The sequence below is a fragment of the Antechinus flavipes genome, chromosome 1 (assembly GCF_016432865.1).
Source record: "Antechinus flavipes isolate AdamAnt ecotype Samford, QLD, Australia chromosome 1, AdamAnt_v2, whole genome shotgun sequence".
NCBI classification, from domain to species: domain Eukaryota; kingdom Metazoa; phylum Chordata; class Mammalia; order Dasyuromorphia; family Dasyuridae; genus Antechinus; species Antechinus flavipes.
Window position 1 is genome coordinate 269115844 of NC_067398.1, and position 144179 is coordinate 269260022.

Below are 144179 nucleotides of genomic sequence, written 5' to 3' on the forward strand. Positions count from 1 at the left end.
GACTTAATTCTTATGATTCTCAGTTTAGAATTCTGACTATTATTATAAGCATATTCCATTGTGAATAAGGGCTTATGCATTTCTTTAATTATAAAAGATAAGTGTGGAAAATCTAGCTCTTATCTATTTTTCTTTGACAAGACTGAATACAGAGGAACATTGAAAGTGTTTGTGATTGAAAATGTCTTTTAATATGCCAAGAGAAGTAGGGTATAATGAATAAAGAGTTAATTTTGAACTCAGGAAAAACCAGATTGAAGGTAACTGCTATACTTGGCCCTGGCCAAAATCAATTAATGTCTCAGTGTTCTAATTAATTCTCTGAGAAAAGGTGATGACTTTCATTGATTAGGGATTTTCTTCATCTGGAAATTCTTATATCACTGAAAGCACTTCAGTCTCTATCCCTCTAATTTTGGTATTGCCAGATACCAAGCACTCATCTTGGAAAAAGAAATTCAGCACATACACGCAAATCGATAATGAACTTTTTTTTTCCATGTTTTATTCTGATGATGATCAGTCACATGTGGGGAAACGGCTTTCATGGGGAAAAAAAGCATTTCATAAAAACCAATGACAATCTTTGCTTATGTCAAAGTTGCAGAGACTTTTAATACTTTTAATGGTAAATAGGAAGACTTCAGAAAAGCATGCAAAAATTTATATGAATTGATACAGACTGAAGTAAGTAGAAATAAGAAAACTAAAAACTCAATGATTATAGTAATAAATAAATAAACGACAACAACAAAAGAAGCTGAAATCTATATAATTATAATTGCAAAGCTTGGCTCTTGAGAAGAATTGAGAAAATTCCTTTTCCTTCATATTTTGCAGAGATTAAGGATTATGGCCATGTAATATAGTATAAAATATCAGACACATCTTATAGTCATTTTTGTTGAATTGCTTTTTTCTTCCTTCTTTTTCTGTTTCTTTTTATATGCTTCCACAAACTGCTTTTTAAGTGCTTGATATGCTAAATATGTACATTAATTCCTTTGACTAGAATCTTGCTTTTAAATCTATTTACAACAACACTTGTATCATGCTGAATAATATTATAAACCCACTCAGTCTTGGTTGATAATATTTACAGTGCATTCCATGTTTGAACTGTGACCATATCCTTGATTGTTACACTATCACCCTTCACATATAAGGAGCCAAAGCAACAAAATAATATGTTTACAAAAGAGCCTAGGGAATAAGTGTTATGTCCCTCTCCTCTTTCCTTTTTGTTTTAATTATTTTGGTAAGTCACTGGAAGGTGATGATGCCAGCCAGGGGTAGAATTATTATAAGACTACAGTGTGTCTTAAAGTGATTGCTTTGTTTGAGGAACAAAGGGAGAAAAAAGTCAGGAATGAGCTAGAACAGAATTCTTTGAATTACCTGATCCACTTCTTAATTTAGGCCTCTGCCAGAGGTGAGATAAACTGAAGATTTCAAGATAGTAATCAAAACTTAATGAATCCAGTTTTTACTCTCTATCCCTCCCCACACTGTAGATCTATCTTATTTGACCTGTGGTGATGAATAGCTTCCTTCTGATCATGTGGCACCTTGGTTAAAAAAAAAAAATCACAAAGGTTCAACTCTGCCAAGTTAATGGATTCTTTCCTGAAGTCCAGAAGAACTCTGATTATAAGCTATTTGCCAATTAGGCTCAATTGTGAGATGCCCTACTATTAATTGATCCACATTCTTTATTCTTCTTCATATCTTTGTTTTATTTGGTTGAATAGCTTTGAATGAAGCTGGCATTCCTCTATGTGAGGGCACATGCTATCATCTCACTGAAGCTCTGGATGGAGATAGTCTCCCTACCCTCTCTGCCTGGAGCCAGCAGACCTTCCTAATCCCCTCTTTTCTAGGACTTGATACTATCAAAGGGTATAAAAAGTTAAGAACCCACTATCTCTGTCAGATGAAAACTAAAAGTTATCTTAGAGTAAGCAACCAAGTTCCCTTCCCTTGGACAGTGCCAGTAAGAGCCCCAATAGATTTGGGGCAGAAGTATGAAGAGGGGAGCCTCATTCTGAAGGAGGGCTTATCTGAGCATGTCAGCAATGTCCTCTTCTTTAAAGAATACAGTTCTGTCAGTTCCTTTCAGTGGGGGAGTGAGGGGGAGAGTGGACAGAGATTATCTGTCTGCTCTTCATTGCTTTCTTATAGAAGCAGACCCAGAACGGGGCTATGCAGTTTATCCCTTTTCCTTAATTCCCTTGTTTATATCACCAACAATGTCCTATATGCAGACATAATATCATCCTACTTCAGACTGGAGGTGGTGTGAGAACAGTAGATGTAAAGATTGAATTGAGAAAGATGACAATACTCCCTAAACTAATATATTTATTTAGTGCTATACCAATCAGACTTCCAAGAAAATATTTTAATGATCTAGAAAAATAACAACAAAACTCATATGGAACAATAAAAAGTCAAGAATCTCAAGGGAATTAATGAAAAAAAAAATTAACTGAAGGTGGCCTAGCTGTACCTGATCTAAAATTATATTATAAAGCAGCAGTCACCAAAACTATTTGGTATTGGCTAAGAAATAGATTAGTTGATCAGTGGAAAAGGTTAGGTTCACAAGACAGAATAGTCAACTATAGTAATCTAGTGTTTGACAAACCCAAAGATCCTAACTTTTGGGATAAGAATTCATTATTTGATAAAAACTGCTGGGATAACTGGAAATTAGTATGGCAGAAATTAGGCATGGACCCACACTTAACACCGTATACCAAGATAAGATCAAAATGGGTCCATGATTTAGGCATAAAGAACGAGATTATAAATAAATTAGAGGAACATAGGATAGTTTATCTCTCAGACTTGTGGAGGACAAAGAAATTTGTGACCAAAGATGAACAAGAGAACATGACTGATCACAAAATAGAAAATTTTAATTATATCAAATTAAAAAGCCTTTGTACAAACAAAACTAATGCAAACAAGATAAGAAGGGAAGCAACAAACTGGGAAAACATCCTCACAGTTAAAGGTTCTGATAAAGGCCTCATTTCCAAAATATATAGAGAACTGACTCTATGTGCTTATGTATTTTAAGCAATTGCAAGAATCATTGGGTTCCTTAAGATGAAAAATTGTTGATGAGACTTTTTGCAGTACTTCAGAGCTTACAGGAACTATTGGATTCCTGGCACATGAACTAATGGACAATGGAATCCTATTGGACTGTTTCTAGGACTTATGGACATGTGTAAATTTTCACGATGATTCATGTTATTTGTTACATTACTACTAGCCTGTGTTATATTGCTATGTGCTTATGTAAATTATGTATAATGCCTCCCATATTGATGGATTTATGTATACCATGTATATCTGTTACAAAGTTCTGGCCTATATTGATGGATTTATGTGTACCCCCTCAGAAACCCCCTATGTTTTAAAACAAAAGAAAGGGGCAGATGTTGGAATCCTTACTAACTGCTAACTAATTAGAGTTGATCTAATCTTACAAGAAGATGTTTTGGCCAGAACCTGAAACAAGGTACTAAGTAGAACTAATTAAGACAAGGCTTGTGTTCACACCTTTACTCATTGGAGTTCAATGAGTTCACACCTCCCTTGAAGTCATTGGGCCAGAGAGCACTATGGGAGAAAACCCATAATCCCTCTCTCTGGAAGGAGCATAAGTAGGCCAATGGGCCAGTCGAAGTTCTGGAGAGGAAGACGCTACAAGTCGAGATTTCACCGGAATGACATGAAGACTGGAGCTGGCTGGAGGCTGAAGAAAGCAGAGGCAGAGGCTGAAGGACCAGACCTTTGGATTTAAAGACATTTGGAGAGAGCTCTTGGAACCAAGCAGAGAGATAGGCCTCTAAGCTAACCGGGCTATACTAGAGATAATAAAAGATCTGAAAAGATTTATCACCTGGCTGTGTTTTGAGAAGAAAAAGCTCACCACATTTTGGCGCCCTGAACGTGGGACAAACAGACCCCTCAGTGGATTTCAGTGGAAAAGCTCCGATCTGGATTCAAGTGGAAAAGCTCCGATCCTGATTCAAGTGGAAAAGCCTCTGATCCTGATCCAGTGGAAAAGACTCTTCAACCCAGAAATTAGGGTGAGTGCAACAAAGAAATTTTGTTAGAAGAGTTAAAGTAGAATTTCAGCTAAGATGGGACAGATATTTAGAAAACAGCCTGTTTCTGTTCAAGGAAAATGTTTAGAGAGCATTGTCAAAGTTATGGAAAGCCAAGGTTTAATTATAAGTTTACAGCAAATCACTGAACTTTTACAAACTGTAAAGGACATATGTCCTTGTTTCTCTCTTGAAAAGGAATTAGATCTAAATGAATGGAAATTGGTTGGAGAGGATCTTTGTCAATTCTATGATAAAAATGGGCCTAACTCAATAATTAATACATATAATGTAATACAATTGGCTATAAGAAGTTATTTAAGTGATAGAATGATGAAAAGGAAAGTACAGGAGGAAGAAATGCCAACTTTACTAGGTGAAAAGGAGGATGAATCAGATGAGAATGGAGTTAATTACAATTCTGAGTATGATACTTCACAGCAGGAGGAATTAGGTGATTCCACATCTCATGACCCTCCCCCTGCAATTAACCCTTCATGGGTGGAACAAGGGGGAGGGAGAGAGACAGAAACACAGTCAGCTTCTCCTGTAAAGCAGAATTTGACAAGATTAGAAAAAGCATTAATTAAAGCAAAAAATGAAGAAGATATATCTGATTTTATAAATACATATCCTGTGATTGAAGAGCTCAACTCCTCAGGTCAAAAAGGGAGAAGATATACTCCTTTTAATTTGGAAAAAATTAAAGATTTGAAAAAGGGTTGCACTCTTTATGGGGCTACATCATCTTATGTGAAGATGTTACTGGATAATTTGTCTTATGAAATCTTAACCCCGAATGACTGGAAATCCATCACTAAAACATGTCTAGAACCGGGACAAAATTTATTGTGGCTTTCGGAGTTTCATGAATTATGTAGGATTCAAGCCCAACACAATAGGCAAACAGGAGCTATTGTACAAGTTGCTTTTGACCAACTAGCTGGTGAAGGTCAGTATGTAGAGAGTTCAGAACAAATTTATTATCCCATAACAGTGTATGAGCAAATTTCTAAGGCTGCAATAAAAGCTTGGAATTCTCTCCCTGGACAGAAAGATGGAAATAATGCTTTCACAAAAATAGAGCAAGGTCCCAATGAACCTTTTGCAGATTTTGTGGGACGTTTACAAACAGCTGTAATAAGAACCATTGGAGATAATGCTGCCACAGAAATAATGACTAGACATTTGGCTAAGGAAAATGCCAATGAGGTTTGCAAGAGAATTATATGGGGGCTAGACAAAAATGCTTCTTTAGAGGAGATCATTAGACGCTGTGCCACAGTGGGCACAAATGCTTATTATGCCCAGACTATGATGAACATGGAAAGACAAGGTCCTTCTTGGCAGAGGAATTCTAGAGAAACTCGTCGATGTTTTCATTGTGGAAAAGTTGGACATTTGAGAGCCTAATGTAGATATGGAGATAGAGTGAGAAGACAGGGTGAGAGAAAACCCAAAACCCCATGTCCAAAATGTAACGAGGCTTTCACTGGGCCTCTAAATGTATATTGACCCAGAGGAATGAGAGGCAGGGCCCAGCTCTAAAGTGTCAATCAAAGGACAGGTGGGGCATGATAGCAGCTGAGGTTATACCCAGAGACACTTTAGAAATTCAGAACTCTGATGTCATTAACCAACAGAAAAGCAATCAGGATTACAGTTGGGAAGAATACAGGCCTTTTAAGACAACAAGACAATATCCAATGCAAACAGGCCTTTTAAGACAACAAGACAATATCCAATGCAAACAACTCCAATGTAATTACCAGATGATGAGGAGAAATCCCAAATTTGGTAAATAGAAGGGAATTAGATAGGTTAATTGCTTGGGGAAGAGGATCTGCTTATATTTCCACAAGAAGAAAGAATCAGATGGCTGACAATGAGACTGTCAAAAGGACTCTTAAAATCTTCAGAAATCATTGGATTTCCTAACACAAGATGAAACTATTTCAGTTCCTGAAAAACCAGCAAGAAACTGTGGGTTACAACCCCATCTGTGTTTGTGTAATTGAATGTGGGAATTGTGAAAAATTTGGAAACAATCAAAGATTTCTGAACGCAATGACAAAAATTAAATCAAGATCAAATGCATAAGGAATCCAAGGTATTTCTAGCATTTCTCTGCAGCCTTGATTTTAAACATACAGCATGTTCACTTTACAATTCACGTGCCAGAAACAACTTAGTTTAGATTCGAGATGGGATCATGTAAAAATTTCTTGGTCAAAATGGGATTTTGAGTAGAAAAAATTTAAGTAACCCTATCTAGAGCACTAAAAGGTTTTGGCTTGTCCAAAGTCATGAAGGCTATGTCAAAGACGGAGTTATAAGAAAAGAATCCTGGAAATACATACAGGAGTGTGTTGTGATCTTCTTCTTCTCAAAACGCAGCCAGGTGATAAAAGTTCAGATCTTTTATTATTTCCAATTTATAAGAAATCAAGCCATTCTCCAATTGATAAACGGTCAAAGGATATGAACAGACAATTTTCAGATGATGAAATTGAAACTATTACTACTCATATGAAAGAGTGTTCCAAATCATTATTGATCAGAGAAATGCAAATTAAGACAACTCTGAGATACCACTACACACCTGTCAGATTGGCTAAGATGACAGGAAAAAATAATGATGAATGTTGGAGGGGATGCGGGAAAACTGGGACACTGATGCATTGTTGGTGGAACTGTGAACGAATCCAACCATTCTGGAGAGCAATCTGGAACTATGCCCAAAAAGTTATCAAACTGTGCATACCCTTTGATCCAGCAGTGCTACTACTGAGCTTATAACCCAAAGAGATACTAAAGAAGGGAAAGGGACCTGTATGTGCCAAAATGTTTGTGGCAGCCCTGTTTGTAGTGGCTAGAAACTGGAATTGAATGGATGCCCATCAATTGGAGAATGGCTGGGTAAATTGTGGTATATGAATGTTATGGAATATTATTGCTCTGTAAGAAATGACCAGCAGGATGAATACAGAGAGGCTTGGAGAGACTTACATGAACTGATGCTAAGTGAAATGAGCAGAACCAGGAGATCATTATACACTTTGACAACGATATTGTATGAGGATGTATTCTGATGCAAGTGGATTTCTTTGACAAAGAGACCTGAGTTTCAATTGATAAATGATGGACAGAAGCAGCTACATCCAAAGAAAGAACACTGGGAAACGAATGTGAACTATTTGCATTTTTGTTTTTCTTCCCGGGTTATTTTTACCTTCTGAATCCAATTCTCCCTGTGCAACAAGAGAACTGTTCAGTTCTGCAAAGATATATTGTATCTAGGATATACTGCAACATATCTAACATATATAGGACTGCTTGCCATCTAGGGGAGGGGATGGAGGGAGGAAGGGGAAAAATCGGAACAGAAACAAGTGCAAGGGATTATTTAAAAAAAAAAAAAGAACTCAATTCAATCTTTTTTTAAAACATTTTATTTTATTTTATTTTATAATAACTTTATATTGACAGAATCCATGACAGGGTAATTTTTTTTACAACATTATCCCTTGCACTCACTTCTGTTCCGATTTTTCCCCTCCTTCCCTCCACCCCCTCCCCTAGATAGCAAGCAATCCTTTACATGTTAACTAGGTTACAGTATATCCTAGATACAATATATGTGTGCAGAACCAAACAGTTTTCTTGTTGCACAGGGAGAATTGGATTCAGAAGGTATAAATAACCCGGGAAGAAAAACAAAAATGCAAGCAGTTTATATTCATTTCCCAGTGTTCTTTCTTTGCGTGTAGCTGTTTCTGTCCATCCTTGATCAATTGAAACTGAATTAGCTCTCTTTATCGAAGAGATCCACTTCCATCAGAATACATCCTCAAACAGTATCATTGTTGAGGTATATAATGATTTCCTGGTTCTGCTCATTTCACTTAGCATCAGTTCATGTAAGTCTTGCCAGTCCTTCTGTATTCATCCTGCTGGTCATTCCTTACAGAACAATAATTGAATTGAGTTCTTGCAAAGAACTTGGAAAATTAGAAGTGTTAACTGCACTTAAGTAGATCTGTGTTGAAAATAAGTAATTTCAACATTTCCCATTAGGGTGAATTTCCCATCTTCCCTTCCTCAAAGATTTTTAATACTTTTTTTTTGGGGGGGGAATGAATAAAAGAAAAGAAAGGTACTGCCTGTACTAGGGATATATGGAGAGTGGGGGAGAGAAATAGAAAGGGAGGAGGGAGAAACCTTCCTTTTTTCCCTTTTATTATTTTATTATTTACTTTTAACATTCTTTTCTTTTTAAATTTTGAGTTTCAACTTTTTCTTCCTACTCCTCTCCCACCCAACGAGAGGGCAAGAAATATATCAGTTTTATATGTGAAATCATGCAAAACACATTTCCATATTAAATATATCACAAAAAAAGTGAGAAAATTATACTTCAATTTGCACTCAAAGTTCATCAGTTTTCTCTCTGGAAGTGGTTAGCATTTTTCATCATGAGACCTTTGGAATTGTCTTAGATCATTGTATTGATGAGAGTAGACAAGTCTTTCACAGCTGATCATCCTTAGAACATTGCTGTAACCATGCATCAGTTCACATAAGACTGTCATGTTTCTTTGAAACTATCTATCCCCCAGTTATGTCTTATAGCGTAATAGTACTCTATCACTGGGAGAAGAAAATGAGAAACTGCTCCATCGTCTTTGCCTGTCTCCAAGTGGTGTCAGGAACAGCTGAACATAACTTAAAAGAATTGAACAACAACTCTACCACAATCATATGTCACAATTTATTCAGCCATTTCCCAACTAATGAGCATCCTCTTAATTTCAAATTCTTTGCTATCACAAAAAGAGCTGCTATTTTTTGTTTTGGGATCTTATTCTTTTTCTTTGTTATCTTTGGGGTACATATGTTGTATTGGTTGTTATTTGTTCTTAGGTCTAGAAGAGGACCAATGACATCATGAGGATAATGTCTTAACTTATGAGTGAATTGGCTCTCCTAGAGGCAGAGCTGTGCAAAGTCATCAGCCTCAGAACTTTCTCCTCCAGAGTCTTTGAAAATGAGTGGTAATGGAGCAGTATACAGTAGGAGACTTTGGCCTGCTTAAGCTAAGGTCTTCCCTAATGCTTAAAGGGTAGGTAAGAACTGAGACAAAAGATGGCCTATCAGAGTTTCTGACTAGAAGGGAAAGCAACTGTTATTTACCCTTATTCTGAGCCATCAAAACTCAAACATGATCAAGAGAAGCTTGGACTAGGGCCTAACGTTAATCAATGAAAGAATGATTTGAGTTTAAAGGTATTGATTAGCTTCATTTGAATCATAATGGACTTTTCCAAAGACTATTTTTTTCAGAGCTGTATTTCAAGAAATCATAAATGAAAACAGCATACCACAAAAAGTTCATTATCCCAGCTTTTTGAAAAAATAAGGATTAAATGGGGGTAGGGAAGGGGAGGGCAGGAATCTAATTCCTAGTCTCCAATATACCTTATGAAGTATAAAGAATCAAGAATTATATTCCTTTGGACAGAGCACTTACATATAAGTATGTGATTTTCCATGTGAACAGTAGGACAGAAGGAGAAAGTGAAAGGAAAAATAGGAGAAGGAGGAGGAAAAGAAGCACTTCCCAGCTTGAATTAGATAAGTTAGATACACACAGGAAGCATCTACTATTACTTATAGATTGTTGTTTGTCCTTCGTTCTCCCAAGAGCACCAGTGACATCATGAAGATGAGATCTTGACTTTTGAATGTATTGAATTTAAGTGAGGCAGAGTTATGCAAAGTCATCATCCTTATTCTCTTCTCCAGAGTCATCAGAGTCCAGTGATGAGACATAAGTCAATATGACTGGCGATGACCCAGTAATTGTAATGGCATTTTTGGGTCCAAAGGGATGCACAATTTTATAGGCCATTGGATATAGTTCTAAATTATTCTCCAGAATAGTTGGAGCATTTCACAACTCTATCAACATTTTATTAGTGTATATAATTTGTCATTTCTGATAGGTATGAGATGATGTCTTAGAGTTGTTTTAATTTTCATTTCTTTAATAATGATTTAGTGCATTTTTTTTCATGACTAGAAGGCTTTGATTCCTTGTTTTGAAAAATGCTTATTCATATCCTTTGACCATTTTTCAATTGAAGGATGGCTCTTATTTTTATGAATTTGACTCAGTTACCCACATTAAATAGACTCTGAAAACAGAGTCCCAATTCAGACCCCTTTGAGAGATATTTTTTTTGGAGGAGAACAGGTGGTGACCTACTGGTGTCCCTCAAATTATATGGTCCTATTTTGTTTCTCAGTAAATTGGGGGCAAATACTGTTCACCCACAACTAGGATACACACTTTTAAAAGTTTGACAATATTATCTTCTTGCATTTGAAAAATTCCTCCTCCCCTTTTCTTGCTTACATTTATAGAATGCTTCAAGGTTTACAAAGTGCTTTACATATGTTAGCTTATTTGATTATCCCCAGCAATCCTAGGAGCTTGGTGCCATTATTATCCCCTTTTTATAGTTGAGGAAACTGAAGCTGAGTGAGGTTGTGATTTGCCCAGAAATTCAGGTCTTTTCTGACTCAAGGCCTAGCGCTTTATCCACTACTATCTCATCTCTTATATTACTGTCCACCAAGGGATTTAAGACTTCACTGTAATACAGACAAATTAATTTATACTAGGAGAGCAGCATCTGTCAGAGAGAGCAGATTTTCATGACGGTTAGAACATATGTGTTTGTAAATATTAAAACAGAAAATCTCTTGTTGCAATTAATCAAGGGGCTGAGAGACATCAAACAAGAACCCAGAGAAATTAATTACAAAACAAGACACTGATCTAAATGGAAATTATGGCTAGAGACACATCTTTGATCAGGCCATCAATTTCCACAGCCAACCAATGTATCAGTATTACAAAGAACAGAACTGTAATTGGGACTGGATAAGAGTTGATGTTAATTAAAAGAAAAAAGTAGAAACTCTTAAGTATGCATTAAACCTGAACATTGTCTTTTTCTCAGTTCTCTTCCCCATAGATTCTCATTATTCTGAGCTAGTTTTAAATCCTCAAAAACAAGATGGCTGTCATGAAGATGTGATAAGGTAAAGAAAGTATACTCCTTCTCAACTCAAAATTCACAATCAGACACCTGTCCACAGAAAGCAAAGCCAAATTTATTTGGTTTATGCAATTCTGTGGTTTCTATATAAGCTGCCAAGCTGTCCTGGAGGCTAGAGTCCTTTGTTATGTTTGTCTGGGATACTGCTTTCTAGGGAGTGTCTTTGCTAATCCTACACAATGTTTTCTAGATTTCATAGCCCTATGCAACAACCCTTGGATCAAATTCCAAAATCAACACTGACCTCAGAGGCTCTCTCTAATTATAATACTAGCTCATTTTTTCTGAGAAACTGAGAAATTATCTGCTTCCCAGATAATTCTTTTCAGTGTTTCTTGTGATCTTCACTAAGACATATGGCCACAGCCTCTGCCATATTAGCCAAAGCCCATGTTGCCTAATTCCCTTCCAATAAGATTAAAAATGGTTCCACTTAAAATAATTGTAAGCAATACAAAATATTTAGGAGTCTATCTGCCAAGACAAGCCCAGGAAATATATGGCCACAATTACAAAAAATTTTCCACACAAATAAAAACAATGCTAAAACAATTGGAAAATGTCAGTTGCTCATGGATAGACTGAGCCAATATAATAAAAATCACAATTCTGCCTAAACTACTTTAATTATTCTGTGGCATAACAATCAAACTACCCAAAAAACTATCTGCTAGAGGTAAAAAAAAAAAAATTCATCTGGAAGAAAAAAAGGTCAAGAATATTAAAGAAATTAACTAAAAAAATAAAGCAAAGGAAGGTAGCCTAGTAATACCATATCTCGAATTCTATTATAAAGCAGTAATCATAAAAAATTATCTGGTATTGATTAAGAAATAGAGTTGGTAGATCAGTAGAATATCTTTGATGCACAAGATTCACAGAATTTAATGACAAAAATAACCTGGTATTTGGTAAACCCAAAGATTCCAGTTTAAGGGATAAGAAATTGCTATTGGACAAAAACTGCTGGGAAAATTGGAAAACAATAGGACTCAAACTAGATATAGATTAACATTTCATACCCTATGCCAAGATAAGTTCAAAATGGGTGCTTGATTTAGACGTTAAGGGTGATACCATAAGCAAATTAGAAGAGCAAGGAAGAGTTCATCTGTCAGAACTAGAGAAAGGAGAAAAATCAATGATCAAAGGAGATAGGGAGCATTATAATATACAAAATAGATAATTTTGATTATATTAAGTTAAAAAGCTTTTGTGCAAACAAAACCAATGCAACTAAGATTAGAAGTAAAGCAAAAAGTTGGGAAGAAACCTTTACAGTAAGTGTCTTTAATAAGGGTCTCATTTCTCACATATATAGAAAACTGAGTCAGATTTATAAGCCTATAAGCCATTCCCCAATTGATAAATGATCAGGTGATTTTCAGATGAAGTAATCGAAGGTACCCATAGGCATTTAAAGAAGTGCTTGAAATCACTGTTCATTGGAGAAATGCAAATTAAAATAATTCTGAGATACCATCTCACACATATCAGATTGGCCAACATAACAAAAAAGGAAAGTAATATTGGAGAGGATGTGGAAAAATTGGAACACTAATGCACTACTGGTGGAGTTGTGAACTTATCCAACCATTCCAGAGAGCAATTTAGAACTATGCCCAAAGGGCAACCAAACTCTGCATATTTTTTGACTCAGTGATGACCACTACTAAATGTGTATGCCAAAGAGATCATAAAAAAGGGGAAAGGACCTACATGTGCAAAAATATTAATAGCTCTTTTAACAAATTGAGGAGCTGCCCATCAATTGGGGAATAGCTTGAATAAACTATGGTATATGAATGTAATGGAATACTATTCTATATTAAACAACTGTATTATTTTATTAATTAAATAATCAAATAAAATATTTATAATTTCAAAACAATAACAAAAAAAGATAAAAATGGGGAGAAATCAGGGGGTTCAAAGATTATTCAAAGATTTCCTCTCTCTAACTGAAACATAAAGATAAAGCTAAGAATGGTTATTTTGATAGTCATGATAACAACCACAACTTATATGCTTAGAGCTCTTACAAAGTTTTTACAATGCATTCTCCCTGGAAATCCTATTCTTCCCCATTTTATGATTTCCTTATATAAAAAAAAGTAGAGGGGCTGGGAACTTGCTCCCTACTCTCCAATTCATTCTTACCTTTCTAAGAGAATGGAAGAAGGAACTCTGACTCCCCAGGGAAGTTATATGAGAGTTCTGCATTTCCTGAGCAAGTCTTAAGAAGTAGAACAAATTGAGAGCATGTTGTGTTGGTCAATTTAAGAAGCAGACAGGCTCAACCTGAAGTCATTGATTCTAATGACAAAGGGGACCCCAAAGTCTCTAAAACTCCTTGAAAGCCCCTAAATTCTCTAAAACTCTTTCAAGGAAAAAGTCTCCTTGAATCCTGCCTCTGTAGAGGACCCTGCCCGAGGACAAACAGCTGTTATCTAAGTGGGGCTGGTTGAGTCCTGAACTGGAGCATTCCAACCCTATTGAATTGAAGATTTTCTATTTAATTCAGCTCAAGCTGTACCCAGCCCCATCAAGAATTATCCCCAGCTTGTAGATAAAAAGAGCCAGCGTGGGGCTCAGTCCTTGCAGAAAACCTAATATGCTATCCCTGGCACAACAGCAACCTCTGCCCACTGAAATGTTCTCTTTCAGCGTTACCCTCTCTTAACTCTCTCATTAAGACTTTATACCTTTCTGTGGGATTTCTCTACTAGAAACTTTATTTCTCTGCTGGGACCTTGCCACTAAGGAATTCAGTCATTCTATTCATGCATAGCAAAGGCTGACTTCCCAATGCCAATAGTAAACTTCTTTTTATCAGTCTAGCTTTCCGGGTTCATAAATTCCTTTATGAAAGACCTCTGCGCCACCAGAAAGGGGTTCCCACAACTCCCTACCTTGCATCGAATCCAAAGCCAAACCTCTTCATTTGGTTCCGTGAACCCCGAATCTGCCAGTAGCCTCCTCATTTAATAACCTGAACACCAGGACCCTTGTCTCATCATTTGATTCCCGAAATCTAGACCTCATCATTTTCAAAGGACTCAAGAGTGAGATTATATCTATTTTAGGTTTCATTAGTCCAGAAATGTCGTTTCGGTAATTTTAAATTTTCTTTCATATCTTTTGTTGTTGCATTGCTTTCATTTTTAGAATGGATTCCTCCTACCTCAAGAAGACACTCTTTGTAGCAACAAAAACAACTAAAAACTTTTAAGAAAGAGAAAGGGAAAAAATATCTAAATGAAACAGCATGTGAACTTTTCTTTTTCTTTTCTTCTCTCCTTCCTTCCCTTCTTCCTTCTTTCTCTGTTTCCTTCCCTCCCTCTCTCTTCTTCTTTACTTCCCTCCCTCCCTATCTCCTTTCCTCTTTCCTTTCTTCTTCCCTCACTTCCTCCCTTCTCTTCCCTTTCCTTCTCTTCCTCCTCAAGACACTTAGCAGTTATGTAACCCTGGATGAATCAATTACCCTTCTGTGTTTTGTTTTACTTATCTTTAAAGTGAGGATAATACTAAGATCTATGTCTAAAGGCTATTGTGAGGGTAATATGAGATAATATTTATAAAGAGTTTTTCTAACTTTGAATGCTAGTTATTATCATTATTGGCAACCACTCTTTCCATAAGGGCCATTTTCTAGAAGGGAGTAGTTCTTTTCAAAACTGCTTGTCAAGGAAAGAAGGAAGGAAACAAGCATTTATTAAGCATCTGCTAGGTGCCAGGCATTGTCCTAAGCATTTTATAAATATTATCTCATTCAAGATACAATCACCCTACAAAATAGGTACTGTTATTATCCTCTTTTTATGGATAGAAGTTGGGACTTGCCTAGAATCACACAGCTTGTAAATGATCATGTTCTAACCACTCGATTATAGTTGCTTTGTATATATTTGTTTACTAGTTACTGTATCTCCTCTGTACCCTCTGTCCCTACATTAAATTGTAAGCTCCTTGAGAGCGAGGACTGTCTTTTGCATCTTTTTGTATCCCCAGTGCTTAAGGCACAGTGCTTGGCACCTAGTATGTGGTTAATAAATGTTTATTTCCTTGAAGCAATTAATTGTCCCATGATGTGTTAAAGTAAGATTTAAGCATGAGGGAGAGTGCTCAGTATCAGACTGGTGATAAGTCTCATGCGCTGGTCAGACCACATCTAAAAAAATCACATTCAGTTATGAGAACTACATTTTAAGGATCATATTGGCAACTGGTTTATGTCAAATAAGACATAAGGAATGTAAGAAGGACAATAAAGGGATTCAAGACTGTGCCATGGGAGGACTGGATGAAGAAATGGGCTGTTTAGCATGGAAAAAAGAATTTGGGAGGAGGTAGACAAGATAACCATTTAAAAATATTTGAAAGGTTGTCATATAGCAAGACAAAATTTGTATAACTAGGAAAAAGAAGTGAGAGTTACAGAGAGGTAGCTTTGGGCTTTATACAGGGTGTCCCAAAAGTTTTAGTGCAGTTTAAAGCTATTAAATCTTATTGGTTACTAAAAATCATTAAAGCTTAAAACTGCACTAAGACTTTTGCGACATGCTGTAAGGGCAGGTAGGAGTGTGGGATCATTGATCTATTAGAATCACTGAATGGCATGAGCTTTTGGAGGAATGAATTCCCCATCACTTGAAATCTTCAAGGCAAGGTTAGATGACCAACCTCTTGTGAGGATTGTTATTCAGATTATTTCCTGTTCAGGTACAGATCAGATAACCTCTGAATTCATTTTAATGTTGAAATTCTATGATATTAGAAAGAATTGTAGTCCTTTCACATTTCTTCTAAAAATGCTTTCTTCTTTCTTTTAGTCAAACCTCCTTTGTCTTTTCACCCTGGCTGAGAGTATAGAAATGAGTTCTGGCCCTCATTCACCAAGTTGGCAGCTTGTGAAATGACCACACAGAGGCCCTTTTCTTCTCAATAACTCTTGGTTTGGGCTGAGGCTTTTCCTTCTCCCTTTTTCACCATCAGTAGAATAGTCACCAGATGACATTCTGTGCACTGGATCAGGGTTTTTAGTTCTCTGGACCAAATTGGAAAAAAATAATGTCAGTACTGGCTAAAAACATCTCAAGAAACCTTGAGGTGTGAGCTACCTATTGTTATACCTCTGTGGTACTTGACATGAGGGAAAACTTCCCAGTAATACTACCCAAAAATAGAATGGATTACTCCCATGAGATAATGAGTTTATCATCACTCAAATGTTTAAATTTTTATGATCATTTGTTTCATTTATTTGAAGGTAGGGACTATTTCATTTTTACCTTTGTAGCCTCAATATCTAGCAGAGTACTTGGCACACAAATAATGATAATAGCTAACATTTATATAATATCTACTCTGTGCTGAGCACTGTGTGAAACACTTTACGAATACTATCTCATTTGATCATGCTATTATTATTCCCATTTTGCAGATGAGTGACTTGCCCAAAGGTACATGGCAAGTAAATGTTTGAGACCATATTTGAACTCAAATCTTTCTAACTTGGCTCTAACTTGGCTTTGTTGACTGTGAGGACGGGTTATATGAACAAGGGTGAGGATTGTCTAGTAATTCTTGTTTCAGATTAAGGCATACACACTTGCATGGTTTGCTTATAATCTTTCCATTCTTGAGTCAGTTCTCATAGTAGTTCTCTGTTTCCACAGGACTGAATTTCCTTGTTTGTGTGTTCTATTTCTTGATAAATTTGGTTTCAGTACCAGCTCTCAACAAACAACTGAACCTCTCCACAAAGTACAATCCTTGAAAACAATTAAGCAGAACAGCCTAGTTGAAACCTTATACTTTAGCAGTTTGCTAAGAACAGAGGGGGTGGAGTGGGCAGTTAATTAACATAGTGGATAAGATCTGAGTTCAAATTTGACCTCCAACACTTATTGACTATGTACCCCAGGACAAGTCACTTCACTCTGTTTGCCTCAGTTTTTTCACTTGTAAGTGAACTGGAAGAGAAAATAGCCAATCCCCTCCCCACCTTCCCCTCAGTGTGTTTCCCAGGAAATCTCCAAGTTGGGCTCACAGAGAGTTGGACAGAAATAAAATGACTCAACAACTTAACATGTTCAAAGGATCCATGGTTTCAGTGAAAGCCTTTTGTATTTAAGTCAGTCCATTCACACACACTTATTATATATGTATGTGTGTGTGTATACATATATATAATTATATATGCAAATTTGTATATATGCATATGTAGAAAGTACATATGTAGGTGTATAGATACATAGTGTATTTGTGAGTATACATATATATGTATGTGTATACACGCACATATACATAGTTGCTAAGAATATGGTGATTACAAAGAAGAATAAAACTTAATCCTTGCCTTCATGGAGATTTTAGTTTTGGTGGGAAAACAAAAGTCAAATTAGTTCTTAATAATAGTAATGAGAGAGGTCATTCCTACCACTTCCGAAAAAAAAAAAACAAACACAATCCTAATTATATTTGTATATGTTCATGTTATCTCATTGATAAACACTGCAGTGGTATGTGGTAGGAAGAAGAAGAGTCATTATATCCATTTATAAGTGAGGCAGTTTAGAATTAGAGAGCTGAAATGACAACATTTCAAGATGTCCCTGACAAACAGTAGCAGAACCCATGGCTTCCACCATTAGTTCCAAAGCAATAAGGATACCATGATCTACCAAAGGAGTATACCCAGAATTCAATAGGGGGATGGGGGTGGGGGTGGGGGAAGGAATTAATAACTATAATAAAGAAATATTTATATCTTTTTTCTAGATGCAATAGTAAAGAAGAAGAAAAAGATTTTTAGTCTTCCCATTCTATGACTATGGTAGATCGGGTGAATTACTAATCTCAGCCTAACACTTTTACCCTCTGCAACAGGGATTATAGGTGTGAATAAATAACCCATATGTAATTTTAGTATTTAGCCTGGGTTTCAAGCTGTAAGCATATTGGTTAAGATTTTAATAGAAAGATGAGGTTGGGAAAATGATAATTATCTGTCTTTCTGAATGGCAAATATGACTTGAGACCACTAGAAAGGAGAAGCAGTAATGAAGAATGTCTCCTCTCCAAAGTTTTCGAACCAACTCTATAGATATGCAGGGTCAGGTTATTATTCTCTCCATCAGGAGAGTCTTAGGCAAAATACTTGATTCCTATATTTTATTCCTTAGATATTAAATCCTTGGAGGTCATTGATAGTGCAGAAGTGAAACTGGATTCTTAAAGGACTTGCTAGTGCTGGCAATTCCTTATTTATTTTCAAAATTTTATTTTTTTCAAATCCTGACTGGCCATTAAGCAATTTGTGTAAATGGAGGCAGGTGGACTGGGTTCTCTGAACTTTTCTATATCCTGAATCTTTAAGAATGTTATCTGGGAAGATGACAGGAAAAAATAATGATGAATGTTGGAGGGGATGCAGGAAAATGGGGACACTGATGCATTGTTGGTGGAGTTGTGAACGAATCCAACCATTCTGGAGAGCAATCTGGAATTATGCCCAAAAAGTTATCAAACTGTGCATACCCTTTGATCCAGCAGTGTTTCTATTGGGCTTATACCCCAAAGAGATACTAAAAAAAGGAATGTGCCAAAATGTTTGTGGCAGCCCTGTTTGTAGTGGCTAGAAACTGGAAAATGAATGGATGCCCATCAATTGGAGAATGGCTGGGTAAATTGTGGTATATGAATGTTATGGAATATTATTGTTCTGTAAGAAATGACCAACAGGATGAATACAGAGAGGCTTGGCGAGACCTACAGGGACTGATGCTAAGTGAGATGAGCAGAACCAGGAGATCATTATACACTTCGACAACGATATTGTATGAGGATGTATTCTGATGGAAGTGGATTTCTATGACAAAGAGAGCTAACTGAGTTCCAATGGATAAATGTTGGACAGAAACAGCTACACCCAAAGAAGGAACACTGGGAAATGAATGTGAACTATTTGCATTTTTGATTTTCTTCCTGAGTTATTTTTTACCTTCTGAATCCAATTCTCCCTGTGCAACAGGAAAACTGTTTGGTTCTGCAAATATGTATTATATCTAGGATATACTGCAACATATTTAACATATATAGGACTGCTTGCCATCTTGGGGGGGGGGTGGAGGGAGGGAGGGGAAAAAACGAAACATAAGTGAGTGCAAGGGATAATGTTGTAAAAAATTACCCTGGCATGGATTCTGTCAATACAAAGTTATTATTAAATAAAATTAAATTAAAAAAAAAAAAAGAATGTTATCTGGGCAAATTCAAACAAATCTTTCCTACTCAGAAGACTTCAAAATTAACTGATTAACTGATACACACAAACATTCAATTGAAAAAAAAATATTTATAAAGCACTTACTCTATGCCAGGGTATTAGGGCCTGAAGGTGCAAAGACAAAACTCTACCCTCAAGGAACTTACATTCTACTTGGGGAAAACTGAGTTGACAGAAAGTATATTTAAGTAAACCCAATGTTGTTTGGGGTATATGTGGAGTATATATACTAACTGTAATGGCAGAGAAACTGAGGCAGGATAGAGATTAGAGAACAATTTGATTATTAATTTATTGGAGTAAATCAATTGACTGGATAGACTCTCCTTTCAAAGTATCCAGCCCTGAATATCAGATAATAAGACTCTTATAGGAAAACAAGAACAATGACATAATGGAGGATGCACCTGGATGGGGATAACCTAATGGGGGGAGGCACCTAGGATGACATAATGGAGGGAGGTACTAGAGAAGTTACTGATATTCTAATGATGTCTAAAATGGATAGACCTTTAACCCAGTCAAACATTAGGAAGGAATGATTATAGCCTAAAGATATAAGACCTTTATCTCATCAAATATTAAGAGGAAATGATTATAGCCTGGGGTTTTGGGGCAGAGTAACTGAGGTAGGACAACCTCAAGGAGACTATGGCATAACATAATTACTGGGGATGTTAGGAAATTAAGTCCTCTCTTATGCTGAGCCTTGAAGAGAGCTAGATATTCCAAGAGGCAGAGGTGAGATTTAGGCATGAAGGACAACCCATGCAACGGAATGGAGGTGAGATTTTGAATGTTGTTTGTAGTTCATAAATTCCAAGTCAGTAGTTTGAACCCTGAAACTGTCCCCCATGACTTTTGAGGGGAAACGATGGGGATGAACTCTGAAACTCTCTTCTGACAGAGACCTGCCCTTCAGGGCAGTTAAGTGGTCATTAAGATTAGACCAGGACCATTAGAATTTAAGTGGTTTCATTAAGCTGGAGAGCTGCACCTAAATATTTCTATTGAGTGCATTAGCCCAGAACCACTCTCAGTAGCTTGACTTTAAGTGGTCTCATTCAACTGGAAATCTAGGCTTGGGGCAGTAACAACATTGAAGAAATCTCATTCAATGGAAGCCCTGCCCCCCAAATTGCCAATAAAATGACCATTTTGAACTCCAAATCTTTGCAGAAGTCCAAAGTAGGAATTATGCTTTGCCAATGAAGCTCTCTTCTTGGCAAAGCTGCCTGCCAGGGCTCCTGCTTGCTGTGAAGAGACCTTCTTCACAGTGATAACCTTTTGTTATTTCTCTAGCAAAGCTGGCTTCTCAGTGCCAATAAAAATCCCTTTTGCCATTCAGATTTTTGGGGTTATAAATTCTTTCATGGTTGACCTGCTTGCGGAGGGGATTCCCACCCCAATTCTCACAACTCTCTGCACTGCCACTAAGCACATCAAAATCACTATAGATTTTGCTTTAGATCTTTGTTAAAATCTCACATTCAGCAAGAAACTTTCCCCATCTGCCTTAATCTTAGTGTCTCCCCTCTGACACTATTCCCAATTTATCATATATATATATCTTGTTTGAACATAATTGTTTGAATGTTGTCTTCTCCTTTAGACTGTAGGCTTCTTGAGAGCGGGACTTTCTTTGTACCTCTATCTTTTAGCTACAGGGCTTGGCATATAGTAGGTACTTAAAAAACATGAGTTGACTGAGGATATTGAACAGAGCTCTGAACTGGAAGTTAGAACACCTGGGTTCTAGTCTTGGTTCTGTTGTGTGGTTCTGTACAAATTACTTAAACTTTCCAAGTTAAACCTTTTGTAAAAATGCCTTCCAGCTTTAATCTTTTATGACTTCCTCAATATGCTGATTTGCAAGAGTAGGACAGTGATTAGAAGAGGATAACTTCAGAGTCTGAATGCCTGAACATTAGAAGGATAGCTCTGGTTCAGATGAATAGTTATGAAATAATGTATTGGATTGGCCTTTTTATAATTAGAAGCTTGAAGGAGATATATACATATTAGATCAGAATTCTTAACTAGCGTGTGTATGTGTGTGAGACACACCACTTTTGCAGTTTGGTGAAGTTTCTCAGAACAATGGCTTGGTGCTTACGTTTCTAATTAAAGGAAATGTTAAATTTCAGTTCAACATTAGTAAAAATTAAGGTGTGATTTTTTTTATCTCATTCAATTTCATTATAACATATAACATTAACATGTTTTATATATGTATGTGTTACATGAATCCTCTTATGGATTCATGCACCCTGGATTCAGACCTTCTAAATCAGAAGCTGATGAGGAAAAAAACCTTCAGAGGAGCTCTTCACATAGAAATTAGGTTATTATCAGAAGTTAAATTTGAACACACATCCTTTGTCCAGAGCCTATATTTTTTTCATGCAGCCTTTCCTGATCCCCTGTCCCCATCCTAATAGCTAGTGTACTTTCTCCCAAATTACTTTGCACTATTTTACTTGTATTTGTATTTATTTTTATGCTGTACATATTGATATAAGTTCTTATCTTCTTTCCCCATTGGAATGTGAACTGAATGTGAATAGTCATTATTAATGACTATTATTAGGGCAGATAAGTGAAGAAGTAGATAGAGTTTCTGGCCTGGAGTCAGAAAGACTTGAGTTCAAATATGCCCTCAAATATTTACTAGCTTTATGACCCTTAGCAAGTCACTTAGTTTGGTTTGCCTCAGTTTCCTCATCTGTAAAATGAACTGGCGAAGGAGATGGAAAACCACTCTGGTATCTTTGCCAAGAAAGCCCCCAAATAGGTCCAGGAAGAATTGGACATGATTGAACAGCAAAACAACAGTGAAATCCCTGGCACTTAGCATAGTGCCTGGCACATTGGAAGCACTTTACAAATGCATCTCTGTAATTGCTTTTGGCCTGTGGTATGCAATGATAGCTTTGGATTTCATTCTTGTGAAAACAAATATTAGATCCCAGGACAAGTTCATAAGCCAGACATGAGGAGGGAAGACCATAGAAAGATTCGTGAGAATTGTACAGGATGACTCTAGCTCTCACCTTGGCACAATGTAAATAGATTAAAACAATAGTAAGTAGGGAAATTTAATCTCTGTGTAGCTTATTAAAGAGTGGGCAAGGTTCTGATTTCATCAGAGTTATCTAAGCCCTTTATAGTGCTTCAGAAGCTAAACAGGCAAGATATAGAGTGAGATAGAGGTGTGGCTTTTGGTTAAAGGCACTGTAAACACCTGAGATCTAAAGGACTAATTAATTTGTGCAATAGATGGGTGAGCCTAAGATGACACCTCCAGGATTGCCTGGAATTTCACTTATGGGCTAGAACTTCAGCTTCTTTCTCATTGACTAAATTCTGAGGAATGAATAGGCCAAGTTATTGAGGCCTTGGTTTCTAAACTCCTCTGGATTTGACCATGAGACAAAAAAGAATAGAATGTTCACACCATAGGATATTAATCTTTTGTTTCATTAATTTGTAAAGTGAAGTCTTCCCCCTGATTTAGCCTATTACTTTTCTGCAGATTTAATTTTCTCTCCCACCAAACTTTTTGTAGCAACTTGTAAATTTGTATATGTGTTGTAAGTATGTAAGTATGTGTGCGTATGTTTGCGCGGATTATTTATAGTGAATAAATTCAGCCATCTCTTTGTCTCTATTGCGTGATTGTGGTGGAGGTTATTGTTTGTACATCATTCTCCAAGAATGCAAGCAATTTGAATTGAAAGGAGGAAGGGCTGTGCAAAGTTGCCTACCTCAATTTGCCCTCCAAAACCAAACCATTGATCAAGATAAATGAAAATGGCCCTGGATGAAATGGGAGACTTTGGCCATTTTAAGTTAAGGACTTCAATAGGTCTGTTTGACCTGTTGAGATCACAACCATTCAGTGAGTAAGACTAGGTAGCAATTAAGGCAAAAAATCTCTTTCATCTAGTCCAAAAGGAATCTGGGAGGGGAAGACCCTTCTAGTATCTGGCCAGGATTTCTGGCCAGAGGTGAAATAATTGCTATTTACATTTAATCTGATTCAATCAGGACCCAAACAATGACCAAAGGAGGTTGACCTAGGACCTATTGGTGGCCAGTGAGGATCAGATTGATTTTGGTTTAAGGCATGATTCTTAAAACAGAAATCTAGCCATGGTATTTCTATGGTGAAAGCCAATAGAAAGTGAAAGACATTGTGGTATAGTGGATAGATCTCTGGATCTCTGACATTGGAATTAGGAAGACATAGATTTGAATCCCACTTCAAGCACAAAGACTGGGCAAGTCATTTCCTCTCTCTGGGGCTCACTTTTCCATCTACAAAATAGTGAGATTGTATTCAGAATTCTTCTAAGATCTCTTCCAACATAAGGTCCATCCAGGAGTATACTGGAGCTAGCTTGTAATGGCTAACAAGAGTTAATTTTTTGTACTGAGCATTTTTGGGTAACTGATTCTTAATTACTTATGTATCTTTGTTGAAAACTATGCCCCTGTAAGGCAAGGAGCCTGCATTCTGGGTTGTAAGTTGTTGGGTTTGTTTTTGTTTTTGTTTTTTTCTATTTGAGTTTGCTTTTTTTTTTTTTTATTGTAGTATTTATTTTTCATACAAGTTGCTTTATCAATCATGTTGGGGGAGAAAAACAAAGAAAAAGGGAAAAAGCATGGGAGAAAGAAAAAAAAACAGAAAAAAGAAATGAATATAGCATGTGTTGATTTACATTCAGTCTCCTTAGTCCTTTTTCTGGATGCAGGTGGCATTTTGTGTCCACAGCCTATTGGGATTGCTTTGGATCACTGAACTACTGGAAAAAACCAAGCCTTTTAGAGTTGATCATTACATTCTTGCTGTTATTGTATGTTAATATATTCCTGGTTCTGCTTGTTTCGCTCAGCATCAGTTCATGTAACTCTTTCCAGGCCTTTCTTTAATCACCTTGTTCATCATTTATTATAGAACAACAATATTCCATTACCTTCATGTACCACAACTTGTTTAGCCATTCCTCAATTAATAGGTGTCCACTCCTTTTCCAATTCTTTGCTACCATGAAAAGAGCTGCTACAAACATTTTTGCACATGTGGGTCCTTTTCCCTCCTTTATGATTTACTTGGGATACAGATCCAGTAATGGATCAAAGAGTATTTACAGAACTAGATAAATTAAACCACAAAATAAATAAGAGATAAGTTAAAGAATCAAATAGAATTTTAGAAAAGTTAGGTATGATAGATCTTTGGAGAAAATTGAATGGAGACAGAAAGGTGTTTACTTTTTTCTCGGCAATTCGTGGAACCTATACAAAAATTGACCATGTATTAGGGCATAAAAACCTCAAAATCAGAAAGGTAGAAATAGTAAATGCATTTTTTTCAGGTCATGATGCAATAAAAATCACATGCAATAAAAGGCCAGGGGAAAATAGACCAAAAATTAATTGGAAACTAATCTTTAAAAAAAAAATTATTATAGCTTTTTATTTACAAGATATATGCATGGGTAATTTTTCAGCATTGACAATTGCAAAACCTTTTGTTCCAATTTTCCCCCTCCTTCCTCTCACCCCCTTCCCCAGATGGCAGGTTGACCAATACATGTTAAATATTTTAAAGTATATGTTAAATACAATATATGTATACATGTCCATGCAGTTATTTTGCTATACAAAAAGAATCGGACTTTGAAATAGAGTACAATTAACCTATCAAAGAAATAAAAAATGCAGGTGGACAAAAATAGAGGGATTGGGAATTCTATGAAGTGGTTCATACTCATTTCCCAGAGTTCTTTCACTGGGTGTAGCTGGTTCAGTTCATTACTACTCTATTGGAACTGATTTGGTTCATCACATTATTGAAGAGGGCCAGGTCCATCAGAATTGATCATCCTATAGTATTGTTGTTGAAGTATATAATGATCTCCTGGCCCTGCTCATTTCACTCAGCATCAGTTCATGTAAGTCTTCCAGGCCTTTCTGAAATCATCCTGCTGGTCATTTCTTACAGAACAATAATATTCCATAATATTCATATACCACAATTTATTCAGCCATTCTCCAATGGATGGGCATCCACTCAGTTTCCATTTTCTAGCCACTACAAAGAGGCCTGCCACAAACATTTTTGCATATACAGTTCTCTTTCCCTTCTTTAAGATCTCTTTAGGATATAAGCCCAGTAGTAACGCTGCTGAGTCAAAGGGTATGCACAGTTTGATAACTTTTTGAGCATAGTTCCAAATAGCTCTCCAGAATGGCTGGATGTATTCACAATTCCGCCAACAATATATCAGTGTCCCAATTTTCCCACATCCTCTCCAACATTCCACATTATCTTTCCCTGTCTTTCTAGCCAATCTGACAGGTATCTCAGAGTTGTCTTAATTTGCATTTCTCTGATTAATAATGGCTTTTTTTTTCATATGGCTAGAAATAGTTTTAATTTCTTCCTTTGACCATTTATCAATTGGAGAATGGCTTGATTTCTTATAAATTAGAGTCAATTCTCTATATATTTTGGAAATGAGGCCTTTAACAGAATCTTTGACTGTCAAAATGTTTTCCCAGTTTATTGCTTCCCTTCTAATCTTGTCTGCATTAGTTTTGTTTGTACAAAAACTTTTCAATTTAATATGATCAAAATTTTCTATTTTGTAATCAATGATCTCTAGTTTTTCTTTGGTCATAAATTCCTTCCTCTTTCACAGGTCTGAGAGGTAAACTATACTATGTTCTTCTAATTTATTTATAATCTCATTCTTTTTGCCTAGGTCATGAAGCTATTTTGACTATATCTTGGTGTACGGTGAAACTAAATAGTCTAATCCTAAAGAATGAATGGATGAAACAATAAATCACAGACACAATAACTTCATCCAAGAGAATGACAATAATGAGACAATATACCAAAATTTGTGAGATGTAGCCAAAGCGGTTAGTAGGGAAAATTTTATATTTCTAGATGCTTACTTGCATAAAATAGAGAAAGAGAAAATCAATGAATTGGGCTAGAGAACAAACAAATGAAAAACCCTTAATTAAATACCAAATTTGAAATTCTGAAAATGGGGAGATTAATAAAATTGAAAGTAAGAAAACTATTGAATAAATAAAACTAAGAGTTGGTTTTATGAAAAAACCACAAATTTAGTTAATTTGATTAGAAAAAGGAAGAAAATCAAATTTCTAGTCTCAAAAATGAAAAGGGAGAACTTTCCACCAATAAAGAGGAAATTAGAGCAATAATTAGGAGTTATTTTGCTCAACTATATGTTGATAAATTTGATAATCTAAGTGAAATGGAGAAATACCTACAAAAGTATAGATTGCCGAGGTTAACAGAAGAGGAATTAAATTATTTAAATAGTCCCATTTTAGAAAAAGAAATAGAACAAGGTATTAATCAGCTCTCTAAGAAAAAATCTCCAGGGCCAGATGGATTTACATATGAATTGTACCAAACATTTAAAGAACAATTAATTCCAATACTATATAAATTATTTGAAAAAATAAGGAAAGGAGTCCTAACAAATTCTTTTTATGATATAGATATGGTGTTGATACTTAAATCAGATAGGGTGAAAACAGAGAAAGAAAATTATAGACCGATTTCCCTAATGAATACTGATACAAAAATCTTAAATAAAATATTAGCAAAGAGATTACAGAAAGTTATCACCATGATAATACACCACAACCAAGGAGGATTTATACCAGGAATGCAAAGTTGGTTCCATATTAGGAAAACTATTAGCATGATTGACTCTATCAATAACCAAACCCATTCCTATTAAAAACACTAGCGAGTATAGGGATTTAATGGCATTTCCCTTAAAATGATCAGTAGCATCTATTTAAAACAATTAGCAAGCATCACATGTAATGGGGACAAATTAGAACCATTCCCAATACTGTCACCATTACTATTCATTATTGTATTAGAAATGTTAGCTTTGACAATAAGAAAAGAAAAAGAGATTAAAGGAATTAAAGTAGGTAATGTAGAAACCAGATTTTCACTCTTTTTGTTGTTTCTTTGCATTTTATTTTATCATTTTTTCCCTGTTTGACTTGATTTTTCTTGTACAGCAAGATAATTATATAAATATGTATGCATATATTCAATTTAGCATATATTTCCACCATGTTTAACATATATTGGATTACTTGTCATCTAGGGGTAGAGGAAGGGGAGGGGAAATTAGAATACAAGATTTTGCAAGGGTTAGTGTTGAAAAATTATCAGTGGATATGTTTTGAAAATAAAAAGTTAAAAAAAACAAAGAATATGCACAGATTGGATAACATAGTTCTAGATTGCTCTCCAAAATAGTTGGATCATTTCATAACTTTACCAACAATACATTAGTGTTTCAGTTTTCCCACATCCCCTCCAATATTTATCATTATCTTTTCCTATCATCTTAGCCAGTCTGAGATATAGGTTGAAGTGGTACTTCAGAGTTATTTTAATTTACTGGGTTATAAGTTTTAAAGCAAGGGCAGCTATGTGGTGCAGTGGATAGAGCACCAGACCTGGAGTCAGGAGGACCCGTTCAAATTTGGCTTCAGACATTTAACACTTCCTAGCTCACCAAAAAAAAAAAAAAAAAAAAAAAAAAAAAAAAAATGGCTTTAAAGCACCTAAGGTAACTTTAACCTTAATTTCTTCAACTCCAATGATGCTCACCTTTCTCATGGATGAGGTACAGTATAAAATACACTGGTATGATTCTGAATCTGAGTTCAAATTCCACATCTGAGGCTTTGTGACCTTTGGAATATTACTTGCTCTCCTTGTGCCTCAGTTTCTTCTTCTATACATCGCAGAGGTCAGACTAGATGACCTCTGAGGGCTCTTCCAGCTCTAGTTCTAGGATCCTCTAATGTTGTAAGGATTAGTTTGATGCAAAAGGCAATCAGGGAAAAAGTAATATTTGCACTATTTCCCTCACAGGTTGTTACACGAATATGATTTAAAAAATGTAAGAACATTGATAACTACACACACACACACACACACACGTCATTTGTATCATTAGAACTGTTCCCCTTTCATATCATAGTTTGAGTAATGGGCATTTTTCATCCACTTCTGTTTTTCTATATTGTTAGTGAAGTATGCTTGAGCCAGTTTAGAATTTTGTTGATTGTCTAGTCTTAAGGTCTAGAGAAAATAATAATTCAGATTAAACATATATTGTGTATATGTTTACTCAATTCAATCAAATGCTTTTTAAAATAGTCAAACAATAAAACAGATTTGGAATTCTTTTAACTTTTTTGTTAGTTATGTGATGGTAAAGATGTGATCTGCTAGAGAATGGAAGGCATATAATACCTGAAGTACCTGTCACACAAGATTGCTGTGAAGATCAAATGTGATAATCCATTGTCCCCAAAGTCTTAGGGCAGCTTTAAGCTGTTCAGAGTGTATAAGCAAATTGTACTTCAGTTGTGAAAGCAAAATACAAATGCCTGCTATAAAAAAAAATCACATATTCAATTTAGCTAAGATACAGTTATTGGACTTTGGTGACTCAGGAGACAGAGTAAAGTTAGACTCTTTGTGACTGTTTCACTTAAATCCAATTCATCACCCTCTTTAAAAATGGAGGACAATAAACAAAGAAATATAATGGAGTGGTTTGCCATTTCCTTCTCCAGCTCATTTTACAGATGAGGAAATTGAGGTAAATACTTATGACTTGACCAGGATCACACAGCTAGTAAATGATGGCTTTGAACTCAGGTCTCATTGCCTCCAAGTTTTTGACTCAATCCCCTACATCATATAGCTACTTCTCATAGGAGTGTTTAATGCTATTCAACCCAAACTCCTTCTTTATTTTCTGTCTTTTCAATTTATTTTTCTAAGCAGTATCCCCTTCTGTGGAATATGAGCTTTTTCATTTTTCTATTTCCTTATTTTCTTTAGATACTCCTTGCCTCCAACAGTGTCAGGCAGAAAGGAAATGCTTTATCACATGCTTTTTGAATTGATTTGGGGTGGGTGGGAAGAGAAGTTTGGGGTTAATCTCCGTCAAGCTATATAGCCAACAGACTATCCCCTACTTGGGCAAAGGGGAAATTATTGCTATGTTTTAATATATAACACTGTTACAAAATAATGCAATTTTAAAACAATTATTGTTATACAACAATGTTATAATAATTGTAACTATTATAATTGTCTCCCTTGCCCCCCAGGGTTCACAATAAGCATTTAGTAGGAGGGGTGGAATTTAATACCATAAATTTCTGGAAGATATGGGTTCAACTGTTGCCACAGTTACTCACTGTGTGACTCTGGGGAAATGATTTAACCTCTCCAGGCCTTAGTTTCTTCATCTGTAAAATGAGGGGGTTGGTGCCAGGCATGATGGTACAGCTTCTAATCTCTGGTACTGGGGATGATAAATCCAGTGGACTCCTTGAACTTGAGAAAATCTGTGCTGGCGGACACCTGGAATGGGTGAGGTCGACATCAGGCTGCTTAAGGAGAGGCAAACTGGCCCAGTTTGGAGATGGAGCACTTATGGTTTCCTTGTGGATCAACAGATGAATTTTAGCATGGGGTAGAGAGAGTTAGGTCAGCGAGGTGGCACAGTGCATAGAATGCCAGGCTCTAGAATCAGGAAGACTCGTTTTCATGTTACTTCTCCCTATTTACTTCAGTTTCCTCATCTGTCAAATGAGCTAGAGCTAAACAGTATTTTTGCCAAGAAAACCCCAAATGAGATCATAAAGAATTAAACACTATTGGAATAACTGAATAACAGAGATTTGACCTCAACAATCAATACCACACAACAAAATAAATGAATGAATGAACAAATAAATAAAAATGAGGGGATTGAATTTGATGGCCTCTAAAATCTTAAACTTTGAGCCTCTAAGGCTATATCACAATAGCTCCTGCCTCTTAGACAGCTAATATAGACAAGAACATGGGAGCCACAAAAGTAGGACAAGAAAGGTAGTATCAGATCTAAGAGGAATCCCTTTTTGTCTGGATGTGTAGGTGGTTCAGTGGATAAAGCAAAAGTTCTAGAATTGTAAAAGTCAAATTTGACCTCAGATACTTACTAGTTACTAACTCTGTAACCTTGGACAATCACTTAATTCCTATTTTTACTCAGTTCTTCATCTGTAAAATGGGAATGCATTGTGGAAGAAAATGGCAAACCACTTCATTATCTTTGGCAAGAAAACCCTATGGACAAGTCCTTGGGGTCACAAGGATCTGGGCATAACTCAACAACAACAAATGTTATTTACTCTTCAAAGGCCACCTGATGAAGCCCTTGTTGAGCTCTCTGCTGTACCATTCCATTTTGCACTTAGGATCATAGAATCATCAGTGCTCCAAATGAGAAAAAAAGAGACATTATTCTCAGCAGAGAGTGGGTTAGAGATAACTATGTACAGAAATAATAGGTCCATTTCTTTCCTGGCTTCTTGAGCAGATCTTAGAAATCATCTAGCCCAATCTTTTTTTTTTTTTTTTTTTTTTTAAATAAAGAAACAAAGGGTCTCAGGGGAGAAGGTTAAGTTACATGCCTTTGGTCATATATTGGCATAGTTAATACCAAAACTCACATATTGATCTTTTGCACAAGAAAAATCAGATCAAAAGGGGGAAAAAACCATGAGAAAGAAAAAAAAATCAAGCAAATAAACAACAAAAAAGATGAAAATATGATCCATATTCAGGCTCCATAGTTCTTTCCATCACAAGTCTATTAGAATTGCCTTGAATTTCTCATGATTGAATAGAACTAAGTCCATCACAGTTAATCATCACATAATCTCCTTGTGTCTTTGTACAGTGTTCTCATGGTTCTGCTTACTTCACTTAGAATCAGTTCACGTAAGTCTTTCCAGGCTTTTCTGAAATCAGCCTGTTTGTCATTTCTTATAGAACAATGATATTTCCATAACATCCATATACCATAACTTATTCAGCCATTCTCCAACTGATACACATTTATTCAGTTTCCAGTTCCTTGCCACTACAAAAAGGGCTGCTACAAACATTTTTGCACATGTGGGTCCTTTTCCCTCTTTTATGATTTCTTTAGGATACCGACCCAGTAGACACTGCTGGATCAAAGGATACCCTTTGATACACATGAAAAATTTTATTCTTACTCATGTAAGCTCACTGACCCATCAAATAAGCAAGTTGTGGAAACTGTGTAACATGGGACCAAAAATCTCATATCATGTAAAGAACTGCATGTTCTTTGTGAATTATACAGAATTTATAGACAGACATGAGTTCTGGTCTTGAGCAATATTAGGAAAGGTGTGAAATTTTTCTAGCGTATTTCCCAATTTCCCCCTTCAGGGTCCTTTCCCCTCTTTCAAGTCTCCTCTGTCCTATTTTGCACTAAAAGGAAATTAGCATGGAAAAAACATATTAATCCTAAGAAGTGAATGTGTGTGTGTGTGTGTGTGTGTGTGTGGGAGGCAGGTGAACTTCAATATGTGATCCTTTATGAAGATATACCCCACAGGAGATTCAGCACTGTACTTATCTGTACTTAGGATCTACTTAAAGAGACAGAAACTATACTTAGAGGTTGATGGAATCTTAGAATTCATCTCTGATCAGAAATCAAAGCTTTTGTATGCCATCTAGTTTAGCCCCCATATGTGAAAATACTATTTTGTGTTCCATACTCAATTCCCACAGTCCTCTCTCTAGATGCAGGTGGCTCTCTTCATCACAAGACTATTGGAACTGGTCTGAATCATCTTGCTGTTGAAAAGAGCCACATCCATCAGAATTCATGATAGTATAATATTGCTATTGCTGTATACAATGTTCTCTTGGTTCTATTCACTTCATTTAGCATCAGTTCATATAAGTCTCTCAAGATCTCTCTGAAATCATCTTGCTAATATCATTTTTGCACATGTACTACAAGTATTTTTGCACACATAAGATCAATGGGTTTTAAAGGAAAAAAAAACTGGTATTTGTTTGCTTAGATACATATGCAAGCACACACACCCATAAGGCAGCAGAAGAATCAAAATTGAAATAACTCAGTAGGACTTCTAGCCTCTAGCACTATTGCTGATTCAGAAGTCCCACTTCTCTGATGCTGGGAGTGCGGCTGGGGCTGCACTGGTGCCACCTGTGCTGGCATTACATGCTGTGGTTCCACCCTGATTACACAGACCTTTTATGTTGACCTTCCAAGTCCACTTTGGTATCTTTGAGCTGAGAGATCTGGAAGTCACTAGTACTGTTGTTCATACAAAGGTCTCTCTTGGACCCATCTGGATCTAACCCTGGGACTGAGTCCAGGGCTGCATTGGGACTGCATGCTGGACTCCCACCCTGATGTCACAAACAAAGCTTCTAAGTTGCCTTCTGCTGAAAATTATTTACGGTCTTTTTGGGGATTCTGATGCTCTAAAATTTGTTTAGAATCATTATTTAAAGGAATTTGGATGGTTTCAGGGAGAAGGTAGGGTGAGTTCCTGCCTTTACTCCATTATCATGGCTCTGCCTCTATTCAGTCCTTCCTTTTCTTTTTTTAATTAAACTTATATTTTCAAAACTCTCCTCTGACAGGGACTCACCTTTTGGGGCAGTTAAGTGTCATTAAGATTAGCCCAGGACCACTCCCTACTTAGCTCAAACTTAAGTGGTCTTATTTAGCTGGAGATCTGGACCTGACATTTCTATTGAGTAGCTGCACCCTCTACTGAGCTGAAAATTAGTCCAGCACCACTCCTACTAGCTGGAACTTAAATGGTCTCATTCAACTGGAAATCTAGCCTGGGGGCAGTGACAGCATTGAAGGAATCTCATTCAATTGAAACCCCAGTCTCAGATTTCCTATAAAAAAAAGACAGTTTTAAACTCATATTTTTGCAGAAGTCCAAAGTAGGAATTATGCCATGCTAAGGGACTTCTTCCCTGGAGTTGCTTACCAGGACTCCTGCCCACTGTGAAGAGACCTTCTCAGTGAAAATCTTATTTCTCTGCCAGGATCTTATCACTAAGAACTCTGCCTTAGCAAAGCTAGCTTCTCTGTGCCAACAGAATAAACTTCCCTTTTGCCATTCAACCTTTTTGGATTTGTGAATTCTTTTCACATTGGACCTGTATTGACCAGAGAGGGTTCCCACACCTCTCTGCATTGCCACTAAATGCATAGGTATTGCTGGACCAAAGTCTATCCACAGCTTTGTAGATCTTGAGATAGTCCAAATGGTTTCCCACAACTTCACCAGTTCATTAGGGCACTTATTTTTCCTGGACTTGTGATTCACTCAGTTGGTCAGAGAGAACTGCCCTAAGGATCAGGAAAACCTGTATTCAAGTCTTGTTTCTTGACAGAAACTGACAGTATGACCCTACATAAGTCACTGTCTCAATAATCTAGATAACTCCCTAAGACTAGAAGTCACAAGACAGGTGTTGGCTTGCTTTAATAGATCTGGGAGTTTTTTATATCAGTGGAATCACACACAGCCCCTTATATGTAGATTTCAATTTACAAATAACCTCTGTGCTTCCCAGTTCTTCCACTCTAAATTCCTCTAATGCTTTACTCCACACACAAATGATGTGGGTGATGTATTCACTAGATGATGATAGGCACCTAAAGTTGGGGCTTGGTCATGTGAAGAATTCACAATGGCCATTCTCTTTGGCAAAAGGGAGATTTAATAGGAAAGAAGTTACAGACAAAATTAAGGGTTGCAAAAGACTAGGAATAGTAAATATGAAATAGTATTGAGAGAGTATAGAAAGGGGTTTTACTAGGAGAAAAGAAACACTCTTTGAGGTTGGGCATGCTCTTAGATTCTAGGCTAAATCCTGAAAGGAACTTAGCATCCCTAAAGAGTTAGCTAGCTACTTAAGGAGGAGTGGGGTCAGGAGAGACACCATGTGGCATAGGGGAGGAGTAAGAAGAAAGACACCACAAGTCAGAGGCCATGGTGGACTGACCCAAAGGAAGTCAGTAGCCGTGGTATGGCCCATAAGTAGATTTTATAGGGAAAATCTCAGGGACAGGACCAGGATTTCTGACAGGACATGGCAAGGTGAGACTGCTTAAGACCCTTACAGAAGGTGGATCTCAGGGGTTTGATATAACTTGGATTTCTGACTGGAGGTATAATGCTGGAGAAACTGAGCAAGATAGAGATTGGAGAACAATTTAATAATTTATTTAAAAGGGAGAGATTTACTGGGATCAAATGGATCCATGGTTTGGTCCCAGGGCTGAATGAAACTATTGTCTCAAAGAATCCAGCAGTGAATGTCAGATACACTTTTATAGGGTAACAAGAACAATGACATAATGGGGGAGGTATGGGGATGACTTAATTGGGGGAGGCACCTACAATGACATAATGGGAGGTACTGGAGAGGTTCCTGATATTCTAATGATTTCTAAAATGGATAAAGACCTTTATCCCATTAAACATTAAGAGGGAATAAGTAGAGCCTAAAGTCTAAGATATAAGATCTTTATCCTAATATTAAGAGAGAATGGATATAATCTGAGGCAGAGTAACTAAATAGGACAATTAGGGAAACTGGGTCAGGAAATTAAAAGGGAACTGTGGCACAACATTCTATACTTTCTCTTTTCTAACTATTCAAATCTTTGAATTACTTTCCTCTATAAGGTCTTAGCACCATAATTTTGACCAACCCTATGTGAAGTAAATAGACCAAATAAAAATCAAAATAAAGCTAGAACAATGCAAGGACTTATGGCAAGGGCAAGTCTCTCCCTGATAACCCCAGAGTTAATCAGCAATACACAAAACTCCTTATTGCAATCATGTTAGGTCCTTTGCAGTTGGGGAGCATATGGACAATTCATTGTGAGTTAGGTCTGTGGTCATTTATGACTCAGCCTCTGCTTACAGAGCAGCAGGGCTCAAGAGAGTTGTGCTGTCCATTCAAAGGGGCAACCCACTCTAGGGGAAAAGGGTGAGGCTTGGAGTAGCTCCACTTGTCCCTGTCCCGAGGAACAGACAGGGCTGCAGAAAGGATCAGATTTCTGAGCAGATTATGCAGTTAGACCGAGACAGTCAAACCCTAAACTTTTAGAGGCCCAATACCAAACTGCAAAGTCCTTTTAAGTATGCTGAAATACTAATTAAGGACCTGGGGTAACAGGAGTGGAGAAACAGATCAGAGAGACTGCCAGTCCCAAGACAGGTGTTTGATTTCTGGTTGTTTCTAAAAAAAATAATCCCCAAAACTGAGTCTGTCAAGACAATTCAACAGAATAAGGGGTTCCAAGGTTAAAGTATAACCAGCAAATCATAGTCCAGTAAATTTAAGCAAGGAGTAAAAAAATGAAAAACACTGTTTAAAGGACTTCCAATTAAATCTGAACTAGTAAAATGGGGGGGGGGGGCAGAAATACCTAAGAAAATACACCAGTTTCCCCAATTTCCTATTTCTTTCTCCCTTTTTTTTTTCTCATGAAAAGGAATTATCAAATAACCATCCCATATGTAAATCATATACATATACATAACAGACTAAAAATCCCACAAACATAATAGCAATAGTTATACAAGTTTAACAATTTCCATCCCAAGTCTTAAACACAGTAATACAGTTAAAATTCTAATAATTCAGCCACTTTCTTATACCCCCATATCAGTCCAAATTACATCAGGAGCAGGGGCGATGGTTTTCTCAAAAACTACTTCCTACTGAAGATGATAGGAGATGCTCAGTCCAGGGAGGGGGATGGGTGTGGTGTGGCATGCTAACAATCAAAGCTTGATCTAGGTCCTAGAAGCAAAAGTCAATATATCTGTAATTTGGCCAAATCTAGAAACAAAAACAAACCTAACAAAGACAAGTTAGAACAGTTTGGGGTAGAAAGACTGATCCACAAGAATTGCTACAAGATGTGGCCTCTCATTAGTTATAAACCTTAAGAAAAAAAAAACAAAAAACTTGAATATCCAGACACACTATCTAGTAACTGATAGATGGCCAGACTAAATACTTATTTGCTCAAGTATTTAGGGTATAATGATTACAGATAACCAGATTGGAAACAGCAAGGTATGACATAATTGAATTACATTAACAGTTTCTTATTGACCATTGCTCTGATTATAGAAATCAGTTACAGGAGGAAAAAATGCAGTGACATCAACTATAAACCCAAAAAATTTTACCTCCAATAACAAATCCCATTAACCAAAGTTTTGGATAAATCCTAAACAGATATTTACCATAACCTTATATTTATACAAATCAGTTTGCTCCTTTTAGCCAAAACCAGGGGGCTACAACTTGATTAAAAAAATATATCTGGAAACAGTTTGGGGCGGGGGAGAGGATTTTACATGGCTGTCCTTCCTCCCACTCCACCTCCAAAGAGGCAGGGGGGAGGGGAGGTGAAGTAAACTGCACTCCAGGCTAACTAGATGCTAACTAACAGGCTAACTAGAAATAGCAGAGAACAGTAGGGCGTGAGTTTAATTTTCACCCTTGAAGACAAAAGATCTCTACCCCACCCAACCTTTAAAGTAGCAGAAGTCAAGTTTTTTTTTTTGGGGGGGGGGAGGAAGGGGGGAATTCCATAAAACCAACATGTCCAGCAGAGCTGGATTAAAGCATAACTTACAGTGTTATAAAATAGGTAACAAACTCTGCACCAAAATATAGCTTTAAATTCCCAATAATATAAAACTGCTTTTCCCATCATATTTCAAATAATGAAACAGCATAGTTTTTCTTTATCTCCCTCTGGCCCCATGTGGCTATTATTCCCAATGGACTCCTCCTAAGCTCCAATTTGGCCAGAATTGGAGCCTTCAGAAAAATCAGACCCTTTTTGCTACATAGTTTACCTAATTAGAGGCATATGACCCCTTTCAGGAAAGTTAACAGAACTTCTTTAACAAGCTATTGTTCTTTTAAGATCTTATACTTAAAGATAACTAAATCTAGCCTGCATTATTTCCCACAATTTTAAAACTGACCAAAATACTCAGAACAAATCTGGCATGCAAAGGCAATAGTAAAATTATTTCCCAAATTTAGAATCATCCTAAAATTCCTAAGCAAATGTTTTCTCCAGCTGGAGTTCAGTATTGAAATAATCAATTCCCAAATTTGATCATTGTTCTTAAATTTAACAGAGCTCTTAAAATTAACAAAACAGGCAAACAAATCACACAGAACACAGAACACACATAGACTGGGCAGTCAAAACATTTAACACAGACCAGGGACTATCTGGAAAGAATAGCCCTGAGGGAAATTGTTGGTTCCAGTCTTCCATAATCCAAACAGAGCCTTTTTTTTTTTTTTTTTTTTTTAGCCAGATGGTGTCTTTAAAAAAGATACCCAGATTTATATTCTGGAATGCCCAGAGCTGTGCCAGCTGGTACACAGATATGTCTTAGACACCCAGGTAGGGGCCCCTGCGTCCAGAAGACCCTACTCCCAGAATTTATGCCGGTCAGCATTTCATAATTCTGGAAATACAAATGCTAGCATACAGACAGAACAGAACAGGTCTTATACAGACAGAACAGAACAGGTCTTAAGACTTAACCAGATGGTACCCCAAAAGGTACCCAGACAGACTTACTCTCCTGTGGCTGAAATGGAGGCGTCTACCATCATCAAGCTGTTGTGGCTGGAAACTGCTCTCTTTCCCAGAGGCTCTGGAAAAAAAAAATCCAGAGGGGCCTCCCTCTCCAGGCCAAGAATTCAGATCTGCAGCCACTCTGAGGCCCAAGGCAGAGACTGGAAAATCTCTTATCTCTAATCCTGCTCATTTTTTAATATCTCACTGGGGAGCTCCAAAATGTAATGCTGGAGAAACTGAGCAAGATAGAGATTAGAGAACAATTTAATAATTTATTTAAAAGGGAGAGATTTACTGGGACCAAATGGATCCATGGTTTGGTCCCAGGGCTGAATGAGACTATCTTCTCAAAGAATCCAATAGTGAATGTCAGATACAATATTCTTTTATAGGGTAACAAGAACAATAACATAATGGGGGAGGTACCTGGATGACATAATGGGAGGTAATGGAGAGGCTCCTGATATTCTAATGATGTCTAAAATGGATAAAGACCTTTATCCCATCAAACATTAAGAGGGAATATGTAGAGGGCTGAAACTCTTCAGTGATGCACTGAGGTCAGGATAGCAGAGCAGTGGAGGCTAACTGCTGATTGGTCAATACTCTGGGCATATCCTTGGAAAATGGTCCTTCCCACTATCCTGTGCTGACTTGATGATTGGTATATACAGAGGATTGTAGGAGGGACTAGGAGGTGGAATAAGACTAGCTGGGTCACTTTGGTGGTAAACGAGGAAGAAGGAGATTATGGAGGATCCCATTCACTTCTACCCCTAAAGACCAAGAATAAAGACTAAGGACTTTTGCTTATCCTGACTCTGGCTGATTCTAAGGTATCCTGGGTACTAGCCCAGTAATCACAGGAATAAGTATAGCCTAAAGTCTAAGATATAAGACCTTTATCCTATCAAACATTAAGAGGAGATGGTATTAACCTGAGGTAGAGTAACTAAATAGGACAATTAGGGAAACTAGGTCAAGACATTAAAAGAGAACTATGGTACAACAGAGGACCTCCCCAGAGGGTGGAACCATAGAGTTAAATTGATCTCTTGTCAATGCTTTCTCCCTGTTTAGTTTTTATCAATTTCAAAGATTAATTCTTTTTATTATAGCTTTTTATTTACAAGATATATGCATGGGTAATTTTTCGGCTTTGACAATTGCAAAACCTTTTGTTCCAACTTTTCCCCTCCTTACCTCCACCCCTTCCCCCAGATGGCAGGTTGACCAATACATGTTAAATATGTTAAAATATAAATTAAATACAATATATGTATACATGTCCAAACAATTATTTTGCTGTACAAAAAGAACTGGACTTTGAAATAGTGTACAATTAGCCTGTGAAGGAAATCAAAAATGCAGGTGGACAAAAATAGAGGGATTGGGAATTCTAGATAGTGGTTCATAGTATCTCCCAGAGTTCTTTCGCTGGGTGTAGCTGGTTCAATTCATTACTGCTGCATTGGAACTGATTTGGTTCATTTCCTTGTTGAAGATGGCCACATCCATCAGAATTGATCATCCTATAGTATTGTTGTTGAAGTATATACTTCTCCTAGTCCTGCTCATTTCACTCAACATCAGTTCATGTAAGTTTCTCCAGGCCTTCCTGCTGGTGATTTCCTTCAGAACAATAATATTCCATCATATTCATATACCACAATTTATTCAGCCATTCTCTAATTGATGGGCATCCACTCAGTTTCCAGTTTCTGGCCACTACAAAGAGGGCTGCCACAAACATTCTTGCACATATAGGTCCCTTTCTCAGGGATTAATTTTTATCAGTTTCTCTGCTAACCACACACAACATTGAAGACCTCTTTACAAAGATGGTCACCCTTGATCTTCTCAATATCTTAAGATATTCTAGTCCTACCACCACAACTTAAGAGTTGATTTGATTTGATCATCATCATCAGATGATCTGAGAGATCCATTTGTCCTATTGTGACTCATTCTCTTGCAAAACCTAATCCTGGATTGCTTCCATTATCAACTCTCTTTTTGTTGTACAACTCTCCATGACCCCGCTTGGAGTTTTCTTGGCAGAGATACTGGAATGGCTTGCCATTTCCTTCTCCAGCTCATTTTACAGATGAAGAAACTGAAGCAAAGAGGGTAAAGTGATACTAAGGATCACATAGATAGTAAGTATCTGAAGCAGGATTTGAATTTGGATTTCCCTGACCTCAGGCCTGGTGTTCATTGTAGCATTTTCTTTTTGTTTCTTTAATTGATGCTACTGGAGGAAATGACAATGTGACTTGTAAAAATGTTCCAAACGCTTTCTTTAAGTGAATTATACTAGTACCTCTGAAACTGAGGCCATTCATTTCATACTTTAAACAAGTATTGTGAAAAATGAGTTGGAAAGGGAGAGATTGGAATTCAGGAAGAATATTATGGTAGTCTAGGCAAAGGCAATAGGGCAAGATAAAGAGTGGTGCCAGTAGGAGTCACAAAAGTCACAATAAGGCAGCAGGGGTTAGCAGATGGAGCTTGGCACTTGGTATGAGATGTAGATTTATCTTACTTCAGATGCTTACTAGTTTAATAAATGCCTATGTGACTTTTTAAACTCATTAAAGATTGGTTTCTTAATATATAAAGAGGTACTGGATTCTGTGGGTTCCAAGGTCTGTATTTAATCTATGACAACATGATCCTCACCTCTATTCACTTATCAAATCACTTTTCATTTTTGGGAATGAGAAACAGGAAGGATGATTTTAATTGGCTAAATGAGATAGAGAGAAACAGCCTCACATAGGAGATATTGGACTGGGGATATCACTATTATATATGGTCCATCATCAGAGGTATGCTGAAGCCAGTTTGAACTAGTCTATGAGAACTAATTATTATATTTTCAGTATGAGCATTTGCAGCTCAGAAATTGGCAAATACTATAAATCAGAACTTGATTTTTTGTTGTTCTTGTTGATTGTCTGGATTTAAGAAATTAATGCAGAACACATTAATAAAAATTAAACTTAAAAGAGTACCACAGACGCACCATCTCTTCCCAAAAAGTTGCTTGTTAAACATATCCCAGCACACCTCTGAACATGGTTCAGAATTTTATCCAGAGACAACTCTAGTAGTATATTCATTGACTGCTCCCTAGAAGTTGAAATGCTGTGTTGTGCCTTTTTCTTTCTACTCCTTCCCACTTCTTTTCACAGACCCATTCTTCACCTTATTTTGAATTCTTGATAAGAAACATAAAGACAATTTCATATTTACATAATTCTACAAAACACTTTCTTCCCAATAACCATTAACTGTTCAACAAACATGTAGTTAAGGACCTTCTTTATATTCCAGTAAAAGTATAAAGAAAAAAAAAAGTTTCTGTTCTCAAGAAGCTACTTTTAGAGGAGACAATGCATGCACATGTAAATATAGGTATATGTGTATAATATGGGTATATATACATATATATGTATACATATATACACATGCACAAATATATATATGTTTTAATACATATATGTGTGTATGTCTGTGTATATATGTGTGTATATATATATTTCTCTATATATGTACACATATATATGGCAGAGAGGGAAGGGAATAGGTATTAAGTATTATATGCTAGGCATTTATAAATATTATTTAATATTTAGCTATTATTCAGTCAGGTCCAATTCTTTATGGCCTTCATTTTGGGTTTTCTTGGCAAAGACACTAGAATGATTTGGCATTTCCTTCTCCAGCTCATTTTATATATGAGAAAACTGAGGCAAACAGGGTTAAATGATCTCCTGGGCCTAACAAATATTATCTCATTTAATCCCAACTAACAGTTGAGAAGATCAGGAAAAAACTCCAGATAAAAGGTTATACTTATGTTGAGTCTTGAAGGAAAAAAAAAAAAAAAACACTTCCAAATGACAGAGGTGAAGAAAGGATTGCCCCCCATTTAAAGAGTAGAAAACAGGCTCAGAGAATTAAGACACTTTCATGATTATAGTTAATAAATGATAGAGCTGGGATTTCATCCTGTCCTTCCTGACTCCAAGCCTAAAACTGTTTCTACAATATCTCATCCCTGCCAAAATAAACTAGAACAAAATATATTTATCCCAAGTTTTTTACTGTCACCTTGGAAAGCAGATGGAGGATTTGAAACACAGATAAGCAGGTTTCAAGAATGGAGTCGATTACAACAGGAAAGAGCTAGGTTGGTCAGATAAAAGGATGGGTAGCACCAGGTAGCATTAGTCCAGAAAAATCAAGCTCAAGAAAATTGTGTACTTGGAACAGACATATAATAGTAGTGATTTCTTCCAAGTGAGAAGATATTTCTCAAATTTTATTTGTGACTAGCCCAAATAGACTATTTGAAAAGGGTGTTGCCTCCAGATGGGCATCCTGTTTTGCAACTGGTGGTTGGGCTTTCTGACAATCTGTTCTGTGTCAAAGAAGTTTCTATCTGGTACTGGATATTTGATTCTTAAAGAAACTTCTTTGTGGTTATGGTCCATATTCTTCCCTGAAGTTCTAACTCAAGAAAGTGAGCCTTGACTGTAGCAGGAAGATTAGTTTTAAGAAAGACCTGCAAGTAATATCTTTGGTCTATGACATCTCAGCTGGCCATATAATCATTCCCTCCACCTCTGAGTGGCAGTTCTTTCATCTTTCTATGTAGGATGGACCTCTTCATCAGTCTGATGAAACCTTTGACCTATTCTCAGAAGAATGCTGTTGTTTTTAAAATGCATACAATAAAATATACAAGGCTTGTTGTTCATTCCTTTTTAGTCATGTCTGAGACTTCATGACCCTAAGAACCTCTTCTTTGGTAGCAAAGTGAGGCGAAGTGACTTGCCTAAGTTTACACAGGTATGAAGTTTCTAAGGCTGGCTTTGAACTCATGTCTGTGTGCTTTATCCACTTGCAACACTTACCTGCCTTTATAGTGGTGTACAGTTATTGGATATCTATCTCTTTAGCTATCTTTCTGTCTAAAATCAGATTCACAGAGGCCAGCGTTAGAACATCTACAGATATATGCACAAGAAGGTAATCCAAACTATTCCACTTTTAAAACTTTCAAGGGAAAGGAATCTACTACCTCCCAATTGGCTAATATGTCATCCATCAAGAACATTCCATTTATCTTATGTCTAATCTAAAACTCTTTCACCCCATTCATTCAATACAGTGCCATGCCTGGAGTCAGAAAGACCCACATTAAAATCTCGACTTAGACATTTAGTACCTGTGTGACCTGGACAAGTTACTTAACCCTATTTGTCTCATTTTCCTCATCTGTAAAATGAGATGCAGGTGTAAATAGCAAACCACTCCAATAACTTTGTCAAAACAAAACAAAACACAAAGGGGTCACAAAGAATCATAATTGACTGAAAAGTGATCAATAAAAATTCAATTTTAGTACTTAGAGGTGATAGAGAATAGCATTTATATATTTTCTCTTTAGTGACATTTCCTCTACTTTAAAGCAATTTTACTTTCTCTACTAAGACTCTTATTCTCCAGGTGACTAGTTTCTCCAAGGCTGTAAGTTCTGCAGAGAATTTGGTTTTCTCCAACTGCTGGAAGAATGCCTAGACACTAGCATTGCAAACAGTTGCAGACACAGAACTGCCTTTCAGTCCAGCAAATACCTCACCCACAGATGGCCTACAGATGCTGCATTTCCCCCAGAGCACTTCATTCCATGCAGTCGATCATGCTTCTTGCCTGGCTTTCTCCCCCCATCCAGCATATATACACTGCCTGAATATCAAGGACAAAAATGGTCCCTTTGGAGGCTGATTTCAACACAATAAAGTCAATATGCTAACTTCACATAAAAACCAGAAATGTCACTTTGACTTCAATCTGTAGAAAGGAAAGAGATTAAGTAAGTAGTAAGGGCTACTATACTCCCTAGAAGAAAGAACAAAACTCTTAACAGAAAATGCATGTCAAGTTTGCTATCTGATTTATCATATCAGATACTTATCAGAGGTCTTTTAACAGAAACAACCAGGTGAAATGAGAAACATGGTTGTCATTCCGGCTTTCTGTTTCCAGCTTAGGTCAAATCCCTTCCCTGTTCTGAACCTTACATGCCTCACTTCTCAAATGAGGGTCTTGGATTAGATGATTTATAAAATCCCATCAATCTCTACCATTCTACTGTTGCTATGATCTCACCTATCAAAACCTGTACCCACAAAAGGACCATTAGCCATTTACTCTATTGTATTACTGATTCCAAAGCAATCTGCTGCCATCACATATCAAGTATTTATGGATCAGACCTACTTAGTCATTTTCTCAGCAGTTGTGGTTCCCTAAATCAGGACTTGACAATGAAAATAATGCTCCCACCTAGAAGCTTCTCCAAAATACTAGAAGTTCTTGATCCTTTTTGAAAATAGGTATTCAATCCCTTAAATTAAAAAAAAAAATCAAAGTGGAAGCTAGAGCCTGATGGTATAACCAGAAAATATAAGGATAAAATCCCAACCTGGACCATCCTTTCATGGGGCAGCTAGGCCATATCTACTCTCCCTCCCTCCTCCCCCCCTCCCCCTACTACTGTCCACCCATTTTCACTCTTTTTCTACCTAATCCCTCTTCACTAGCAGCCTTGCCACTTAGGGGGACTTCCTGACTACTCTCTGGTTTCTAGTTTCTTTTTCTTTGTTGTCTTCCCCTATTAGAAATAAATAATCTTCCCAAGGGGAGGGACCAGGTTGTTGTTATTTTACTTGTATCCCTGGTGCTTAATATACTGCCTAGCATATAGTAAGTATCTGATTAATTCATTCTCCCTCCCTCTCCTCTCTTCTTTTCTTATCTCTCTTCCCCTCCCTTCCTCCTTCTCCCCTCTCACTTCCTTTCTTCTCTGTCTCTCTGTTCTCTATGCTTTCTCTCTTTCTTCCCTTCTCTCTTCCGAAACAAAATTTGTAAAATAAATAAATAAATAAATAAAACATTTATAAAATTTATAGACATTCATCCTTGAAAAATTGGCTAAAACATATTCTAAAAATCAATTTTTCATTTTGTTAAATATAATTTCTTTTAAAAAAAATTATTGTAGCTTTTTATTGACAGAACATATGCATGGGTAATTTTTCAACACTGACCCTTGCAATCACTTCTATTCCAACTTTTCTCTTCCTTGCCTCCACCCCCTTCCCTTAGATGGCAGGCAGTCTCATACATGTTAAACATGTTAAAGTATATCTTAAATACAATATATGTGTACATATTTATACATACATATACATATACATACATATAACTCTCTTGTTGCACAAGAAAAATTGGATTTAGAAAGTTAAAAATAACCTGGGAAGAAAAACAAAAATGCAAGCAGTCCACACTCATTTCCTAGTGTTCTTTTGCTGGGTGTAGCTGGTTAAAAGTCAGTTTTTTAAAGGAAATATGACAAAGTAATTTAAAAAATTACATTTAAATAGATAATAATGAGAGAAATACAAATTAGAATATCTCAGAGGATAATCTTAAAGTCATTAAATTATCAAAGCTGGTAAAAATAAACAAAAAAAAATCAATGTTGGAAGTACTGTGGGGAAGTAGGCACATAAATCCCCTGCTAATGGAATTGTAAATTAGTTCAACCATTTTGGAAACAAAATGGAACCATGAAACAAAAGATAGCAAAAGGTTGATAATCCAGTGTTAAGTTTATATTCAAAGGAGGTTATTGATGGGGAGAATAGACTTTGTTCTACAATGAAAACTTATATTGGGAGCAGCAGAAGGGACTAGTCTTCTCCCTAAATAGCAAGAAGTATCTCTCAGTTCTAGACAAATATATTGTGTTTAGTCCTGGGAAAATCATGATTCATAACAGAAGGGTTAGGCTCTTAAAGTCCCCACTCTAGAATCCTAGGGAACTTAGGTTAAGTTCAATCAAGTAGAGGAAAACTTTTTGGTTTCACAAAAAAGTCTTGCTCAACACTAGAGGCTCACAAATAACCATGAACAAATACATCAATAATAATAAAATTACTTTTATGCTCTCCCAGCAGGCTTATACTTAAGTTAAAAAAAATATAAATCAGTTTTCAGGACTGTCAAATATTTACTCTGGGGGCACCTAGGTGGAACCCAGGAGGCAATTAAGATAAAATTCAGACCTTGGAGTCAGGAGAACCTGAGCTCAAATCCAATCTCAAATACACAAACTGTGTGACCCTGGGCAAGTCACTTAACCCTGCTTGTCTTAGTTCTTCATCTGTAAAATGTACTGGAGAAGGAAATTCCAAACTGTTCTAATAGTCTTGCCAAAAAAACCAAACCCAAATATGTGGTCACAGAGAATTGGTCATGATTGAAACAATTCAATAACACCACAGATATTTGCTTTGGCTTTGTACTGCCCAAGTACTGTCCAAGTAATTCCTTTGGATCCATTTCTTTGGGAAGCCTGGCAAGAATTGGATTTTTTGAACTGAAATCCATCTTCCTTCCATAGGAAGCATTGGTAAAATTTCTGGGGAGATACTCTCAAAGTGTATTTGACACTAAAAGCTCTCCGGAGCTTTTGAACTTACAGGGTTGCTTTCTAGATGGGAAGCATACACCACATTTTCACTATTCAGTCACCTGTATATAGGAAAGGGGAAAAAAATAGATCAAAATTCAGAGTTAAGTTCACCTAGGTAGAGTATGTGCTTATAGTTGCCATATGCTTGTAGCCATTCTACTACCATGATGTTAGGAGTAGGGGCTGAAGGAGGGCATCGGCATCCTTACCTACCCCTCCACCAAAGGCTCAAAGAGTTCTGAGTTTTTGCAAGACTCAGGAAGAGACTGACAGAGGATGGAATCATTCCATTTTTAAGGTTAACTGAATCACTGGCCTGTTCAGTGGCCAGTATGCTTGTTATCTCAAAGAACTAATTATTTTCACTATAAATTGCTAGAGTGGCTCTGATCCTCTTCCATGGAATGATAGTAGATAGATAGATAGATAGATAGATAGATAGATATTCTTAAATAGCAACCCTTTTGCTAATGGTAAAAAAACTGGAAGCAAACTATCACAGAATGTAACTGAATAAACTGTGAATGCAATGGGATATTATGGTGTTGAAGGAGATGTGGAATATGAAGAAAAATATGTAGATTAATGAAGTGATATAAAGGGAAGAAAGCAAAATCAAAAGATCAAAACACATAGTCTAGTTAAATCAACAAGTATTTATTAAGGAATTACTTATAAGTCTGGGAGGGCTAGGTAGTGCAATTGGTAGAATACTGGACCTAGAGTCAGGAATACTCATTTTTCTGAGTGCAAATCTGGCCTAAGACACTTAGTAGTATGTTACCCTGGACATATGACTTAACCCTGTTTGTCTCAGATTCCTTATCTGTAAAATGACCTGGAGAAGGAAATGGCAGATCATTTGCCAAGTATCTTTGCCAAGAAAACCCCATATGGGGTCAGAAAGAGTTGGAAACAACTTAGAGGACAATATGTTTAAAAATAAAAATTCAAAGACAATTCTTGTCTTCAAAGAACTTACATTCTAATGGAAGAAGCTAATATATCAAACGAAGTTGAGGTGTACTTTGGAAGTGTGCGGGGAACAGGACATGGTATCCAATAGTGAACAATGGATGTCAAGTTCTGGGAAGACCTCACCAATGAGAAGAGGGGCAAGAGCAGGGAAAGGAGGCAAATGAGTTTTAGTAGCCTTCAGGAGACTGAAGAATGGGTGAAAGGTAGTGACTATAAGTATGTATATGAAAAAGTTTAACAGAAAAACAAACAACTGCACTTCAGTTTAGATAGAGGCTAGGAAGTTGATACCCCCTTATTAACAAATAATTAAAGCCTTCTTTCTTTTAACAAGTTGTTAAGTAAAGGATAATATCACTGCATATGTCATTCTTCCCAGTTACTTATTTGGCTTAACTATTATGTTAGGTTTTATTTTGCTTTTGGGGGAAAGAGGAATTAGAATTGTATGTTTTGTTCTCCAGTTTTATTTGTACTACTTTGACTTATTGTTCAGGTAGAGCCCAGGCATTATTGAAAATTAAAAACAGACAAACAAAAAGATATTCATTTTAAGACACTAAGAGTTTAGAACAAGACTCCCATCCATATCTCCATCAAATCTTTACTAGCAACATGAACATCTAGAAAGGATAGGAATTCATTGAATCATCAGCAGAAATAACAACCTTGACTCCCAAGCATAGAATATCCTCTACCTTGTCTTTGATCAGGTATTTATTTGGACAAGAGATAGAAATTCTGAAGTAAAAACTTTAGGGACCCTGAAAACCCAAACGATTTGATGGTGGAGATGATCCCTGCCTGAGCTTCAGAGAAACAAATCCAGGAAACACACTGGCAAGTTGCTCTAAGACAACTCTCTGGAGGTAGAGTCAAGATGGTAGAGTAAAGATAGGAACTTGCTGACCTCTCCCCTAAACCATTTCTTTAAATAACAACTCTAAACAAGTTTTAGAGCATCAGAACAACACTAAAAGATAGGAGAACATTTTCCAGCTGAAGATAACTTAGAAGATCAGCAGGAAAGGTCTGGGACATGGTATGGGAATCCAGAGTGCTGTCCCCATGTAGGCCACATCAGCATAACTCTGCCCCCAGCCCCAGTGCCAGCAAAACAAGAATGGATCTAGGGACCCCTGACTTGGCAGCAGTATTGGCTGTTTCTCATCCCATGGTTTGGATGATTGGCAGAAAAGGTTTGTGAGAGAGTCTTCAGAAATCAGCAAACTAAAAGTATGGGCAGTGGTGGTTAGTAGAAGCTTCTGGAGGCCTTAGCTCACAGGAGGTCTCTTTACTAGCATGGGGAAGGATTCTGTTGCTTTAGCACATTCGATCTTATAGCTCCAATGGGGCAGGGATGCTCCTAATGGTTTCAGGGTAAAAAAGAGTGCTTGTGGACAGATCCCTACAAGGATCTCTGAAAAGAATTGAACAAAATCCTTGAAGCTTGGGACACTGCACCCGCCACCCTGGAAACTTAATAACGAATCAAAAGTCTAGTAATAGGCTAAGAAAATGAACAGACAATAGAAAAACCATAGAAAAATTACTGACTATAGAAAGTTACCTTTATGGTGACAAGGAAGATCAAAACACACATTTAAAAGAAGATAACAAAGTCAAAGCATCTACATCCAAAGTTTCCAAGAAAATTAAGAATCGTTCTCAGGCCATGGAAGAGCCCAAAAGGGACTTTCAAAGTAAAGTAAGAAAAATAGAGGGAAAATTAGGAAGAGAATTGAGAGGGATGCAAAAGAAAATTAAAAAAATCTAATGAGGAGAATAATACTTTACAAAACAATATTGGCCAAATGGGAAAGAAAATACAAAAGATTACTTAGGAAAGTAATTCCTTAAAAATTAGAATTCAACAAATGAAAGCTAATGACCATGAGAAATCAAATACAATAAAACAAAATCAAGAGAATGAAAAATAGTAAAAAAAAGAATGTGAAAAACATTGTGAAAACAACTGGCCTGGAAAATAGATTTAGGAGAGATAATTTTTAAAATTATTGGTCTATCTGAAAGTCATGATGAAAAAAAAGATCCTGGACATCATCTTTCAAGAAAAACTGCCCTGATATTTCAGAACCAAGGGGTTAAATAGAATTTGGAAGAATTTGCTGATTACTTCCTGAAAGACATCCCAAAATGAAAACTCCCAGTAATATTATAGTAGAATTCCAGAGCTCCCAGGTCAAGGAGGAAATATTATAAGCATCCAGAAATTAAAAAAAAAATCTAATTATAGTGGAACCACAGCCAGGATAACACAAGATTTAGCAGCTAATACATTCAGGGATTGGAGGGCTTGAAATGTGATATTCTGGAGAGCAAAGCAACTAGGATCACAATCAAAAATCATCTACTCAGCAAAATTGATTATAATCCCTCAGGACTAAAGGTGGAAAATTTGAGGATTTTCAAGCATTCATGATGAAAAGACCTGAGCTGGATAGAAAAATTTGATTTTCAAATACAAGACAAAGAAGTATAAGGAGATAATCAGGAAACTGATTATCATAAGGGACTTAATAAGGCTTATCTGTTTACATTCCTACATGGGAGGATGATACTTTCTCTTTCTTATGGCAGTTAGAAGGAGTATATATAGACAGAAGGCACAAATATAAGTTGCATATAAAGGGATAATATCTTAAAAAAATGAAATTGAAGAGTGAGAGAAATGTACAGGGAGAAATGTAAAAGGGTAAGTGGAATGGTTTAAATTATCTGTTGTAAAAAAAGAAGCAAAAAAACCCAAAAACCTTTTACAGTGGAAGGGAAAAAGGGAAAGAGAAGGTGAGTGAGTGAACCTTACTCTCATTAGAACTGGCTCGAGGAAATAACAAACACTCAATATGGATATAGAAATCCATCTTACTCTGCAGGAAAGTAGGAGGGGAATAGAATATGGGAAGCAGGGAGAGCATATTGGAGGAATATTTTTTTGAGTAAGGACAGGGTGAAAAGAAAAAGATATAGAATAAACAGGGGGTATATACAGTTTTTTTTTTTTTTTTTAGCTATAACTTTTTATTGACAGAACCCATGCCTGGGTAAATTTTTTACAGCATTATCCCTTGCACTCATTTCTGTTCCGATTTTTCCCCTCTCTCCTTCCACCCCCTCCCCCAGATGGCAAGCAGTCCTATACAAGTTAAATATGTCACTATATATCCTAGATACAATATATGTGTGTAGAATTGAACAGTTCTCTTGTTGCACAGGAACTGCTAACTCATTAGAGTTGATAGACTGTTTATCTAATCTTACAAGAAGATGTTTTGGACAGAACCTGAAACAAGGTACTAAGTAGAACTAATTAATACAAGGCTTGTGTTCACACCTTTACTCATTGGAGTTCACAAGTATGGAAGTTTCACAAAGTAAACTTTGTAACTTTATGAGTTCACACCTCCCTTGAAGCTCTTAGGGCCAGAAAACCCATAATCCCTCTCTCTCGTATCCCACAATTCATCCCTCTTGTATAAAAGAAACAGACAGAGGCTCTCGGTCAGATTTCAGTGGAATTACGCCAGAAGCCCTCTCTCCGAGGCAAGGCAAGAGAGAATATATTCCACTTGGCTGGCTGGTCGCAGAAGAGAGTGGCTGGTGCAGACACAGAGCACTTTGGGAGATTTCACTGGAATGACATGAAGAGTGGAGCTGGCTGGAGGCTGAAGAAAGCAGAGGCAGAGGCAGAGGCTGAAGGAAAAAACCTTTGGATTTGGAGACATTGGGAGGGAGCTCTTGGAACCAAGCAGAGAGATAGACCTCTAAGCTAACCGGGCTATATTGGAGATAATAAAAGATCTGAACTTTTATCACCTGACTGTGTTTTGAGAAGAAAAAGCTCACCACAGAATTGGATTCAAAAGGTAAAAATAACCTGGGGAGAAAAACAAAAATGCAAATAGTTTACATTCATTTCCCAGTGTTCTTTCTTTGGGTGTAGCTGCTTCTGTCCATCCTTAATCAATTGAAACTGAGTTAGTTCTCTTTGTTGAAGAAATCTACTTCCATCAGAATACATCCTCACACAGTATCGCTGTTGAGGTATATAATGATCCCCTGATTCTGCTCATTTCACTTGCATCAGTTCATGTAAGTCTTGCCAGTCCTCTCTGTGTTCATCCTGCTGGTCATTTCTTACAGAACAATAATATTCCATAACATTCATATACCACAATTTACCCAACCATTCTCCAATTGATGAGCATCCATTCATTTTCCAGCTTCTAGCCACTACAAACAGGGCTGCCACAAACATTTTGGCACAGGTCTCTTTCCCTTCTTTAGTATCTCTTTGGGGTATAAGCCCAGTAGAAACACTGCTGGATCAAAGGGTATGCAATTTGATAACTTTTTGAGCATAGTTCCAAATTGCTCTCCAGAATGGCTGGATGTGTCCACAATTCCACCAACAATGTATTAGTGTCCTTGTTTTCCCACATCCCCTCCAACATTCTGCATTACCTTTCCCTGTCATTCTACCCAATCTGACAGGTGTGTATTGGTATCTCAGAGTTGTCTTAATTTGCATTTCTCTGATTAATAATGACTTGGAGCATCTTTTCATATGTCTAGAAATAGTTTCAATTTCTTCATCTGAGAATTATCTGTTCATATCCTTTGACCATTTATCAAATGGAGAATGGCTTGATTTCTTATAAATTAGAGTCAATTCTCTATATATTTTGAAAATAAGGCCTTTACCAGAACCTTTGATTGTAAAAATGTTTTTTTCCCAACAATTGGGAAATGGCTAAATAAATTGTGGTATGTAATTATGATGGAATATTATTGTTCTGTGGAAAATGATGAGTAGGATGCTCTCAGAAACACTTGGAGAGTCCTTTATGAACTCAAAGGGAAGGGTACTGTCTATAAAGTAATAGCAATGTTCTGGGATGATCATCTTTGAATGACTGCTGTTATCAGCAATAAAATGATCCATGACTACTCTAAAGGACTTATGAAAAATTATATCCATATGCAGAGAAAGAAGCTGAATACAGATTCTCTATTTTTCTTGAGGGTTTTTTTTTTGGGGGGGAAGATACCTATGTTTTTTTTTCACAACATCAGTTCCATGGGTTTTGCATAACTTCACATGTCATTTCTTAGTAGGGACTGGGGGGTGAGGATAAGAGAGAGAACCTAGAAGTCAAAGTTTTAAAAATAAATGCAATTTTTTTTTTCATTTAAGTAACTGGGAAAAATAGAAACATTAAATAAATTTAAAAAGATAACTCTCTAAGAGTATAGATTTAAAGGGAAGATGCTAGTTTACTTTGTTTAAGGTAATTCCTCACTGTTCTTATTTGATGAAATTAAGAGTCTTTTTAAAAGAAAGTGATGAGGTTAGTGGAAGTACAGAGAGTTGAAGTGTGGGAATTCCCTAAGTACAGGTCCTTCATGAAAGAATTCGCAAACCCAAAATATTGACTGGCAAAAGGGAAATTTATTTTTCACTCAGAGGCTCTCTCTTAGGACAAATCTCTTAATGAAGAGGTTTGCAAAGAATGAGCTGGCAAAAACCTATTTTATGAGCAAATCTGGGGGCAGTTTGAACTGATTATTAGACCTGGATTTCCCAAGTGAATGAAAATAGTTTCCTGAATGAGTTTGCAACTCCCCAAAAGATGCATGGGAGTTGATTTGCCCTTGAATGATACTGCTTATCTTATTCTGAGAGATGTGCCTATTTTCTAGAGGCCTGGAGCCTGGAAGACCCTAATCTCTCTTCTTTTACAGATCAAAGGGGATATTATTTTACACAATTTTTACAGAGTTCACTCACTTGTCAAAAGCATGGGGCTTTTTGGTCACCATAAAATAGAATGAGCTGTCTGAACAAAGATACCCAGCTGGACCAGGAAGGAAGGTTATTGTTGTTTGTTGACTGTGACATCAGGGACATCATGACTTACAAGTGAATTGAATTAAAGTGTCAGAGGACTATGCAGAGTCACCAGCATCACTTTCTCCTCCAGAGCCATCTGGGTTCAGTGGTAAGATAGAAGTCAGGATGAATAGAGATGACTTTGGATTCAATGGAGATCTAAAGTCTTTAACAGATCTCAGCTTGACTGACCCGACTGCCATTCAGTAATTAAAGCTTAGTAAGAAATTGAGGCAGAGAATGGACTCTTTTACCTAGTCAAAAACACAAACCAAAATAATCTGGGAGGTGAAGGCCCTCAGAATTTCTGACCAAAACAGAAATAATTGCTATTTACATTCACTCTAAGCCAGTCAGGCCCAAACAATAACCTATTGTTGATCAATCAATGAAAGCCCAAGTGGTTTGGGTTGAAGGCTGTGGTTGTTCTTTCTTCCAGGAAGAGGACTGGGGAGGTCCATGTCACGCAAGTGAATTGGATTGTTATGTAAAGTCACCATACTCATTGTTCCTCCAGAGTTAGCTGGGTTTAGTGGCATGATATAGATCAAGATAACTAGAGGTTCACTAGGAAGGAATGTGAAACAAACATAAAATAAGCCTGAGGATGATAGCTTGCTTGGACCCTTTACTTTATTCTAAAGGGCTTGGTACTTGGAACTAAGAATCTCATTCTTAGATGATAGAACGTCTTTAAGCCAAGATTCTGAGAGTCAAAACTGGAAGAACTGTCTTCTGATCCTGAGGCCAGATGTCGTTTTTTTTGAAAAGAGAAAAAAAGAGGGGAGGATGGGAAAGAGTTTAGCTAATGCAAAGGCTCAGGTACATAACAGTCATCTGGCCAAAATATTTCAGTAGGTTACTCTTCACTAGCTTCAGGGTTGTGCCCAGAATGTTCAACAGAGACTATATGAAAAAGGTAAATAGAGTAGCTGGAGGTCACCTGGCCAGTATCACAGATATGAATCGCCCCTCACATGAACCCACGGCAATACTACTTTTGAACTTTTCTCTCTATTTTTCCCTTCTGTTATTATTTGTATTGTGGAAGAGTATTTTCTAAATTTATATGAGAGATAATAATGTTTCTAGTTATACCATTTCAATAAATGGCCTTGATTTGAACTATTTGCATCCTTTCTTTTTTTTCCCTCAATAGTATTTTATTTTTCCAATTACATGCAAAGATAGTTTTCACCACTCATTTTTGTAAGATTTTGAGTTCCAAATTTCTCTCTCTCTCTTCCTTACTTCCTAAAACAGCAAATAATATGATGCAGTTTAGACATGTACAATCTTTTAAAACATATTTCCATTTGTCATGTTGTGCAAGAAAAATCAGACCAAAACGGGGAAAAAACATGAGAAAGAAAAAAGTTAAAAAAAAAAAAAAAAGGTGAAAATACTATGCTTTGATCCACATTCAGTCTCCATACTATTATCTCCCTTTTACACAGGAGGAAACTGAGGTAAATAAGTTACTTGTCCAGGATCATACAGTGTCTGAGTCCAGATTTGAACACACAGGTCTTCCAGTCTCTAGGCCCAGCCTTATATCCACTATGCCTGCCACCTACCTGAGGGTGCATGAGGTAAAGATCTAATAACAGTAAACATGGACTTTAGTTCAAGAGTTTGCCTGAATTTGCACTTCCATGATCTGAAGTAAGGTTTGCTTTTGAGTGACCAGTTCAAACACCGAGTCCTCTCCTGTATTTCCATTTATAAGGCTCTCTATGAATGACCTAAATAAAATATTAAGGGAAATTCAGAAATGTTCCCTTTTTAAAACTGAAAATTCTATTATCTTTAGCTGCTGAAAGGTATTTTTGTTTTCTAGGTAGTCACTGGCTTTTCATTTGGTTAAACCCATTAGGTTAATAAAATGTAGGGAATTGTCTTTACACCTAGTCTCAAGTGATTTTCAAGTTTATTAATTTCATGACCATGGGATGTAGATCAGTATTCTGCACCTGTCCATTATAACAAGGACTGAAAGTGAAGATCAGGGATGGATTTATTATGGCCTATGGATGGAATCAGTCTGCCTCCAGTTTTGCATAGCTCATGAACAAGGATGTGTGTGTGTGTGTTTGTGTGGTGTGGTGTGTGTGCGTGTGTGTGTGTTTTAACATTTTAAAATAATCTTTAAACTTATTTAAATAAATCATTGGTGGACAAAAGGGAGTCTGCTATGGTTTCATATTTATAAGGAATTTCATATTTAGAAGAGATTACCTAGAAAACTGATTTTTCTAGGTAAAATACATACTTTTATTTCCATATGCTCATAGCCAATATATGCCAGAGGTGGGGAAAAAACCGTTGATCCCTCTTCCACCCTTCAAGGGAGAGACTTGAAAGGGCCTGATTCCTTGGCAGACAGAAATAAGGAGTCACTTCCTTTATGAAGAATTGCTGAGCCCTTTTCAAAGCTGCCCATCCATCTTTGGTAGCCATATCACCTGTATCTCCAAGAAGCTTCGACATGAGTGAAACGGGAAACTGAGGACTTTTCAGAATAATAATTGGGCAATTCAAGACTCAGCACCAAGGATCTGTTAATCATTAAGGTTCTGGGAAGAAGAGCAAAGACTTGCTCTTCTAGCAAAAACACCTGAGATAACCCCCTTGACCTTTACATAACTCCTTAGAGAAGAACCTGACTACTTATTTATTGGCCAGGAGGTATTCAATAAGTCCCCAAACTAACTTTCTCTGTTTATAGATTGAGGAAGCCTGGAAGTAAACTAAGTCTCCTTGGTTATTCTAGAAACCTTTTAACTCCTCTGGTTTAATTGCTCACTTATCTTTAAATAAATCTCCTCATTGTGAGGGATTAGGTGGCTTCTTATAAAATCATTAACTAAGGTAGATTGAACCTATAATTTAAATTTTAGTTTATGAAGATCTGATGGATTTGGGAAAATGAAATTCTTTGTACAAACCTTACAATAGAGTGCTCATAAGCATTTGTAAACCTTTTAACAAACTCACCATCATAAATTTAGGCAAACACATCTTTAATAAATCAACTATATTGGCCTAAGTAGAATTTAGCAAATCTGTGCTACTTCCACTTGAGCAAACTTTGAGCAGGTAATGAAAATTAACCTGATAAGGGGAGGGAGATCATGAATTCCTGTGGTTTATGACAATATAATCACCCTTAACTTCTGTGAAATCACCTCTCCTCTCTCTTGAGACATCAGTGAGCAGACTGCCTTCTTCTCGAAAGATTCTAATAAAACTTCTGTTCTTCACTTTGAGAAATCTCTGAGTAATCATTTTGAATTAGGGGTTGCCATCCCACACAAACATGTGTAGAGACCACCCCTTGGTAAAACTATCTGCAGATGGTTGACAGACCTCAACCTATTGGTGCATTAGGGAAATATCTATCCCAAGCATGTGAAAGCATTCCTCCAGTAGAATTCCTCCAGTAGTTGAGAATAATTTGTTCTAGTGGTCATGAAGGCACTGAAACAGGAGCTGTGGAACACTTGAAATTTGGTCCAATGTGGAAAATAGCAAATTCATCAGCTGTATCCTGGGCCATCACCAGTTGTCTTAACTTTTATCCTATCCTTGAATCTTGAGAAATCTGGAAAAGAGAGAGAAGCTGATGACTTTGAGTGTGCTGTTGTTCATCCTTTGTTTTTGAAGAAGACAATGACATCATGAGGCATTGTCTTGGCTCGCCTGTGAATTGGATTTAAGTGAGGCAGAATTTTACAAAGTCATCAGCCTTACTTTCTCGTCCACAAACAGATCACCTGTGATGTCATTAAAATTTTTTAAAATAGTTTTTTATTTTCAAAATATATGTAAAGATAGTTTTCAACATTCACCTTTGAACAACCTTATGTTCCAATTTTTCTCCCTTTCTTCCCTCACCCTCTCCCCTAGACAGCAAGTAATCCAGTATAAGTTAAACATATGCAATTCTTCCAAACATATTTCCATGTTTATCATACTGCACAAGAAAAATCAGATCAAAAAGAAAAAAAATAAGAAAGAAAAAAAAGCAAGCAAACAACAAAAAAGATGAAAATGCTATGTTGTGATAAACATTCAGTTCCCATAAGTCCTCTTTCAGATGCAGATGGCTCTTATTCTCTTCAAAAACAAAAGACAAACAACAAGGTCTACTCTTGTATATCTTCTTTATCATTTCTTTTTTTCTTTTTCTTTTTCTTTTCTTTTCTTTTCTTTTTTAAAATAATATGACCATCTAAACCAGGCAAACTACAACTGATAGACCAAATCCTACCTGCTTTTTCTTTCCAGGAATGAATGATTTATTTAAGGAGTTTGTTTTATGAATTTTTTCTCCAAACTCTTTCTACCAGATTCAATTCAATTCTACAAGGATTTAATGAGTGCCTACTATGCGTCATATACTATGGAGGTCCTGCAGTCTTGCAAAAAAAAAGGTAAAGAATGGCAACTTATTTTCAAGAAGCCTATATTCCATCTATATGGGAGGGAAGGTATATACTTTTATTGTTTATTGACAATAAAACAATAACTTGGTGCTTTTATGGCATGTCATAAGATATGGTTACTTTAGGTCATTGAGATCTTCTGGGTCCTAGTCTCTATCTTCATTCATAGGAAGTTGTAAGGTAGACTTTCTCTATCACGCATGCACAGAAATCTCCTTGCCCTAAAAACTCACTTTACCTCTGAATTTCTCATGCTAGAAGCACCTGCTGCTCCTGAGGTCTCTTTTTCTGATGGACTGGTTCCTCCCCAAATCTTCATTTTAAAGAGATACAGGCAGATCCATATCTTCATACCTTTTCTGGCTGAGCTCCTGACTAGATTTTTCCTAATGTGTAGCAAATGCTTGCTGATTGACTGTCAACTGACTTTCCATATGTATGATTCTACAAGACCTTCATAAGGAGATTTGATACAGTAGATCACCCATAACAGAAGGGAGACAGAAAAGCCTCAAAGGAAAATTCAAACGAAAAAAACAACCGTCCCTTTCCTTGAATGATACATATAGTTTATTATCCAAATGGACTATCTTTATTGGATTACAAATAGGGCAAGCAGGAACTTCTAAAATTCTATGATTCTATAATAAGGACCAACCATAAGAGTCCTTGGATAGCAAACAGACAAAAGTCAGATTTCAGACAAATGGTGCTACCAAGTACTCAGTATTCTGCTTTCTGATAGGTACTAGTAACTCTATAACTCTCTGTATTATAGAATGATCGATAATAAAACTAATGGACTTAGTCTTTTTATGGCACTTGTACTTTAGTACAACTTATCTTTAGGTCCATTTTATATTACAGTTCCCCTGTGCCCTGGAAATGTAAAAAAAAACAACAAAGAAAAAACCTCTGGACTCATTGTGGACATAAGACCTGGAATTTGGTCCTAGCTCTACCATTAACTAAATGTGATTTTGTGTCAATACAATTACCTGTTGCCACACTTAACTTTTCCTCCTTTGCAAAATAAAGAGATTCGACCAGAATAATCTCTATGATTTCTCTCACCTCTAATATTCTGTGATGTGATTGAAAACAAACTCCTTGAGGATAAGATCTGTTTTATTTTTGATTTTGCATCCCTAACATCTAGCATAGAGCCTGAAATAGAGAAATATATGCTAATGCTTCTCAATAGATAATCAGTATTCAAATCTATGAATGAACCAATTTGGAGGCTCCTTCTAAAAATTCAAGTCACAATTCACTAAGGATACTTGTTCGTGTATTCCCAAGCATTTGTCATAGAGAGTTTACTGTTCTGGAAGCCCTCTTCTCCGTTTCCTGAAATTATAAAGCTACCACTAGACCTCTTTGGCAGGTCACCTGTCATGACTTTTATGTTTGCAAATGACCAGCCCACCTTCCCTTCTTATACATTTCTGTGATGGCATCTTTTGTTCATTCTGTTTCTAAGTTCCTCAGTATTTGTGTTCACACCCTAAATATAAATAAACTATATTCTAGTTACCCCTCTAGACTGCATAGCAATTGAAAAAAGTACAAATGAGTATCCAAAGATGAAATTATACCAGGAAATCAGAATAATAATAATAATTATATATATATATATATATTTCTCTTTTTAAAAAAAATTGTGAACTTGAAAAACATCAATAGACATGAACATATCCATCTCCAAAGAACAGAAAAGGAGAATTGTATGTGAAATTTTGAATTGATTTTACATTTAATGTTGTACTAAGACTTTGGGGACATTCTATATGACTTTATTTTCCAATATATATTTAAATAAAAGATTATTATCAACATTGTGCTTCTTGTCTATGTCTCTTTCTTAACTTTTGCTCTACTTTGTGTATTGTTAATGTTTCATTGAGGCTTTTTTCTTTCTTTTTCATATCACTGCCATTCTTCCCACTAGACTTTAGTCTTCACACCCCAAAATAAAAACTCTCATAGACAGACTTTTAAAAATATATTTAGTGCTAAAAAAGAAATGGGACATGAGTATACTTGGAAATCAGTTCTTTAATTTCATGTATACAACCATTATTTACTATGGCAAGAAATTCTTCACTTATATGATTATAAATCAAGATATAATTGTGATTTTTTGTTGTTGTTGTTGTGGAGACCTAGCATCTTCTGATGTGGCAATTTTCTCCACCTATGCAGAATGCTCTGCATATGTCTGAACTTCTAGTCTGAATATAAAGAGATCAATTCATTTGCCTGGGTCACATAGTAAGTGTCAGAGTTAGTGCTTTCCTGATTCCAAGGCTAGCATTTATTTACTAAGTTGTATTACATCTCTTGTGACTGAACCAGAAAAATACAATTTCATACACAAAATGTATGAAAATTTTATTATTATTATTATACTAATATCATGTAAATTATGCTAATTAATCATATTTTATTCCCATTTTTAATGGCTCAAATAATTCCTAATCATTCTATTTAGTGCAATGTAGTTTATTGTGCTCTGGGAAAGAAGAGATGTATAGGAGCTTCCTTATTTAGTTGTTTCAGTGTCCAACTCTTTATGATCCTATTTGGGGTTTTCTTGCAGAGACTTACCCAGGGTCACATAGCTAGTAAATGTTTAAGGCCAGATTTAAATTGATAATTGGGAGAGTCTTACTGACCTCAGAACCAAAACTCTATCCACTACACCAAAGTTTCTTAAACTTGGGTCACAACCTCATATCGGGTCATGGAATTGAATGGGGGTTGTGAAAAATCTGGCAACAGTAAAATATTTCTTAATATAATGACCAAAAACTAATTCAAAATCAAATGTATACAAGTTGTTTCTGGCAGCACTTCATATAACTCCACAGCATGCTTGGTTCTGGACACACAACATGCACACTTCACACCTTGCATGCATGAACACTACCAGAAACACCTCAGCCACATAAAAATTTCTCAGGCAAAAAGGGGTCTCAAGGAGAAAAAGTTTAAGTAGCCCTGCAATGCACTGGACCACCTAGCTACCCTATGATGTATTGATATAGAGAACTCCCAAGTGAAGGGACTCCCTTACCAATAGAGATTGTACCTTTGCAATTAATACTCAATGTGTTGCTTAGAGTATTTTTTCTCCAGGGTCACATAACTAACGTGTCAGAAGTATGACTTGAACATAGGTTTTCTTGGGATAGCTAAATGGCACACTGAGTCAGAAAGTACTGAGTTTGAATCCAGTCTTAGACACTTACTGGACTGTATGACCTCTATCTGCCTCATTTCCATTATGTATAAAATAAGAGACAACAGTAAACTCCCAGAGTTGGTGTGAGGATAAAACTAGATAATATTTATAAAATTTTTACATGCTGTAAAATACCATGTAAATGTTAGCTATCATTATCATTAGTTTTAGTTTTGAGATCAATTCTCTATTGCAACATGCTTTGAATGATACATTTATATTATTTTGTTAATCACAGACTCAATCTGAGGCTGACAAAATGGAATTACAGATAAAGAGTATACTACAGCAGATTCTTTCTTTTTTTAAAATACTATTTTATTTTTTCAAGATAACCAAGATATAGGTTAAACATGCAGCATTTTTTCATCTCTACATGGCAACTACCTCTAAAGATAGCTAAGGCAGATCAGTATTCTACAGAGATGGCTGTTTTTTTGACTATCCACTGTGCATTTTGATCACTAAAACCTCACTTATTATCTGTGAAACTGGGTAAGCCACTTTACCTTGTTTGCTTCAGCTTCCTCATGTGTAAAAGGAACTGGAGAAGGAAATAGCAAACCATTCTAGTTTCTCTGCCAAAAAAAAACAAAACAAAACAAAACAAAACAAAACAAAACCCAAATGGGGTCACAGAGTCAGTCACAATTAAAACAACTGAACAACAAAGAAAAATCTCACCTTGGTAGAAGAGACTTGAGAGCAGGATTCAATTTTAGACTTGGAGCTGAAATAGACCTCAGAAAGCACTGAGTACAATTTACTTATTTTACAGATGAAATTCATAGAGATTAAGTGATTCACTCCAAATCATATAGTTCATAAAGAACAGAGCAAGGATTCAAACCCAGGATCTTTAGGTGCAGATTGAACACTCTGCTATCCCAGAGCCTTATAATTGCCACTTCCTGACTTCTTTTCTTCATCCTTTCTGTCATCCAGAGAGAGGGAAGGGAATAGTATTTATTAAGTGCTTACTGTGTTCCAGGTATTTTTACAGATATTTTCTCAATTGATCCTCATACAACTCTGAGAGGTGAAGGTGATTATTATTCTCATTTTATAATTGAGGCCCAGAATCACACAGCTAGTATCTGAGGTTCAGCATTCTACCCACTGATCCACTTTTCTGCCCCAGAGAGGAGGTCATGGGTGTTAAGAGAAATAAGGCCTGTTTCCTTAGATGTCTCAACCAAGAAGAGGAACAAGATTGAAATTTAATAGATGGATTCACATGAGTGTTCTAAAATCATCTATTTCAACCTCCTCGGTTGCATAGTGGTTAAGTGACTTTTCCAAAAACATGTAAGTAACAAGTGACAGAGGATGAATTTGAATTCTGAGCCTCTGACTTCTGATCTACTGTGTTCTGCACTAAATTATTCTGTTTCCTATAGATATTGCAGGAAAATATTGAGAATCATTTATTTTTCCCCTACCATTTTTCTGCAATGAAACTACTGTTATCATCTTGAGATTTTCTTTAGTAGATCACAGTTCATGTTCAATCTTTCTTCTTCTCCATTGTCCTTTTTCTGTTTTCAAGAGATTGAGTGGAGGAACATTTCTGATTCATTTGGCCAGTGGAATGGGCATGAAGGTGGAGAGATACTTGAAAATGTTGTGATCAGTGTCCTTGGCATAGTCAAAAATCTGTTTTGTATTTAGAAGGATTTCCTTGATTTTCCTGAAAATGTGATGAAATTCTTACTTGTCTAAAGTGTCTATGATCTGGGCTTGGAATTTCTCAGCTAAATTCTTTTCTTTGGACTTTTTTCCTGGGAGAAAAAAAAAAAAAAAGATGTTTTACAGCCAGAAAATCCAAAGCACTTAATGTAGATTTCCTTAGTTAATCCTTTAGTCTTCCTCCATACATTTATCCTTTAGTCCTCAATAACTATCCCTTTTCTAGCTCCTGGTAATAGATTTGGCTAAGGAAGACTTTTGCTGTTGCCTTTTGTTGACTAAAGAAGGAAGGAAGGAAGGAAGGAAGGAAGGAAGGAAGGAAGGAAGGAAGGAAGAAAAGAAGGAAGGAAGAAAAGAAGGAAGGAAGAAAAGAAGGAAGGAAGGAAGGAAGGAAGGAAGGAAGGAAGGAAGGAAGGAAGCAAGGAAGGAAGAAAGGAAAGGAGGGAGGGAGGGAGGGAGGAAGGAAGGAAGGAAGGAAGGAAAGGAGGAAGGAAGGGAGGGAGGAAGGAAGGAAGGAAAGGAGGGAGGAAGGGAGGGAGGAAGGAAGGAAGGAAGAAAGGAAAGGAGGGAGGGAGGGAGGGAGGAAGGAAGGAAGGAAGGAAGGAAGGAAGGAAGGGAGGGAGGAAGGAAACGAGGGAGAGGGAAGGAGAATGGGAAGGAAGAAAGAAGAGTGAGGGAAAGGAAAGAAGGAAAGGACAAGTCCTTGCCAAAGATACTCACTCTAGTTCTAACTCTGGGCTAATCATTTTTCAGCCCTTCCCAGGTCAGTTCCCTTATGTGTAAAAGTGAGATAACAAGAACACTTACTTTCTCAATTTAAGAAGAGCATTAAATGACATCATGAGAAGATTGAAGCTCATTTTGTTTCATGCCCAATTCTTTGTGACCCTATTTTTGGTTTTCTTAGCAAAGATACTGGGGTAGTTTGCAATTTCCTTATAGATAAGGTAACTGAGGCAAACAGGATTAAGTGACTTGGCCAGGTTCACAAACTAGCAGGTATCTGAGGTCAAATTTGAACTCAGGTCTTCTTGATTCCAGGCCTGACACTCTAATCACTGTACCATCTGATTGGTCCAGATTGAAGATCACACAAAAAAAATAACCAATCAAGCATGGTTCTCTAGAAAAAAATCCCTTGGATTTTGAAGCAGAGTGAATTAATTTCAAATCCAAGCTCTGGCATATGCTGTCTTTAACTTTGGACAAGTCACTTGCTCTCTTTGAGCCTCAGTTTCTTCATCTGTAAAAAGAGCTGATAAGACTAGTTGACTTCTAAAGCCATTTTCCAATCCTAAATCTGCCAAGATTGGCCTTGGCTAACAGTTATAGTGTATGCTTTCAATGACCCTACTGTTCCCACCTGCTTAGCAGCTGAGTGAGATTCTTTTAACAGGAAATAAAGCTCTTCATTCCACAATTAAAAATTAGACTTAAAATGGAAATATTCCAAGAAGGAATTTAAGATCTTAAATGCATGTGAGTATATAAACAAGGGTATATTGGAGTCAGCTCAAACTGGCTGGGGAAAGCCCAGTGTTTTCAGTGTGAGCATTTATATCTTAGAAATAATGAGATGCTATATTTAGTTCCTTGGGACACCATCACCATTGACATTAGCCAGATTATCCCTCATATACAATAGTTTCATATACATCTTCTTTATCCTTTTCTTTAAAGAATCTTGCTCCCATTCTTGAAATTAATTCTTTCCTAAACAATGTTTAGCTATGTATGAGCCAAATATTGTTTGGCTTTAGTATATTATATACACTATTTGCTTGTTTCTGTTCAATTCACTTAGCATTAGTTCATAAGTTTTCTAAGGTTTCCTTGAAACCATTTCTTTCATCATTTCTTTTAGTACAATGGCATTAAATAATCTTTTGATATCATATCTTGTTTAAAGATTCTCTAATTTATGGATGCCCCTCGGATTCTTTTTTTTTTCCCTTGGGATGATTTTTATTTTATTTTAAACTTAAGAAAAAATAATGAGATGCAAAAAAGTCAGGATTTGATTTTTTTTAATTTAAAAAATATAAAGAAGATGTTAATAATACAGATGAAACATAAAACTCTTTTAGGAGTGATTGTTTTTCCTGGTTAACTGGGCATTCCAGAAGGGTACTAAATTCTACCTATTCTTCAGATCATTCTCATAGCTGAAACAACAGCCTACATTCTTATACTGTTTTAGTTTAGTAAGGTTTACTAGGATGAGCTGATGTTCTTTACTGGGGAATAGCTTTCTATAGGGCAACAAGAAAGAGAGCAGAAGGTACAATTAATTAATATATAAGCATATACACTAAGCACCTAATATATTTCAAGCATTATACTAAGGAAGTACCAGAGACAAAACAAAAATGAAATAGTGACTACATCCAGTCAGTTAATAAGCATCATTTGCCAAAACATTGCTGGGTATAAATGATTTAGATCTTTCCTAAGAACAAGTTTTTATAGGGGAAATGAACCGGGCCTCTATAGGCAGAGTACAACTGTGAGGGGACAAATGAGTTGGATTTGACTTTTGACTCTATCCCTTACAATCTGTGTAATCATGTGCCAATCACAAAACCTCTCTGCTGCCTTATGTATCAAGTAAGGAATTTGGATTGGATAAACTTTAAAGTCTCTAAAATCTCTTGTCTACTACATTCTAGTGTATATAGTCAATGGTAGTACTAAGCATATGGGGAGGGCATTAATGGTATCCTCAAAATTGGGCTTTATCTGAGATCTTTTCAGGCCGGATGTAAACTGTATCTCCTTTGGAAGCTCCCGGACCCTGGGAAAAGCCTGCAAACTCCCAGTTAAGTGGCTTCATTCAATTGGAGATCTTGGTCAATAACCCTCCATTGAATTGCCACAAATAACTCTCAGTAGCTCAAACTCCCAGTTAAGTACTCTCATTCAATTTTAAATTGAATTGAAAATCAGTCTCAGGAATTGGCTCCTATCTCCAGGGCAAATATCAAAGCAAACCCCAATATATATATACCTGCCCAGATATCTTTGCAGAAGTCTTAAACAGGATTATGCTTGCCAAGGCAGCTGTCTTCTTAGCAAGCTGTCCTGCCAGGACTTTTTGCCCACTCGTGAAGATATTCTCTTCTCAATGTTAACCTTTGCTATCTTCCTAACAGAACCTTGCCTTTTAAGAAGTCTGTTTTCCTAGCAAGCTTACTTCTCAGTGCCAATAAAACCCTTTTGCTATACAAATTTTGGGTTTGTGAATTCTTTATCATAGGACCTGTGCCTCCTAGCAGAGATTTCCCAACCCAATTCTCGCATCTCCTCACAACTACCACTAACCTCATCTTTTGTACCAACTCAGGTGCATATCACAGATTGAAGATCTCAGAAATTAGGCCTGGCAGGGGCTCTCAGGGTCATCTAGTCCAACCTACTTTTTTTTTTTTTTAACAGATAAGAAAAATTGAGTTTCAGAGAAGGGGAAATCATTTATCCACATTATCCACACAGCTAGCTATCCATCAGACAGAGATAAATAACTTTATCTTTGTAACCTCAGAGTTTAATCGTGTTTAGTAATCGTGTGCTGATTAATTGAGGGAAATTAATTGAGGGTAGTTAATTGAGGGAAGATGACAATTTTATTTTTGTCTTTGCCTGGCACATAATAAGTGCTTAACATATGCTTGTGGGTTAACTATTGGCACCTTCTGATCTCTTTCTTATTCTCATTCTTTCTCAAGGTCTTTCTGAAGAACTTTAGTATATTCTATAGGAATAGGAGACATAGGAGACACTGGTACAGGATTACCTAGCATAGCATGCTTGCAGCAAAGAAGATCTATGCTCTAGAAACAAAGGAGAATTGAAGTAGCTCCAGGAAAAAATGAGATGCGCACTCTAGATCTAGAGACAACTTTCTCCCAAATGTTCAAATGGACTATTTGTTCCCAATATGTGGTAGAGCCTTCCAAACTCTTATTGCTCTGATCAGCCACAGTCAAACAAACCATATCTTGACCCCAACATCATTATATTCTTGGTCCTATTCAAAGGACAAAGAGATCTGTTTTCTAGTCAAACTTTTCTAAACTAAAACAATTATTAAAACATGAGGTGCTGTTCTAGTTCTAAAAGCTGTCTGATGAATATGTATAATTCAGTGCCCTTCTGGAATGCCCAGTCTTCCCCTACTGATTATACATCTCTGTGATTCAGCTGCATACCAAATCACATCACCCGGGCCTCTCCCCACAATCTGGTCCATCCTGCTCCCAAGATACCAAGGGCAGCCACTGTTAAGCTGATAACATCAATTAAACTCTACCTTCCTTTTTTATTTAAATTATGTCAAGACTGAATTTACCTGTTCCAAATCTCTGGATTCAGGACTGAAGTCAGATTACCTTTCCTTCAAATATACACCAATGGGCTCAGAGGTCTTCAGTGGTTTACAATTGAGCAGAAATGGAAACCAGGATGAAAATCTTTCTGAAGTTCATATGAATCCACCCTCTCAGAGTTATTTGCAGTCCTGACTCCTTTGTTGAGAAAACCCCTTATTTCTTGCTCTCCTATCTTTAAGCTTCTTTCATTGCTCTTATGTACTACTATATTTATTTTTCTAGCACCTTACCTCTTTTATACCTACAGGCTCAGTTAGTCAATGATTCTACAAGTATTGTTAAAAATTATGTGCAGTATGGTAAGGGTTGGTGAATAAAAAACTAAACAATAAAAACCCCCCCAAATCAAAAAAAGTCTCTGCCTTAAAGAAGCTTTTATTCTACTAGGACAAAATAATACATTTAGCTAAAAAGTAAGGAGCAGGGAGAGATTGATACACACTTGGAGGAATGAGAGCAAAACTCAGAGTTAAAAGCAGTTCCAGGAGAGGAATATAGAACAGTTGACCTGGACCTTTCCTCAAAAAGGAGGTTTTGGAAGGAACTCATCAATAGGAGAATGGGGCCACAGAGTTGGAGGAACGATACAAGTTAAGAAGTCCACAGGGGATGAGGATCATAGATTTTGAGATAGAAGGGATCTCACAAGAAGTCTAATTTCTTCATTTTATAGATGAGGTATGTATGGGGCAAGACCACCAGCTCAAAGAAATCAAATAAATTAAGGAGATTTCTCAAGGCAAAAGCAGAAAGAAATTTTTCTACTATCTCAAGAAAAAAGGCATTTCCCTCCCCCACAAGCAGCTGGGCAAGGAGAGTCAAGACCCAGTTAACACACAAAATTTATATAGTGGTCTGGACTAACACTCCCTATAGGCTGGATCTTTGTCCTGATTAGCCCGGACAAATGACCTCACATTCTAAGTCATAAATGAGGAAAAACTTTCAACCCAACCACATCTTTAGGATTACTAAATTACCTTATGTGGGAGTTTCAATGCCAAGGTGGCCTCAACTTAGTTTCACACACACACACACACACACACACACACACAAAGGTCCCACTCCTTGTAAACCATATGATTTCTGGAGAAAGAAATCTGGCTCTGGGACCCAGCTGACCTTCACTCTTTAGAACACTGTCACCAACTTTCCACTAATGAAGAAGAAATTAGAGCAGTAATTAGGAGCTACTTTGTCCAGCTTATGCCAATAAATTTGATAACCTAAGTGAAATGGAGGAATAGCTACAAATTACTTAAATAGTCCCATTTTAGAAAAAGAAATAGAAGAAGATATTAATCAACTCCTTAAGAAAAATCCTTAGGACCAGATGGATTTACATGTGAATTCTACCAAATATTTAAAGGACAATTAACTCCAGTACTATATAAATTATTTGAAAAAAATAGGGATTGAAGGAGTCCTATCAAATTCCTTTTATGACACAGACATGGTACTGGTACCTAAACCAGGTAGGACAAAAATAGATAAAAAAAATTACAGACTAATCTCCTTAATGAATATAAATGCAAAAATCTTAAATAAAATATTAGCAAAAAGATTGCAGAAAATCATCCCCAGGATAATATACTATGACCAAGTAGGATTTATACCAGAATGCAGGGCTGGTTCAATATTATGGAAACTATTAGCATAATTGATTATATCAATAACCAAATTAACAAACATCATATGATTATCTCAATAGATGCAGAAAAAGCATTTGATAAAATCCAACACCCATTCCTATTAAAAAACACTAGCAAGTATAGGAATAAATGGACTTTTCCTTAAAAGAGTCAGTAGCATCTATTTAAAACCATCAGTAAGCATCATATGTAATGGGGATAAACTGGAACCATTCTCAATAAGATCAGGAGTGAAACAAGGTTGCCCACTATCACCATTACTATTCAATATTGTATCAGAAATGCTAGCTTTGGCAATAAGAGATGAAAACGAGATTAAAGGAATTAGAGTAGGTAATGAGGAAACTAAATTATCACTTCTTGCAAATGATATGATGATATACTTAGAGAACCCCAGATAATCAACTAAAAGCTATTAGAAATATTCCACAATTTTAGCAAAGTTGCAAGATACAAAATAAATCCACATAAATCCTCAGCATTTTTATACATCACTAACAAAATCCAATAGCAAAAGATACAAAGAGAAATTCCATTTAAAATAACTATTGATAGTATAAAATATTTGGGAGTCAATCTGCCAAGGGAAAGTCAGGAACCACATGAGCAAAACTGCAAAACACTTTCCATACAAATAAAGTCAGATCTAAATAATTGGAAAAATAGCAAATGCTCTTGGATAGATCGCACTAATATAATAAAGATAATAATACTACCTAAACTAATTTATTTAGTGCTATATCAATCAAACTCCCAAGAAACTATTTTACTGAACTAGAAAAAATAACAACAAAATTCATCTGGAAGAACAAAAGGTCAAGAATTTCAAAGGAACTAATGAAAAAAAAATAAATGAAGGTGGCCTACCTGTACCAGATCTAAAACTATATTATAAAGCAACAGTCATCAAAACCATTTGATACTGGCTAAGAAATAGACTAATTGATCAGTAGAATAGGTTAAGTTCATGGATAAAATAGTCAATAACTATAGCAATCTAGTGTTTGATAAATCCAAAGACCCCAGATTTTGCGATAATAATGAACTATTTGACAAAAATTGCTGAGAAAATTGGAAACTAATATGGCAGAAACTAGGCATTGCCCCACACTTAACACCAGTAGTCCTCAAATTATGGCCCGTGGTCCAGATGCAGCCTGCTGAGGATGTTTATGCAGCCTGCCGGGTTATGGCAAAATCAGACTGGAAGTGACGTTCGAGCTAAACTTGTGTTAGCAACACACACTTCCGGCACTGGGCTGAGGCGGTAGAGACAGAGTGTGAGGTGCTACTGAAGTAAGGTGAATTTCCAGGCCAGGTGTGTGGTGTGGGGAAGGGAGAGAGATGCAGAAGACGGAGAACTGACAGCCTGCGGCCTTGTACAGTAACGGCAGCCACCACAACAGACAGATGTGGGGGATGTACAATGCATGCTGCGCATGTCACAGCCACTGCAGGGGGAATTCACTGCAGCAGTGAAGGTTGGAAGCAGAAGTGCAAAGAGCGGGAGAGAGAGTGTGGGAAGCATCACAGCACAGAGGCAGCTTGGAGGAAGTTGGGCATTGCAGTCTGTATGTCTCTGTGTGGGCAAAGTTATTGCTGGTATATTGTTTTTGTAGCACTATACATATATATTGGTATTTTACTAATAGCAATTTGGAATCCCTAGAAAATAATGATGTCAAGAAAAAGAAAAATTGACTCGGAGTGTAGGATATTCAAAGAACAGTGGTCTTATGATTACTTTTTCATGCAGTACAAGGAAAGAGATATATATCTGATATGCCAGAATATAGTGTTTGTGTTCAAAAAATATAATTTGTGTCAATACTATGAAACTCAACATAAAGATAATATGATTGTTTGGTTGGAGAAGTGAAAAAAGATAAAATATTAAAACTTAAAAATACATTGACAACTCAGCAAAATACTTTTGTGAAGCAGAAGTAGCTAAATATTTCATCACTGCGAGCAAGTTTTCAAGTTGCCAAGCTAATAACATGTACTGGCAGACCATTTGTGAAGGGAGAATTTTGTTAAAGAATGCCTTCTTTCTGTTGCCAAAGAGATGTGTCCAGAGAAGGCCGATTTGTTTAGTACAGTGAGTCTTTCAGGACCTACAATTACATTGAGGATTGAAGAAATAGGAGACAATCTGCATCAGCATTTGCAAAACTCCATAAAAAAAATTTCATATTTTTCCTTGGCACTCGACAAAAGCAATGATGTTTGTGATTCTGCACAACTTCTAATTTTTATTCATGGGATGAATGATTATTTTGAAGTCATAGAATAGCTTGCTGCACTGCAAAGCATCAAAGGAACAACTACAGGAGAGGATATCTGTGAAAAGGTTTGCCAAACTATGAATGGTTTGGAGCTGGACTGGGCTAAACTAGCCAGCGTGACAACTGATGGGGCTCCTAGCATGGTGGGGTCTAAGAAAGGAGTAATTACTCACATTAACCAAGAGATGGACAAACATAACCATTCTCTTCCAATAGCCATACACTGCCTCATTCACCAACAAGCGCTGTGTAGTAAATCACTATAGTGGGACTCTGTTATGAAAATTGTGCTATCTTGTGTTAACTTTATTAGAGCTAATGCACTAAATCACAGACAATTTCAGGAATTTCTGTCTGAGCTAAATGTTGAGTATGAAGATGTTCTTTATCACACAGAAGTCCATTGGCTGAGTTGAGGGAGAGTTTTGAAATGTTTCTATGACTTCCACTGATTACAAGTTTTCTGCTTTCAAAAAATAAAGAAGTACCAGAACTCAATGATGTAGAATGGAAATGGCACCTTGCCTTTCTGACAGATGTAACAAAGCTACTCAACAATTTCAATATGTAACTTCAAGGATAGGGGAAGCTCATCTGTGATATGCAATCACATGTCAAAGCATTTGAAGCAAAATTAGGCCTCCTTATCAAACAAGTGAAGGAGGAAAACTTCTACTATCTCCCCACAACTCAAAATCTGTTAGTGGAAAAACCACTGATTGCATTCCCAAAAAAAATGTGTGGATTCACTGGAAAAATTATAAAAGGAGTTCCAATTTAGATTTAAAGAGCTTCATTTCAATGAACAGGACATAGAGCTTTTCCGTAACCCATTTTCTATTGACATAGAAAATGTGGATACAATTTACCAAATGGAACTGACTGAATTGCAGAATTGTGACTCTCTGATAGACGCATTCAAGTCAAGCAGCCTTCATAATTTCTATGCATCTCTCCCCTCTGAGACATATCCTCATCTCGGGAACCATGCACTCAAAATGGCAACCATCTTTGGCAGCACTTATGTTTGTGAACAGACTTTCTAGAATGAAACATTTGAAATCTCCAACCAGATCAAGACTAACAGATGCACACTTGCATCACTTGTTACGACTAGCAGTGACAAATATAGAACCAGACATTAACCATCTCATTAGCCAAAAGCAGGCCCATAGTTCCCATTGAAATACTGGTAAGTTTGTTGATTTAACTTTATTTTAAATATTGTATTTGTTCCCGTTTTGTTTCTTCACTTCAAAATAAGATGTATGCAGCGTGCATAGGAATTTGTTCATAGTTTTTGCTTTTACCATAGTCCAGCCCTCCAACAATCTGAGGGACAGTGAACTGGCCCCCTATTTAAAAAGTTTGAGGACCCCTGCTTAACACTGTATACCAAGATAAAGTCAAAATGGGTTCATGATCTAGACATAAAGAATGATATTATAAACAAATTAGAAGAACATAGGATAGTTTACCTCTCAGACCTGTGGAGGAGGAAGGAATTTGTGACCAAAGAAGAACTAGACTAGATTATTATTGATCACAAAATAGATAATTTTGATTATATGAAGTTAAAAAGATTTTGTACAAACAAAACTAATATAGACAAGATTAGAAGGAAAGCAATAAATTGGGAAAACATTTTTACATTCAAAGGTTCTGATAAAGGCCTCATTTCCAAAATATATAGAGAATTGACCCAAATTTATAAGAAATCAAGTCATTCTCCAGTTGATAAATGGTCAAAGGATATGAACAGAGAATTTTAATATGAAGAAATGAAAACTATTTCTAGTCATATGAAAAGGTACTCCAAATCACTATTGATCAGAGAAATGCAAATTAAGACAACTCTGAGATACCAATACACACCTGTCAGATTGGCTAAGATGACAGGAAAAGATAACAGCAAATTTGAAGGGGATGTGGGAAAACTGGACACTGATGCATTGTTGGTGGAGTTGTGAACGAATCCAACCATTCTGGAGAGCAATCTGGAATTATGCCCAAAAAGTTATCAAAATGTGCATACCCTTTGATCCAGCAGTGTTACTATTGGGCTTATACCCCAAAGAGATACTAAAGAAGGGAAAGGGACCTATATGTGCCAAAATGTTTGTGGCAGCCCTGTTTGTAGTGGCTAGAAACTGGAAAATGAATAGATGCCCATCAATTGGAGAATGACTAAATAAATTGTGGTATATGAATGTTATGGGATATTATTGTTCTATAAGAAAGGACCAACAAATCGATTTCAGAGGGGCCTGGGGAAACTTATATGAATTGATGCTAAGTGAAATGAGCAGAACCAGGAAATCATTATACACTGCAACAAGAAAACTATATGATGATCAATTCTGATGGATGTGGCTCTCTTCAATAATGAGATGATTCAAACCAGTTCCAGTTATTCAGTAATGAAGTAAGTCATCTACACCCAGAGAAAGGACTATGGGAACTGAATGTGGATGACAACATAGCCTTTTCACTCTTTCTGTTATTGTTTGCTTGCATTTTTGTTTTCCTTCTCAGGTTTTTTTTTTTTTTTCTAGACCAATTTTTCTTGAGCAGTGAGATGACTGTAAAAATATGTAAACACATATTGTATTTAACATATATTTTAACATGTTTAACATGTATTGGACTAACTACCATCAAAGGGAGGGGGTTGGGGGGATGGAGAGGAAAATTTGGAACAGAAAGTTTTGCAAGAGTCAAAGTTGAAAAATTACCCATGCATATGTTCTGCAAATAAAAAGTTATTTTAAAAAACCCAAACACTGTCTCCAGTGAGACAGCTTTTAAATTCACAACATTCAGGTATAAAGTAGTTAAGGAGATCCAGCTTCTTCCTTCCCTCCTCTCTCCCTCTCTCCCTCCCTCCTTCCTTCCCTCCTTCTCCTTTTCTCCCTCTCTCCCTCCCTCCCTCCCTCCCTTCCTTCCTTCCTTCCTTCCTTCTTTCCTTCTGTAATGCTGGAGAAATTGAGCAAGACAGAGATTAGAGACCAATTTAATAGTTTATTAAATGGAGAGATATACTGGGACCAAATGGATCCATGGTTGGTCCCAGGGTTGAATGAGACTATTGTCTCAAAGAATCCAGGGCTGAGCATCAGCACAGCAAGATTTTTATAGGATAACAAGAACAATAACATAATGGGGAAGGTACCTGGATGGGGATAACCTAATGGGGGGAAGCACCTAGGATGACACAATGGAGGGAGGTACTAGAAAGGTTACTGATATTCTAATGATGTCTAAAATGGATACACTTTTATCCTGTGAAACATCAAAAAGGAATGATTATAGCCTAAAGATATAAACCCTTTATCTCATCAAACATTTAAGAGGGAATGATTATAGCCTGGGGTTTTGGGGTAGAGCAAGTGAGGTAGACCTTTATCTCATCAAACGAGGCAGAGTAACTAAATAGACAATTAGGGAAACTCAGTCAGGACATCAAAAGGGTACTGTGGCACAACACTTCCTTCCTCCCTCTCTTCCTTCCTCTCTCCCTTCCTTCCTTCCTCTCTCTCTTCCTTCCTTCCTCCCTCCCTGCCTTTCTTCTTCCTTTCCTCCTTCCCTCCCTCCCTTCCTTCCTTGCTTCTTCCCTTCTTCCCTTCCTCCCTTCTTCCTTCCCTTCCTCCCTTCCTTTCTTCTTTCCTTCCTTCCTGCCTGATTCTTCCTGCCTTCTCCTCATGAGTATTAGAGATAGGCCCTACTCTAATGTAGCAGAGTAGACACTTTAATAGCTAGATTCACATGAATGGTCCCAAGTGCAGCAAAAAATGTTTTCTCCTCTACCCAGTGATTCAAACTGCTTTTCTCCAGATTTTTCTATCTCCTATTTTTTTTGCAACCACAATAAGAGATTTTAGACCCTGTAAATTTCCTTCTATTTCAAAGACATAAAATAATGTCTTTGCAAAGAAAGGTTCCTTCTTCCAGGTTGTGTTTGGATTTCCCATATTCTCCCAAGACAACAAGTTCTTCCTTCTCTCTCTATTCTCTCTTTCTCTGTGTCTTTCTCTGTCTCTGTTTTTCTCTTCTCTCTTATTTTTCTCTGTCTCTCTCTGTCTCTGTCTCTGTGTCTCTGTCTCTGTCTTTCTGTCTCTCTGTCTCTCTCAGAAGAAGAAGCTGGCATCTTGCCTCAGCCAATTCACTAGACAGTCATCCTGAATGTCTGGGAAACACAAGTGCATGGTCCCTGTGTTTTGAATGCCTTTCGGCTTTTCATGATATAGTATTTATCTGAAATGACAAATACCACAGAACAAAAATACTTGCTTCTCCAGCAGCCATGGACTTGTTTAAATTCCCCGGACAAGAGATGTAAATCTTACAATTCTTGGAACAGAAGAAGTGTCCAAAATAAGCAAATGCCCATATTTTTCAGAGCCATGGGTGTCCCCTGAGGGAAGAGTCCAAAAGTTCCAACCTGCTGTAAGTCACTTGAGTTCAAGCTATCCTATTTAGACCCTCCCCTTCTGGGCTCTGGAGACTTCTCACAACAGATCCCTAGATAGGAATCCTTAACTGTGACAAAGATCTCTACATATCTCTAGGAACAATTCCTCCACTGTCAGAGACCCCCACCCTTTATTAATTGATTTCTGTTTTCTCTGAACCAGTGCCTAAACTGTTTTCTGTCAGGCACCTTTGAAATGGGGTAATCATCACATATTCAGGGACTGTTAGAACCAAGTGATCAAGCATTATGGGACAACTTTAGTGTCATGGAAATAAAGACTTATAACTAAAGCACCCGAATTCCTGAAACTACGATAAAAGGTTTTTAAATCCTGTGAGCTTCCTTTCTGTTTTGTGTCTTTATCTGTCGAAGAACAGAAATTCCTCCAGTTTGTGTCTGGACATCCCATATTCTCCCAGGCTAGCATGCTCTTTTCCCTCTTATTTTGTCTCTCTTTCAGAATCTGGGTTTGCTATGACTAAATATTATCTGTGGCTTTGAGAAAATCATAAACTCCTTAATGTTTTCATCTGCAAAATGGATGTGGAGGGGAGGAGCTGGACTAGATGGCCTCTAAGATTCTTTCCAGTTCTCAATTTAGGATGAAATTACATCCTTCCCTTCTTCCTGTTCCTTTTCCCTTTCCATTTAACAGTTAGCAAGATGACAGCCCAGAGAGGTAAAACAATTTGTCCATAACTATCTAGCTAACTCAGGCAAAACTCGTGGTCTGCCTTCTGGTCCAGCTTTTTCACTATCCATGCAGCCATAGAACAAATCTGCTTGTTTTTTTGAGCCCACCAAAGATGTTATGCCCTATTTTCAGGCAGCTTTCTAATTTGTTTCACTTCTGTACCCCAAAAGAGACATTTTGAATCTTTTTTTTTTTTTTTTCTATTTCCCTTTTCACCCACTCACTTTCCCTGACCCAGATTTCCCCAGCCTGAGAGATATTTGGAACAAGAATAAAGTATGTGTTTAGGAAAGAGAGGGGAAGAGAGATTAGGGGCCTTACAGAATTTTAGGGCTGCAAAGGATATTATTTCAAATCTCAGACTCTTCCATTTTACAGATGGGAAAGCTAAGACCCTGAGACAAGTCCCAAACTATACAGTCAAAACTGAGTTCAAACTCAGCCTCAGACATTTACTAGCTATATGATCCTGAGCAAATCACTTTGGTCTGCCTGAGTCTCCTTATCTGTAAAATGGGGATAATGATAGCACCTATATCCCAGGGTTGTTGTTAGAATAAAACAAAATAATATTTGTAAAGTGCTTGTAAACTTCAAAGTGTTATATAAATATTTTATTGTATTGCTATTGTTATTATTGTTGTTATTAATTTTCCAGAGCTTTCAAAATGCATCATGTCATTTCAACCTTACTACAACTTCATGATTAAAGTAGGGTGGACATTTTGCTTTTCATTCTATAGCTAAGAAAACAGACAGTACCTCTGATAAAGGACAAAGTTGCTTTCAGCTGTTAAAAGCACTATCAGGATCTCATATCAATTCAGGAACCCTGCATAGGGCCTATTTTTTCATCCCTGAAATGGCATCCAGGGACTTTCATGAAAGGGAAGTATAATGGGAAAAACTGGATTTGGAGTTGAAAGTCTTGAGTTTGAATTCTTCCTCTACATTTTACTAGTTTATCTGAACTCTGTTTTCTCTGTACTAGTTTTTTTTTTTTTTTTTAAATCTATGAAATGGGACTACTGCTATTTGCAATGCACAGATAAGTGATTTCCATTTTTTTTTGATTATGCTTTTTTGATCATGCAATACATGTGTATTTATGTACTTATATGTACATATTTTATTTATCATAACAACAGTAGTAACAAAATGTTACTACTGTTGTTGTTTTTGTTATTCAATAGTGTTTAACTCTTCATAGCCTCATTTAGAGTTTTCTTGGCAAAAATGCCAGAAAGCTATACCATTTCCTTCCCTAGTTTATTTGACAAACAAGGAAACTGAGGCAAACTGGGTTAAGTGACTTGCCCAGGATTATATAACTAGTAAATGTCCAAGACTGTATTTGAACTCAGATCTACCTCACATGAAGCATGGTATTTTATCCACTGTGCCACCTATCTGCCCAACAACAAAAACAACAACAATAGCAACAATAATAATAACAAACATTTATCTAGTATTTACCATGTGCCAGGCACTGTCCTAAGTGCTAGATAATTATTATCTCATTTGATTCTCACATTAATCCAGGTGCTATTATCATTCCCATCAGGAAACTGAGTTGAACAGAGGTTAAATGACTTGTCCAGGGTCACATAGCTAGAAATTAACTGAGGTCACATTTGAACCCTGATCTTCCTGACTCCAGACCCAGAATTCTATCCACTGTGCCCTCTAGCTGTCCCAAAATGTTACATATATAAGAAGAAAAATGCAAAACAGAAATTAAAAGTTAAAACAAATATTTCAAATAACCTTTATTTTATTTACTATTGGTTACAAAACTATTTTTGCTTTCATTAAAATTATTTTAAATTTTATATATTTACATATATGTAAATGTGCATACACATGCATCCATATTAATGAATGACTTGATAAAGATAGTACATCTGGGTCCTGGGACTAGTTCCAGTTGTTTGGGTTCCTTTGATAAGAAAGTTATAAATAAATTCCTGGGATGTGGAGGAGGTAATCTGGGTGAATACGACATGATCCCATAGTAGGGTTGCAGTAGCAACAGTGGGTTATGGTAGGGGACAGGCATAGAGGCAATGAAAGAAGGACATCTGATCTGGTGGGCAGGATTGATCAGGTCACCAATAGCTACAACTTGAGTTGGGGGTCCTACTGGTTTTGTGGCTAGCCTCTTTCCTGTAAGAGGTATTCACCATCCTTTCAGGCTAGTTACTCTCAGGCTGGTTACACCCTTGGAAAATGTCTGGGTATTGTTAGGAAATCTCTCTCATTCACAGAATGTGTATAACTTGCCAACCCCTCACCCTGTTATCTCATGAAATCAGTGAATATCCCCAAATTGCCTTTTTTTAGTCTTTTCCTGCCAGTTTATCCTCAAGGATTGTTTCATAGATAACCACTTTCTAGACTCTGGCCTAAGTCAGAAGTTTGTTGTGATAATAAAATAAATAACAGGTATAAAAAATTTTCAATTGCTTGTTTTTCACTTGTTTATTTACTTTTCAAAAGAGGATGCATTAACTCAATGAATTATTTTTGTTCCTAAAGCTTCTGTTCAGATTGGTTCAGTTGAGGACATAACAGATCCAAGTCTTCCCCATAGGGAAGTATTTTTGATTTGCTTCCTAAGGTTTGGGAACTCCTGGGAACTCTCTCTACTGGACTTGTGTAAGCTACATGACCAATTTGGAGCATTTGCAGCTTCTGCTCTCCATTCTAGGAAGTGATTTGCTGTGTGCTGCCATGTGACTATTTACCCCCTGACAGCTGGGAAGTGGGGGAGGATTAAACCCCCACTCTTATTGCCAGACAGAAGGATCTGTGTGGCATTCTTATTTGGAACTGCAAATGCATTTTCCCACAGAAACAGAAAGGTTATGAATAGTGTTTTGATGTAGTTAATAATAGTTCATTTTAAAAATGGTACTTTGTGTCTTATGAAGCACTTTCTGGCTCAGATTATGTTTGTCCTTTCTAAAGACCATTAGGATTTAGTCCATAGTCTTCATCTTCTCCCCTTCCTTCACATTTAAGGATATCAATATACTTACTAACATCTTCCTGAACATCCTGGACTGCCAGTTCACCAAGCTCTTCAGCTACCATGAGCTCTATCTTTTATTAAAATAAAAAATTTTTTATGAACTTAAGATCATCTAAAACAATCATTTTCCTATGAGAAGTAGAATATAGAAAATAGATTGTGCACAAAATTTGTACTCATATATATAACCTTAGCAAATAACTTTCAAAACTGTCCTACTTATTTTCCTTTAGATACCCTACTATTCTCTTTTGTATTCTAAAAATGCTTAATGACTTTTATTTTCTATATCTTTTTCTCTTGGCAACCCCACTACTAGCCATTTTCCTTATCTGTAACTTCCCCCTTCCAATTAAAGACAAAAAAAAAAAAAAAGAAAAACAAATGTTTTATAATATAAATGTATGCATAATGAAGACAAAAATTATACTAATTGTGTCTTAAAATCCATACTTAATTATGTACTTTGGGTCTACCATTTCTGCCAGGAAGTGAGTAGCATTTTTCATCATTGGTGTTCACTTCATTGGCAAAAATTCTTAAGTCTTTTAAAGTTGTTTTTCTTTACAATTTTGTTATTATTGTATAAATTATTATACCAGGTCTGGTCAGTTTACTCTGCATCAGTTCATATATGTCTTTTTAAATTTTTCTGAAACCAGCCCTTTATTTACTATTCAGTAATATGCCATTTCAAGAGAGGAGCTAGTGATAACCCTGTTCTACCATTTCCCAATTTATAGGGACCTTCTTAGTTTCAAGTTCTTTGATAAACAAAAAAAGCTCTTACAATTTTGAGTTTGTTTTGCACTTTTCCTCTTTCTTTAAACTCTTTGTCAATTAGACAAAGTAGTACTGTTGGGCCAAAAGGTGTGAATTTGGGGCCATAATTGTAAATTCTTTTCAAGAATGGCTGAATCAATTTGCAGCTCCATCTGCAATGCAGTAGTGAGCCTTTCCTTCCTCAGCCCCTCCAACAATCGCCATTCTTCTTCTTTTAATCTTCTTTTTTATCTGTCAGTATAATGAATATAAGGTCTCTGCTTCACAGCTATTTTGATTTATTCATATTTTTTACTTCAGCTTGTTTTAATTTATATTGTGTTAATTTATTTTTATTTGGCTATTGATTGCTTTATTTTTTTTTCTATTAAAGTTGTCTATGTCTTTTGACCATTTATCTATTGAAGAAATCTTATAGATTTTTGAGTTTCTTTAAATAGCTTGAATATCAGACCTTTATGAGAGACACTAATGGCAAATATTTCTCCATTTAATAGTTTCTCTTTTAATTTTACTCAAACTGGTTGTTTGTGGGGAAAAAAAAGTATTTAAATTTTTTCCATCGACAAATCTATGACCTTCTATGAGTTTTGCTATTACTTGTTCAGTCATGAACACTTCCTTTTCTACAATAAGAAATAATAGTTTCTTCCTTACTGCTCTCCTTTTTTTTTTTTTTAATGATGTAACGGTTTTATATCTAACTATATCCATTTGGAGCTTATCTTCACAGATAGTTTAAATCTAATTTTTGCCACACTGTTTTCCAGTTTTGCCAGAAGAATTTGTTGAATTTATCCTAGTACTTGGGATTTTGGCTGTAATTCAGCTGCCCAACGTTAATACTTTTGGTCTCACTATCACTTATTACTATCTAACCACAATGACATCAAATTCTGAAATGTCTTTCTCTAATCAACATTTTCTGCCACTTCTTCTCTTCCTTTGCCACTCCTCTTAACCAACCTCATTTTCCACCCTCAACATGTTCTTTCCACCTCTCACTATGCTCCCAATCCAACACTACTTTACTTTCATTTTCTCATCTCCACTATAATTCAACTATGTGTTGTCCTTGAATTCCTTACTCTCTTGTTCTACTTCTACTCCTGTTCCCCTTGTCCTCATCTCTGAGTCATCGCCAGCACTGAATTTCTCTGTTCCTGTTCCTATTGAACACTGCTAGCCAGTTATTAATATTTAATGACTGACAGCTAGAGAAAGCCATATAATCATGCCAATGGGTACACTACAAATTCATATCATCTAATCTAAATTGAGCTTTCATCTTTGCTGAAAATAACTTTTGTTCTCTGATTTACTCTCTGTCATAGTAGTCACAGTGACTAATCTAAACCTTTCTACCTTTCCTCAGGCCTATCACCTCCGCTCTTCTACAGCAAGTGAACTTGTCTTTAAATTCCATTAAAAAAATTGATAGTCCCTTATGAGCTCCCTCATTCCTCAACTTTTCTCAAGGCACAGTGACTTTGGCATGTGTTCTTTCTTTAACTTTAGTCTCTGGGGGAGACATTTATATAGAACTTTATGTTTTGCAAAAGTTCTTTATGATCTACAATTATGCCTTCTCCCAAGTCCTAAATGTCAATTGTTCCATTCTCTAGCCTTGATTGAAGTTGTGGTTTCCCAAACTAGACACTAAACTATGAAATAGATAAGCTCCATATTTTCTGTTAGTAAGTCCTTCATTTCTAAGTAACGAGGGCTCTTATATTTCTCATAGATGTTGAAAACCTCTTGATTTAGCATCCCACTTGCACTAACCTCAACATCCTTTCCCTCTTTCTCTCCATGAAAACTTAGTTACTCTCATACAGAAACAAATAGTAACATAGTGTCTGACAAATACAAAAATCTGAACTACTGGAATAAGGACTCAGTATTTGATTAAGACTAGTGGGAAAACTGGAAAATGGTCTGACAAAAATTGAATTGAGACCAACATCACATACTATATGCTACCAGCTCAATTTGGATACATGACCTACATATAAAAGGCTACAACATAATCAAGTAAGAAGAATGAGAAAGGAATTATCTTTTATATGTATGGATAGGGAAAGAATTCATGATTAAATAAGTGATAGTCAACAAGAATTTATTGAGCACTTACTAAGTGCCTGGTAGATAAAGGATAACACAAAATGAAAGAAAGTTTTGAAATTGAAAAGTTTTCCACCTCACAAACAAAACTGAAGCAGTTAAAATTAAAAAGGAAATAGTCAATAGGAAATATATTTGCAGTAAGTGTCTCTGATAAAGATCCAATATGCAAGCAATATAAAGAAACTGAGTCATGTCTATTAAAATGACAATTATTTCCCAATAGTAAGTAGTCAAAGGATATAAATACCAGTTTTAGAAGACAGAAATCTAAGAAATCAACAGAAATATGAAAATTATTTAAAATCACAATTAATTTGAGAAGTAGAAATTAAGACAACTCTGAAGTTCTACTTCACACATCAGATTGGGGAAAAAAAAGGAAAATGATCACTGTTGGAGAGGAAGTAAGAAGAAAGGAACATTAATGTATTGTGACTTGATCCAGTCATTCTAAAAAGCACTTTGGAACTATGTTCTTAAACTAACTCATACCACTCATATCACCACAGTGATAGTATAAGTCACTAAATGGTGCATATCATTTAACCCAGCAATGCCACTTTTAAGGTTATATCCCCAAAAGATAAAAGAAAGGAGGAAAAAACTCATATGTACAAAAATGGTTATAGCAGCTCTTTTTGTTGTAGCAAAGATAAACAAATAAACAAAGCTGGTGTCTATCAACTGGGGAATAACTGAACAAACTGTGGTATTCAGAATGTAATAAAAATTACAAAAAAAAAAAGAAGAAATGACTAAAATGTGATTTTAGAGAAACTAGGAAAGAATTGCAAAAAAATGATGCATAGTAAATGAGCAAAACCAAGAGAACATTTTAAACAACAGCATTATAAATCAAAAACAACTTTGAAAAACTTAAGAGCTCTGATCAATTCATTAACCAACTGTAACTTTAGAGCATTGATGATAAAGCATTTTGCTTTCTTTCTGACAAATAATAGAATCAAAGTGCAGAATGAAATGTATATTTTTGGACATGACAAATGTGTGGATTTGTTTTACTTGACTATGTTTATTTGTTATAAAGATTGTGTTAATCTATTTTGATTTGGAGGGGAGATTTTTTTTTTTCAAGAGAGGAGCTAGTGCCCCTCACCTCAAAAAGAATAAAATAATAAGAGGATCTTTAAAGAATTCTAAAATAAACAGATGAGGAAAAAAGAAAGTTCAGAAGGAAACACAGATAAGCAGGACAGTTTTGAAAGTAATGTTTTGAATTTATTATATACTTTTAAAAAAGTAAGTTAGTGTAATAGAGCTTCATAGTTTTACATATAATCATCTTTTTCTTTCAGTAAATAAGTACTTAGCATGTGTCAGAAAAATGCTAAGGGCTGAAGACACACACACAAAAACACTCCCTATCCTCAAGGTGTTTCCAATCTAATAAGGGAGGAAAAGTACCACACAAACAGAGGCATGATGAAGGAATCCAAAGAAGTGCAGCCAGGTTAGATACAAAGAGATGACTATCCTGTGCTTCCTCCTTATATAGAAGTTTTAGGAGGAGCTCCTCACTCCATTCTCCATTCGGAGGGATCCAAGGAACAGGTGATATTGATGAGGTATGAATATGAAGACTGGGACATGATGAAGAAAATCCAAAGAAGTACATCATTTAAGAAACTGGGAAATGAAAAGATGACTAGCCTGGGTGCCCTCATTAATTCAATTTCTCTCTCTCTCTCTCTTTTTCTTCTCATCTTCTTCTCCTTAGACACACACACACACACACACACACACACACACACACACACACAATTTGAAAAAAAAGTAAGCTCAGTTGCCCTATATCCTCTTCTCTTACATCCCTTTGCTCTGTTTTCCTCTGCTAATTTGAAAATCTAATCCTGGCTAATGTGCTAATGGCAGAGGTCTAGGAGAACCTTCTGGAGGTAATGTCACTACCTTTATTTTTATTTATTCATTAAATGAACAAATATTCATTTTATCTATGTTACATGTAGAATATTATTTTATGTCCTCTGGACTCTATCCAAAGATGAATAGGAAACAAGTATTTCTTGATTAATATTGTTCCAATCAATCTTATTTCACAATCATGTTGTTAAGACGTCCAAAATAAATTCCACTACAATATTCCTGACCCCATTTTTTGACATTACATCAATCACTTGTTCCTTCCCAACTTCCATTTCTAACTTCCCTAGATGGATTTTCATCTTTCCAACACAAAGTTATTCTTCTGTTCCAGTCCCACTAGGGAGCTTTTGTTCAAGTCAATTTTCAACTAGAAAATATCAAATCAATTAAGGTACTTAAAGCACTTTTCAACCTTTAAAGTCCTACAAGGACTAAAAGGCTATTTTTTGCTATTATTGTTATTATTATCAGAAGAGAGTAAGCATTTATATAGCATCCACTGTGTGCTAAGTACTGTGCTAAGTGTTTTACAAATATTATCTCTTTGATTATCACAACAACTCTGGGAGGTAGATACTATCATTATCCCTAGCTGAGGAAATTGAGGTAGGTAGGATTAAGTGACTTGCTCAAGGTCACATAACTAATGAGTGTTTGAAGCCAGATTTGAACTCTGACTCTTCTAATTCTAAGCCTATCACTTTATCCATATTATTATGATTATTATTACTGTTCCTATGGAACTAGTGTCCCTGTTAAAAATGTCATGTTTTCTTATAAACTTTTAATAATCTGAATAAGTAATGAATGTCCACAAAGGACAAGAAAAGTAGAAAAATGTTATCCAGTAGGAATATATTTAAACTAGACACTTATTTGCTCTCCTTATACGTATGGTGGTATAAATATTTGGGACAAGGAATAATTTTGACAAGGTTTTATTTTGTGACAGTAATGGCCATATGCATGTATATTTCAGTGCTTCTATAGATGTAATAGGATGAGTCATAATGTCTGAAGTTGCTCAGATGAAATTGAGTTGAACTGGTTTTCCCATCTTAAATTAGCTTTCTGTTGGTTAAGTACTAGATTTTGTTTCATACATATGTTTCTTGGCTCTTTTTTTGATGTGCTTTTAATTATGTGGTCATTAAGAATAAATAGAAGGGGGCAGCTAGGTGGTACAATGGATAGAGCACCAGTTCTGACATCAGGAGTTCAAATCTGACCTCCAGACAGTTAACACTTCCTAGTTGTGTGACCCTGGGGGCAAGTGTGACCCCAATTGCCTCAGCCAAAAAAAAAAAGATAAGATTTGCAAAATTATTTTTTATACCCCATTTTTTGACATTACATCAATCACTTGTTCCTCTCCAACTTCCAACACTGTTTTCTGTGGACAATAACATGGATTATACATACTGACTAATTTGGCACTTTCTAAACTACCTCTGAAATTAAAGATCTGGATTAAAGCTACTTTTGGATTGTTACCCCCAAACATATGGACTGAACTCTTTGAAGAAGACACAGAGAGCTAATTACCTCCTGCTATTTCCAAATCTGTCTTTCCCCTTACTCCCAAAACCATGTGGAAACTTCCCTTAGACCCTTTGGGAGATCTGCATGAGGATAATTTGCAAGATAATTTGCAAAAGTTATAGTTCTTTAAAAGAATACTTCAATGGTTGCTAAAGCTACTGCAGTTGCTGTTGATGTGGGTAAATCATATGTTGCTAAGACTGCTTAAACCTGCAATGAAACAGTATAAATTAAACCAAAGTACAGAGGAAAATATGGTTTTAAAAAATGAAAAACTAGTCTATTGCTAAAACAACTTACTTTATCTTCAGAAAAACAAAGATGTTCAGAGGGAGCTGGTAGCTGTTTGGAGTTGTTGATAATTCCTCTACAATGCCACATAAGCTTCCTGTAATTGGAAGAACAGTAAGACCAGAAAACAACAAAAACAAAAACAAGAAACTCTCAAAGCAAAACAAACAAACAAAAAACCCCCTGCTGTGTATCACACTGCTATGAGGGGAAAACCACTTGTCTTGGGCAAGACAAAACAAATGCTACGTTCTTAAAAACTGGATAAAGCTAATTTTTACTTATATGTCCAAGTTGAAAGATCTTCATGTAAAAAAAAAATGCCCAACAATATTTTGGGCATTTGTCACTTTTTGAGTGCCTTTAAATTCTCTTCCCATCTAGATAACGATGAACGCTAATGAATATAATGATATCATGAGAAGCAAAAGAGCTCTAGGGTGGGGCAGCTAGGTAGCAAAGTGAATAGAGCACCAGCCCTGGTCAGGAGGAACTGAGTTCAAATCTCACCTCAGATATTTAACACTTCCTAATTGTGTGACCCTGAACAAGTCACTTAAACCCCAACTGTCTCAGCAAAAAATAATAATAATAATAATAATAATAACTCTGGGGTTACAGAAATTCCTAAATGGAGATGGAATATTGCAACACAACTTGGCATTATTATTTAATGTCTCCATGGCTTGGGAAATGGTCTGATTTAAAGATCATTGAAAATCTATGGACTATAATTGAGGCTAGACCTGGGAAAAATGGATTAATCTTCAAAGGTATGTCTAATATTCAATGAGATAAAAGTAAATTTTCATGATGAAGAATTAAATAATGCAATTCAAAATCCTGTGCTTGGTACCAAATCATGTGATATATATAATTGCAGCAAAAAAAAAAAAAAAGACACATTACATATGAAAAATATTTTTTTAAAGATGTAAAAATTTGTATATGAATTGATATTATTTCACTTTGTCCCTGCTCATTGACATACAACTATAAGGTCATTCTTGACTGGGAATGAAATGTTGATCCCATGCTATGTGCAAAAAACACATACCACAATTCATTCAAGCCTTATTTCTTCTCAAGCAAAATTCAGACAAAACTTCCTCATGCAGATCTCCCAAAGGGTCTAAGGGAAGTTTCCACATGATTTTGGGAGTAAGGGGAAAGACAGATTTGGAACTAGCAGGGGGTAATTAGCTCCCCATGTCTTCTTCAAAGAGTTCAGTCCATATGTTTGGGGGGCAACAACCCAGAAGTAGCTTTAATCCAGATCTTTAATTTCAGAGGTAGTTTAGAAAGTGCCAAACTAGTCAGTATGTATAATCCATGTTATTGTCTACAGAAAACACTGGCATGTCTTTTTGAATTTAAACCTGGGCCTTACTCCCAACCCAGTTTTCTAATCACATGCCATGCTGACTGAAACAATCCATATCTTCTAGGTGAGGAAACAGAAGCCTAAAAAGATAGACCCATTTTCCAAAAAAGCAGGATTTGAACTCATGCCCGATGCATTCAAGTTCAGGATTCTATGTATATTTATAATATGTACCACGCAAACTCACCATGCTTCTCTTCATTGCCCTTTGATTGAACCACAAGATTATTGCTTCAGAGATATTAATATTCTATGACTCTAAAGATATACAATATCTCCATAAGTGTATTGATATTAAAAGATGGGTCTTTGTTTCAGACATTAAAGGTATTAGGAAATTTCCCAGAGGCAATCCAGAATATTCTCTATCTTGCTTTAAGAGTTCCTTTTAGAATTGAACACAAACCAACCAAAACCAAACTAGGGCTAGATGGTTATTTCTTAGACCACTTATACGCTCCTGTGCCTCAGTTTTGCCATCAATCCTGTGTCAAAGTTTCTTCTTTGGTGACTAATCCACAAAAGGAAGCAATTTATCTTTATTACTTTGCCCTGCACAGAGGAAATTGTTTCTCTTAAATAGCAAGAAAGATATTTTTGGGATAAGCTTTTTTGGCATGGACACAGATTTTATCTGGAGGAAAAAAATCAAGGGCCAAGGGAATTTTATAGCTCTTTGATTGCCATACCCCTTTCTGCCTGGCCTGCTCAAACTACCATCTTCCTGTACAGTCAAACTTTGGTTCCAGGTTGGTGGACTGAACACAGTCAGCCTAGCTTCTCACCCTCACATAGCTACCAAAAGTTACTCTTTAATACCTCTGTTCTTCATCCTGACCCCTTTTCCTTCATGAAGATTCAACTGGAGTCCATTGCAGTTTTCACCCTTCCATCTCTTGCTGGCACAGACTTAAATAAGCTTTTAAGTATAGGGGATGTAAACAGAGCAGGGATAAGTGAGAGGTAAGTATGGGTAGAGGAAGGGATGATAGTACAAGGCTATGATCATTCATGTTCCATTTTATACCTTATGGATTTGGTTGAAGAAAGAAATACTTCATAATTCAACCAAAATAAACTAAATTGCCATGGACTTTTGGAAGGCAAACATTGCTGCAGGTCAATTATTAACTTTCTTAAGGAAATGAATAAATGACTAACCATTAGTTTTTGTCCAATTTCTGATATTGTAAGCCAACTTTTACATTGTAATGATTACAGAGATTAGTTGGGAAAATGTAACAGAATGCGTACAACTTTCCCAGGAAAATTCTGGCAAAGTCTTGATCTTTAGTTATATGGATTTCTCTCTCTGTTATTTAAAATACTTATTTTCTCTTATTGACAGCAGAAGCAATGTAATATAACAGAAAAAGTACTACTAGCCTTGGAATCAGGAGAGCTGGTTTCAAATACTGGGTCTGACCTATATCTGTGTAGGGCCCTAGATAAACTAATTCAAGTCCAAAGTTCTCAATTTTGTCATCTGTAAAATGCAAGTGTGAAACTATATAATCTTCTGGCTCAGAATTTCTATCTCTATTTTTCCATTTTTTGTATCCTTATGCTCAGGAACAAACTAAACTTTAATGGTTTTTCTTTTGTTTAATGAGTAGTAAGCCATAAGGAACATATGATAAATCCCAAGGGAGTATTTTTAAGGGACACACCAGGGGAGGAGAGAGACAAACATGGAGAAAAAGACAAGACACACAGAGAGAAAGATGGGCAGATAGACAGACAGACAGAAAGAGACAAAAACAGAAGGAGAGAGACAGAGAGAGAGAGAGAGAGAGAGAGAGAGAGAGAGAGAGAGAGAGAGGGAGAGAGGAAGAGAGAGGGAGAAAGGGGTAGTGAAAGTGCACATTTGTAAAAGAAGGGGAGGAAGAGAACTGACCACCAACTGACTAAGAAATTAGAAGGTAGCCGAAACTTAGAAAGATTCCAGGCTCTGGAATTAGAGAACAAAAGTTGAAATCTCAGTGATATTTATTGCCTGCCTAGTTTTAGACAAGTGACTTAACCTCTCTGTGTCTCAATTTCTTCAAGTGTAAAATAAAGGGATTAGGCTAAATGGCACCAGAACCTTAATCTTGTGACTAACACTCAGAAGTTTGTTGTTGTCATTTTACTCATTTCCAATTCTTCACAATTCCTTTTTTTTTTTTTTTTTTTTTTTTTTTTAGCAAAGATACTAGATTTGTTTGTCATTTTCCCTTCCGATTCATTTTACAGATAAGAAAACTGAAGGAAATAGGATTAAATGACTTGCTCAGGTGTCGGAGATATACTCTGGTACTACCTACCTCATAGTGGGTGTTTTGAGGTTCAAATTAAATATATATTAAGGTCATCTAGTAGTACTAGTAAGAGTTGTAGATGATAGTGATGGTTGACAGTTATAATAGACAATCAGTCCTAGTATCTGGCAGCTCTTACTGAATAAACTTTGCTACTTCAAAGAAACTGTTTTGGAATAAGAACTACTCTTATGTTGTTCTATATTAATTCTCCTGCTTTCTTTCTGGCTGAGCCTTAGCCCCTTTTTATTTGCCAGCAGTATAGTAGCTCTTTAAACCATAGAAGTGAGGAGAGAACATTCTGGCCAAGCCCATGACAGCAAAATCCCTTTGCATTGAGGGGCAGAAGGCAGAAAAAAGATAATGGATTGTCATTATTTACAAATGACACAACAGAGGTTCTTTTAAGGAAAGGCAGTATGGCGTTGGGCAAAAGTAAACCTGCTGCCAGCAAAACTCACTTTATACCCTAAATTGGATTAAAATGAAATTTGGAAATAGTTTTAAAAATGAATAAAAATATAATAAAACATGGATAATGTTAATATGTGGTTTTTAAAGTCAACATATGCACATAAAGATCTGTTTATATGACTTAGCATTCTTGTTTCTATTTGAGTTTGACACCATTGGTATAATGGATAAAGAGGTATCCTTGCAACCAGAAGACCTGTGTTCACAGTGTATCTCTGGGCACATTCAGACTGTGTGACCTTGGGCAAGTCACTTAACTAAGCCAGGAGTATTAAACTCAAATAGAAATAGGAGTTAATTATACATAAGGCACCCTACAAGTACATAATGACTAAAAATATATATATATATTATGTTTTATTGTATTTTTATTTATTTTGTTAACTATTTCTCATTTATATTTTAATCTGATTCATATACCATGGATAATATTCTGGACTGCATTTAAGGATATAAGTTGAAGAGAAGAAGGAGTTGCTTATCTGGAAATCTTCAATGTGAATGAATTATAGGTACAGAGCCTATTCTTATTCCACTAAATAGAATTGGCTGCTAATTCTATCGTGACCTTATCTTTCTCTAAAACCATGAGGAAAAGTCATGTGATAATGCTGTTTGATGATATTATACATGGACCTTGTCCATTGGGGTGACTCATGACCATCTTGATTTTTAGAAAGCTGTGAAGGAAATCCTTCCCTATACAAGGTACTGGCACTTAGGGAACAAAGTGATATAAATGGCATTCCCTTCTCACATGACAGTTTTAAAGGAATGAAGAATGAACAATGAATGATTTATCATTTGATATAAGGGGAGGCAGAAATGTGTAATTATGACTAACTAAAGGACAACTGACCAACTTAGTGATTGAATCTTCTCTTAATCTATATTAAGAGGCAAAGGAATATAATCTTTTTGGGAATATAATCTTGTTTTTTTTTTTTTGCCAGTTTGTTAGAGAAATATTGGGTGGGGTTTGGGTTGGGGTGAGAGCATCTCATCTATGCACACACCTGTGCAACCTTAGGAACTGAATCTCCGCCGGGTCTCAGTATCCTTATCTGCAAAATGAGGGAGAGTTGGAGTAATTGGCCTCTGAGGTGCTTTAATAGCAACTCAGTGGGCTTGGTGCTCAAAGAAGTAATGATGGCTTTAAGATTTTGTTGGCTCCCTATCGCTGCCACTGAGAGGAGGAAAGCACCAAGACCCTTAACCTTCCCTTGTTTGCAAGGGCATTCAGAAGAAGGACAAATGACAGTCAGCTGCTCAGCAGAGATATTTGGGCTCCAAGGGGGCAGTGGCTGCAGCTGGTAACCCTACAGGGGTGACCTTACCCAGTCATTCATTCAGCATTCATTCAACAAATATTTATAGAATCTGTGAGTGACAACAGGAAAAACAAACAGAGAGGGAGACTCCTAATATTCTCCTGGATGAACAGCAAGAACCTAGTGGAAAAATTCCATTGCGAAAAGAAAAGAAATCCGGCTGGCTTCACCACTTGGATGAATCATTTCACAGCCTTTGCCATCACATGGGGTTTCTGCCATATACTTTGAACTACCAGATAGGGATATTGTGATGTTAAAGAGGGCAGAGTGCTCAATGTGGTTTTGTAAACTCTGAGCATCCCTTATTGATCCGCTTGTTTTCCTTTTCCACAGAATTTAGAGCTAAAAGGGACTTCAAAAACCTAAGGATTCCCAATCTTTTCCTTTTTCCTATACCCCTTGGTTTTCAATAAATTTTTCAGTAAACTTCTTCAATGTGAAAACAATCAACTCTAGAGTTTCCTATATATTTGCATGTAAAAAACAAAATTAATTTTTCATAAAGAAAATTAAAAGTGAGATATGCTTCTCCAAGAGATTGTTGTTGTAGCTTTATTGATTGGAAATAAATCCCACAAAATCCCTGGGCAAGTTAGCTGATCTCAGTTTCCTTATCTGGAAAACAGAGATAATAAAAACATGTACTTTCCAAGGTTATTATGAGGATCAAATGAGATAATATTTGTAAAGTTTCTGGAAATATTAAAGTACAATATAAATGCTAGCTATTTTTGTTATCTTCTGGGAGTGTATGTGTGGCATATTGGTTATTCCTGCTCTAGTCTAATGCCTTCATTTTATAAAGTTGGCGAGTAAGAGCCATGACTTTTCTTGCACTGGTGTTAGAGCTGGAATTGAAAGTTAGGTCTTCTAACTTTAGAGCTGATGCTATTTATCCTCAGGCAAGCTGCTACTATGATAAAGAGTAGGGGTGAAAAGTGGAGGAGTTAAAAGAAACAGAATCATTAGTGTAAATATGAGTACTACTAAAATCCTTGCCAATGATCACAATGAGTCAAGAATGGGAAATTCTGGCTCATAATATAATCTACTGTTATATTTAGTTGTTTGCAAAGTTCAGACACAGCCCATTGGACTTCCTGCTTCACCTTGAACTAATCTCTAGGAGCATTTCCCTAGTGGCAATGACCTCTACTGGAGCAGCCCAGCATGACATGCTCCACACTGGAACAAATATTAAGAGCAATTCCAGTCAGTTTTTGTTCTTTTCTTGAAGGGTTGGTGAATTTTATTTGTATGTTGTCTTATTTTTAGTAATGGTCATTGCCCTACCTGGGTTAACAATCAACTGAAGAATGTATAAATAGAAAGCAATATGTTTGGTACTTTAAAAAAATATATATGGAATTTTCTACTCATGTGCTTTTCAAAAGTCCCACAAACAAATTATTTAATGATTAGGAATCTTAGTTTAAGAAGATGAAGGCTTAGGTTAGAGTATTATACTCTCTCAATTCAACTCTGCTTCTTGGCTTTCCTGGCTTCATGTCCCAGCTAAAATTCTACCCTTTTTAAGTAAGCAACACATTCCCTCTGTTGCTTATTTCCTATTTATCCTTTATGTAGCCTGTTGTACGTGATTATTTGCATGTGATCTCTCCTCTTAGACTGTGAGCTCAAGAACAAAAACTATTTTTTACTTTTCTCTATAATATCCCTAGGGCTTAGCATAGTACATGGCACATAATAGATGCTTAATAAATGTTTATTGGCTGACCATAAAGGACAATTTAACAAAATATTGATATGGTCCTCCTATCCCTGACACAATTTACAATCTAATTGAAGTAAATCTAGTAGAACTAGCAAACAGATAGTTTAGTGTGTAGTGGAAAGAGTGCTATAAAGGATAAAGATTGGACCCATAATTTACTTGATTTAGGTAGTTCCCCAGTGAGGAAACTCCTTTTACCAATACAAATCAGTGCCTTCCCTGCTATTTATAATCTTAGAAAATTGCCTGAAACATTGAAAAGTGAAGTGACTTGACTAGAATCACACAGTTTGGGTCAGGAGCAGGACTTGAATTCAGCTCTTCCTAGCTTTAAATCAGTTCTTCATCAATCATTCCATGATACAAAATGGCTTTGGGTTCTAATTTCACCTCTAGCCAAGTGAACATGCCCATGTCCTTTCATATCGCTGAGACTCAGATTCCTCATCTATAAAAAAGAGAACTAATAAATACCTCACAGTTTTATCCCATAGTACAAATATGATATCTGACTTTCTATCATTCTGGTATAGGCCCTCATCAACTTACAGTTGATATTGCAATAGCCTTCCTGCCACAAGTCTCTCTTCCCATTCCAATCCATCTTCCATTAAGCCACAAAGGTGATTTTCCTAAAATTAAGGTGATTATTCAACCATTTTACCTTTCTTACTCAATAAACTCTAGTGACTCTCTTTTGCCTCCAGGCTCAATTACAAAATCCTCTGTTTTGCATTTAAAACCATTTATAATCTATCCCCCTCAATTGTCTAACACCTTATTCTCCAACAAATACTCTGCCATGGAATGACAATGGTTTCCTTTCTATTCCACAAACAATAGTCCATCACTCAGTCCTAGACAATTTCTCTGGCTATCCTTCATGCCTGGAATTACTCTTCATTTCTATCTGGCTTCTTCAGTTTCCTTTAAGTCTTCACTGAAATACCATCTTTGTAGGGAGCCTTCTCCAACTCTTCCTTTGTCATTATTTTGCCCCAACTTTTCCTTTGTCAGTTATTTGGTGTTTTTTTTTTTTTTTTAATTTTTGTTTTGTTCATCCAGAACTTAGTCCTTGTTTGTACATAGTTTGCTTGTCTCCTTCATTAGAATGTGAGCTCCTTGAAGACAGGGTCTATCTTGCATCTTTTTGTGTCCTAAGCATTTTGCACAGTGGGTTTTTAATAAGTATTCATTGACTAATAAGGAAAGGAAAGTACTTAGCAAAGTACTTGTTATAACTTAGCAAAGTTATAAATTAATACATAACTATCAGCTATTGTTAGAAAATGAATCTCTTCTGGAGGGAAAGGTTTGTATTTTATCTTTAATTTTTCACTTCTTTTCATAAGATCTTTATGCATGTGTGCTGAATTGCTGATCAAATGAAGTAATTAGAAATTAGAATTTAAAAATAAGATTTATTCTGCATAGTGCTGAGTGTAAATACGATGAAAGTTCAGAGATGGCTGGACAGTGGAGGAAAGCCTGGAGCTGGACCTTGAAGGATTTATACAATTAAGGATAGCAGAGAGGGTGTTCCAGTTAAGGAGGCGAATAAAAAATGTCATGGAGGCAGGATGGAGCATGACTTATGATGATCTGATTATAAGGAGAGCAATGGCAAATAAAATAAGGAGAGACTAGATTAGCGATGGACTTGAAATCTTTGTGGGACTATATACCATAGACTGACATGTCTTTGTGTTTCCTTGATGCTTTCCAGAAAATCCCATTTGAACCTTGGTTCCACCCTCTTGAAGGTTGTGGGCTTGAGCTTGACTCACTAGACCCTTAGTAATTTTGGATTGAAATGAGAGACTCATGGATTATTCCAATAGTTAATAAAAGGAGATGTACTTAATCATGGTATAAAAAAAATCAGCAAGGAAATATCACTTAACTCTAGTAGATGTGATCATCCCCTTTCCCTCACACAATATATACATGAGTCTGCCTTTAGGCAGATTATGATAACTAATAATGGACTTGGGACATCTATCAGGTCTAAAGTGCCCTTATTCTAGGTGGATGAGTCTTTTTATGTCTTTAAGTGACCAGAAAGCCATGTCAAAAAGTCTGAAGACTGAGGGCGGAAGAGAGAGGTGGGGACCCCTCTCTGACTTTGGGGAAGAAGACATGGGGTGAACCCATCTCAGGGAATCAAGATAAATAATTTCATTCTATTATCTTGGTGAGACTAGTACATACTCTTTTGAGTAGTTGTATCCTCTATTGAGTTGAAAATTAGTCCAGGACTACTCCTACTTAGCTCAAACTTAAGTGGTCTCATTCAACTGGAAATCTAGGCCTGGGGGCAGTGACAACATTAAAAGAATTTCATTCAATTCATCTCTTATAAAAAAGGCAATTTTAAACTCATAACTTGTAGAGGCCCAAAGCAGGACCATGCCTTGTCAAGGAACCTTGGCATAGCTGCCTGCCAGGGCTCCTGCCCGCTGTGAAGATGTTCTCCTTTCAGCGATAACCCCTCTTTATTTCTCTGCCAGGATTTCTCTGCTAGGACCTTTATTTCTCTGCCAGAAACTTGCTACTGAGAAAGTCAGTCTTTCTAGCTAAGATGACTTCTGCAATGCCAACAATAAAACTTCCTTTTTTTGCCACTACTATTTCGGGTTTGTGAATTCCATCACATTGAACCTGCACTGACCAGAAGGGGATTCTCACACCTCAACTCTTTGCACTGCCACTAACTGAATCAAGACCACCAAGAAACTGTCCATTCAGATTTGTCTTGGACTTTAGCCTTGAGAGCTAATCAAGTCTTAATGACAGCTCACTATCTTTTAGGAAAAGAACTAGCTTGCATATTGTATACCTAATCTGTCCTGCTGATCTTTTGTTTAACCAGTACCAAATTTTTTTTATCTATTATTGCTTTGTAGCAATACTTGCTGCTTTGAAATCTGATATAAGTCCCTTTTATTTACATTTATTTTTCATTATTTCTTTTAAGATTTTAAACCTTTTTTCTGTTCTAAATGAATTTTATTTTTTCAATTCTATAAAGTCATCTTTTGTAGTTTGATTGGTATATCTTTGAATAGCTAAATTAATTTAGGTTGTATTGTCTTTTATATTAATTGTCCTATTATGAGAGCAATTTTTTTCCCCAGTTATTTAGATTTGTATTGCTATAAACATTTGTTTGTATTTGTATTTATATAGTTCGTGTGCATATATTTTAGAAGGTAGATTCCCAAATATTTATACATTATACAGTCATTTTAAGTAGAATTTCTCTATGTCTTCATTCTGGAGTTATATTGTTATTACTTAAATATGTTGATGATTTGGATGGATATATTTTATAACCTACAAGTTACTTTAATTTATTAATTGTTTAAATTCATTTTTAGTTAACTCTTTAGGGTTCTTTAAGACCATCATTATGTTGTTTGTGAAAAGTGATAGTTTCATCTCTTCCTTATTTCCTCTTCCCATTTCCTCACCCAAATACAAATTCTCTTAATTTCTTTTTTTTTGTCTTGTTGCGATAGCCAGCATTTCTATGATTGTGTCAAATAAAAGTAGTGACAATGGATATTCTTTTTTTTTTTTTGACCAAAAACAAATTTTTATTTTTACAACTAAATAAATGTAGTTTTAAAATTTTTTAAAATTTTTTAAAATTTATTTTTATTTTTGTCAGTGGATATTCTTCTTTTGCCCCTGAATTTATTGGAAAGAATTCTGCTTTCTCTCTATTGCAAGTAATAGCAGGTTTTGATTTTAGATATATACTAATTATCATTGTAAGGAAAAATCTACCTATTCCTATGTTTTCTAGTTACCATTTTTACAGAAATGGATGAACCTAAGCTGTGGGATGCAAATGGGAGGGGGGTACTGCCTGAGAGCCCCAGGGAGGAAGCTCGAATCATGAGAACGTTTGTAAATATTACCTCTGTGGGTTTTGTCCTGCTGAATTGTTTACAAATACCTGTTCAGACTTAGATCCATGCGAAAAGATTCATGATGAAAACCTATGGAAACAGTATGAGAAGAGTTGTTGTTTTGTGAAAGTTGATTATGAAAGATTTCTTGTGATATTTACAGAGCTTGCAGAAGTAAAGTGTAGAATTCGACAAGGCCTTGCTTGTTTGGCTCTAGTTGGAAACAGCAGTCATCTGGAGTATCTGGACTACAGGCAAAAATGAAGAGAAGATTGAAGTTCTAACTGACAAAATTGATGTACTTCTGCAACAAATTGAAGAATAGGGTTCTGAAGGAAAACCTGAAGAGGCCTAGGGAATGATGAAAATTGTTGAACAGTTAAAAAAACAAAGAGAATTACTTAGATCCACAACATCATTGACATTTCCCTGACCCTTACTGATGTTTGCCAGGATTCCAGCTCTGCTCAAAGACTTCACTGTCAAACATATTCCTGAGGCACCCACCTCCATTACCCCAAATCTCAAGGCTTCAGGGAAATTAAAAGTAGCATCTCATTAAAATACCTTTGAGAGTTTTGCAGTTCAAGAAAAACAAACAAAAGTTTGTGAAGGGTGCAGGAACCTTTTTAATAGTGAGAGATGCTCAATCCCGAGTAGAAGATTACTCAATGGGAAAACAACACATGGGCTATGCCAAAAATTAGGCCATTGTAGAAGAATTAAAAGAAAAGTTAAGGAAAACAAGTGAAGAACTTGAATATGATGTTCATTTAAAAAAGAAAATCGAGAATGAGAAGAGAGAGGGAAAGTGAACAAGAAAGGAAAGAGAGGAAGAGAAGAGGAAGAAGGGGGGGGGGGGAAGAAGGTTCGTGACAGAGGAAGACAAAGAGGAGAAGTTCATGAAGTAGGCATGCAAGTCAAATCTTACAGAAGATGCAGTTGGTACCAGGATCACAAAAGAGGAATGAAGGTGGAGCAGGAATAAAGATCGAAGGAGAAGCAGAAGCCATGAGAGATCAGAAAGAAAACATAGATCTCGGGGTCAAGACCAAAGATCAAAAAGTCAGGATTAAAAATCATATAACATAGAAGCAAAAGTCAGGATAGAGCATAAGACAGGAAATCTAAAGAAAAAGACAAACGGGATCTAATGATTAAAAAAAAAAAGTACTATCAAATCCAGTAATTGAGAAAAAAAGTGAAGACCTAAATACTGAATCAAAGGAAAGTGATGCTCATGAAATCAATGGAACCAGTGAAGACATTAAATCTGAAGGTAACACAGTCCAATTAAAACTGATCTGATACACCAGCCCTAAAATCAAGAGGCCCTGAGTTCAAATCTGACCTCAGACACTTAATTCTTCCTAGCTATGCGACCCTAGGCAAGTCACTTAACCCCAATTGCCTCAGCAAACAAAACAAAACAAAACAAATCTCTAGATCAGACAGTGGATTATGATTTGAAAAGTTTCAGAAGAATTCTGAAGACATTATAAAGTGAAGACTGACTTTAAAATGAGGTGAAAAAACTGTAGTTGCATAGAAAGAGTATAAAGCTCAATTATAGATTTTTAAAATTAAAAATAAATTCAGATTTGTGATTTCCCAGAGTTAAGAACATGTGTTAATAGCTGAGAATTTAGATCCAGTATCTTATTTTCTTTTCTTCAGTAATATTTTTAAAGATAAACATTACCTAAACATGTGGCATTGTCAGTGCTTAATTGTTTTGAAGATAGGAATAATGTTCGTATTTATGTGAATCAAACTAAACTGAATCCCCCCTTTACAATTACTACACCTAGCTTTGACATAGAAGTGAAAATAAAGTACTTTTAAACTTTCGGTTAAAAAAAAAGTCATGGAAAAATCTTATTTGAACTGATTTACTAGCAAAGTGAGCAGAAATAGAACAATTTATCGTGGAATACAATATTATAAAATGAACAATTTTGAGGACTTTTATAAACTAATAAAGAATGAAATTAGCAGAACCAGAAGAACAATATATATATATAATAATGACAACAGTGTAAAAATAAACAACTTTGAAAGCTATAAGAAGCATTATCAATAAATGATCATTCTTGATTCCAGAGAACTGATGGAAAAACATTTCAACCATTGCTGAGAGCATATGGATTTAAGTTGCAGAATGAGACATACATATTTTTGTATATAGCCATGAAGGGAAATGGTTTTGCTTGAGTATGCATGCATATTTTTTGCAAGAAATTTGTTTTTCTTTTTTTCTTTTCTAATAGAGTGGGAAGTGAGAAGGAAAGAAAATAGATTTTGTTAATTTAAAAAATAGACATGGGGAGGTTGAAAATATTATATGTACTTTTAGATAAGGTTACTATTATTAGTTCTACTTAATTGTTTTGCTTTTTACAAGACACTTCTTCCAAAGAGGGAACATCTATAAATGTTAATAATGTAAAAATAAAACATATTAATAAAATTTTTTAAAAAAAGAACTTATAAGACAAGACATGGTTAAAGATGGGATGGGAGTAGAGCTAGAGAGGTGAGACCCTGGCAGAAGGGTGGTGCCTTGTTTCTCTTTTTAATTTAGGTTTTGGTGTGGATTATCTATGACTCAGATCCCTATTTAAGGAAATTCTTCCCCTTTTCCCTATTCCTACAATGCTCCTATTGAAGTTCATGCAGATGTCATTATAGAATTTTTAAGTAAAAAATTGATAAATAAATAAAAATGAATACTATCCATGGGCCCATTGTATCCTAAACCCATGTGATCACCCGTCAGTAACATGTAAGTCAAGATCCATTAGAGTCAGTCTCTTCTTCCCTATACCCTACAGCTCTGTGGGAAGTTGCAAAGGATATTAGTCCAGAGATTTTTCTTCATGCAAAAAACTCCATACTGGATTATTGCCTATACTGCTCTCTCTTAGGATTCCATAGATGCAATGCAGGAAAATCAGAGAGCTCAGTTTCTCTCTCTCAAAGGGGGCGCAGGCAGATTTGTAATCAGAGTTGACTTTGACCTCAGTCTTCTGATCTCTCTGATGTGTGCTTTTAATTGTGTCTATCTGTTGTGCTGCGGGAGCCACCTGCCAGTGGCTGCTGGAGGTCTAACTCAGACCTGTAGAATGGATCTCTTCATGTGAGAGGATGATGATGATGATACAAGGAGACTGAGAGGCAGTTGTGTTATCTGACCTCTCTCCTCTTCCCTCTTGCCTCCAATTTATTTCAATCCCAATCCACAAGGAACATTTGTGAAGGCTGCTTTGCAACTCCTTCAAGTTTATGATTCACAGTTGTGGAGACTCTCGGAGAATTGACCTGCCCCTTTACCTAGGTATGGTCCATAACATCTATCCCTTTTGTATCAGTCATGTATGATAGAATCCCTGCCATAAGAAATAAACTGCCCAGCTCTTATAGTCTAGCCCAGACAAAGGGAGAGGGAGGATGATATGCTCTGCCAACTGGGTACTATCTGCTTTACTTTCCATCCTCCTGTTCAAAGTTAATACTTTTAAACTTTCTCATCCCACCTTTTTCTGTCAGCACAAGAGTGTGTACACTCTTTGACTACATATGCTTGGAGATGCATGTAGAGATGTTATACATGTGCTGGAGGATCAAAGGAAGCTGGCATAAGGCTATCAAGCAATGAGACCTAGGTTGGGCTAGTTACATTAAGAATAGAAAAGAAAGGACAAATTTAAGATACTTTTTATTTTATTTATTTAATAATAGCCTTTTATTTTCCAAATACATGCAAAGATAGTTTTCAACATTCACCCTTGCAAAACCCTGTGTTCCAAATTTTTTCTCCCTTCTTCCCCCCATCCCCTCCCTTAGGCAGCAAATAATGCAATAAATGTTAAACATGTGTAATTCTTCTCTATATATATTTCCACATTTGTCATGTGCTTAAGAAAAATCAGATCAAAAAGGGAAAAAAATGAGAAAGAAAACAAAAAACAAGCTAACAACAACAAAACGGTGAAAATACTATGTTGTGATCCACATTCAGTCTCTGGTTCTATTCACTTCACTTCGCAGCAATTCATGTAGGTTTCTTCTTCTTCTTCTTCTTTCTGAGGCAGTTGGGATTAAGTGACTTTCTCAGGGTCACACAGCTAGGAAGTGTTAAGTGTCTGAGGCCAGATTTGAACTCAGGGCCTCTTGACTTCAGGGCTAGTGCTCTATCCACTGAGCCACCTAACTGCCCTGATTGTTTCTTACAGAACAATAATATTCCATAACATTCATATACCATAATTTATTCAGCAATTCCCCAACTGATGGGCACCCACACAGTTTCCAGTTTCTTGCCACCACAAAAAGGGCTGCCACAAACATTTTTGCATGTGAATCCTTTCCCTCTTTTTATGATCTCTTTGGGATATAGGCCGATTACACTGCTAGATATAGGAATGCATGATTTGATAGCCCTTTGGGCATAGTTCCACATTGCTCTCTAGAATGGTTGGATCAGTTCACAACTCCATCAACAATTCATTAGTGTCCCAGTTTTCCCACATTCCCTCCAATGTTCATCATTATCTTTTCCTGTCATCTTAGCTATTGTGAGAGGTATGTAGTGGTATCTCCGAGTTGTCTCAATTTGCATTTTTCTGATCAGTAGTGATTTAGAGTATTTTTTCATATGACTAGAAATGGTTTTAATTTCTTTATCTGAAAATTGTCAGTTCATATCCTTTGACCATTCATGATTTGGAGAATGACATGTTTCAAGAAAATTAAAGGAAAAAAGTGTGCATATAATGGAATAAAGTAAGAGAAGAGTCAAAGATGATTCTAAGATTCCTATAATTCCTATATTCCACCTGTTGTCTCTATATCTGTATGGTCCTGGAAAGTTACTTAAATTCAGTCTCAGTTTCCTCATCTGTAAAGTGAGAAAATTAACTAGATTATTAGAAAATAAACTAGATTAAGTATTGTTAAGCTTTTTTTGGACCATGAGCTCCTTTGGCAGTCTAATGAAGGTTATGGATCCCTTCTCACAATCCTTTAAAAAAATGCATGAAATAAAATACACAGAATTACAAAGAAAAACAATTTATTAAATAGTTATCAAATAAAAAATTAAATCCATAGATCCCAAGTTAAAACTCCCCGATGACTTTATTGCCTCTATAGAATTAGTGGGAACTTCAAAACTCAAGTCCCAAACCCTCATTCTACAGATAAGGAAATTAAGTGACACCAGCTTAGGGTTACACAAATAACAGGATTCAGAGGAGGAGTTTGAATCTATGTTCTTTAATTATAGAGTCAATATTCTTTCCCTGCTAACATGCTATTTGCTCATAAAGCTAGAGAGATGGCAATACAAAGGAAAGAAATGAAATAGTGGGGAAGGAGAACCCATTTTGGAGCAGAACAGAAAGATGATAATTTAATTTCAGATATGTTGAATTTGAGATGATGGCAGGGCAGCCAAGTGGAATAATTTATGTACCTACTTGGAGGTGAGAGTTTGGAGGGGAGAGGAACTCTAGTTCTTTGTATGTAGGAGACATTTTTTTTGTGGCATTCATAATTAAAGATTGTCACTTAGCTTATACTGTGGATTTTCAGTTTGTGTTGTATATTATATTTCAGTTTTTGTCTGTTACATATATGTGTATATATCTTATATATAAACTGGGTTTTCAGTTTATATTAATATTTATTTTATATTTTATTCAGTTTAAATTTATATTACACAAAAGTATCATAAATACTAAGAAAGGAAAAGATCCTTTTTTTTTTTTTTTAGCATTATGATATTTTAGAGAGGGATTCTGAGTATTAACTTATCCTAAAGTACCATCCTCTCTTCCCTAGTTTGAAATCTTATTATCATAACTGCACATTTCTACAGTTGTGGTCAGAGAAGTGTGTATATGTATGAGAGAGAGAAAGAGAAAGAAAGAGAGAAGGAGAAAGAAAGAAAGAGAGAGAGAGATAGAAAGAGAGAGAGAGAAAGAAAAGAGAGAGAGAGAGAACAGACACACATAGAGAGGAGGTAAGACAAAAAGGGAAGGGAGAGGAGAGACAGAGAGACAGGGAGAGACAGAAGAGAGAAAGAGGGAAATGGAGGGCGGGAGAGGTGGGTAGGTGTAGAACAAGGGAAATAACTGAATACTAAAGCACTAAAATTACAAAAGGTATTCCATAGAACTATATGAATGTCAAAAATAACAAAACATTGCAGAAGTTATCTACTATGGATGGTCCTCTTAGTAAGAAACTAGGTTATTTTGCATAAACAAAACATCCAGTAATTACAGATTTTTTTTTATCACATAATCCCAAAAATATTTTTTCTCAATAATTTATTTTTTCAAATACATATAAAGATAATTTTCTTTTTCTATCAACATAATTTTTTAAAGCTTTTTATCTCCAAAATATTTACATAGATAGTTTTCAATATTTACCCTTGCAAAATCTTGTGTTCCAAATTTTTTCTCTTCCTCTCCCCCCACCCCCAATAGCAAGTAATCCAATATGTTAAACATGTTTAAGTCTTCTACATATATTTTCACACTTATCATGCTATACAAGAAAAATCTCTCCAGGTCTCTCTGAAATGATCTTGCTGATTGCTTCTTATAGAACAATTATATTATATAATATTCATATACTATAACTTATTCAGCTTTCTTCAGCTGATGGGTATTCACCCAGTTTCTAGTTCCTTGCCACTACAAAACATTTTGCTACATGTGGATCCTTTTCCCTTTTTTATGATTTCTTTGGAAACATCCAGTAGAGACACTGTTGGATTAAAAGATATACATAGTTTGAGAGCTCTTGGGCATAATTCTATATTGCTTTCCAGAATGGTAGATCAGTTCAAAACTTCATCAACAACCAGTTTTTTCACATCCCCTCCAACATTTATCATTATCTTTTCCTATTATTGTAAAAATAATCTTCAACATTCATTTTTATAAGACTTTGTATTCCAAATTTTTCTCTCTTCCTCCCTTACCAATAAAACAAGCAATCTGATATAGGTTAAATATATGCAATCTTTTAAAACATATTTCGAAATTTGTCATGTAATGCAAGAAAAGTCAGACCAAAAGGGGGAAAACCATGAGAAAGAAAAAGCAAGGACGCACAAAAAGATGAAAATACTATGCTTCAATCCACATTCAGCCTCCATACTTCTCTCTCTGGATGTGGATAGCATTTTCCATCTCAAGTTTATTGCTATTATCTTGACTCACCACATTCATAAGAAGAGCCAAGTCCATCATACGTGACAATCACAGAATATATGATTTGGAATGGACCTCAGAAGCCTCTAGTCTAACCTCTCCTTGAGCAAGAATCTGCTCTCCATTGCATTCAATCAAGTGATGATCATCCTTTGCTTGAAGATTCTCCATTGAGGAGGGATGCCTTATTTCCCAAATAGCCCATTATACTTTTGGATACTTCTAATTATTAGAAAGTTTTTTCCTTGCATTTAGCCTAGAGTTGCCTCTTTGCAAGTTCCACTTATAATCTTTAGTTTTGCCTTCTTAGGCCAGGCAGAACAAATCCAATCTCTCTTTATCTGATAGCTCTTAAAGTACTTGAGGAGGAAAACAATATTAATAATTCACTTATTATGTACCAGACATTGTACTCAGTTCTTTGTGTGTTTGTGTGTGTGTGTGTGTTTTATTTATTATTTTATTTTTCCCTATTACATATTAAAAACAATTTTCAATATTCATTTAAAAAAAAAAATTGAGTTCCAAATTCTCTATCCCTCATTGAGAAAGCAAACAATTTGATATAGGTTACAAATGTGTAGACATGCAAAACATATTTCCTTTTTTTTTTTTTTTACATAACTTTTTATTGACAGAATCCATGCCAGAGTAATTTTTTACAACATTATCCCTTGCACTCACTTCTGTTAGGATTTTCCCCTCCCTCCCTCCACCCCCTCCTCCAGATGGCAAGCAGTCTTTTACATGTTGAATGGGTTACATGTACTCAGTTCTTAACAAATGTTATCTTATTTGATCATCACAATGACCCTGAGGTACATCCTATTATTATCCCCTTTCAAGTTCTTTCAAGAATTGTCACATGGTTTGCTAATGAGAATCAAAACAGATGAGATAAGGCTTGTAAGCTTTGCAAATTTAAAGGTGCCATATAAATGTTAGTTATTACTTTTATTACTCTCACAATCATCTAAAACTATGCTTTCTCCTTCATCTTAGATTCTAAAATTTCTCTCTGACCATAACATTCCATCTTTGTCTCTAAACCTCTAAATTTGACTCCTCTAAGACTAAATCGCCACCAAATCCCTAAAATATGTCTTCACTGGCACCTGCAGGCTTCCACCTTTTCTTGTTTTTTGGGTCCATCATATGTGCTCGTCTTATTTTCTTTCTTCTCAGCCTCAAAAATTGCAAGTACAAAGTCTATTCTGCCTTTAAACCTTTTGTCTCATGTTCTTTCATTGCTCATCTGTTGCTAAACCTCAATCTTGACAGCTCTCTACCATCCAGTTCCACTCCTATGCTGAGGAATGCTGCTGGAGATAGTCTTAACAAAATTCCTGACTGGGTACACTTCACATTTATGTAATCTTATCTCAACAGGGTCCACCCTTGTTACACAAGGAGTCCTTTTATTTTTCTCTTATGGAACATTCTCATCCACCCTGTTTCAGTGAGAAGCAACAATAGAACAATGGGAATGGAGATGACTCTCCTCAGTTAGCTTAGAAATCACGTTGATCAATAAATCAATGTGGGGGTTACATAAATAAGAAAGATTCACAGAGTGATAAAAATAGGAAGTAAGGATTGAACTTGCAATTTCATTGGCATAGGGAAATTTCAGGTAAGTAAACTCCACCTATGCAAGTTGGTACTTTCATTGAAACTTGTAGTTTTAGAGTTACCTGGAGGACTGAAAGGTTAAGAAACTTGTCCAAAGTTACATAGTACTTGTCACAAGTGAGACCTTATACATTTTTTTCCACTTAGTAGTATTTTATTTTTTTCCTAATTACATGTAAAGATAGTTTTCAACATTTATTTTTGTAAGATTTTGAGTTCCAAATTTTTTCTCCTTCCTTCCTTTATCTCCCACGTCCTCAAGACAGCAAAAAATTTTATATAGGTTATTCAAGTATAATCATTTTAAAGATATTTCCACATTAGTCATGTTATGAAAGAAAAAAATCATAAGGGAAAAAAGGTGAAAATGGTATGATTCAATCTGCATTCAGTATAATAGTCTATAATTCTTTCTCTGGATGCAAAAGATACATTCCATTCCAAATCTATAGGAATTGCTGAGAAGAGTTAACTCTGTCATTGTTGATTATCACTCAGTCTTGTTGTTACTGTCTCTTGGTCCACTCATTTTAATCAGCATCAGTTTCTGTAAGTCTTTCCAGGCTTTTCTGAAATCAGCCTGTTTATCTTTTCTTACAGAACAATAGTTTCTATTATACTCATATACCACAACTTACTCAGCCATTCCCCAATTGATGGATATCTCAATTTCCAATTCCTTTCCACTACAAAAAGAGCTGCTACAAATATTTTTGCACTTGTGGTTTCTATTTCTTCTTTTATGATCTCTTCAGGATATAGATCTAATAGGGACACTGCTGGATACACAGTTTTGTAGCCCTTTGGGCATAGTTCCAAACTGTTGTCTAGAATGGATGGATCAGTTCATAATTCCACCAACAATGCATTAGAGTCCCAGTTTTTCCACATCTCTTTCAACATTTATCATTGTCTTCCTGTCATCTTTGTCAATCTCATAGGTGGTACCTTGGAGTTATTTTAATTTGCATTCCTCTAATGAAGAGTGATGAAATTATTAATTCATATAACTATAGATGGCTTCAATTTCTGCATCTGAAAATTGCCTTTTCATATCCTTCGACCATTTATCATTTGGGGGAAACCTTTAAATCAGAGCATTGCAGTTGGAAAAACAAAAACAAAAAAACTGAGGACATGGGATGGGATTGTCTAGCTGGAGTCATGAAATAATAATTGGCAAACTGCAAATTAGGGTTTGATTTATTGTTTTATTGATTGTCTAGACTTAAATGATGGAGGAAATTTTAGGATACAGACTAAACTTAAAAATATGTTAAGTGAAAGGGCAGCTAAATGGCACAGTGGATAGAACTCTGGTCCTGAAGTAAGGAGGTCTTGAGTTGAAATATGGCCTCAGACATTTATTTCATATTTACTAGCTATGTAACCCTGGGCAAGTCACTTAACTGCAATTACCTCACAAAACAAACAAACAAATAAACAAACAAACCCCACAAAACAAAAAACTATGGTGAGTGTGCAAATTTACAACTTTTCCTAATAATTCCTCAGAGTTCCACACTCTGTCTGGGATGAATTAGATACCATTGTTGGATAAATTGAAGTAGTACCAATACTACTATGAACATCATCAATTCATTCATTATCATAATTTGGTCAATTTTTATTGTCTCAGGTCACAAGCTTTTAATTACTATGTCTATATTAAATAACTTACAGATCTATATCCAGTCCAGGCCTTCTCCCAAAGCTTCAGTCTTAGATCATAAAATGCCTATTAAAACAAGTCAAATTAATGTTCCAGATATTTCAAACTCATTATGTCCAAAACTAAACTTATCTTTTCCTCCACACTCGCCCCTCTATGAAATAGTCTGTTCTTCTCGAAGGCACCAATATTCTTCCAATCCCAGAGCCATTACTTCATCCTTTACATTTATTCTTTATAGTCCCACAACTCAAATATCCAATCAGTTGCCAGATTTTGCCATTTTTACCTTTATAAAATCTTTCCTATCCAACCCCTTTCCTGAGGAAAATACAGCTACCACTTTAATTCAGACTTTATCATCTCTCTTCTAGATTACTGTGATATCCTCCTAATTGGTCAGTATGCCTCAAGTCTTTTACTTTATATTACAGTTAACCCTACATACTACTAAAGTAATTTTCTTTAACATAGATCTGACCACATTATTCTCCACATTAAGTCAAATTAAGGGGATATATACAACATACAGTTTTGGTCAAGAAAATCTTAGAGTCATGCATTATATTCTCACGATTAAAAGTAGAGATTTCAGAAAAAGGGCAGATCTGAGAAGTAAACAGCTAGTTCATGGTCTCTGAGGATGGCTTTCAACTTGTTGATTTAACTTAAAATATCAGAATTATAAACTCTTATATTAAGTATAAAAAAGCAAGGACCCAGTACTGTTAGCTTAGTTATGTGTTATATAGGCTTTATAGCAAGTTGTTGTACCACCAACAGCAGCAGTCTTTTCTAGTAACAAGCCTGCAAAGGCTGACTGAAGGATGTGGTGAAGGGTGCAAAAAGTGGTTGGACAATTTTCCATTTGCTATCAACAAATCTAACTTAATTCATATGTCTTTGACCACTTTTACCAAACCTTCAGAACTGCAGCTGTTGAAAATCAGAGGCAATCAGTTTTTACTTGGGGTAAACCAACAATAACAAAACTTTCATAAAAGAAAACACACAATTAAATATGGGCTGACAATTTACCATGCTTGATACACGTTATTCATGACCCACATTTTTTCCTAGTTCAGGTCAAAATTTCAAAACAGGAAGGACAAAATTCCAGATTAGAGCCACATCCTGGATCATTTTCTTAAGTCTCATCAGGTTGATTTTGGGTGGTCAGCTGAAAAGGAAATTCAGAACTCCAAGAGAGTAACTAAATATCATATAATTTATAGGGCATTTTCTTTCTTTCTTTCTTTCTTTCTTTCTTTCTTTCTTTCTTTCTTTCTTTCTTTCTTTCTTTCTTTCTTTCTTTCTTTCTTTCTTCTTTCTTTCTTTCTTTCTTTCTTTCTTTCTTTCTTTCTTTCTTTCTTTCTTTCTTTCTTTCTTTCTTTCTTTCTTTCTTTCTTTCTTTCTTTTTCTTTCTTTCTTTCTTTCTTTCTTTCTTTCTTTCTTTCTTTCTTTCTTTCTTTCTTTCTTTCTTTCTTTTTTTTCTGTTCTTTGGTTCTTTTCCTCTACAATTTATGCATTTATTTTGGTCTTCAAAGGAGTTGAACACACATTTGATCCTGTATATACAATTTCAAGAAACCTAGGTTGGAAAGTGAGTAAGAAAAGCAGTCAAATGAGAAAAAACATTCTCTCCAAATATCAGTTAATGTGCAACACCTCAGTAATGAATCATATGAGATTTCTGGTCTAATGGAGAAACCCAAATTAGAATCATAAGTTGTTTACTCAATGCATCCTAGGAAGTAAAGCACTGCCTATTACAATGGGTATTTTGAATTGTTTTAAGGCAGTTGGTTGTAGCAGAAAATTCATTGGACTTATAATGAGAAGACAGGTTTGATTCTGGCTCTCTTTGGAATTTTGTAAATCACTCAACCATTCTGAATCTGTTTGTTTCCTGATCTGTGAAATGGAAATAAGAATTTGTGCATGACCTACCTCACCGAGTTATTGTGTCAGAAAGAATTTTGTGAATTCAGACAAAACGGCAAATTACTGGCAGGGACTTAGATTTTTGGAGGCTACCATCATCCTTTTACATTCATTTTCCCATCATGGCTCCACTACAGAGAGATCATATAGCCAATTACCTGTCTAAATATTACTTTGAGACTCTTAATCTGGAAAGCATCTTTAGTGGATATTCCCCTAACAGACCTTTAAATCCCATCCCATCATTTTAATCCCTTAATCCTTGATATCTAGGTGCATACTTCTAGGTATTAAAATAGTAATAGCTAACATTTACATAGTGCTTTAAAGTTTGCAAAATCCTTTACATATATCATTGCACTTTACACTAATAACAAATCTGTAAGGTGGATGATATTTTTATCCCTATTTTATAGAAGGGGAAACTGTGACTTAAAGAGGTTAAATGATTTGCCAAGTTCACAGGATGCAAGTGTCTGAACACAGTTCTGCCTGACTTCCAAGTTGCTCCTTATTCATTATGTCATCTAGTTGCTTCCAGTCTTCTCCTACTGTTACCCTTTCACCCATTGTACTAGGAAGTCACAGAAGTGTGTGTGTGTGTGTGTGTGTGTGTGTGTGTGTGTGTCTGTGTGTGTGTGTGTCTGTGTATGTGTGTGTGTCTCTGTGTGTGTATTTTGCTAAAGCAATTGGGGTTAAGTGACTTGCCCAGGCTCACACAGCTAAGAAGTGTTAAGTGTCTGAGACCAGATTTTAACTCAGGTCCTCGTGATTTCAGGTCTGGTGCTCTGTGGCATCTAGCTGCCCTGTGTGTGTGTGTGTGTGTGTGTGTGTGTGTGTTTTAAGAAATGAGGAAAATGATATGGAAAGCAGGGTGGGGAAAACAGTGGATATTGTGCTAGATCAGGAATGAGGAAGATTCATCTCCTTGAGTTCAAATATGACCTCAGATACTAGTTGTGCAACCTTTTACAAGTCACTCAATCCTGTTTGCCTCAGTTTTCCTATCTGCAAAATAAACTAAAAAAGGAAGTGGCAAACCATTCCAGTATCTTTGCCAAGAAAACTCCAGATGAGTTCACGAAGAGTCAAACATGACTGAAAATGAATGAACAACAAGGAGAACAAAATGACATGTTGCTTGATGAATTCAGATTCCTTTGAATATCCGGAGAAAAACATAATTTTTAATTTTTAAGTTATAAATACTCCCTCCCTTCCCAGTTCCCAGTAATCTCTTTCCTAGTCACTCTTCAATCTCTAACCTTTTTGGTCCCCCTTTTCCATCACACCCTTTAGAATCTCCATTTCATCATTAACAAATCTTTTATCTCTTACTCCTATGTTTACTCTAATATTAATTCTCCTTTAGAATTATAGTCTAGAGTCTATAGAAATCATAGTCTCCCTTGAGAAGTAGGCTAGATCTTAGAGTAGATATCCATCTATACTGAGAAATATATTTTTCTATTTTATAGTAGCCATGTAGGTCATCCATAAGAACAGAGGAATGATTCAAGGTAAATTTCTATGAGAAATATGAGGAGGAGGGGCAGCTAGGTGGCACAGTGGATAGAGTACCAGCCTTGAAGTCAGGAGGACCTCAGATTCAGACACTTAACACATCCTAGCTATGTGACTTTAGGGAAGTCACTTAATCCCAATTACCTCAGCAAAGAAAGAGAAAGAGAGAGAGAGAGAGAGAGAGAGAGAGAGGCAGAGACAGAGAGACAGAGAGATGGAGAGAGAGAGAAATATGAGGAGGAAGAGATTATTTTCATCTGAACAAGACAGAAAAGGATTCATAGGATTTAGAAACTCAATTACCCCAACTTCATTATTTTACAGATGAGGTAACAGGCCAGTAAAGCTAAGTGATTTATAAAATGGATAAATTTTTCAATCTCTACATTCAGTTATGCAACCCCATATGGAGATGCAACCTACAGTTTAAGAAACTTTGCATTAGGCACACTTCTCCAACAGACCTTGGCAAATGAGTGCCTACATGGTTTTCTTCCCATGAATGTTGAATATGTAATATGTTAATAGTTAATATGTGTTTTTTGTTGATAATGACAGTGGTGATGGTCACATGTCCCTCCTGACTCAATGTATGTACGTAGAAACCAAACAAGTTTTGCTAAGTGCATATGGGGTGCCCAGCACTACAGCAGATTCTTCTTTGTGTATACATGTGCCTATGTGAATGCATGTGAGCTGAATGAGACCAGTTTAGCATGTGAACAGAGAGTCACCCTGGTTACTAGATTATTTTCCCTTACTTCCTCCACTCCCATAGACAACAGGCAAGAATAGTGAAGGTTCAACCTGAGAGGAAAGAGGACTCAGACCTTTCAATATTAACACAAAGGGAGAATCTATCAATAATATAAAATTGCTGCCAAAAATGGTCTGGAATTTCTGACTAGCCTATTGTGTACTCCAGAAGCCTTCCCTTATTCCTTCTCTTCTGTTCGTCTCCTCTCAGTTCCTCTGTTTTTTTCTTCTGCAAGGAAGGAGAATGAGTTATATTATATTCCTAGCCCCGTCACTCCCTTGGAGTGTCCTGAGAGTGTTTGATGACTGGGTGCCCAATTAGGCAGTAGAGTAGAAGACTTGAACTGGCTGGGCTGTTTGAATTGAAGTCCTTATCTGAATAGGCATTCTTACTGAAACATTTTCACACATAATTGAAATCAACATCCTTTATTCATGGTTTCTTATTCTTTCATCCATTCAAAAAAAATTTTTTGGACTTCTACTATATAAAAAATGCCATGCTAAGCATCAGGGGGAAATACAAAGAACAATTGGAAAGGAGCTCTGTGCTCCAGACAATAAGTTAGGCTTGTAGACAGAACACGTGATTAAAAAAAAAACAAAAATATTTTCCAGGACATTTATCTAATCAAAAGAATTTTAAATTGAAAATCGAGTTTTGTAAACAATTAGATCTTATAACTATCAAAATTTTAGAATATTATTACAAAGAATTAGATAACATCTAATTAGAGAATTTTTAGAAAAGGAAGTGACTTTCACACACACACACACACACACACACACACACACACACACACAAGAAAAAAGCACTGATTTCCCCCCCCCCCCCAAGAATGTCATGCCAGAATATTCATCTTATTTCTTTTGGGGTATAAACTTAGTAATTAGTAGGAAAAAAAGAGAATATGCTTTGCATGGATTGGAATGAAGTATTTGATAAAGTCATGTCATAATTGTGGAAAAGATTGAGAGAAATAGGCTAGGAAATCATAATATTAAATGTATTCAGAATGGATTGAAACTCAAAGAATAATCATTCATGATTTAATATCTTAGATTGACACTGTTAATCACTTTAAGAAAGATTCCATTAATGTCTTTAGTAAGAATGGGTGTTGCATTTTGTCAAAGCTTTTACTGCATCTATTGATATAATCATATAATTTTTGTGGTTTTTGTTTTTGATCTGGTAAATTATTCTTATAATTTTCCTAATATTGAACTGACCTGCATTTCTTATGTAAATCTTACATGGTCATATCATAAAATGTTTGTTAACATATTGCTATAATATTATCGCCAATGTTTTACTTAGATCTTTTGCATCCGTATTTTTTTTTTTCCTGTAGTTTTCTTTCTCTGTTTTTACTTTCTTGGCTTGAGTATCAAAATCATATTTATGCTATAGAAGAAATCTGATAGAATTCCTTCTTTACTTATTTTTTAAATGGTTTATATAGTTTCAGAATTCATTGTTTTTTAAAAGTTTGGTAGATTCACTTGTAAATTCCTCTGGTTTGGGAAAATTTTTCTTAGAAAGCTCAATTATGCTTTGTTCAATTTCTTTTTCTAAGATAGTTATTTAATTATTCCATTTTCTCTTCTGTTAATCTAAGCAATTTACATTTTTAAAAACATTCATCCATTTCACTTAGATTACCAATTTTATTGGCATACAATTGGGCAAAATGGTTTTAATCAAATGCTTTAATTTCATCTTCATTGGTGTATGATTTATTTATCTTTTTCATTTTTGAGACTGATAATTTCATCTTTTTAAAAAAAATCAAATTAACCAATGATTTATCTATTTTTTTCATTAAATCAGTTCCTAGTTTTATTTATTAGTATAATAGTTTCCTTACTTTAAATTTTATTAATTTCATCTTTGATTTTTTTTTACTTAGTAGTATTTTATTTTTCCAATTACATGTAAAGATAATTTTTACCATTCAGTTTTGTAAGATTTTGAATTCCAGTTTTTTCTCCCTTCCTTCATTTCCTCCTCCCACCCAAGTAAGACAGCAAGCAATATGATATAGGATACACATATATAATCATCTGAAATATATTTCCATATTAGTCATGTTATGAAAGAAAAAACAAAACAAAAGGGGAAAATGACAAAAAAATACAAAAGTGAAAATAGTATGCTTTGAACTATCATAATTGATCATTGATTGCTGTTAATATTATTCTATTAACTTAACTTCACTCAGCATCAGTTCATGTAAGTCTTTCCAGGCTTTTCTGAAATCAAGTATTCCATTATTTTCATATATCATTCATATATATATATATATATGTATATATATATATATATACTTATTTAGCCATTCCCCAATTATTGGACATTCCAATTTACAATTCTTTGTCACTATAAAAAGAGCTGTTACAAATATTTTTCATATGTAGGTCCTCTTTCCTCTTTTAGGATTTCCTTGGGACACAGATCCAAGATCCCTCGGGATACAAATTTTAGCTAATCTCATGGGTGTGAGGTGGGACATTTGGGGAATGACTTGTATTCTTACAAATTTGACTTTGTAAGTACTTATATCTTTGAGACATAAAGCCTTTGTCAGAAATATTGATTGTAAAAATTGCTTCTCAGCTTTCTGTTTCCCTTTTAATCTTGGCTATATTGATTTTTCTTGTGCACAAAAACTCTTTAATTTAATGTAATCAAAATTATCCATTTTGCATTTTATAATAGTCTCTATTGTTTGGTCATAAATTTCTCCTTTCTCTAAAGAGCCCTTGCTATCCTAATTTGCTTATAGTATCATTTTTATATCTAAATCATGAACCCATTTTGTTCTTATCTTAGTATAGGGTATGAGATGTTGGTACATGCTTAGTTTTTGTAATACTATTTTCCAGTTTTCCCCAGCTATTTTTGTCAAATAGTGAGTACTTATCCTAGAAGCCAGAGTCTTTGGGTTTATCAAATAATGGATTATTATAGTCATTGACTACCATGTCTTGTGGCCTAATATGTTCATTGATCCATCACTTTATTTCTTAGCCAGTACCAAATGGTTTTAATAACTGATACTTTATAATATAGTTTTAGGTCTGGTATGGCTAGCCCACCTTCCTTTGCATTTTTCTTTTCTTTTTAAAAAAATATTATTTTCACCAATATATGCAAAGATTTCAACATTCACCTTTGCAAAATGTTGTGATACAAACTTTTCTCTCTTTTCTCTCTTTATCCTTCCCTACCTTAAGAGCATACAAACTGATATAGATTAAGCATGTGCAATTATTTTAAACATATTTCCATATTTTCCATGTTGAGCCAGAAAAATCAAATCAAAAGGAGAAAAACATGAGAAGAAGAAAAAAACAAGCAAATCTGGTGATCTGTATTGTGATCTCCTGCTGGACCATACTTCTCTATTATCCAAGTGAGATAGAACTTTCCTGAAGTGCTTCCAAATTATTTCAAGCTGGAAAATTGTTTCACTCCATTTTTTCCTGGGTTTGGTTACTCTAAAACTGTTTAAAGGCTTATTTTAGAATTGTTTTTGAGGAAAACTGGGGAGAACTAAAGCAACATCCCATCCTTTCTACCATCTTGGCTCTGTTCCTCATCTTTGATTTTTCAAGGTTTTTATTTTGATGTTTAATTGGGAAATTCAAAATTTATTCTTTTTCTACATTTCTAGTTACATGCTCATTTCTCTTTTTTATCATTATAAGCAATAAGAGACATAAATGTTCCCCCAAGTATTATTCTGGCTACATTCCACAAGTTTTGTCATATTATCTCATTGCTGTCTTTTAAATAAAATTATTGATTTTTTCTATAATTTGTTCTTTGACTCATTCATTTTTAAAGTTTAGATTATTTAGTTCCAATTAATTTATGCATTCAAGGCCTTTCATTGAAAGTAATTTTTATGGCATTATGGTTCAAAATAAGTGCATTCAATATTTTTTGCTTTTCTATGTTTATGACATTTTAATGCCTTAATTCACAATTAATTTTTTGATGGTGCCATGAATAGCTAAGAAATTGTATAATCCTTCTGTATTGCCAACTCAGATATCTGAAATAAATATGGAGTTAGAAATGGTGAAGAATCAGAAGCAGCAAGCAGGACCTGCCTCAGTTTCTCTCTTAAGTGTAAAAGATTTTGAGAAGTTCATTAGTGAAAAAGCTACTTTTGTGGCAGATTTCTTCAAGTTTATTCAATGAATCTCACTCAAGAGTACCCCAAAACACCTACAAATGAGGGAGAACTACCATTTTGCATACACCAGTGTTGATGATCTCATGAAAAAATATAATCCTGATGGTCAAAAATGTATCCAGAAGAATATTTTTGTTGTTTACAAGGCAAGGATCTACTTGTGGCTTATGATAATATGGACTCTGAGATGAATACTAAAGGATCCAATTACCGGAGAAACAGAATAACATGAGTGGCACAGAAATGCCTGGAAGCTCCACAGAAACTCAACTTGACTGTTGCTGGTAGCAAAACTTTTAGTCATGAACTTTCTGATTTTGATTTGGAAAGAACCTTTTAACGAGATGCCTGTTGTTGCTATCAAAAAACTGTGAAAAGAGAAATATGTCATGCAAGATAAGTTCTCCCATATTGGGAAAGTCCTTGAGTGATTTCTGAGAATTCCTCTGATGGCAACCTGAAGAGATACTTAAAATGTGAGCCTATCTCAGGGAATAGTGATGGAACTCAGGCAGGGAATGGTAGCTGAGAATTTGATTAAATTGTGACTACTGATAAAGATATTCCAATAGAATGTTTTATCCAGTGGTGTAATCATTATAAAAACCTGGCACGCAAGTACAAAGAATTGGAAGAAAAGTACAGCAAAGATGGCTACTATGGCCAGTGATGTGTCTTTTTCACAAGTACTTGCTAATAGTCTTCCCTACCATTTATTTCTCTCCAGCAAATAAGCAAAATTCACAGAAATATAAAGGTGGTGACCATGAAGTTAGTGATTTTATTAATTACCCTCAGAGAGAAACTACAAAGCCTTCTGTGATCCAAAAGGAAAAAATCTAAAAAGAAGAAGGCAGAGGAAGATCTCTCAAATAGCAGCCAAAAACAGAAACCTTTGTAGAAAGATTTATCATGATGGAGCAAGTAGTGCCTCAGAGATGAGTGGACAGCAGGGATGCCATTTGAAACCTGTTTAATTTTCTCTAATTTTTTCTTTAGATGTGAATGGACACACCAAGATTGGTTAATATTTGTTTGTTGTTTGTGAGGGCTGGGAGTAAGGAAAGGATAATTTGTGTTGGAAAAATATTGAAGGGGTTGGAGGGAGTTGAATTGGGGGTTATTTTCTAATTTTTTGTATATTTGGAACAGTGACAACAAAATAAACCCCCTTTTAAAAAATTTCCTCCTGTACTTTATTTTTTCTTTAAGAATTTGGATGCCATGCCATTTTGTATAAATGTTTGACAATAATATTATTTAATTGTTTATGATACCTTTTTTTTTTTTTAAGCAAGATATAGTTTCCCTTATTATCTCTTTTAATTAGGCCTGGTTTTGCTTTTTCTTTGTCCAAGATCATGATTGTTATCCCTGTCTTTTTTTATTTTAGCTTAAGATTTTGTTCTAGCCCTAAGAGTCTTTCTGTTTCAAATATGTTTCTCATAAATAACTGTTACGGGCCAAAACTCTGAAACCAGGATTCCTACAAGGTGCCAAATCAGTGGAATTGATGAGACAATGGTTACCTAGTTTAACATGGTGATTAATAGTTCTCTAAGTTCAGTATGATTGATTTAATCTTACAACAAATAATGGTTTCCTAGTGATATAATGATTGGTTTATACTCAGTGTAGAGCATATAAGCTGAGACAAACTCAGCCAGAGTCGGAGACTAGGATAGGACAGGGGACTGGAGGTGGGAGTTCAAGCTCTTGGAGCCAAGGAAAGAGCCAGATTCATTCACTCCATCTTACACCACCGGTGGCAGGCCTGTCCTTCTTAGTTTCTCCACTGAAACCAAGACTCCTGAAGGCTCAAGAAAGCTAGCTGGGCCCCAGGCAAAGAGGCAATAAAGAATTTGGACTTTAGACTTTAACACCAGGCTATTCCTGTGGTGATTACTGAATTGAAAAGAAGGCTGGTTCCAAGACCTCTAGAAAACCAAATGAGAACACTATAAATAACATGTTGTTGGATTCTGGTTTCTAATCTACTCTGTTTCTGTTTTATAGGTTAGTTTATACTAGTTACATTCAGTTGATATTGGTAAGTGTATTTCCCTCCATCTTATTTTCTTCTATTAATCTTCTCTCTCTTATTTCTATGTCTCTCCTCAAATATTTTATGCTGCTGATTAATGCCTCTCTTACTCTGCCCTTCTCCAACATATTCTCTCCCTCCCTCCCCCGCCCCGACTTTCTCCTTCCCTTCATACTTTCTTATGGGGTAAGATAGATTTCTATATACACTTTGTGTGTATGTTTGTATCTCTGTGGGTGTATATGTATCTATGTATATATTCTTCCTTCTTTGAATCAGTTCAGATGAGAATGAGGTTAAAGCATTCTCCCCCATATAAAGTAAAAGCTCTTTCTTGTGTGCCTCTTTTATGAGACAATTTCCTCCATTTTCTCTCCCTTCCCCCTTCTCTCAGTGCATCTCTCTTTATCATCCCTCCATTCTTTTATTTGAATCATTCCAACATAACTGATACATACCCATGCCTTCAGTTTATGTAATAATAAAGTTCTTAGGAGTTACATATATTCTTTTTACATATATGAATGTAAATAATTTAATCTTATGAAATAATTTATGATTTCTCTTTCCTACTTTTTTTTTTATGCTTCTTTTGGATCTTGGATTTGAATATTAAATTTTTTATTGGACTCCAGTTTTTTCATCAGGAATGCCTAAAGTTCTTTTATTTCATTAAATATCCATTTTTTTTCCTGAAGCATTATACCACCTGAATAATTATTATTATTTTCTATCTGGAGGCATTGAAAAATCCCTGTTCAACTTTCTGTAATTGTTAAAACATAACATTTCCTCCAAAATGTTCATGTAATTCTTCCATTCAGCTATTCAGATTTTCCCATTTTATATAACATTATTCATCTTTTAGCTTTGCACACAACTAGCTATATCTGTATAAGCCTCATTTGTTTGTTTGTTTGTTTTTTCCTCTCAAAGTTTATAGAAATCTAGCCTCAATCTAATTTAGGAAACGGGCTTTTTCATCTCACTGAGACATGGCATCCAGTTTTGGAACTGCTTTCTCCCTTACAGATATAAGGAAAAAGAATAATAACTTGATTAAGCCACTTACAAAAATATTGAGTCAATTAGCAGTCACTTAATAAATGTTAGTTAATAGTGTTAGGTGACAGCCTGCAAAAGCATTTTTTTTTCCTTTCAATTGAATTCAACCTTTATTATATACCTTTCATAGGCAAGATACTATGTTAAGTGTTGGATATGTAAAATCAAAACTGTCCTTTCAGAATGTACATTATATTAAAGAAATACTATATGTACAGAAGTAAAGGAAATAGGAGGTAATTGGAGGAGTAATCAGGCACTAACTACTAATGATGAAAAGGAGAGGTGGAATCTGAGCTGAATGTTGAAGAAAGCTAAGGATTCTGAAAGGTAGAAGTAAGGAGAGAACATATTCTAGGAGGAATGCATGGAGGATAACTAATGGCTGTTTAAATCAAACATTTCTGGTTATACAAACTGATTTGTCAGTTTAGGATCCAGTCTGCAACTGCATTATAATTTTGGATTTTATCTCTCATTAAATTTCTTGGTCTCAAATTCTTGTTCAGGTTTTCTTTTAGGAAAATTGGAATTTGACTTTCATTCTCTCCAAAAGGGATCTCAGCTCAGTCACTTTTAGTCATGTCCAAATCTACATGATTCTGTTTGGAGTTTTCTTGGCAAAGATACTGGAATGGTTTATCATTTCCTTCTCCAGCTCATTTTATAGGCAAGGAAACAGAGACAAATAGAGTAAATTAACTTAAGCAGGGTCACACAGCTAGTGTCTGAGGCCAGATTTGAATTAAGGTATTTTTGATTCAAAGCCTGACATTCTATCTACTGTATCCCCTACCTATATAGGGCATAGTATAGGAGAAGTTTAATCTAATCCGACAAACTTCAGAACAAGCTCATCTCCAGCCCATTACAGTCCTATAGAGTCAGATTTGCCAGGGACTTTAGATATCAAAACTTATAATAAACCGTCATTTTGCTTATTAAATTCATTGCTCTATTAAGGAATTCATTTTATAGAGTCAGGGATGTTAACAAGCATAAAAGAACCCTGAAAATTCCCAGAGGCTATCTTCATCATGATATTAGTAAAAAGAGTTACTCTTCAGTGCATATGATTATTTTCTGTGCAGGTGATTTGTTTACTCTGTTAGGGCTCTACAGATAGTTTAGCTTTAAGTCCCTTTTTCCAAGATCAGTTCATATGTGTGAAATCTTTCATTTCTGAGCTATCTACTTATAGATCCTCACTGCTGAGTTAAAATGAATCCATGAATTTGTGTCAGTCTCAGAACAAAAACTAATCCATGGGGCAGAAAAATTCAAGCTAGTCTCTAAAATTCATTTATTGTCTAGAATAGAGTAAAAGTTGGAGGCAACTAAATTTGCCCTATGGTGATATTTCAATAATAATCCTATTGAGGGAAATAATGTACACAGTCAGAAAGGGAGCATTAGATTTTCCAGGTCTCTTCCTGCTTTACATTCTAAGATTCCAAACAGGAAAAGGAAGTAGTTTGGTGGAAATGGGGGCTAGACTAGAGATGACAAGTTTGATACACTAAGTTTGTTCCGTTGGAAGGACATATAGCACTAAATGAAGTAGAAAGTCTAGGTTACCCGATGCAGTTATTTTAATGACTCCAATGAACAAATGCCTTGTTTGACAGATGAAGTTCCTGTGAGTTTCTAGGATCCTTCTATGCTTTTTAATATCTCTGATTATACAAGATAAATCCCTGAAATAGAGCAATGCGTTTCATGAACAAAAAGAGGGGGTTGAATTAGTTAATTTTTAAAGTCTCTGCTAAATCAGGCATTTTAGAGACGTTGATCTTGCAGCTTCACAATACAGTTCTACAGAGAAAAATCTCTTATAGTTATATACCATATGACCTCTAAAGTTCTTTTCATCTCCAACATTCAATAATGCTATGTGGACTCGTCACAAGGGAAGAAGAACTATTCCATTCTACTCACAAAGGATAAATCATTCTTTATTGTTTGTTTTTGTTTTTAAATAAATTATTAAGGAGCATATGGTTTGCACAAACTTTGGAACCTATGGACAGAATTTACCTTTTTTTTTTTTTTTTTTTAAGGAATTATAATTAATGAGCAGATATCTTTAACTGGAAGTTAAGGTAAGTGAAAGCAGTACAGTGGATAATGTGCTGGCCCTGAAGGCAGGGATACTAATTTTCCTATGTTCAAATCTGGCCTCAGACTATTATCTGTGTAACTATAGGCAAGTCCCTTAGCCCTGTTTGCCTCAATTTCCTCATTTGAAAAATGAGCTGGAGAAGAAAATGGCAAACCTCTTTGTCAAGTACCTTTGCCAAGAAAACCCTAAATGAGGACATAGAGTGTTGGGCACAACTGAAATGACTAAAAAACAATAATAACAAAATGTAAACAAACACACACTGGCTTCAATCAATCTTATTTGTTCTTCCAAGCAGTTTCACATCAAAAAACATATTTTCTGGAGAAAAGTGGGGTAAGTAGGTAAAACAATTTGTAGCTTACAGTTTAATAAGATTAACTTTTTGTCACCGACTCACTTTATCGCATCTTCATCTTTCTTCTTTTTATCTCCGCCCTCCCCCTCGCCCCCCGCAACTTCTCCTTTTCCCTCCTCACTTTGCTTACTTGCCTCCCTCCCTCCATTAAGAATGTTTCTTAGTCTAGAAGGATTGCCCAGAGAACTCAGGGTGACTTACTCAGGAATACACAATTAAGAATGTATCAGAGAATAGACTCGAATCTAGACCAATAGGCCCTCCCTGTAAGCTATTATACCATACTAACTTTCATATATATATATATGTATTTTTTTTTTTTTACATAGCCTTTTTTTTTTTTTTTTTTGCAAGTCTTGTGTTAGGTTAATGCTTAAGCATTTGATATATTTTGTCATTATTGTAAATTATATTCATCTTTATTAAAACAAATTTAATTTCTACCTTTTGTCAATATAAGTAATTTCTAAGGAACTCCCCTTCCCTTTTGAACTGTTCATTGTCTTAAATTTTTGCATCAATTCTGTACAAATTATTGATTACTGATTTTTATAAGTGGTATTTGATAAAAAATATTTTCCCACATTATATTTTCTATTTTATTCCAGATTTATTTTATTCATGCAAAAACTTTTAAATTTCATGTACTGGAATTGTCTTTTGCATCTATTATGTTCCTATGAGTTTCTAGGATCCTTCTATACAAGATACTACACAAGATAAATCCCTAAAATAGAGCATTGCCTTCGATGCTCTTTGTTTAAGAAAATTTCCTCTACTTACTATGTGAAAAGTATCTCAGCTAAAATATCTAGTCTGACTTGACCCTAAAGCAATGTAGCTCTTTACATTTAGATTGCATACCCATTTTGAGCATAGTGTACATAAAGTGTTAATCTAACCTCAATTCTACTAAAGAAGTTCTTTCTGGTTTCCTCTCAAATTTTTGTTGGATGTGAAAACCCTCACCTAGTAATTTATTTCCTTGGATTTATCAAACACAGGCTTACTATTTTTGATTACTTCTCTTTCTTATTTATCTACTTTAAAAAAATCTTAAATAATTTTAATGGTGACTTTTTTGTAATACAATTTGTTATCTGGTCATGTAATGATTACTTCTTTTATCTATTTTTTTCTCTTATGTTCCTTGAACTTCCAGACCTTTGTCCTTAAATGAATTTTGTTGTTGCTTTACTTAATCTGGGACAGCTAGGCTGCACAGTAGATACAGTGCTGGGTCTCAGGCCAGGAAGACTAGTTTTCCCGAGTTGAAATCTGGCCTCAGAAACCTACTAGGCATGTGATTCTGGGACACTTAACCCTAAAGTGACTTGGTTTCCTCATTTGTTGAATGAATTGGAGAAGGAAATGGCAAACCACTCATGTATCTTTGCCAGGGAAACCTCAAATTGGGCCATGAAGATTTGGACATGACTGAAAATGAACAACAAAAATAAAGTGTTCTTTTGATAATATTATTTATATAGCACTAAATCTTTAAATTAATTTATCCTGAATTGATTTTCCTCCCCTTCCCTCCACCCAAATGCTAATCCACTTCTATTTTCTACTATGATACCAATTTTCTCATTATAGCTTTTGCTTCATAGATTTCCTAGTTCATTGATGCTCTCTATTCTCTCAGTGTTGCTCAATGTGTAAGATTTATTTTTTAAAAATCAAGCAATAGGGACAGCTAGATGCTGCACTGAATAGAGCACCAGCCCTGGAGTCAGGAGGACCTGAGTCTAAATCCAGCCTAAGACACTTAACACTTCCCAGCTGTGTGACCCTAGGCAAGTCCCTTAACCCCAAATGCTTAACAAAAATAAAAATAAACAAACAAAAAAATCAAGCAATAAACAAAATCTTCTCAATCACATACTGTTGGTTCTGTCTATCCCTAGTCATATGAAAACAAATATTTAATTTATTACTTTTTTTTTTCTCATTTTAAGGTCAGTTTGCATGTCAAATAACCTGTTCACCTCTAGCCTCTTGAAAGAATAAACTGAATTATTCCCTTTTGCTGAATGCCCATTTACTTTCTTTGATGCCTAGATTCACCCTTGCAAGTATCATATAAGTTTGTTCTGGGACACCAATACATTGTTGGTGGATTTTTGGACTGATCCAACCTTTCTGTAGAACAATTTAGAACTATGCCCAGTGTCTCTACTGGGCCTGTATCCCAAAGAAATCATAAAAAAGAGAAAAAGGACACACATGTGCAGAAATATTTGGGGCAGCCCTTTTTGTAGTGGCAAGAAACAGGAAATTGAGTGGATGCTCATCAATTGGAGAATGGCTGAATAAGTTATGGTATATTAATGTAATGGAATATTATTGTTCTATAAGAAACGATCAACAGGAAGAATTCAAAGAGGCCTGAAGAGATTTATATGAACTGATGCTAAGTGAAGGGTAAAATCAAAAGAACACTGTACACAGTAACAAGATTATGCAAAGATCAATTCTGATGGATGTGGCTTGTTTCAACAATGAGGTGATTCAGACCAGTTCCAATAGACTTATGATGAAGAGAGCCATCTGTACTCAGAAAGAGGAATACGGGGACTGAATGTGAATCACATCTTTTTTGTTGTTGTTTTCTTGTTTTTTGTTTTCTTTCTCATTTTTCCTTTTTGATTTGATTTTTCTTGTGCAGCATGATAAATATGGAAATATGTATAGAAGAATTGCACATATTTAACATATATTGGAATGCTTGCTGAGGGTGGGGTAGAGAAGAGAGAGAGAAAATTTGAAACATGGGATTTTGCAGTGGTGAATGTTGAAAACTATATTTGCATAATATTGAAAATTAAAAAAAAACATTGTTTATATAAAAATTTGCCAATAATTTTTTCAGTGTTCTGTTGATGGTGGGTCCTTGCAAGTATATGGGGTAGGTCCTTGAACCCTGGTTCCATTTAGAAACTAAACATCAGATTAGTTTTTACACAAAAATAATTACTTGAGAAGGAATAATCACAAACACACACATTTACTACCAGCATGTGGAGCTTAATCCTTCTCCCATTTTGACCTACCTCAATCTCTGAGGAGGGGAAGAGAATTAGATTCCTTAGTTTAGCTTGATGCTTATGAAGCACAATACTAATTTCAAAAACAAACAGCTCTCAGGTTTGAGGCTCAAACATTGTGGCATTTCAAAGTCTTCATGCCAGACTGGATGGCTATGCCATCTCTCCATAATTCTGCCTCCAAAGCCAAACATCCAATCTTGTGGGAATCATCTCTAGCTCCTGAAACTGAGGACAAACAACATGGAAAATAAATAAAATCCCCTAGGTTCAGTTCTCTGAGCAGCGGTAAAAGAGGAAAAACAGGAGAAAGAATTGCTTTTCCTTTCATCAGTTCACTTCATGGCACCCATGCTGAGAATGAACTGTGGTCTTCCCTATCTGGATACAGCAAAGGAAAGAGATTAGGAGAAAAAGAGTGGCTGAAAAAGAGTACTCTGAAAGAGCAGCAGATATAAATCAACCAGCTCAATCTCTCTAAAAGCTTCATACTTCATCCACATAATAGGAATGCAGAGGATTTCATTATATTAAATAATTTGGACATGCTACAAAGGTCCTACTAGAGTATCTTCATGATAGTAGAAGTGCACATGACCAAACTAGCTTGGGTTATTTGTGTGTGTGTGTGTGTGTGTGTGTGTGTGTGTGTGTGTGTGTGTGTGTGTGTCTGTGTGTTTGTGTGTGTATATGTGCATGTATACCTGGAATCAGGAAGACCTGAATTCAAATCTTGCCTCAGACACTAGTTCTATGACTTGGGCAAGTCTCTTTAAAGGCCTCACTCCTCATCTGCAAAATAATATTTTTTTTCTACCCCACAGGATCAAATGTGTCACACACATACACATACACAAATACACATATACGATGTATTTGCAAAACTTAAAAGCACTATATAAATGCTAGCTACTCTCATTATCATCATCATCATCGTTGTTACAGGCAATAAAATCCTATTTGCATACTATAATTGTTTCAGAGTTAATAAGAGACTGGAATAATGATGAAGCTCCAAACCCAAAGGACTAGTTTTAATCATGTCATTTCAGATAAAGTAATAGGAAAGGTTAGGCCACTAAGAAATATTTTGTGGGATTATGGTTTACCCAGTATCCCTCTGATTTCTTTACAAAGGCACTTATTTCATCTACTGGATGGATTTTGCCAGACCAAAGGAGGACACTTCCTAGAGATTTAGGATTTTTTAGGTAAAAGATGGTACCTTCAGAACAACCAAATCCAAGTTCTTCAAATCTAAACTACAAGTACTAGAAATTCAAATATTTATTAAAAATAGATCATTTTAATGTTCAAAACTTCATGTGAGAGACAGTTTTAAAAATTTAGATGAATAACAGTAAATCTGACATCACCAGATCATGCATTCTTCTGTACTCATTGCTGCTTTTTTTTCAGTTTCTGGGTAGTAGCAGTTGTGGTGTTAGGTATGGCATGTGTTAACTCAGCTAGGTGATAAAAAAGATTAATGGAAAGTGAAAACTTTAAATGAAATCCTTCAGGAAAAGTGGATAAGGAAGAAAGAGAAAGCAGAGATTAAACACATTAAAAATCCTAATGCTGAGGAATCTAAGGGGGATTTCCTTTTAAAGAGTAAGCTGAGAGATCATCACCTGGAGATAACAATCAGGAATTCACTTATAAGAAGACAGATTCAATGGAAGATAGAGCTGAAGAAGGAGACTTCTAAGTGAATGGAAGTGATTGGATGAAGTTTTCTCAACTTTGAGTCACATGATCCCTGTCCCAGAACAGTACAGCAATTGTCACATGAGGGAAAAAAGCTCATTACAGGAGAGATAAGAAAAGAGAAAGGTAGAATGAAATATGTCAGGGTGAAAGAGGAGTGAGAACATGAGCTTTGATAAAGGCAAGTCCAAGTTCTTTAAATCCAAGAGAGAAGAGACTTCGCAAATAGGATGATTCCTTTGGTTCATTTCATTCTAATTGCATTCTGCCTAAATGCCCTAAATTAAAATTGAGGAGGAAATACCTTGGAAGTTCCCTAGTTCATTCCTCTCATTACATAGATGAGGAAGTTGAAGCATTGAGAGGTTGGGACTTGCCCAAAGTCACAGAGTTGTAAGTAGCAGGATGAAGACTTGGAATCAGGTTCTATCCAGAAAGCTTCTGGAAATACGGCATTGTTGTTTAGATAACTCTCTCATTTTTTTTTACACATGATTACCTAAGCTTAAGCCTGTTGCATGAACTCTTATGTCATCAGCTGTTTTACATAGTGTAAGGGCCAACGCATACAATACTTACAAGGAAATCTTATTGACTTATTTAAAGGAGAATATGAATCAGCCCCTGCCTCCAGAAAGGTGACTTCCTTGTGGTGATGCCTGTTGACCAAACTCACCACAAATCTTCACCTCTGTTTCAGATGAGAAATACTTGCAGATTTCCCTCCCATGGTACATTTAACAGGAAGGAGATACGATCTAACTGACTGACCTGCTTATTCCATAATAGGAAATCAGAATCCAGGAGAATCCAGGAGAAAGAGCAAGAGCAAAAAAAAGAGGGAGAGACTGAGATAGTAAAAGAGAGAGCAATAGACAGATAAAACGGAGAAGGGGAGAGACAGAGAGACAGAGAGAAAGATAGAAATAGAGAGACAGAGAGACAGAGACAGAGAAGAAGGGAGAAAAGGAATGATGAAAAGAAGGAAGGGAAGAAGGAATGGAAGGAATGAAAGAGGGAAGGAGAAAGGAAATGGAGGAAGGAGGGAGGAAGACATACACAGAAAATAAGAGAGACAAACATACAGACAGTGTGTCTTTTGGAAAGAAGTCACACACTAAGGAATGGCCACATGGCTCATTAACAGAGCTTGATGCAGCCAAAGTTTGATTACTCAGTCTAGCACTAGGCCTTGGGAAGTAGGTACTGGGGAGCACAAAGAGACTTGTCATGCAGCAGTTCCCAGAGCAGTAATTCTGTTTTAGCCTTAATCTTTAAGAAGCACGAGAATTAGGAAATGAAATTGACATAAGCTGAGATCTTTTGGGGTGCCCAGAAACTGTACCCCTTTGGGGAGTTCCCAGACGCTGGGAAAAGCCTGCAAACTCCCAGTTAAGCGGTTTCATTCAATCAGAGATCTTGGTCAATCACCCTTCATTGAACTGCCACAAACAACTCTCAGGGATTCAAACTCCCAGTTAAGTCATTTTATTCAATTGGAGATCTCTGTCTGGTAGTCCTCTATTGATTAGCTCCAGGCTTCCAGCTCCCAGCCCCAGGCCAAGATTTATCGCATATAATCAAGATTTTTTAAATCCATCTTTGCCAAATTCCTAATCAGGAGTTTTGCTCTAAGAAAGCTTCCTTCTTACTGAACAATAAAAATCCCTTTTTTTGCCATACAGATTTCAGGGACCTGCACTTCTGACCAGAGGGGATCTCTACCCCTATTCCCATACCTTATCATTAGGTGGCCCACAAGGGGATCCCTGAGAGCCCAGATGAGGTAAACCACTCCCCCCCCCTTTTTTTTTTTTTGCTGAGGTAATTGGGATTAAGTGACTTGCCCAGGGTCACCCAGCTAGGAAGTATTAAGTATCCCAGACAAGATTTGAACTTAGGTCCTCCTGACTTCAGGACTGGTGCTCTATCCACTGTGACACCTAGCTGCCCCAAGGTAAGCCCCTTTTTGCTGGTGGTCTATTCTATAACTAGGACAGTCCAAATTCCTGGGAAAATTTGGGTTGTCTGGGGCTCCATACCCAGCAGAATTCTCTGCCCGGGAATGTCCAGACTGGAATTCCTGTGCCTTGACAAAAAGTCCCCTTAATCAGGGAAAGTTTTTGTCATATCTCTATCTCTAGGGATGCCTAAAGAGAACAAGGAGCTATAGAACTGAAAAATCTGGGACTTGTGGCAGAATGGGACAGCTCACCTCCTCTATTCCTTTTTTTTTTTTTTTTAATTTTTATTTAATAATTACTTTATATTGACAGAATCCATGCCAGGGTAATTTTTTTTACAACATTATCCCTTGCACTTGTACCTCCTCTATTCCTAAAGATTCTCCTTTAGGCTGTCTTTTCAAAACAGATACACATTTGGTTTGAATGATCTCAAGACTAAAAAACTCATTTACTTTTGTAATGCTGCCTGGCCTCAATATATTTTGGAGAACAAGGAAAAATGGCCCATTAATGGCTCAATTAACTACAGCATCATCCAGCAGCTTGATTTGTTTTGCTGAAGGCAAGGCAAGTGAACTGAAATTCCCTATGCCCAAGCCTTTATGGCCTTGTCTCAAGACCTTAAATTAAGACAGCACTGCAGAATGCTGCTGGTAAGATTTACTGCAGGGGAGTACTGAACTAAAGGTTCAGGGGGTTCAGGGTAGATAATGACCTTCTAGATGACCCCCTCCTTTTCACACATATTGTCCTCTAACTCGATCTTTCCTGGGGAGATGGCAATATTATCTCCTCTTGTTGTACTATAGAGGAGAAAAAGAGAATCTGGGATCTGGCCCAAAAGTTTGGGAATGATATGGCTGCATCTTCTGATAGATACCCTCCAGAGGCTGTTGCTATACCTGACTCAGACCCAGGTGGAACTATCAGGAGGGGAGCAGTGATAAAGAGAAAAGGGATCACCTCTTAACCTGCTTCACAGAAGGCAGGAAGAGAGGAATTAAGAAGCAGCTAAATTATAACAGACTTAGGGAGATCATCCAAGGAGCTGAGGAAAATCCTGCCTCTTTCAGGGCTGCCTTGTAGAGGCCCTAAGGAAATAAACTAATCTGGACCCCACTTTTCCAAAAGGGACCACTGTCCTTAGCATGCATTTTATTAGCCAATCTGCCCCAGATATATGGAGGAAGCTGCAGAAATTAGCCTTGGGCCCCCAAACTCCCATGGCCCAGCTGTTAGAAACAGCTTTTGGAGTCTTCAAACAGGACCAAGCTGCAGCAAAGGAGGAAGACTGTAGGGCCAGAGCAAGAAATAAAGAGCAGGCCCACATCTTGGCGGCCACTATTTCTGGAAAACACAGGAGCTTGTACTTTAGGTATAATGGGCAGGGAAACTAGGCACATAATTGCCCTCAGGAAAAAAAAACCCCAGCCCTTGCTCTGAATGCAACAAGGAGGGCCACTGGAAGAGGGATTGCCCAGAGAGGGGTAGAGCCGCTGCCTCAAGTTTTGCCCTCTGGTCTCCTCAGGACCAGGAGTGACAGACCCAGGGTTCGGCCAGGCCCCACCTTACCTTATCACCACTGCCTAACCCAGGGTTACTTTGAATGTGGCAGGTGAGGCATCTGAATTTTGTTTTATATGGGGGCCTGTTTTTTGGTTTTGCTCTGGCAGTCTGGTCCCACTTGACTCTTCCCCCATAGGATAATGGGAATTGAAGGGAAATTTAAGAACTGTTTTGAGACTTTCCCTCTGCTTTGCCAGCTTGGTGACCTATTGTTTACACACTCCTTTCTTATTATTCCCTCCTGTCTTGCTTCCTTTTTGGGGCATGATTTAATGATGAATTGGGGACCCAATTTTCTCTTCTCAGACTTCCAAGTGACCTTTTTGTGCTTCTTTCCAGACCCTCCCACATTCTCTCTGAAATATGGGAGAAAATAGATTCTTCTGTCTGGGATCAGGGGATCCTGGGGAGGGCCATGTACGCCACTCCAGTCTTAGTTAAGCTGTGGGACCCGGGTGTCCCACATAACCATAATGTTCCTCCATAAATGTCAATACCCAATAAAGCCTAAGGCTAGGGAGGGGTTGCAACCTCTGATTGAGAAATTTCTTAAGTATAAACTTCTAGTTCCCTGTGAGTCTCCCTGCAACACTCCAATACTTTCTATTAGAAAACCAAATGGAGAGTTTTGCATGGTGCAGGACCTTAGGGCAATTAATAAAACAGTCATTCTGACTCTTCCCATCATCCCTAATCCTTATATAATTCTTACTCAGATCCCAGGGAACACAAAATGGTTCTCCACCCTAGACCTTAAAGATGCTTTCTTTTGTATAGCTTTGTATAAAGACTCACAGTTTCTCTTTGCTTTTGAATGGGTGAAACCAGGGGAATTTCCCCACCAACTAACTTGGAGGTTGAGCTTTGTACTGAGAGAATCTTAGAGAAAGCTGGCTGGATGCAATATATTAATGGAAAACTCCTTATACCACCCCCTCCTCCCCCCAGTCTTCTTCTGGGTGGGATTTCTGGCTATGAACTTCACTTCTAATTATTATTTTTTTACTTATATTTGGCCCCTGCATTTTTAATCTGCTCATGAGATTTGTTTCCTCTAGGCTTCAAAATGCGAATTTTCAACTGCTCCTCCAACCTGGAGATCATGGGATGATGGACTGGGACACACAACACCCCTTAGATGCTGCAGCTGCTGTCTTCAGATCTCACATTTCCCCTCTTGGCTTGGACCCCCAGTGAATTTAGGGACATCTCTATGCGCCTTGTCAGCTTGAAGCAATTACAGAAGATGAGACCTTCATCCTGTTACCCCAAATGAATTTGGGGGACTGCTTGAGAGGAGAATGACATAAATTGAGATCTTTTGGGGGCCCAGAAACTGTACTCCCTTTGGGGAGCTCCCAGACTCTGGGAAAAGCCTGCAAACTCCAAGTTAAGTGATTTCATTCAATTGGAGATCTTGGTCAATTACCCTCCATTGAATTGCCACATACTCTCAGCAGTTCAAACTCCCAGTTAAGTGATTTTATTCAATTGGAGATCTCTGCCTGATGATCCTCTATTGATTAGCTCAGACAGCTCCCAGCCCCAGACCAAGACATTCCGTATAATCAAGATTTTATTAATCCAACTCTGCCAAATTCCTAATCAGGAGTTTTGCTCACTAAGAAAGCTTCCTTCTTAGTGAACAATAAAAATCCCTTTTTGCCGCACAGATTTCAGTTTTGTGAATTCTTTGCATTGAACCTGTGCCTCTGACCAGAAGGAATCTCTCCCCCTATTCCTGTACCTCATCAAAATCACTTGTCTAAAGCTATGTTGGTTGAAGCAGGGAGGGCTAAATAAAATGTGAGAGAGAGGCCGCTGAGTCTCCCAAGAAAGATGCACATAATTAAGGATGGCCATGCCCATGTAAATGCCCAGTGTAAAAAAAGTGCTGTTTTTTTTTTTTTTTTAATTTTTGAAAATTTTCAGTGAAATAAAACAACAACCCTATTTTCCCTTCTGCACAATTGTTTTCTACAACTAGAAGAAAATAAAAGAAAAACAAAACATTTCTTGCACATATATAAAGTCAAGCAAAATAAATTCCTGAATTGGCCATTCTCCCCACCACCACCCCCAGCCTTATTTTATTGTTTTTCTTTACTATACCAACTAGGCTAGAGGTTCCTAAGAAACCAGAGCTTCATCTCACAATGGATCGATATTTTAGTTCATTTATATTCCAGCCAAATCTGGGCAATGTTCATTCCATTCCATCTCTTTTGATTCCATTTAATAAACTTTCATATAAAGTTATTATTACAAAAGTTCAATCAGTGATAATGGAAAGCTTTACAAAAAAGGTAGCAACTGACCTGAGCCTTGAAGACTTAGCTGTGTGAAAATACAAGAGCAGAAGGGGATCTCTTTGAAAGATGAAATAGCATGAAGTCAATGTAACTCATTACATTGATAGGACTCATCCTAGGGAAAATATATTGTGATTTTATTCCACAGGCAGCTATATTGGAATATTAAGAATATTGAATGAGCAGAAAGGCAATCTAGGCCCTAAGTATGACCAATGTATGATTTGGGGTAAATCATTTAACTTTCTCTGGGGTTCAGTTCCTTTATGTGTAAAATGAGATTGTAAAGTAGATAACAAGGGTGTTGTGAGTCTCAAAGAGAGATTTGAGGAAGGAATATATTGCAGGCCTAGTGGGCAGCTTGAATTTAAAGATGTGGAGATATTATTTTCCATTTTAAGAACATATAGGTCAATTTTGGCTGGAATGTAACATGGAGACTGTAAAATAAGGTATAAAAGAAGGTTGCATACAGATTTAGGGAGTCTTATTGCTAACAATCTAGAGATAATTAGAGATGGTACAGTAAATAAAGAACTAAGCCTGAAGTCAAGAAAACTAGTCTTCCTAATTTTAGATTTGGCCTCAGATACTTACTAGCTGTATAACCCTGGGCAAGTCACTTTAACCCTGTTTACCTCACTTTCCTCATCTACAAAATGAGCTGGAGAAGGAAATGGCAAATCATTCAAGTGTCTTTGCCAAGAAAATCCCAAATGGGATCACAAAGAGTTGGACAAGATTGAAATGAATAAACAAAGAACAACAAAAGACTCTAGGTTATGTCTGTATTCCCTTCTTACCTTCTTAAACTGTTTTTCTGTAAGTAAATTCTTAATTCTACTGCCTTTCCTTTGTTAATTACATCAAATGTGTTCTGCTTTTGTGCATATTTATTTGGTTTTTGTCTTCTCATTAGATTGTGACTTCCTAGAGGGCAGGAATTATTGGATGACCAGCATTTAGCACAGTGCCTGCCTCGTAATGAGCATTTGATAAACATTTATTAACTGAGTACAATAGTGAAGCTAGAAACTAGAGGAGGGTAAAGATAAGAATGGAGGACAATAAACAGATAAGAATTAAGAAGAAAAACTTAAATGTGGTGAAACAATAGCCAGATATTTATACAAGAGGAAATGAAGAATATGGGAAATGGGAATGTTAATCTTTGGAAGGAGAGTCACTTATCCATTCCCAATCCTAAGGTTAGGTATAATGCCCTATTTATAGCAGAATTCAAGGGTATTTATCATTGTTAATTCATTTGTTAATGAGTCAGTATGACTAGTATTATGGAAGCCCAAGCAGAGAAGTCATAAGATTTAATCATGAGTCCAACTATATAACCTAAGGCAGAATTAATCCAACCAAAAGATTTGAGGAATTCTTTTATATGGTGTGGGAAATTGCTAGAAGGGTGACAGATATTAAGATAACCAAGTTTTTCCCACATTTCCTGGCATGTATTGTTGTTGTTCAGTACTTCAGTCTTAACCAACTTTTTGTGAACCATGGACTATAACACTAGGCCCTTCTATCTTCCACTAACTCTCAAAGTCTGTCCAAGTTCATGTTTGTTATTTCCATGATACTATCTTTTTCATTCTCTGTTATTCTCTTTTCCTTTTGCTTCCAATTTTCCCCAATATCAGAATCTTTTCCAGTGAGTCCTTGGCTTCTCATTATGTGACCAAACTAGCTAAGCTTCAGCTTCCGTGTTTAACCTTGAAGGGAATAACGTGAATTAATTTCTTTAAATGTTGACTGATCTGATCTTCTTGCTGTCCAAGTAAATCCCCAAGTCCTTGCCTGAATTACAATTTGAAAGTACTTATTTTATGGTACTCAGTTTTCCTTACAGTTCAATTCTCACAGCCATACAATACTACTGGAAAAAGCATAGCTTTTCTTCCAAGGAATAAGTGTCTTAGTTTCATGACTGCACTCTCTATCTCCAGTGATCTTTGACAAAGATATTGGAGTAGTTTGCCATTTCCCTTTTATCATAAGTGTCCACTATGACCTGTCCATCAAGGGTAACCTTGTATGACATAGTTCATAGAATCATTGAGCTAAGCAAGTTCCTCTATCATGACAAGGCAGTGATGTGGGTAGAGGGTGGTGGGAGTGGAAGGACCCTACCATATAGTAGGTACTTAATAAATGCTTGCTAACTGAGTAATTGATTGATTGCTACTACCCATGCCAATCTGTAGTAGTGAATTGGAATACTGAATCTTTATGATCAGCCCAGTATTGTTACAAGATGGAGAATGGCTCTAAGGCCACAAGTTTAATACGTTCCAAGGCAGTTTCACCCTATGAATGTTCAGGTTACCATCTTCTAGATGAGAAAACTACTTCTTGAAAGCACAAGGGCAGAAGGGGACCTCTATTAACATGTAATAGAACATAAAACAAAACCTGCTGATTCCCATAGATTGGCCAACCATAAGTCTTAGGCCAAGACCCAGGGGTCATTGTTTGGCTTGACCCAGGGTAAATGTCAATAGCAGTAATTTCTGCTTTGGACAGAAAAAGCAAGGCTCTTCCCCTGACAGACTTATTTATTTAGATTATTAGTATTGTTTTGTTTTGTTTTGTTTTTTGACTAGGTGAAAGAGGCCATTCTTTGCTTCAATTGCTACCTCGCCTTAATCATTAAGTGAATGTGGCCTCAATTCAAACTGAGATCTGTTTTAGCTAAAAAAGACCAACGTCTTCTATGGAATCCTAGGTTATCTCCAGTCATACAGTCTCTAGCTGCTGGACCCAGATGACTTCAGAGGAGAAAGCAAGGCAGGTGATCTTGCATAACCCTCCCTCACATAAATCCAGTTTACTCATATGTCATGGCAACATCTCTCTGATGTCATGGTCTTCCCCTAGAACAAAGGACAAACAACAACAGGGAGAATAAACTGTGATCTCATACAGATGAGCTAACTGTGGACTTCTTTCACCTTCTACCTGCAGGCAGCTGTGCTAGATTCAGAGAAGCCTTGGATGAGCAGACTACAGTCTGGGTCCTAAGTGTGACCAATGTGTGACCATGGCAAATTATGTCCATTCTTTGGGTTCATTTCCTCAATCTGTAAATAGAAAGAATAAACTTTATAGAAAAGGAATTGTGAGACTCAAAAGAAATAATAAATATAAAAGTACTTTGCAAACCACAAAAAACTATGTAAATACTATTTGTTATTATTATTACTTTATTTTTAACCTATTGAAAGCACCAGGCTTCTCATCTAGAGAAAAATGAAGGCATATACAGTTTTAAGTTTATCATTAACATTTTTTAATCTAGAAAATCACCAAAATAATAAATCAAATCCCAAATGTAAGATTGCTAGGGTGTAAATGCTCACATTGACAATTTAGCAATACATTCTCAATCTTCAGAGTTGGTTCCAGCGTACTTATATCACAAGACATTTCATGAAGGAGAATGTGCTAATAGCTTATATAACTCAAGCTGGGCACAATTTGAGCATGCTAAGAGGGTCTGTGAATAATATAGAGCTCATTGTGTCCCTTATTCCTTCTGCATTATTAAAATCGAGAAGACAGAGCTTTTTCTTTCTTTTCATTCTCTTTTCTGCCATCTTTTTAGTGTTTTTTTGTTTGTTTGTTTTTTTGAAGAGTGGGAAAAATTCTTATGTGCTCAGCATGGACACAGCAGATTGAATCAATCAAAAGGGAATGCATGTCTTTCCTCTGTTTTACTCTGGGCTCTGAGAAATAGGTCTGGTGGCCATTGTTTCTGTTCTGTGCTGTTCTCCTTGATTTCAGGTGCTAGAGGCAATCTCTGAAAAACCAGGATCAATTCAAACCATAGTGACTTTGGAGTTATGATTACAGGTAGGGTGATTCAGCCAGTCAGCCCAGCATGGAAACTCTAGAACACAGGATTCTTGGAACTTGAATATTTGGACTTTGAACTGGAACTGATGCGGTTTGAATGCTCTCAATTCCTGGTGGCCAAGAGGTTAGTGGCAGAGAGTTGAAACTATATCCCCTGTAGATCAGCCATAAGTTTAGAGTGAAAGAATTCACTCATTACTGAATTATTAGTTGCAAAATGAAAGTTTATTGTTTTATAGAAATCAGTTTGCCAAGGGACTGACTTCTATAGTGGCAAAGACCTATTTGGAAATGGAGTTTTGGCACTGAGAATGCTTTCTCAGAGAGCAAAAGGGTCCTGGCAGCTTAGCAAGCAATTTAGGGCCATCTGTGAAGACCTTAGTTGAGGAGAGCCCTTATATTGGGCTTCTTGGTGGGGGCCTGAACTGATCAGACCAAGATTCATCAATTGAATGAGAATTTAGAATTTCTATGGGAGTTGATTTGCCCCTGAATAGTATTGCTTCTCTTATTCTGGGAGGATGGGGCTCTATCTTGACTCCTTGGGGCTTGGGAGATCCTGATCTCTGAGATCAGAAAAGGGGACACAATCTCTAAGAGTGATAATCTTAAAGGGAACAGTTCCCCTCCTCCTTCAGAATCATGCTCTATTTGAATTGATCTGAGCCATAAATCTAATCCCTTTCACCTCTCTAAAAACTGAGGTGGTTACAAAGTGAGCAGGGGTATTATGCCTCCTAATTGTTGGGGAATAAATTGATATATTTATTATTGTTCCTTTTGAATTAAGTATTCCTTTGTAAAAGGTCCTGTGTTATGCTTAGGAGAATTACAGGATTTGTGTAGGACAACAATTGAGCTGAAGAAAGCTCTCACTTCTACAAAGTGAAGGGGAAGAGAAGTGTATTCCAGATATGAAATGTATAAGAGGAACATCTACCTTGTTAATCTAGAATGGAGAGTGCTTTGAAGGGGAGTGATATGAAATAATATTGGACAGATTATTTTATTTCTTATTAAAGCTTTTTATTTTCCAAACATAACCATGGATAATTTTTCAACATTGACCCTTACAAACCTTGCATTCCAAATTTTCCCCTCTTTCCCCCCACCCCATCCACTAGAGGCAAGTAATCCAATATATGTTAAACATGTTAAAATATATGTTAAATCCAATATATGTATACATATTTATACAATAATCTTGCTGCACAAGAAAAGTCAGATCAAAAAAGGAAAAAAATGAGAAAGAAAACAAAATGCAAACAAATGACAACAAAAAGAGTGAAAATTCTATGTTGTGGTCCACATTCAATTCCCATGGTTATCTCTGTGAGTGTAAAATGGCTCTCTTCAAAAAAGATCATTGGAACTGGCCTCAACCATCTCATTGTTGGAAAGACTCATCTCCATCAGAGTTGATCATCTTATAATTTTGTTGCCATATATAATGATCTCCTGGTTCTGCTCAGTTCACTTAGCATCAATTCATGTAAGCCTCTCCAGGCCTTTCTCAAATCATACTTCTGATTGTTTTTTATAGAACAATATATTCCAAAACATTCATATACCATAACTTATTCAGTCATTCTCCAACTAATAGTTATCCACTCAGTTTTGTGCAAGATTTTAAAATGCCAAATGGGAAATCTGTCTTTAAAAATTCAAATAATAAGGAGAGTATTGACAATTTTTGTGTAGGAGAATGATGTGGTCAGATCTGTGCTTTTGGAATATCAATCTGGCAGCTTCACAGACAATGGATTCCAAAAGACCAATGACAAAGCTTTTAATAGGCCAGATAACAAGTGATGGAGATATTAAAGGTTAGAGACTGTGTGCAGAAACAAGATAGATTGAAAAAGTGTGGTGCAGGAAAGTTCAACAAGAAACAACAAATGACTGAAAACAAGAATTGAGGGAAAAAGAAGAGTCAAAGAGGACTTCAAGATTGCAAACATTGGTGACGAGAACTGAAATGAAAAAATCAGAATAATTAATTTTTTTAAGGAAAAAAAAATGAGTTTGAGTTTATTTAGTTTGAGATATCCAGAAAAAAACCTGAATATTCATTTATAACATTCAGTACATAGTAAGCCCTTAATAGCTTTTTATTGATTGTTGATTCAATGTCTAGAAAAGTATTTGGTGATATAGAATTGGAGATTAGAGCTAAATGTATGAATTTGAGATTCATTAACATAGAGTGATAATTGAACCCATGGGAACTAACAAAATCACAAAGAAAAAAGGCATAGGCTGTAATAGTTAAAGATGTTACATTTAAGGCAGTAGGGGAGTATAAACTGTCAAAAAAGACTGACAAGTAGTTTGACAGGTAAAGAGTACCATATCATGGAAGCCAAGAGAGGGAAGGAAGGAGGGAAGAAGGGAACGAGAAGAAAGGGAGAGAATTGAGAGGAAAGAGTAGGAGGGGGGAGAAATTGAAACACAGAGATAAAGAGACAGTGAAGAAAGAGGAAAGCTAGGAAAAAGAGGGACACAGAGAGGGGCAAATTGAAAGAGAGAGAAAAAGAGACAGAGAGAGAGAGAGAGACAGACAGACAGTGACAGAGACAGATAGAGACAGAGAGACAGTTAGACAGACAGAGAAAGGGAGGGAGATGGAGACTGAGACAGAGATTGAGACTGCGACAGAGTCTGAGATCAAGACAATGAATGAGAGTCTGTATATGTATGTATATATTATGGTGGTGGTTGTGGTATTTGAAGATGTTGAAAACTACAGAGACCAAGTAAACTGAGAAAAGTTTGTTAGATTTAGCAGTAAAGAGTGTTGATAACCTTGGAGAGAATAATTTCAAGTTGAATGGTGAATTTGCAAGTCAGATGGCAAAGACCGAGGGAAAAAAAAAATGCATTGCTTCAGGAAAATTACTCTTTCTTATCACCCTTCTTGCAAGGGTTGTTTAACTGTCAATAAGGTTTTGAGCTATGGTATTTTCTCTATTAACAAAATGAAATTTAGCCTTCTTTTTCTATTCCAAAATTAGCCCATTGGCTCTTATTGAGCACAGAAAGAGCAGAGAGAGTCAGGGTAACTAAGAATTCTTTTCTTTTCTTTCCTTATTGTGTGGGTCAGAAACCATTAATAAAACAGCTGGATAGATCTCTAGAAGCAAAGCAAAGTTTATTTACGTTCTCGCGAGAATCGGGCGTCCCACCATCGAGCAGACAGTCGAAAGGAGGAAGCACTGTAGGGGGTAGGGTCGGCGCTTTTATCCCTAACGCAAATTCCCCCTCCCACCACTGACCCTCATCCTTATTGGCTGAGGATCTTACATTCTAAACGCGGGAACTACCCAAGAAATTGAACTTGGCCAACAAGTACATAGTTGCCCATATTTGGCTGAAATAGGGAGGATAACAAGAAGGGGACTTAAGTATGCCCTTGACCTTAAAGTCCTTCAGGCCTACTCAAACTTTGAAATAGATGAAGCCTTACTCGATTTTCACAACTGTCTTGAAAGATCTCATTTTATCTCGTTCATTATCTTTCAAAGTATGGGACCTTAGATGCTACCTAGGTCAGCCCTCTCATTTTTCCACAAAACAGGAAACTGAAACTTGGGGAGATTAAATGTCTTGCTCAAGGATACACCGGTAAGTAAGTATGCCAAAAGAAAGGCTAAGCTGAGGTTCCCTGAACTTTAAATTCAGAATTCTTTCTACAGTACCATTTGATCTCTCTGGAGCCTATCAACTAGTTCCATAGTACTTTATAACATATAGTTTTATAACATATAGGATTGACCCAATAATAGATTCTTCTCAGATTTCTCCAGCAAAGAAATAACCTTATGAGAAAACTGATAATCCAGAACAGTATGCTTCAGATCTATCTTAGATGATGGAAGGGGTAGGTTTTCTGCTTTGCAAAGATCTTTCTTAGTGGTCTTGAACTTGGGATATCTATCTTTCAAATTCAGACATATCAATCTTCAAAGTGAAAAGTGAGGCTAAATTAAAAAACAAAACAAAACAATCTAATGTCTCTATCTCCCAATAACTCTAGCTGATGTCCCAGTTTCTAGACACTTTCATAAGAAAAACGACCCATCAAATGTGGTATTTCCCCTTAGGGCTAATTCACAACAAAGAGGAACTTTGATCAAGACACAGATTGCTTTTAACAAAGGCCAAGTGTTTCTCTTATTTTTTTTTTCCTTTTGGACCAGGAAACATGTATTTTGCCATAATTTGAATTCTTTGAAGAAAATTTTTACCAAGGACATAGCATCCAATGATGTGACTCATTAAGCTGTTTTTACAGGAAGGTCAATGACCTGAAATTCAACTATAATCACTCATTGTGTAGTTTAGTCCTTGTTCTAGGTAAGTGATTTTATTGTGCTAACAAGTTTTTCCTATGAAAAGTATTTTTGGAATTTTTATTCTTTTTCAAGGGTAGGGTCTAAGATTGGGAAGGCAGAATATATAAAACAAAACAAAAAAAACCTGGGGTAGCTAGATGGTACAGTGGATAGAGCACCAGTCCTGAAGTCAGGAGGACCTGAGTTTAAATCTGGCCTCAGACACTTAACACTTCCTATCTATGTCACTCTAGGCAAGTCATTTAACACCAATTGCCTCGGGGGGAAAAAAATTCAAACAAACCAACTTTCTCATATAGTGATATACTACAAAGTGGAAAGCAGAATTTCAAGATAAAAAGAGCTGAGCACATCTAACTCTAAAATTCTATGGTTCTTTCCCAAAGACTCCCATTCTGGGGTTGAACAAGATGGTATTTGGACCAGGAAACATGTATTTTGCCATAATTTGAATTCTTTGTTTTGCATTTTTTTTTCAGCATTTGGTAATGCTTTATATTAATGCTGATAGTATTTTGGGAGGGAGCTAGATAGAATCCCTGAATCATCATTTCTGTTTCATAGATGGAATCAATTTCCACACAATTTCTCACAATTTCCATTTAGGAAAGGTTGCTAAACTCTGATTTGGTGACAGAACTTTAATATTTTAAACCTACCTTAACTGTGTGATCATGGGGAAAAGACCTCTGACTATTTGGTAGTAGGTTAGTCCCTTTCATGAAAAAAAAATGAATAATTTCCAGGAAAGTTTGTAAATCATATCAAATTTATTTATCTGGCATTGTCTAGGAAGGAGATATTCTATACAAGTGAATTTTCCCTTAAACTGAAACTGACACTTTTAAGTGTCAAACCTTTTCTGCATTTTTCATGGAAACCTTTTTAAAAGATTCCTCCCTGTCTTTTGAAAATAAGGAGGACTTTTAATATAGTTTACTTTTTATTAATGACTCATCATTGATTATCAATTATTGTATTGAGCTAATACAAAAGTTTTTCTGTCTGCTTCCTTGATAACAGCTGAGGCACTCCTCTATAATTTGATGTTTTAAATTTGTCCTAATTTAATAATCCTTTTCTCAAGTCTTACTAGAGATCTTTGCCTTTTGTTGAGGTGGAGGTAGTCCTGGAGTCTCCTGAGTTACACCAGCTAAATTCAGATTCTAGGTATGTTTCAGCTACATATTTGCTACCTGAGGGACATTCTAACTAAAATCAATGAGGCTCATCTGCCTTAGCTTGGACACCAACCAGATTGTGAATGTTTCTGAACACAAGAACTCAGCAAGACAATCTATTAGGGCATGAAAGAGCTCTTATCTGTACCAGTATAAGAAAGATTGACAAAAATCATGAATTTTTGAAATATTATAGATAAAACTTAACATTTGCATAAGACTTTATAAATCACTCACTTTTCACATCCATATTCTTCACTTGACGTTCACAACACTATGAAATTGTCAGGACATATCCTCATCACTCTCTATATAAATTGAAGTTCAGAGAAGTGACTTGTAAAACTATATAACATAATTAGTGACAGAACAAAGATTAAGACCCCGATTTTTGGAACTCTACTAATGATGTGATTCTGTCTCCTAAATCTTTCTATTAATCGTTTTAAAATTAGGGTCAGTGTGTTGTAAAGAATAATTTGAAGGCTGCAGTTAAGGTATACGGGAGAATAGACATTTATTAAGCACCTACTATGTGTCAAACACCGTATTAAGTCCTTTATAAATATTATCTCCTTTGCTCCTCACAACAGCCTGTGAGATATTCTGATTCTCATTTTATAGTTGAGGAAACTGAAGTAGATAAGGGTAAAATGATTTGTCCACTGTCACAAAACTAATAAGTGTGATACAAGATTTGAATTTAGGTTTTTCTGTTTTCAGAAGCAGTGCTCTAACCATTGGAAACATAGTTATACCTACTTGAAATAAAGTCTATAACCTTTAGTGTATGAGCTTACTGACAGTGCTTACAAACTTTTTTCCCCCTTATTTCTTAGTTTTGTGTTCCAGATGGTTGCAGTTGCCTTACCTCTGACTTTTGGATTATTTTTTGGTCACTTAAAAGACTTTCAGGATGACAGAGGTGGGGTTTGAATTTGCATAAACTTTTGCAATATCCTATCTTCCTTGTAATTAATAGAGATACCAAGGGAACCATAGGATCTTTCTCAAACTTCAAATTAATCTTGTTCTCTTTCCTGATTAATCTGACCACACCCTCATACTGAATGCTCTCTTGTTTCTTCTTCCTCAATAGTTTTGTAGTTTGTTACCGTACTCTCTGGAATTTGCTTATATTCTGTAATTCAGTGTTACTACTCAATTAGATTGCAAGAATGGTCCAAGAGAACAAAGCCTGAATTGGGAATGGAAAGGTGTGGGCTCTGACATGGAGAAGTCACATATCTGTAGGAAAGAGTTATTTGAAATCCTGGGATTTGGTCTTGGACAGGAACCTTCTGGTACATGGCTCCTTCCATTTTATTAATAAGAAGGTTGAAGTTAAAACTACCAAGATTAATTTATATTTTTAATGCCATTCTAATCAAATAATCAAGAAATTACTTTAAGAACGTGATAAAATAATGAAATTCATTTGAAAAAGAAAAGATTTGGAACAGCAAGGACCATAGTGAAAAGAGTAGGGATGAAGGAGCAATAACACTTTCAGATCCAAATTATATTTTAAATCAGCATTCATCCAAACTACCTGGCATTAATTTAAAAATAGAGTCAATTCATGGAACAGACTAAGCAGGGGCTTATCAGAAACTCAATAACCTAGCATTTTAAAACCAAAACAGCTCCCTAGTTGATAAAAACTGCTAGGGAAATTTAGAAGAAATCTGACAGAAATTAGGTTTAAACCAACACCCTATACTATATTCCACAATAGATTCCAAATGGATATAAAATGTTGCTATTAAAGATCATACTATAAAAAAGTAAAGAGAAACAGATCATTTACCTCTCATAGCTATGAGTAAGAGATGTATTCTTAACCAAACAAGAGATAAAGACAAGTAGAAAAAAATAAAATAATTACTTTTTTATATGTAGCTGAAAAGCTACTCAATAGATAAAATGAACATTCCTAGAATAAAAAGAGAAGTAGTTGAATAGGAAAAAAAAAATCTTTGTCTTAAATTTCTCTGACAAGGGTTAGTATCCAAGATATAGAAGCAATTAAATAAAAGCGCGCACGCACACGCATGTGTGTGTGTGTGTGTGTGTGTGTGTGAGAGAGAGAGAGAGAGAGAGAGAGAGAGAGAAAGAGAGAGAAAGAGAGAGAGACTAGTCATTATTGCTCAATAGACAAGGTCAAAGTATAGAAATAACAGTTCTGAAAGGAAGAATCGTAATCACAACCATAGGAAAGAATGATCCAACTTACCAATAATAAAAAAGTGAAAAACAAAACAACCTTCAGGTTTTACCTCATATCTAGAAAATGACAGAAACTCA

The 144179-nt window shown here is 36.1% G+C and overlaps 2 pseudogenes; both read left to right on the forward strand.

Annotated features, from left to right (window-relative positions):
* Nucleotides 1-29925: 29925 nt before the first annotated feature.
* On the forward strand, nucleotides 29926-98698 carry LOC127545258 (luc7-like protein 3; annotated as a pseudogene).
* Nucleotides 98699-116151: 17453 nt separating this feature from the next.
* Nucleotides 116152-116801, forward strand: LOC127545266 (protein disulfide-isomerase A3-like; annotated as a pseudogene).
* Nucleotides 116802-144179: the final 27378 nt, after the last annotated feature.